Raw genomic sequence first — 144,179 nt, forward strand, 5'->3', positions numbered from 1 at the left:
CATTCAAAAGAGAAAGTGATTCCTCTGAGAGTTTGCCTGCAGCAGTGAGAAACCCATTGGCTTTATAATATTAGGCTTTACTGACTGAGTGTTCATAGATACGCCTTTATAGATACTCCTTTATTATACTTTTATTTTAAACATAATCAGAAATGAACAGAAGCACAAAGAACATTGAAAGTGTATCTATCACAGTCAGGGATAAGAATTAAGTACATGGAGATAAGCTATTTCTAAAGGTAATAAGTATTTCTTCAGCTCTACAGTATCCTCCAAGCAGCCATTTTTCAGTATTATGTTCAGTGTTAACTACAATATACTCATTCTGATGCTCAGTTTGAACTTCAGCAAGTCGTCTTGACATGCCAGGCATTTAGTCATGTTGCTGCTTTGTGATTGGCTGATTAGTGTTAAGCCAATGGACACAATAAAGTGGCTGGCTGGTGTATGTTAGAGAAAGATATGCTGTTAAAAGCAATTTATGCAACACAAGTATGTTATAGCCTATATTTTATTGTTGTTTAGCTAGAGATGGAATATTCTGATACAGAAAAAAAATCAAAAGCAACAGTAATGCACGTATAAATGTCAGGCCACTTAAAGGTCAGCTGCACAGGGCTGTCATGGTCGATGGGTTATTTATTTTTCATATTTATTTATTTATTTATATATATCATCTGGTTTTGTCAGGTCTTCTTGAGTTTGCTGCTTTTTGTGAAGATCCTTCATGTGTTTAGTTAGTATTTGATTTGTTTCCAGCAAGTCAAACTTAGTAAACACCAGTTTGGATAGTTGCTCATTTAGCACCTTTCTGTTTTTTTTGTTTAATAAAAGTTCATTCTCTCATATGTAAGCCCACAGTTACACACAACTCAGGCTGTATATACTGAGATCATGTGACACTTAAATGGCACACAGGTGGACCCTATTTAACTGAGTGAAGTGAGGTGGAGGATGCTTGCGTTGCTCTACTAAACCTCCTGATGAGACATCTTGAGGGCCCTGGGACACATACCAGACTCTTATTTGTGGACTTCTCTTTCTTTCTCTTTGTGTCCTGTCTGCTCTGCTGTACATCTTGTACACCGACAACTGTAGGAGTCAGCATGTGAACAGACACATCCTGAATTTCACAGATGACAGTCATTGTGAGTCTGCTGCATGATGATGAGGACAACCATGGGCCAGAGGTGGAGGACTTTACCAAATGGTGCAATGAAGCCAATCTGCACCTAAATACTGACAAAACCAAAGATGTGGTTATTGATTTTAGTCCTCTCACTCTATCACAAACCATAATAAACAACAAAGATAGGTGGAACAGTACAAATATCGTGGTGTGGCTTTATACAAGTTGAAGATTGATGTGAAGGTGGAAGCAGTGACAAAGACGAGCCATCAAGGTCTGTACTTCCTAGGACGTTAAAGGTTTTTAAAGTGGAGAGAAAAGTGATGATTCTTTATTATAAGATTTTAATTGCCTACCTTATACTGCCTGCTGTATATGAGCAGCAGGTAGTGAAGAAGGCCAGAGGCATTGTGGGAAACCGGAACCACCCTCTACACAAGGACTTTGAACTGCTTCCCTTAGGTCTGAGATTCAGAACCAAGACTAAAACCAAACAGATTGAAAAGCTCCCTTGTTCCACCTGCAAAAGTATTTTTAAACAGCTACAGATGATTTTATTGTTTTTCTGATTTTATTGAACAGTCATTTTTTTGTAGTGTTTCTATTCCTTTTTAGTGTTTTATCTTGAATATTTTTAATTAAAAGTTACAGGTCATTGCTGTATTGCTTCCTTTTTTATTTTCATTTTAGTGGTTTTATTTCCTTGGTGGCTTTTTAATTCCAGTGGAAAATCATGCTTGATGTGTGTAAGTGGATTATATTGCTTGATGCTTTGATATTGTATCTGTACACTGAATTTCCCAGTAGGAACAAGAAAATTACTAGAACTTAAATTAATTATGTAACTTCTGAAGGTAATTGGTAGCACCAGATCTTACTTAGAGGATCCATAGAAAAATGTGAAGTGAATTCTTATGCACACACAATTTTTCATTTTAAAATACTTTTTTAAAACTGTTATTTTGTAATTTAACCCAGAAATGGATCAGATACACTGAGGGAAAAGATTGTAATGCAAGTAAATAAAGGGATAGATTTTTTTCTTTAAATGAATAAACAAAAACACCAAAAGGGTGAATACTGCATTTCTTTTCAGACAGCTCTAAACTAATATTAGACCTAAGTACCGCTCTTTTAAGACAAAACGCAACCTGTGCCACCCCTGCTTCCAGATTTATTGTACAAAAATATCTTACACCAAATATTTTCTGCAAACAAACGATGTTTCATCTGTAATCTGTAACAGCTAACAAAAAAAACTAAAAAAAAAAGTAAGGAAATTTATGTGTGGTTGATTGTTTATCTCCTTTGATTATATAGTTTGGCCTTGTACTGTATAGTTTGAAAGTCTGATTAGTCACCTTTTCAACGAGGTGTAACTAGTAAGGATTGTGCTATGGTGGAATGAACAATACAACTAATATCCATGTTTGTGTGTACAAGGTCTTACTTACTTGAGCTCACTAGCAAAGGAATTCTTCCTTTTTAAATCTTAGTTGCTAATCTATGATCTTATCATACAGCATCTTTTATTGTTTTAACTGAGCCCTCTAGCAGTTAAAGCTGCATACCATGTTGCAAACACATGCAAAGGCACAGTTTTTTTCCTTGTGCAGGTTTTGTATAAAACCTAAGCATCACATCTCTGTGGATTTGATCATTTGGTGCCTGTCTGCCCACTCTACTGGATACAGAATAAGGCCCTTGTTGTTCATTGATGTTTTCTTTTTTTTCCTCCCTTTAGACCCTGAAGCAGATTCTTCTGGGGGGGAAATAGAAAAAAAAAACGGCTCCATCTGGGCACCAAATGACAAGTAGGTGGGGAGAGGAAGAAAGAGTGTGTAAAGTGACCAGAGTCCCTCCCCGATGTCAGCTCAGTAACAGAAACAGATTGCAGTGGGAGGGACGTGTCCCACTTCTGAATGTGAGTAACACACAAAGCAGAAAACAACATGATCTCAATCAAAGAGGCTGTCAAGGATGGAGAAATGGATGATATAACACTGTAGACACACAAACAGCAGTTTTTTCTTCTTTCCAACAAACCTGAATCTGCCTGTTGGCTTGTGATTTATTTGACCTGCCTTTTAAATCATCTGTCCATTAAATTGATATTGCAACTGCTGCTGTGAGCCCTCTTTCTAAAAGTATTGACTACTTTTTAAACTATTGCATGCACTGGACTGATGACTACATATGGACATCTTTGTCCATATGTAGTCATTAGTGAAGATGTTTGGTCAGAATACACAGTAGCATGTTTCTTTAAAAAAAAATACACAGTATATCAGCACAAACACCAGGTAAAAACTGTCAAGCATGGAGGTGGAAGGCTAATGATATGGGATTGAGCATTTGGACACCTTGCAGTCATTGCGGGGACCATGAACGCCTCTGGATACCAAAGTTCTTTAGAGTCAAATGTGACACCATCTGAATTTGGCTCATGCAACAGGACAACAGGTGTTAACTCAGTCCAGTCAAAGTCCAGACCTCAACCTGGTCGAAATACTGATTGGAAGATAGCTGTGCAGAAACAAATGCTGCAAACCTCAATAAATAAATATATCTTATAAAGAAGAGTGGACCAAAATTCCTCCACAACCATGATACCAATAATGTCACACAGAAAATCAATGTTATATTTCTTATTCTTGCTATATTGTGATCAAGTAACGTATATGATCACAAATAGCATATAGTGGCCCAAAAATAAAACATTTTCTGCTACTATAGAACTGTATCAATGCAGAATATTTACAGAAGAAGAAAAAAACTTCACAATGAGTCTGGAGTTTATGGTGCTTTGTATCGCTGGCACCCAAATGTCCCTGTGGCTCCAGCACAGTGATTATGTTGTTCCCTCTTGGAACATATAGCCTGCAGCTGGCTAAAATGGTCAATAGCCTCCCAGACAAATTGCAAACGACCCAATCAGCTAATCCAATTCCACCTGGCTGCCTAAACAATCAGCTGAGCCGCCTGGATGGTTATTAGCCGTTGATTACAGCTCATACAGATTGCCTGTCACAGCTTTAGATAAAGCTCTAAGCACCCATGTGCTGCAAGCCCACACTGGGTCAAACGGATAATAATGCAGATAGAAATGTGTGTGATTTAGAGCAAGATAGCAAGCCGATACCAGCAGCTGTTCAGACCAGCAGCTGGCCACCAGTGGTGAGTGACACTGAATTGATTCATTTCTAAAGAGAATGTGAGCATTTAAGTATTGTTTGCATTTGTGAAGGGGGATTAATGGTGATGAAGACCTCGGCAGGTTTTACACGTCCATCAACCAAGCACAGAGAAAAGCACAGACTCATGCAGAGCATACTGTATACTCAAATACCCCCACAGCAAGGAGTTGCATATTGATGAAATGAGTCATCCCTGTGCTCATTAGAAAGCATGAAAACAGAGAAAATCATGGTGTCAGATCAGAAACCTGCTCATGATGTCGCTTGAGGGAACTTGGGTCTCAGGGATGGATCATCCCCCTCAACAAGCAGACAGTAGCAGCGATTATTTGTATATTGTTTTGTACATTTCCATCTCTCTCGTGCTTTTCTCTTTGGAAGTAAACAACAATTATTACACACTGCTTCCATCTGCATGCAGAAACCTTGGTAATTGAGCAGCTGAACTCATCTTGCAGATACCTTCAAGCCCCAAACTTGTCATTACCAAGATAATGTAATATTTGCAGATGTCCTAAGATGAGGCTGACCTTTAAGATGAATGTGTCTTATTGTGGGGTACGTTTTTGATAGATTTGTTTGCTTCCACACAGAATACAAACAGCGGCTCTCACCTCAGCTGAATTTATTTGCGGTGGCATTTTGATGTGCCACGCTCCGCCGCCGCCGCCAGCTGCTCGTCAAGGCCAGCTCATCATCCTCAGGGAGCAAATTGCTGACCTGCACCACACACTCGAGACGGAGAGTAAATCTGATCTCCCACCTGTGGCCAACAATTTTCACCTGCTTGGGGTTGAATAATGAAAAATTTACAGGGGTGAAATTTTCTGTCCGTCACTGTATAAACACATGGTTCAGTCCACCTCCACTGGCTCCTCTATCTACCCGTCAAGAACACCGATATGTGCAGGAAGGAAAGGTGTTGATACATTAAAAATGCCAGACTGTTGCACTTATATCTTTGTGCCATCGGAAGAACTCTCTCCCCCTGAACTGAGCTATAATAAAAGGTCAACATACAGTAAATATCACAGGATGTGACCTATTACATCCTCTGTGCAGGGATCCAAAACTGATTCAACACACACAAACACACTATACATCATCCTCACCCCAGCTGGCAGTTTGGTTTATGAGTCAGGGTCAGAAGCAGCAGGTAAGCTTCCTGTGATGCCGTCACATGTGTATGTAGGGGGTCAGGGGGCTGCCAGGAAATGACATGTCTCAATGGCGATGCTGCCAGGCTCTTCACGGACAAGTAAACACACACACAGAGACACACTGTTTGCTTGTTTTTGTGCATGTACCTGACACACCCAGTAAGATCTTCAGCTCTAATTCAATTCATTCTTCCTTCGTAATGAATTCATGATCTCTGTGTTTAGCTGGAGGTATGGAGGTAAGTGACGTGCCTCAAAATGAGTCTTAAAGGATTCATGACCCGAAAATTGCACATTTTCAAGTTAAAACATGTGTATTGGTGTTGGACCGAAGCGTTAACTTCCCTGAAAGTCTTTCTTTTGAAGAGTTTTTCCGTCTGGGCCCTTTGTTCACAGCAGAACCACCAACAAGGGTAAACTGTGATTTTAATTTGCTCCTGTGATTTCGTTATCCCAAGAGGCTATTTGAATGAGCCAGCCCCTCTTCCTCTTTGAATGATATAATGATATAAAGTCATGCTTTACTGCTGACTAATGCTAACGTAAATGCTAAGGGACGAGCCTAAAAGTTTAACCCCCTGTAATGTACAAATGAGCCCCGTGTTTTCTTTTTTATAAGTGGGGTGAAGTGCTCTGCCACGTACATTTTTTGTAAACATTTTGTTGTAAACGTGCTTCTTCCACCATTTCCGTACCTTCACTCTCAGGGTTGGAGTCTGGTTCAAACATAAATGGCTGAATCCCGTAATCTGCTGCTCAGTCAGGTTTGCTCTCCATCACTAAGCTGTTGATGTTGTGGAGTCGCGGCCAGTCAGCGTGCTCCTCATTAACATTATCAAAAGCTTGCATGAACTCTCATGAGACAAAGTTGTGGTATGAGCAAAGGGTCAGAACAAACTCTATGTTTGATTTTTTGTTTAATAAGTTTTAAAAAAAAATTTAAAGACACTTAGAGGACAGTAGATACATAAAAAGACCAGGGGATGGCACCTTCAAGCATCATATAGACAGTAATGGACACTGCATGTCCGTTTGTAGTGAGGGTTCTGAGGAGATTTAGCAGCAGAGATCATATTTCTCCCATTTTAGCTTCTTTTTAATAGCTTCCTGTTAAATCAAGAATGGAATTTAAAATCCCTCTGCTCACATATAAAGCTTACACACCGAGCTCCAGTGGATCTTAAGGATCCCATAATTCCACATTTTCCCAACAGAGCACTTCACTCTCAGACGGCAGCTTTACGTAGATAGGTAGGCAGAACCTTCAGTCATCAGGCCTCTCTCTGTGGATCTAGTTCCCAGTCTGGGTTCCCCTCTATTGTGTCACACTCAGCTGTTACCATGGTGATGCAAAGTTGTGTCAATCATCCAATCACCTTTGCAAATGCCTACCTCTATTTGTCAGAGTGGAGTAATGGGCAGAGAAAGTAGCTGCTCAGCTCCTCCTCTCCCCCCTCTCTCCTGAAACACACTGCTCTGAGGCCTGTTTCAGGAGGTCAGACAGAAGCCACTGTACTCAAACTAAGGGCTACTTTGACCAAAGAATTGCTTCAACATTGCATTAAGACATTAGAAAATCTCCTGTAAAAAGTCACATTTAACCTTTGCTCTTTTCACACATTGGTTGCAACTTATTGGCACAAAAACTTATATCATTCCTGACTTTCCTAGTTCATTTCTGGTAACACATACATGCCAAAATAGTAGAAAGTTCGATGCTTCATCAGTGTGTGTTTATGTACAACAAGCTAGTGTCAGAGAAACAGCTGAGTGATGATAGTATTGTTGATTACAGCTGCATTTTTTTCATCCCTCTTACTGCCTCCTTTGCCAGCTCAGACTCATGTACAACAAAAAACACATCTGCCTAGCTTGAAAGTCATGCATGAAACAGACTTTTTACTGACAGATGCTCGGTCTAGGTGTCTGCTGATGTGTAAATATTTAAGAGGACTTTCCAGAATCTGTTTAGTCCGTCAAAATGTCAGCAGTTATAAAACTTATGCAGTTGCTTCAGTGACCACTAGGGGTCTCGTGTCATGGATTGTATCTTCCTACATAAACATACAATGATGGGGGGAAGAGAAACTCCAGTGAAATGCAACACAAATCCTTCTGTCTCTGACTCGGATGATTAACAGGCCACATTTCCTTTAACATCCAGAATGCAAATCTCCGTATTTGATTCATACTCAACATCTGCAGCACGGCCTCCACTTAAAGTGTTTCTCAACCCATGAAGCAAATTTGCCATTGACAGCCCTCGGCTTTTTGCTTACAATTAACATTTTTAAAATGCCTCTAATGTCATAACACTTTTATTTTAATGTGCCAATTCAACTGAGAAGCATCTGCAGGATAATGGTTTCCCCATGGCATGTTTCAGCTCATGATTATTCTTAACCCGAGGCTAATTCAGTCCATTACATTTTGTACATTAAAATTTTGCATGCACAGTTGAAGGAGGCATTCATTTCAAGATCACAAACATTATCAACATTAAATTCCTATTATAAGATGTGTCATTCAGCAAATATTATTCCTTGACCTTGGAGCTTCAATTTACTACTGATAAACAAAATATGACCAAGAAAAAATTGAAGGAATTTAGATATTTGTGTTAAAGCTGCTACAGAAAGGATGACCATGTTAGCAACAGGTCAGGTGACTTTTGATGAGTGAAAAAAATATATAATTTTCCAAGGTTTTAGACTTTAGATTGTTAGATTGACACAAATTGTCAAAGTTTTACAAATTCTCCTCAAGGTTTGTTTTAATAATCAGCAGTCACTGGCTCCTCCGAGCAGCTAGCGCTATGAAAAACAGAGTAATTTATTCCCACAACAATGAAAGAAGCTCATAAAGTATTTCCAGAAAACCATTTCCTCAGCTTGTCATGTAATTTTCAAATGGTTAACATGAACGAAAAAGGTCTTTAAGACCAGCCAACTTTAGCACCAGTTAGCATTTAATTATCTATCTTAATAATGTTTATGTGCTTTGGAAAGTCCTGTGAAGTGATAAAGTTACTTTAAATAAGACCATCCATTTGTCTTCAGCTGCAAGGTTGGGTCGCAGGGGGAGTAGTTTTAGCAGAGAAACCCAGACTTCCCTCTCCCCAGCCACTTCTTCCAGCTCATCTGGGAACTCATCTGCAATCTTGTTCTTTCATTGTCTATCCACAGCTCCTGACCGTAGGTGAGGGTGGAACATAGATTGACAGGTAAATTAAGAGCTTTCCCTTTTGACTCCACTCCTTTTTCACCACAACAGACCAATACAGAGCCTCATCAGAGCTGCACCAATCCGCCTGTCAATCACCCACTCCATTCTTCCCTGAAGATACTCGAACCCCTCCACTTGGAGTAAGATCTCATTCCCATCCTGGAGAGAACACACCACCCCTTTCTGGCTGAGAATTGTGGTCTTGAATTTGGAGGTGCTGATCCTCATACCATCCTCATCCCTTAATAAGTCCTTTAAAAGCAGAATGAGCATGACAAGGAGTGCGATGGGGGACGGATTACAATAAATACCAGCAAATTTCTGGAATTGTTATGCTATGTATGAAATAGTAAAGAATGGAAAAAAAATAATGGTTGCCAAAACAAGACATCAGAAGAATTGTTGAACATTAAAGGAGCTACTGGAAGCATTTACAGTGTAAGTTTACATAAAAGGTCCAAACTGTATCACTGAAATGTGCAAAATCATGTGCTGACCATCCAGCAGAGGATTATCTGTCAGCACTGCAGTTCTTCTAAACTCTCACCTTTTTAAGATCTTTTGGTTAATTATTTTGGTGTTAGAAGGATGTTAGAGTCACTGTATCTTGCATAGCTTCACTAGATTGGTGGATTGGTGGATATCAGGCTTAAACACTGAAACACAACTTTTTTTAAAATAATAAAACAGCTCTGCATCAGCTACTTGAAAAAAGTCTTTGCTGCAGTTATAAGTCCTGTATGTAGGATGTAGTAACTTCTAACTGCACATTTAATATCTCATATCCCTCTCTGAATGTCTAGAAAAAACTACTGGGGCTGCAAAAACTGCAAAAATGCAAAGCAAATGCAAAGCAAAGCACCCAAGTGGGTTATTGTAGTAACACTGTGATGCAATATGGCAAACAGTTAAGAAGAGAACCTGCAATGTCTTTAAATATAAAATGTCTTTTGAGGCAATGAATTTTTTTTAAACCAATTCCACACTGACTGGTCCGGGTCTTTTAATATACTGCATTTATGATGAAAGAATCTTTTGCTGCTGCCTAAAACAGATAAAAATATATCAAAATTCTAATATTGGAGGTTTGTATCCTATTCATTTTAAGTGGAAAACAAGCAAATCACTTACAGATCAGAGATGTTAGCATGTTTAAAATGTTATGAAGGTTATTTTGAAAATGTCACCAATTTACCAAAACAGTCGGCCGACCAGAACAAGAAAACAGAATTTATTACTGACAGTGCTTGTTAAAAATGACACACAGATCAACAGTGAGCATGCCTTATTTTTATTTTTTTTTCTCTGCATATCATTCTCTAAAGTTTTGGCTTTTGGGAGAAAAAAATGTAACGTTGCTATCTAACTGATCAGAGGTTTAACAGGAAGTGGCTCCATTTTACCAACATAATAATGATAGTATTTATATTTATTAATTAATTTATTTTATTTTAAATAATGGTATTGTTATAGATCACTCATTGAGGATTTTCCATATAGAGTGTCTGAAAAAACACTACATTTAGCACCTGCATTGTAAATCTCCTGGACAGACATGCCTGCAAATCCTCCACAGATCAACTAAAGGGTAAGCTATCCACCATAATTTACCCCCCAGAACTACATACTACCATTCCTGAGAAACTGTTGACAATATCAGGGATAACGCTCTGTGGTACTGGCAATCTCTGGGAGTTTTAAGGGTTAAAGCAACACTATGAAAGTTTACAAACCTGAAACTCTTCTGACTGGTTTTGATTTGTTTTCTTGCACACTGACATTCACCAGGTACATCAGTGGGGCAGATATTCCCCTGCTGCATCCCAGGGCTGAAAACTCACAACCTTCTGCTCCAGCATCACATGAGAGCTGCATTTTGCTTTACGGCACCGCATCACCTGCCAGCAACTGGATATCAACACTGGCCATTTTGAACATGAATCATGGCTGATGCAGCAAAAAAAAAAAAAAAAAAACATTATGGAAGGAAGCGAGAAAACAATTATCAAGGGACGCAGAACTAGCCTTCCTTGGGGGGCGCTAAGTGCAAAAAATGCCATAGTTAGGTAGTGCTGCTTTAATTAAACAAAAAAAATTATAATTAAATCAAATGATCTTACACTAAACATTATATGTTTTCTTCATTTTTTTAAAACATTTGAATGGAGCAGATGGAGTTTGACCTCATTCTTACTGTAAAAAAGAAAAATATTTCAACTCCCTGAACTGAGGTCACAAAAGATCTTCTGTCTATAAAGTCTCATTCATCCTCACATTTCATGAACCTGGCCGGTTTAGGCTACAATACACATTAAATTGGAATAACATTCAAGGCCCCAAATGGCCCTAAGCCTGGTCAGCCGTCAGAAGACTCTAGGTGTGTCTGATTCAACCAGTTGAGACTAAAGCATCTTATCTGTGCCAGCAGCTGGGTTAACTGAAGCCCCACTTAGAACAAGAATAAAGCTCATCTGGTGTATCACGGCATTAATCCATATGCTTCCCAGGCTAACCCACTTCTGCAGACCACAGGCAGCTTTAAAATGCTCCTGTGTGACACAGTGCTTTGCTCAGAGCCAAGAACCAATTTAGCTCTCAGAGAAGACGGGTGTGAGAACAGCTTTAGGAAAATGCAATCAATCATAATTTCTCAAAGTAGATTTGTGAGAGCATTGCTCACTTCGCTGCTATGGAAGCCCAACCTGATTCATTCCGGTTTTATTCAGCAACAAGCTGCAGCTTACAGTCGGATGTGTTAAAACATACACAGGAGGGTGGGTTTTTAAGATCATCTCACGCAATATTTGTAAGTTTCCTTTCTTTCTTCATCACATACACACTGACCCAGACATTGAAAGAAGAGGATGCAGATATCATTGGACTCTTACTGGTAAATTATAGATTAGCTGGCAGACGCTGGAGCATTTTGTGCTTCTTTACCACAACATTTCTAAAGTGACTTGAACAATGAATAATGCATCGTTGGCGGTAATTTATTCAATTATATTTCCTTTTGTCCTATACAGCATGCATGTGCTGCTGCAAATGGGTAATAATAAGGTACCACTCTGGGCTTTTATGGTGAATATAAAACTACTGCCTTAAGCTGTTTGTCTGTTTAAAGGCACAAAAATATCCCAGTCAGAACATCTAAAGCTCATTCATTAACATAATATGAATGTTTTATCTGTTCTTTACTGTGGTGTTTCTTATCATTAGCCTTAACGTATAAATGCCTAAATCATACTTTAAGGTTGTATAGGTAATGATGCAAAATGACTCAGCAGTGTAAGGAGAGTGGAATTAGGCAGATATCACAAATTGGCCAAAATATGACTTAGGCAATCATACTATGAGGCTGACGTTATGTAAGATTCTACAGACCTCAGAATAACTTCCAGGAGCGCTTCAAAGTATTTCTGAGCCAGAAGAGAAACAACTCCTTGTTTACTGAGCTAACTACAACTTCTCGGAGCTCGGACACTGTATCTCTGGAAGTGCCATGAGGTACTTTGCATCAGCATTTGATTGCAGATTCTTTGGATCATCTGGAATGGATGCTGCCCCTGTGAATCCTCATAACAATGCCACTAGGAAGATGGATATGTAACAACACAAAACTCCAGCTTCATTTTTGTCCAAGTCTTTCTACTGTTGTGGGATTCCTTTTTCGCTTTCTGAAGGTAGTGGATTATTTGATCTGACATTCATTTTTTTTTTAACTTTATTGAAACACAGCATTTGAGTGAACATTGACAGCCGGTGTTGCGAAAAGGCTCTGGGGCAATTGGATCATGGGATCATATGCAGAGATATTCACTTTCACTTCATCAGATAAACATTTGTAGCAGAATCACCTGAACTTGTCCCTGCGTAAATCGTGCTAAAATCAAAAGTTAGGTCACTAAACAATATTATATCAATTTATTGGATAATGATTTGGTGTTTGCTGAGATCACAAATTAAGTTAGATTCTGTCTTGCCGGGTGGGCCTGGCACCTGCTAGTGTCCTGACACCAACTTCTTGAGGTCCAGTCTTTGTACCCTTTCATTCTCAGTTAGTTCTCCATCCGTGGTACCACTGACCAAGGGAACTGCCATGAAGCTGCTATGACCTTTTTGACAAAGGAGAAGCCACTCTGCACAGCCACCGCTTTATCCATCAACTAAGAATTAGTTCACTTTTCACTATCTTTCTATTTCACGTCTTCACTGTTAATTGTAATCCAGCTCGTAATATCAGCAGCGCATGCAGCCGGTCGAACACCGTCAGGACGCACAGCCGCACCATACATGATACATATAAACACTCGCGTTTTATGTATGAGAGAACACGCATTAAGGTAGACTACATATACGGACATTTAACATACGGACAAACGCGCGCAATCAGGCTGCATGCAAACACGTGCGAACACGCAAAAGGGGCGCACAAAGACACACGCGTCAGTAACACGCATGAAGCATTAAACCGTTCACAATAACCATGTTAAAAATCGTCTGTTGGAATGTACATGGAGCCGGTTCCAGTGAGAAGAGGTTGAAGATCTTTAATAAATTACAGGAGCTGCAGGCTGACATTGTCTTACTACAAGAGACTCATTTAACAAACTCAACCATAGACCTTCTTCAAACAGTTCAGTTTCCTCATGTTTACTCAGCTTGTTATAATTCTAGGCAGAGAGGAGTAGCTACTCTTATTAATAAGAGACTAAATTTTGACATAGATAGCACAGTAGTGGATCCGGAAGGCAGATTTCTGATAACTTTATTATCTATTTGTAATATCAAATTATGTATTACCAATGTGTACGGCCCCAATGCAGATGATCCCTCCTTTTTCCACTCCCTGTTTGCTACACTCCAGAATTATTCAGATAACAGAATAGTGCTAGCTGGTGATTTTAATGTAGTCTTGACTGAACAAGATCGCTGCAGCACATCAGGCAGTCATCGAGTCTGGCAGTCGTCAGAAACTATCAAACAGTACATGAAGGATTTTGGTCTTTGCGATGCTTGGCGCTCTCACCATCCTAAACTAAGAGAATACACCTTCTTCTCTTCAGTTCACCACTCCTTCTCTAGAATAGATTATATTTTAAATAGTAACTCACTAATGGGCGACATTTCAGAGACTCAGATACATCCAATCAGCATCAGCGATCACGCACCAGTTTCATTCAGTCTGAGAATCAAAAATAATAAACCGATTGGTAAAAGCTGGAGATTTAACACCTCTTTATTGAAAGATCCTGAGTTTATTGATTATTTTAAAAAAGAATGGTCAATTTATATAGAAAAAAATGACATGCCTGAAACTTCAGCGTGTCTTCTTTGGGAAGCAGGAAAAGCAGTAATGCGAGGGAAAATAATTTCCTTCTCCTCACATAAGAAGAAGAAGGAAACAGCAAGAGTTTTAGAATTAGAACTCAGGATTAAATCATTGGAGGAGGCTTACCGCATTTCCCCCGAAGAGCACACAATGAATAATATAAGGAAAACTAAATTGCAGCTTAAAGAAATTATAGATAAAAAAACACAGTTTTTAGTGCAAAGACTTCGCTTGGAGAACTTTGAACATAGTAACAAATCTGGAAAGTTTTTAGCAAATCAACTAAAAACAAACAAGGAGAAAACAACAATCTCCTCTGTTAAAGATCAAGACGGAAACATCAGCCATGACCCAGACAAGATAAATGACACGTTTAGAAGCTTCTATAAAACATTATATGAATCACAGATTAATCCAACAGATGAACATATTGAACAATTTTTAAACAACATTAATCTACCAAAACTAAAAAATGAAAATAAAATAAATTTAGATGCACCTATTACTGTAGATGAACTCCACGAAGCTCTCCAACATATGCCCAACAATAAAGCCCCGGGTCCAGATGGTTACTCAGCAGAATTTTACAAGGAATTCTGGACAACGCTAGCTCCTACATTTTATAATATGTTGTTAGAAATACAGGAAAAACAAAAAATACCGCAAAATATGAACTTAGCTAATATAACACTATTGCTAAAACCAGGCAAAGACCCCACACTTCCATCCAGTTACCGTCCCATATCTTTAATAAATGTAGACCTGAAAATAATTAGTAAAGCTCTTGCCAGAAGGATAGAAAAAATAACCCCTCTTATAATACATCCGGACCAGACAGGTTTTATAAAAGGTCGACATTCATCTACTAACACGCGTAGACTAATTAACCTCATAGATTACTCTACTTTACATAATCTAGAATCCACAATCATTTCTCTAGATGCAGAAAAAGCCTTCGACAGGGTAAACTGGAAGTTTCTATTTGCAACACTAGACAAATTTGGGTTTGGATCTGCTTTCATAGAGTGGATTAAAATATTATATAATAACCCAAATGCATGTGTGAAAACCAACGATCAAACTTCTCCAAGCTTCCGCTTACAGAGAGGCACCAGACAGGGCTGTCCACTCTCCCCCTCACTTTTTGCCATTTTCATAGAGCCGTTAGCAGCTGCTATTAGACAAAATATAGAAATTAAAGGAATCCAGGGCAAAAATATAGAACATAAAATAAGTCTTTATGCAGATGATGTATTACTCTTCCTTCAGAACTCACAAACATCACTCTCTGAGACAATCACAGTTATTAATAAGTTCTCATCAATATCTGATTATTCTATTAACTGGTCTAAGACTACAGCCATGTCCATCAACTGTGACCTACAAAACATCCCTAATATCAAAATACAGACAGGAAACATTAGATATTTAGGTATAAATATTTCCCCCAGATTATCAGATTTAACAAAATTAAACTATGTTCAGCTACTAAAAACAATAGAAGATGATCTCTTACGGTGGAGGCGCTTACCCATCTCACTAATGGGGAGAGTTGCCACCATTAAGATGATGATTCTACCTAAAGTTAATTATTTATTTTCAATGATACCCACTAAACCCTCCACCAGTTGGTTTAAATCTCTGGACTCTTTCATATCCAAGTTTCTTTGGAAAAACAAGCCGTCACGTATCAGTCTTAAAACCTTACAGCAGACTAAAGATAGAGTAGGACTGGATCTACCAAACTTTAATCACTACTTTATAGCTAACAGGCTGCAGTACATCTCAAAGCGGCTCAAACCCAGTTATCTGGATGAGCCGTGGCTAGATGGGGAGCAGGCTTTGTGTGAGGACTTAGTCATCTCTGACCTGCCGTTCATCAGCTCAACCATTAAACCATATAAGTGCTTTAAAAGCCTTAACATCCGTTTTTCCTTAATGGCTTGGTGGGAATTCTGTAAGATAACCAGATCTTCCCTCTTTCCATGTAGACTTACACCCATCTGGAACAACCCTGACATCCTGCAGAACAAAAAGATGATAAACTTCACTCAATGGAAGACTAAAGGAATACAACAGTTAGGACAGATAATAGAAAATGGAAACTTTGTATCTTTCAACACAATTGTCTCACAGTTTGGAATCAACAGCAATAAATTCTTAGAGTACCACCAACTAAAATCAATTATATGTAAGAAGTATACCCCTGTACAGTTAGACTTGCAGCTTCCTGTCAGAATAGCAGAATTCTTGAATCTTAATACTCCAAAATTATTATCAAAAATATATAGATTACTTGCAAAGCTAGAAGACAGGATATCTCTCCCAACTTCAAAATGGGAAGATGATTTATCTAATAACTTTGATCAGAAAAGATGGTCACAAATATGTTTAAACACGTTTAAAATGACTCAGAATTCAAATATACAACTAATACAATTCAAAATTCTCCATAGAACTCATTATACAGGACACAGGATGTTCAGGATGGGCCTTTCACCATCAGATATCTGCCCACACTGCTCTGAGAACACTTCTGATAGCTACATCCATGCGCTGTGGTCCTGCACACCTGTCCAAAGGTTCTGGATTAAGGTGTGTGAAGATCTCTCAAAATGGTTTAAAACCAGTTTTTCTGCAAACCCCACACTTTGCCTACTGGGCGACCTGGGTGACACTAACATAGGAATACACTCCATAAACTTGGTCCTCGCAGTCTTATGCATCGCAAAGAAAACTATTCTTGTGAACTGGAAAGATAAGAATAATTTGTCTATCCAGCAGTTTAGAAATCTCCTGTTAGATCACATCAGCATTGAGACAATGTCTGCCTCCTCCAGGAACCAATCAGATGACTTTCATTCCCTCTGGTCCCCTGTGACTGGCTACATCACCTAATGTAGGTGGAGGATTGCGGCTTCGCTTGGATGGGGGTGGATATGGGTGGGGGGTCCCTGGTGGCTTCGGGTCTCCGGTTGTCTCCTGGGTGGGGATCTCGGCTGCTCCGCTGCTGGGTCGGCTGGGGGTTCCGGTCTGGGCGGGCGGCATTGGGTGGGCCCCGGGGTGGGGCTGCCTCGTGGCGGTGGGGGGTTGCTGCCGGGGTGCCTGGGTCGGTGTCCGTCGGCCCCTGGCCGGGTGGCCGGTCGGGCCCGGGGTGGGCCGGGTGGGGGCCCCGGGCTCTGGGGTGTCGGGTCTCCCCCCTCTCCTGGGGGGTGGGGGGTCTGCCGCTGCTGGGGGGGGCTGGGCCCGTCCGGATGTGCCGTGCCGGGGGTTGGTCCGTGCCCTGGTGCTTGGTCGCAGCCCCGGAACCTGGGTGGGGGTGTGTTTGTATATAGGTGGGTGTGTGTCCGTAGGTATGCTGGTGTGTGGGTGGGTGTAGAGGGATGTGTGTGCTGTATGTGTGTGTGGGTGTGTATGAAGGTCTAGGTGTGTGCGTGTATGTGTGTGTGAGTGGTGTGCGGGTGTGTGTGTGGAGGTCTATGTGGGATGTGTGTGTGGGTGTGTGTGAAGGTGTGTATATATGAGTGTGTGCACGTGGAGGTTTAGGTGTGTGTGGAGGAGTGAAGGAGTGGGTGGAGGCGTGAGTATGTATGGAGGTGCTTGTGTGTATATGCGGGTATGTATGTGAGTGCGTGTGTAGTGGTGTATGTGTATGGAGGGGTATGAGAGTGTGTGTGTATGTGGGCACCGGTGTGTGTGTTTATAGGTATGTGCGTGAAGTGTGTGTGTGGAGGTATGTGCACGTATTGAGGTGTTGGTGTATAGAGGTGTGTGAAAGGGTGTGTGAGTGGCTGGGGGAAAAAAAAAAAAAAAAAAAGAGTGTGTGTGCGTTTGCAGGGGGTTAGGACGTGTCCTCTGGGGGGCGCCCTGGCCGGGTGTTGGGGGTGTGGGCCTGGGGTTCCCTTCCTTTGCCTCGCCCCCCTCCCACTCAGAAAGAGGAAAGTGGCCCCTTGGGCTGGTGGCTGGCCCCTGGGGGGGGTTCGTGGCGTGCCTGGGTTGGGGTGCCTGCTCCGGGCCTGTGACGCCCTTTGGGGCCGGCGGGGGATGGGGGCGCCCTAAGCCACTGGCGGGTCGTCTTCCAGGGGGGAGGCTTACTCCCCTCTGGACCTACATCTCCTGACCCCTCCCCTCCCCCACTCTTCACTACATACACAGGTAGGGCTGTGGGAGGTGTGCTTGTTGCGCTGGGCGGGGCAGGGGGGTCATCATAGTGGCCCCGTTGCTTCGCCGAGCGGCAGCATGCCTCCCAGCTTTTAATTCCACTTAGTCACTGAGCACAAATAACATTTGCAACATACAAACACGTTTTGGGGGGTGGAACATGCGAGGTCAGGTGGGTGGGACTGCTCAGGTGGCCCCGCCCCCTCCTCAATGCAGTTACTGCCCCCCAATTTTAACCCTCTTTTTTTAATTGCAAACAGCACATAATATATTCCATCACTAGTGGGGGAGGGAGGGGGGATGGGGTCTTCAAGCGCCCCTGTCTCCATGGATGGCCCGGGGGCGGGGCGGGCCGGGTGGCATGTCGCGTTGGCCCGGGGCGTAGGCGGGCTGTCCCGGGGGGTTTTGGCTGGAAGGTGCTGTTTTGGGGGTGGGGAGTGGGGGGCGGGGGCGGGGTGGGGGGGTGGGGGCCTGGCTCGTGTCTCCTCGCCTCCTGGCTGGGGCTGTCCCCCGCGGCGTGGGGTGGCGGGAGGATGGTGGTGGGGGGATGGTGTTTGTGTGTGTGTGTGTTGGGGGGGGGGGTGTGTGGGTGGGAGAGTGGTGTGGGTGTGGGGGGATGGGTGGTGAAGGGATGGTGTGTGGGAGGGTGGGGTGTGTGGAGGTGGATGCGTGGTGTGTGGGAGGGGGGGTGGTGTGATTGTGGGAGGATGAATGGTGGAGGGATGATGTATGTGTGGGAGGATGGGGTATGTGTGGGAGAATGTATGGTGCAGGGATGGGGGAGTGTGTGGGAGGATGGATGGTGGAAGGATGGTGTGTGTGCGGGAAGATGGATGGTGTATGGGAGGGAGGATGGTGTGTGTGTGGGGGAGTGGTGTATGTTTGGGAGAGTGGGTGATGGAGGGGTGGTGTGTGTGTGTGGGAGGATGGGGTACGTGAAGGTGGATGTTTGGTGTAGGAGAGGGAGGACGGTGTATGTGTAGGAGAATGATGTATGTGTGGGAGGATGGGTAGTGGAAGGATAGTGTGTGTGTGTGTGTGAGAGAGGTGTGAAGGTGGATGAATGGTGTATGAGAGGGAGGATGGTGTATGTGTGGGAGGATGAGTGGTGGAGGGATGATGTGTGTGTGGGAGGATGGGGTAGGTGTGGGAGAGTGTATGGTGGAAGGATGGTGAGTGTGTGGGAGGAAGGATGGTGTGTGTGTGGAAGGATGGATGGTGGAAGGATGGTGTGTGTGTGTGGGAGGACAGAGTATGTGAGGGTTGAATGGTGTATGCGTGGGAGGATGAATGGAGGAGTGGAAGGAGAGTGTGTGTGTTTGTGTGTGTGTGTGTTGGTCTGGGGGGGGGCAGGACTGGTTCTCGGGGTGTGCGGCTGGGCGCTGGGGTGTGGGGCTGGCCTCTGGTGGTGGCCGTCTGGGCGGGCCGGGTCCCCCCGGGTGGCGTGCTGGCCCTCGGCCTGTGGGGGGGGGGGGGGGGGGGGGGGGGGGGCGCTCCCTGTCTGTCCCTGGGGCCGGTGCCCGGGGGTCGGGACTGCTGGCCTCGGCCTGCTGGGCCGGTGCCCTGTGTCGGGGACTGCTGGGGTCTCCTGCTGCTGCCTTCCTGGGTGGGCGAGTGGTCGTCTCTGTGGACCGGTCGGGATCTGTTGCCTGCGGGGGGGCTGGTGGCCTGGGTCTCGGGACCGCTGGCCTGACTCTGGCCTCTGTTCAAGTGAGGTGGCATCTGCATGATCACTCTGCATGGTCACTCCTTCCTGAACGTCTCCACACAGTCTTTGCGTCGCCGTGTGGCCGAGTTCTCCAACACATCCACACAGGTTTCTCTGCGCGTGTTGTTGAATACAGCAGTTTCACTTATATCTATTATCATATTTTTTTTCTTTTTTTTATTATTTCTGTTCTCATTATTATTATTACTCTTACTCTTATTATTATTATTGTTACTATTATCAACTAGTTGTGTAAGGACCTACTGGCTAGGATGATCTTAGCTATATATGTTGTAAGTAGTATGGATTACATGGTCTTCTGTATGATGTTTCAAGTCCCCACCCGCACTCCCCACACCCTTTCTGTCCCTCTCTCTCCCCTCCCTCTTCTCTCTACTTTCTTTTCTCTCTCTCTCTCTCTGTCCCCTCCGGTCGAGTCCAGCATTAAGAGTCTGATTTAATAAAGTTTTTCATGTCATCAAGAGGGACTTTATACATGTAGTATAAATCCCTGCTTGATAGAGTAAAATTGCCCAGCACCAGACGGCAGCCAGACAATCATTCTGTTTGCAATGATGCTGGACAAGACAGGTTAAAAAAAAAAAAAAAAAAAAAAAAAAAAAGAATTAGTTGTACCAACTTTTTTTTCTTTCAATACAATACTACTAGTTTATGATACTTATTCATCCATTTTGATACAGATACTGATACATTTTGCCCCCTTTAAAGGAAACATTAATAAAACAGGGTCACATTCACCCTGTCGCTGTTTGGTCCGCTTTAGATGGATAGTCCAGTTCATTTGGAGTAGCGTGAACATTCATTCACTTTCTGTTCTTTAGTTTTTTTGTGAACATTGAACTAAACAAAACAAATGCAAACAAAGAACTTAAACGTGAACTTGTTCAGGTCATGTGAGGCCCCGCAACAGTCTCTACCTACATTTTCCCAGTGCTACACATACTTCACACAACATTACCCACAATGCACTGTGCAGCTTAACAAACCGGCAACGCTGGTGAAGAGAATCATTTCGGTGCACATTATGTCCACCTGTACTTAAAAAACAAGTCAGAACGTAACATCTAATATGAAAAGACGTGGGGTTGCTGTGCGAGAAGATATATTGATATGAATGTATTTCTAAATTTTGCTTTAATATTTAGGAAAGAGATAAACTAAAAATAGCTGACCTGCTGTTACACTGTAAAAGGTTGTTTTTTTTTTTCCTTTCTCCACACATCTGTTGTACATTTTTGCGTGGTAGAGTTTAAGGTTTAGTATAACTGATTTAATTACAAGACGCAACACTTTTATTTCTTTTCTTTCTCAAGTCTGGTCGTCCACTCTCACTTCTAATCTAAAATAATTAAATGAACTGACGTTTGAAGTAGTTTTAAAATTGAAATGGTGAACTATGAACATGAACTATTCATTTTAACCTGTGGGAACTGAACTTTGAACTAGTTCATGAGAAGTATGAACTTGCACAACACAGCAGAGGGAGTCACAGACTTGCATCATAACTTAGATACTAACCAAGGTAGTACAGTTTGATTTGATCAAAGTTACACACCACACCGATTGGATTTTTCCTTAAACAAAGAAAATGGAAAACATTCCACATGTTTGAATCAAATAATTGATCCATATCGATGTATTGTTACACCCTACAAGCTAGGATTCACCAGGTATCAAGAACCAAGGCTCAAATGGCCAAATAAGGAAACATATTTCAGTCACTCGAATCTCTCAATATTGAGAGGAAGTGTTCAAGCACTGATTCATGAGAATTTGACTAAAACATGTTTGGTATTGTACAAAAACCCTGATTGAGTAGCTGCTGAAGTCTCACCAATCTGCATGACTCACAGATAGCAACTCATTCTTTGTTTCAAAGAAGAAAAACTGTAGAGTTTCTGATTCTCTGGCAATGAATTGTCTGGAAAGGCCATAGACGTGCTTCTGAGTTTTTTAAATTTACACTCTTCTGCCCAAGACCTCTCTAGAACTCATCATAAATAAGTTTCTCTTCCTGCCAGAGGTCAGGACTTTGTCACTCTGATATACAAGTCCATAAAGTTGTGAAAATAGCTCATTGAGTTACAAGTTTACATGCCTGACTTTTTTCTAGTCTTTGCAGAACCTTAGATGATGTGCCCTGTATGGACATAAAGTATGTTTTAATATCATACCATTAAATGCGAAAAACAGGAAATAGACCTTGCTTTTTTTGTTCTTTTTTTTTTTTTTTTTAACTCCAACTTCAAATTCTTCCCACTAAAGTTATAATGGCTTTGTTGTGGCATCACTCTGCTAAATTTCCACAAGTAAAAGTTTTAAAAAGAGAACGTTGGCAACTCTGAACCAGGGGGAGAGGATGATTGCCAGGAGCACCAGTTGACCTATATCCGATTTTGCAGTGAAGATCACTTGCAGGTTTTTGGCCAATGGGTGGCTGCACTGTACTAGTGTTCAAAAGTTCACCCCATACAGGAAGGGTGGAAACATTGTTGGTGCAGAGCAGAAACTCTGGGTTTTGGAGCTGCTGTAACCACAACCAATCATGAGGGAAAAATCTCCCCGAGGCCATTAGTGGGTCTGCATGTTGAGTTTGTGTGTCTATGTGGTGATTTACTTTCCAGTTCTCCTGCCTTTGAGGCCTACAGTTTCTATTCCTATCAGATCTTTAAAGGAATTGCTTTTCATGCCATTTTTAATATTGTGGTACATCTTACACTGCTGTGATAGTGTCAATGTATACATGTTAATGCCGATAATACTACAAACATGTGATGTAGTTCTCCTGATATGGTCAAGATGACATTCTGAAGTTTAAACTGAAGATCAGAATGAAGAAGAAAATTGATTTAAGTGACTTAGAAAGTGGCATGGCTGTTGTTCTGAGTATTTCAGAAACTGCTGATCTACTGGGATTTTTACACAACCATCTCTGGGGTTTACAGTTGTCTGGACCAAAATACCTCGTTGATGTCAGAGGTCAGAGGAGAATGGACAGACTGGCAACAGGAAGTCAAATAAGCACTGGTTCCAAGCAAGACATGCAGAATAGCATCTCTGAACACACAACACATCCAGATTTGAAGCAGATGGGCTTCAGCTGCAGAAAACCACACCAGGTACAACTCCTGTCAGCTAAGAACAGGAAACTGAGGCTACAATTCACACAGACTCACCAAAACTGGACAATAGAAGATGGAAAAACGTTGCTGGTCTGATGAGTCTCCATTTCAGCTCCACATTCAGATGATAGGCTCAGAATTAGGTGGAAACTACATGAAAACATGAATCCACCCTGACTTGGATAAACTGTTCAGGCTGCTGGTGGTGTAATATTGTGCCACTTTGGGTCCCTTTGTGCAAACGTGGCCTGGTTTAACCACCACAGCCTACCTGAGTATTGTTACTGACCATGTCCATCCCTTTATGACCATAGTGTAGCATCTCCTGTTTCCAGCAGGATAATGCACCATGTCACAAAGCTCACATCATCGACTGCTTTCTTGAACATGACAATGAGTTCACTGCACTCCAATGGCCTCCACAGTTACCAGATCTCTATCCAATAGAACAGCTTTGGGATGTGGTGGAGCGGGAGATTCTCAACATGGATGTGCAGCCGTGTGATTCTGTCATGTCAATATGGAGCACAATCTCTGACCTTGTTTAATTAAGGCAGTTCTAATGGAAAAAGTGTGTCAAATCTGGTTCAAAGCATGACCATAAAATGAAACTTGACATTAATCTTAATCTTTCCCAAACCTCTCAAACCTACAGTTAGAACTGGAAGCCACCTGAGATCCATAATTGAGCAAGGACCAAGATTAATCAGTTAATTTGAGAAAGCGGGTATGGACAATGGAGAGGTGGATGAATGGAATTGGTGTAACTAGTAAGAAGAGGCAGGCAACAATACACAATCACATTAAAATTAGAATCACAGCTAAACCTACAGGCATGTGTTTGGAGACCCAATGGAATCCATGCAGAACCAAACAGAATCCAAACCAAGACTTAACTTGGAAACCTTTACCATATTGACTGTTCTTTTAGGTAAAGCCAAACACTTTTCTGGTGGACTTTTTAGTCACCGAACATGTCTTATTCATAGGAGGAAACTCTAGAAGCATGGCCGCTCTGTAGGGATTTATAACATATGTAATGTTGTCTGACTCAGCTTCCATAGAAAAGAAGAACTCAGACTTCAGTACATATAATGACAGTGTGGTGTCTTGTTTTAGCAACAATGCCAAAATGCTGCCACATATTCACATAGCAACATCATATTATGTTAGATAATCCATGGGTTGGATAGAGCTTGGCCCAGGACCCTTTTTGAGCATATTTCTCCCTTTTTTCCTGTTGTCTTTTTTCTATCTCTTGTCCCTTAAGATTTTTTTTTTTTTGGGGGGGGGGGTTATCCTTTTATCTGAGATGGGACTGCCAGGCTTTCAAAGCCAACAAATCCATTATCATCCCCATGTGTCCTCAACCAATTTACAATCAACTGAACACCCTGCGAACTGGACAGCTTTATCTTGTTCATGCATCTGTTTCTATTCTCTGTTGCAGCAGGAGCTGCTGAAAATTGTTTTTCTGATTTTTCAAGCATCCTGTACATGTTTGTCACCTACATATCAATTTATTAATACACATTAGAAGCCATGTTGTTTCTTTCTGGTGTGTATCTGACTGCATAACTAAGCTTGTTATGTAAATATCCATTCTTTCTTGGTAATTGCAGTGTGTGGGCTGTAATCAGGTTATTTTTACACCAAACCAACCCATTTCTACTGCATGTCTGTGATACCAAAGTTTAAACAAACCAGTTCCCGGCTTTACATGGCAGGGCATCATGGCTGGATTAATAGACATCAGCTCTCTGCTTTGTGTCAAACCCTCTTGGAAGGAAGTGCAATTACATCACAGATAGACGAGTGATCGGAGGCAGAGACCCAGATGTGTCGATTTCCTGTGTCATTTGGTCCAAAGGACTGAGCCAAGCCACAATTCAAAATGGCAATGAAAGGTTCAGTGAGCATTTAGTGAGTCTCTGATGTCCTCTCCTGTGGGAATGCAGACACGTGAAAACTACACTGGAAGACTCTCTTTGAAACGTAGGGGGATGATGCAGAAGTACAGAAAAATTAAACAAGCTATTCTAATACTGAACTTAAATATATATGGAAATCCAAACTTTAGATAATCCTATGTGAAAGAAAATTTCAAAGCTATCAAAGCTGTTTGGATAGAGGGATGGATACATGGTGTATAGTGATCAATATCTGAAATGGCATAGTATGAGTCAAAGGAGAAATGAAGCAAATTTAGTCTATAACAAATGTAAAGCATAACTAACCTGACAGATTAATATAGGAACCACTGTGCCACAGCAGATTGATGTCTGCTCTTCATATCTTTTCTGCTAATCTTTTGCTCCTAGAGAAAATAAGACAGACTTAGCAGCATGGGTTTAGATCCATGCTGCCAGGAGATCCAGGAGGTCTGACTGGGAGCAGAGGCAGCAGTTAGGAGGCAAGATTGCAAAGAGGGACTTTGAGGATTCTGGCAAAGCTCGACATTGGTGGGATGACAAGTTGGAAAAGGCCAGAACCTTTCATAAAAGGGTGGTCAGGATTATAGAGTGAAATAGGAAATCATTGAAAGAGGATGGGGTGAGAGATGAGTCAAAAAGGAGCGAGGAAGGAAAGAAGACATAATTATTCAAATAACTTTTCAATTAATGAATACATGGAGAATGTAGGGCAAACTATCATTAGCCACTTTAAAGGATCACATTAATGTTTCACTAAGGAATATGTAAGTCAGCCTATTGAGTAATAGTAATGGAGGAACTCTTGCTTGCTGTCTTTGTGAGCTGATTTCTGACTTCCTGAAAAAAGAAACTAATTGGCCATTTTGGGAAGATCAACATTAGTTCTTCTTTGTCTTTGCCCCAAGTAGCTTGGATATGAGGCTCCCCTTGAATCTTAAATGTTATTATAAAGAATAAAATTAAAGATTTAAGGAGAGCCCTTATTTAAAAAAAGGCTCTTCTTGACAAAGAACACTTGTTTTGCGCAACATGACAGCCAGACCATCGTTCTGCTCTGTCTTAATGCTGGACAGGACAGGTTAAAAAAAAAACAAAAATACTTTTAAGCACAATTTTAACATTCATCTATCCCCCCCTCCCTCCATCCATCCCCCACATTTTTATACCAGTAGCATATAGTATTTTCTTTCATTTGAATGACAGACTTCAGCTGTATTAACTTATTTAAAGTCTAGTTTTGCCTGAGTGCAGGTGCGTAGCACAAAATTCTGGGTCCTATGTACAAACCATCTTAGTGGGCCCCTATGTGGACTTGATCAATAGTTCTCACACATACATTTCCCATGATATAAGACTATGTTCATAGTTTAACCTCTAAATGGTAAAATGTCTTCTCTAGCCATTTTCCTGTTTCATCTGACAGACATTCTTCTGCATTGCTCAGCCTCTCACTGTCTTCCTGTTCCTCAGCTTTCCTCTCCTCAACCTCCTCACTACCTTCAGAGCAACCTTCACTTCCCATTTCTTCACTTACATCTTCTGTAACTCACTCTGTGCTACAAGGAGGACAGAACATGTACAAGATAGATATATATAAGATTATCTTAGCCTACTCATAGCACAACATACAATAGAATAAAACTTAATGTAAGTAGCTGGGTTTCCATTACCACAAGAATTGGGCAAAACCTTAATATTGCAATAAAAAACTGGTAATGATGTGACGTAGGTGGTCAGGTGACCAGTTCATTTCAAGTAAAGATGGCACGGTGTGAGCAGATGCAGGAGGAGAAGGAAATCATTCTACAAATAATTAAAGAAAAAATAAAACTGCCAACTTTGATAACAAGCAACAGTGAAATGCAGAGTTTTACAAAGAATTAGAAATGTCCATCCTCCTCAAAGTGGAGTCTCGCAGGACGAGATTTTATGAGAATACCAGCTTGTGCGCTCAACATCATTCAATGGAAACACCTGCAAATTGCAATTGCACTTTGTCAAAATTTTAGAAATATTTGGCAAAAAACTGTAATGGAAACACAGCTAGTGTTACTGAGACAATTTAGATTGAACAGCTGCAGATTACTGATTGTACACTGAATAACTTGCTGCTGCTGCTGTGTCTGAGACTGAGGACCATGTAGTTTTTGATGTTAATCTTTGCTAATACTGATAATTGCAAGGTTGCAGTGGTACTGATAGGTTCAATATATATGCTTGTTATGCAATAAACCATTTGCTAGGATCCACCAACAAACAGATGAGTCATGTTTTGTATTGTACCTCCTGTCTTACTGTGAACTTATTCTACTTTGTGTCCTAAAACATGCAGGCTAGGCAGCTTTCTGATTAATGTCCCTTATTTTTAATGCACTGAATTAAGTAATTCCGTAATAAATATAAGACAACCCTTTTTTTCCTTTTTCCAGGTTAGATATTATTAAACTGACTCAGAAGCACCAACAGCAGGTGATATAATAATCAGACTGACTCATTCATAATTCATGGTGACGTTAAATTAGGAAAATTATCCCCCTGGTTTATTTTATTAATTTATAAAATGATGGCAGATCATTTGTTATCAACATTACAGACTTTGGGGTCTGGCTCATTCAGGTTTTCAGATAACACAATGTCAGTAGCATCCTCACAACCCTGAAATTACAAGGATCCTATTCATACCAAATATATCAGGATTGACCACTGAGAAAGGACTAAAATATCAGTACAAAGTGCAGCTGTTTTTTATTGCGAAGTCAGTAACATCAAATGATTTGTGGTAATATTTCGATGAATTTCTGATCAGTCAATCTGTGTTGTCCCTAAATGAATCTTGACGCACTGCATACAGACAGCTGCTGCTGATATTAGCTCAAACTGTTAGTCAGCTCAGATGCTGCTCATCTTTTCTCTAAAAAATGAATAAAACCCTGCTGCCTCAACAACAACAGATGAGTGCGGTTGTGGACTAAACCATTTTAAGCGGGGTGATAGGGCCTTAAAATAACATCCATTATCCCTGTTAATGCAAAATTAATTCTCTCTGTACCTTCATTCAGGGAAATTGTCTTTGATTATGATTTTAATTAATTATGCATTTTGAAATGGAACAGGAAAACAAAACCTTTTCATTCCAGGATTTACAAGAGCCACTACATTGCAGTGGACCCTGGGTTAATGGATTTAAGTGTCAGGCTAATAGCTGCATGCTAACATGCCTTTTTTATGTAACAAAGAAGCTACATGCTAATGTAACTTCTTTGTTACTTAAGTGTCTTTGTTGTTGTTTTGTTATTTGAATAACAGGTTAACAGCAGCATGCTAACATAACATTTTAAATACCAATAGCACTATTGACAGGTAATTCGGCATCCAGCTTTCATTCTACCTGTACCGTGAGCTGTCTCTAGCCGGTTAAATACAGTATTATCTTGACTCTTGTCTTATCTCTTCCTCTGATAATGTTTTCTTTTGTTTCTTTGCTGAATCAGTCATAGTGCACCTTTAAAACTGATGTGTTTATATCCATTTGCTATAGTGTGGGATGTAGGTGCAAAGATAAACTCGACTGCAATGTCATGCGGCATCGTGGATGAAAAAATTGTAAAGTGCAGTTTCTCAGCCTCAGGACACAGCTGGAAAGTGACTGCTCCAAAAATGCACATAACAAATGTGACTGTGCCATTAAACAAGTCTGGAACGCAAAGTTTTAAGGTTGGAAAGTTACGTAATGAGTCAGGCTAACAGGAGCATGCTAATCCTTTTAGCAGAAAGTATGTCACTTGTGGACTGTCTTCTTGGGGGTGGCTTTTTTTTTACCACTGTTTGTAGCATTCATGCTTGGGGTAAACAATTTATTGCACTATCACTAACTACATTAGCATATTATGCTAACTTAGAATATCACAGTAATGTCTGATATGAACTGCTGCTCGGCTGTAAGGCCCCATATTGTAGCTTCAGTGGGTTAAAGTGAGTTTACTTCTTTTGATGCTAAAATTGTGCTTAAAAACAGTCTTGTAACCACCTGGAAATGACAACTTTCTCGCCATTTCCTGCTTCTCTGCATTCTTACCATACCCACATCAGTTTTCTGACCAATCACAGAACAGCTGTTAGACATCACACAAGAGAAAAGTTCTGTTCAGACGATGTTTCCAGAAGAAGCTGCTAGAATTCCCAAACCAGGGTGTGAGGGGAAAAAAAACATTTTTTTTTCTCACATTCCTGAGGGATTTCTGTTCTGTTCTTGTTGAATATGGAAAGACTTTTAGTTATTATGCAGGAAACGCTTCTTCACATTAGCACTTACTACTCTGAGTGACAAGAGAACATTATCATCACCTGATTCAACTCCACAGTAAGAAAATTAAAGCTTGTCACATTAATGTATGCTCTACTGAGGACACTAATGAGGTATATCAACCATCTCTGTCTTCTCTTATTGACCTCAGTTATAAATAGGGACTCAGCTATTTTAGGGTAAATTAACTAATGTTGAGTCTGTTGTACATCTTTTTAGAAGAGTGTGTTTAGATTCACTTGACATGTTCTTCAACTGATATTCCTTTTTTCCCCACAGTGATTTGGGTGAGCTGAATGAAGCATCCAGATTCCATCATTTTATCCATGTTTTGCTTTTTGTATTTGACCAAATCACAGGGGCAACAGTCTAAGTAGAGATCCCCAGACTTCCAGCTCTAGACACATCCTCCAGCTCTTCCAGACAAAAGTCATTCCCAAGTCATTTGAGGGATAAAATCTCTTCAGTGATTCCTGGGTCTATCCTAAGGTTTCCTATAGATATCTGGATTTAAAGATCTTTGTTTCCTTCTGCAAGAGGGTTTTAATTGACAAATCCTATCCATGTATTTGGCAGTACAAAGATTCAAACACATAATCTTTTGCAGACTCGTGCACTTCTGACATGAAGTAGATATAGCAAATAGCAAACATATAGCAAATGTGCAGGAGACTCCGGGGTATTTTTAAATTTGCAGACATAGATTCTTATATGGTATTCAAGATAGAGTTAAGCTTTAAATTGGAGAGACACCTGGAGATAGTTCATTTTCCTATCCTGAACTATCTCCAGATGGGCTTCTACACAGACAAGCAGATGAAAGCAAAAAGCTTGGAAGTCTATAACATCTTTGTGAGTGGATGGGTGAAACAGTTGGGATTGTGTATTTATTGCAATTTCAGTTGACCCCCTTTCATATTTTAAATTCTTTTAAAATCTCAACCAATTGTTTTTGTATCACATACCAATCAGTCCTGTTTCGGTCTTGTCATGTCTTCCACTAGTCGCCACTAGAAAGGCTAAATAAAACTTAGAGTTTTTACACAGCTAGCAAAACATTTACAAATTTGTGAAAGTATCAATGGGCAAAAGATGATGAATCAATAGCAAAGATTTCAGCTGCCAAAATAAATAAAATAAAAAATATGATGAGGAATCTTGCCCTAGGCTTGAACAAATAATGGTCAATGAATATAGATGGTTGTATGTTGCAGAATAATAGCATTTGACAGTATTATGCTAAATAAGTTACAATGCTACTTGGGGATGGGGTGGGGGCTTGACATTATGGCTGTCGATGAAAAGGGGGGCCTGCAGAGAAAGTGGGAACCACTGCCCTAGAGGAAGATAGCAAGGCGTGTGTATGAGTGAATGCAAACTGAAACCACATCAGAGGGCTAATGAGGCAGCTCACCTAACTTAGCTCTGACACACAATGACACACATTCACTACAACCTCATCCCTCGGTGTTAGTCTAAGTGAACATCATTGATCCGCCTCATTAGATCACACCCTTCTTTTTATCTGGGGAAACTAAAGACAGGCATATCCATTTGACATTCCTTGAGTATTACAGGGGTGAAAAGAGTCATTTTGTGGGTCATTACAACAATACTATCTACAATATTCATATGAAAAGTTGCCATATGAGTTCCTTTAAAGGCTTGAACAGATAATTTTAGGTACAGTAAGACTGGTGGCAGTCCACGTGGCATTATCATTTTTTTCCTGGAAGCAACTCTGTCACACAGAAAAGACTTCTGAGAATGGTTACTTACTCATACTGAGGACTGTGATTATGTGAATGGAGGACTGGGCCTGTCATTGCCCTCTACTGGCACTGAACAGATTATTATCGTTACTACTTATTATTTTACTTTATTTTTGAAGCAAATTAGAATGTTGCTGTTTTTTAAATTTATCTAATTAATTTTATTATTAATAATGAAGTCGACATAAAGATGCAATTTAACTTTTTTATAGCTTAAATTATCATGAAATTCTTCTGTGTTTTATCATTTAAACATTTTTCTATATATTTTATTTTTATACCATACCGAATATTTTTAATATTCGGTATACTAATATTCGGTATAGTAAGACGTAAAAAAAATATAAATTAAACATCGATCCGCCAGTTTATCTCGTACAAAGCTGCTAAAATGAGGACTGTATCAGAAAATGTGGATGAAGCTGGGAAAGGGAGGAGAGAGGCGGGAGGAGGATGCTCGTGCCAGTTTGCGCATGCGCCTTCGGTGGGAAAAACGATTGAAAACGGGCAGCTATGCCGCGCGGCCACAGAGAACGGGCTGGTCGCGTCCGCTTGGAACAACGGTCGTTGCACCGGAGGACTGACCCGGGGACTGCTGGACCGGGAGGCTGCTGACAGGCGCTTACAGCGACTCTTTCCCCGGGGATAACCTCCTCCTCCTCCTGAAACCTGCGGCCAAAAAAAAAAAAAAAAAAAAAAAAAACGCTCGACGAATCCGCTCTTTCTCCAGTTTTCCCCCCTCGCTTTCACCTTCCTTGGCTTTTTCCAGCTCGGCAAAGATAGAGAAAGAGAGAGAGAGAGACAGACAGAGACATCGGCAATGTTGCTGCTACACGTCTAGGATTTATTCCCGTCTGTGTGTTTGTTTTTTTGTACGGACTGTGAATAAAAGTGAAGGCGGACAGTCAGCCACTCCAGCGGGGTTCACTATGGTTGTATCGACACTCCGCAGTAGGAGATGTCTTAATAGCTGCTTTATGGGGACGTTATGCTTGCAGTTGTTGCTGTGGATTTTATGTGCCGTGAACGGAGAGGAGCAGCCGTTCAGTGTGGAGGTAAGAAAAAGAAATGTCGACATTAAGGCGTTTCAACAATGAAACGAGCCCATGTTTTTGTTAGCTTGTGTTACAAGCGTCCATCACCGAAATGATAAAGTAATAGAGACGCATTGTGGCTCATCTTCTCAACAACAACAACAGGGTCTTTTGTGAGATGCCCAGCTGGCATGTTCCTCCGCAAATCTTTCCTTAACTTTACCAGTAAGCACAAAATAGATTTTCTGAATAGAAATATAGTTGTTAAATGAAATACTTTTTATTTCCTTATTTGTTTATGTTCGCGAAGTGGAGACATGTTGAGATGGGATGGAGCTCATTTAGGAGTGAAATCTGATTTGTAACAGTAGATATTTCCATTTTTACCCCACTTACCTGCCTATATAATCCCTACATTATGTTGTGATTTAAACATTAAACAGAAGGGTCCATTTTTTTCAAGGGGCCAATATACTTGGTTCCATTCTCAAACTCTCCATGAAGATATCTTATGCAGGCTGCAATAGGTAATAGAACAAAGAAAGAAGGTTAAACAGCCCCAGTACAAGTTTTGCTCCTATTTATCGAAAAAAACAGAAGTCTTATTAATCTCATATTTGCCTATTTTGCAAAAGCATGCACATTGGGTATTTCATACACAATACACAAGATCATCTCAGCATGTGTTCTGACAGTCAACACATCCACATGATCTGCACGCCACGCTGTTTTGGCTGCAGATTTAGCTCCAATGCTACAGGTTATTCAGTTAAAGCGCTCAAAATCACATGACAACTCCCTTCATAACTCTTAGATAATTGATTCTGGCTCGAGTTGCTTGACTACATCCTTTATATGACTGAGACAGCATCTTCTTTGTCTGCTTCAAGCTCTTCCCTGTGATATTCGCCTTCGCTCTCAGCTGCAAGACACAACTCCCAATGTAGTTAAAGGTTGGAATATTTATATGTGATACTATGGAGCATTTTCTCCTCCCACTTTGAATCCTCTACCAAGGGTTTGCATCTCTTATTTCTTCCTGATATTGTTCAGAAACCTTAACACAAAAAGAAAAAAAAAGCTATATTTCTACACGTGTAGAAGCCAAGATATCACAACTTTAGATGCCTGTTGGCACCCTGATACCTTACTTGTCATGTGAAACACTGCTGAGTGTGCATTTGTCAGCAAATTACAGCATCCTGCTGCACCAAATAAACGTGGTTCCAGTTGTTTTATATCTCTAAACACTGTTTTCAGCTTCACAGAGAGATTAGTGAGAAGTTGGGCTTTTTTGGCCCCCTAATTTAACTGCTGTCAGTTCAGTCTGAAGGCAGTCGGAGATCATTTTACAGGCTTTACATCCCATTACATGAAACCCTGGAGATTTGAGCGTGCAGTTGGCTTTTTACGCTGACCAGTTGGGAAGAGGAGGGCGGAGGGGGGGTTGAAGTTAATTTGACCATGAGGAGAATTTAAAGCTGAGTCAAAGTGCAGAATAAAGTATGTTGTACAGAATATGTTTTCAGCAGTGAGGCCTTGAATTTATTCCAGAATTTGCTGCAGGTAGTCAGAAAATGACTGATGCCCCTCCATACGAATGCAGTCTTTAAAACAGTCATCTTGGAAAACCTGCGGAGGCTGAGCTGGTTTCACTGGAGCCACTTTATGTGTTTGTTATGACGGTGTGTATTGATGTTTGTCTTACATGCCTACGCCACAGGTTGCAGAGGGTAATCATGAGGACAGATGAGTGTTTCCTCTAAATAACAGGTGTGATTTGAGGTCATGCTGCAGCCGCCCTGCAATCGCTGGTCACACGGATGAGGACTTCATGGCTTAATTAACATAAATACCATCCTTCCCTGTTATTTTTTTCATTTCCTTTCTTTGACTTACATTTTTACAGTGAGTATGGTCTGTCACTGGGTGCTAAAACTAATGAATAGTAACTCAGCGCTTCTAAACACTCATCAGCTTTTTTTAATTCAGTCCTCTCCTGAAGATGTCATTCTCTCAGAGAAATTTGGCAAAACCACTAGAAAGGCAATAGTTAATTCATTTATCCTGTGAGTTATGTTCTTTCAGCCCATGTTGGCTTTTGCCCGACAGCCAGTTAAAAAACAGTTGTTAGTTTATTTATTGAATTATTTTTTTTCCTTCATCTTTTTATTGCCGGAAATGTACTAAAACAAGAGAAATGTACAGAAATTTGCACAAATACCAGCTGAAAAATGTATGATAAACTTATCTACGATTCTTTCAACTTCAGCTTGTAACATGAGGAGACAACTGTCCCACCATCTAACCTAAAAATGGGAAATTCTCTGGTAAAAACTAAACTGTGGCAAGTTAATTAAATAACTGACTGACTGAATGAATGAATAGTTAGAACAACAAATAAAATTTTGTAAAAAACAAAATAGCAATTGTTAAATATAACAATGAGTAAACAAGATTAAAATATATATAATTTAAATAAATTTAATTTTATAAAACCTGAGTGCTACCTCTGACTGTGTATGACTATAAAAAGTTTTAAATAAGAAATAACATCTATTAATTACCTGCTAAATAGTGGATGGAACTTTCTTGGATTTCAGTGTTTATTACTACTATTATTTTTATTTTTATTTATTTATTTTAGGCCTTATATGTTGCTAAACTCCTGTGACTGTCATTTATTTTTTGTACCGCTCATAAATAAAATTAAATATCATTCATTCATTTTCTTTAAGGGTTGCAGGAAGCTAGAGCCTATAACAATAACAGGCGAGAGGCATTTGAAGTTTAAAGGGTCCATCACGTAGCCAACATGGAGAAACTAACAACTATTCACACTCACTTCTAGGGAGAATTTAGACCAATTAACCTGACATGCATGTCTTTGGATTGTGGGAGGAAGCCAGAGTACTTGGAGAGACCAACGCATACACGGGAAGTACATGTAAACACTACACCTCCCCCCAGCTGAGGCTCAAACCAGTGACCTTCTTGCTGTGAGGCCATGGCGCTAACCACCACACCACCATATTTCCTGTTTGTTACAAAATTAAGAGGCTATTTAGCCAAAATGTTGCATAACGCTCTCCTTACAGCACCAGAAACTCCTAGGATGATAAATACATTTGTATTGATTCATTCGGGTTTGATGTTAATGACAATTTGCTCTTGTGAAAATCAGTATTTTTATAAGCATGTCATGGCAGCTAACAAGGAAGAGTTCATTCCCAAAAAGGGAATAATTTAGTCTATTTTTACCAAAAGTGGCAGAACAACTGGTTTATTTCAACACCTCAAACAGAGACATACTGCTCTCTATGTGATGCACAAGACAACAGCAATCCACAACATCCTGCTAAGAGACAACCATCATCATAGGAATAATTTTCATGGTGTATCCTGTATGAACAGAAAGGCACTTGGTCCGCTGAGGTTCGTTTACAGTTTAAACTTGAGGACAACATCTTAAACTCTCTTCTTCTAAGCTACATTCTCATCGTCACAGCTTTTCCTCTGTTCCACATTCCCTTTATCAGAGTGCAGAAGCCTCCTCCAGGTACACAACAGCGTGGAAACATTAAATCCTCATGAGCATTGCACGGCCTTGGTTACGCTCAGAGAGGCATCAGGTGCAGCTGCACGCTGAGGCACCTTAAGTGTTTGAATCATGCCGCTCCGCTCGAGACAAATGGCTTAGTCAGAGATAATCTGCTGAACAACAAAGACAGTGTGAAGCTGTGCTCTCATCTGTTAGCACATCTGTTCCCAGATGAATGGATGAGTTATTTTTATCAGGTAGACCCAGCCTACAGTTGGTTGAAGAAAATGATGTTTTAATCTTTGTTTTGGGAAGTATGACAGAAACATAAAGGCTGGAAATGAGAAGTATGACCTACATTAACTTGGATTTGATTAATCCACATACAAACTAACACAGAAAATCATGGTGGATGTGATCTGTTTATCATGGTGGCCAGAATGATCTCATTTAGATTTAGTTGTATCCTGTCACTTCTTTTTTGCTGCAACCATTCTGTTCTGCAACGACCATACAGCTAGAGCTGGTGTTGCCAGATTTTGAGGCAGAAACAAGCAGCCCTGTGAAAATAAATCCAAAACAAGCAACTTCGATCTCAAAGATAATAAACTCACTTTTAACAAGAAAGCTGTTTAGAATAGTAAATTTCATATCAAAAGCTCTGCTGTGGATGCGAACGTTCCCACTGCGAAGCTTCGTGTTGACCAAATTGCACAGTGCTGCTGTTGCCATGTGAGGAATGGGAGATCTTCCTCCCCGTCTCAGCTCATCTTATCAGTTAGCATGCTCAGCTCCGGAGTGGCATCTGAATAATGGAAAGCAAGTATGTAGTGTCAGTGTTTGTGTTTGTTCTCCAACCTGTTAGCAACAGCAGCCCTACAGCTGCACCCTACGGAGACCCCTGTACTCATCTTCCACATTATCGGTTACACCTGTGCAATTGGAAATGTTGCAAATGTCTAATCAGCCAATCACGTGGCAGCATCTAAATGCATTTAGTCATGTAAACATGGTCAAGATGATTTTCTGAAGTTCAAACTGAGCATCAGAATGAGGAAGAAAGGGGCTTTAAATGACTTTGAACGTGGCATTGTTTTTGGTCTGAGTATCCCAGAAATTATTAATCTGCTTGGATTTTCACACACAACCATCTTTAGGGTTTACAGAGGATGGTCTGAAAAAGAGAAAATATTCAGTGAGCAGCAGCTGTCCGGACCAAAATGCATCGTTGATGTCAAAAGAAGCGGTACAGAACTTTAGCAGATTTTCTCAGTGATGTGTCCTCTATCGATGGCTAATTTGGCATCCATCATGCAGAACAGCATGACGTCATTTAAAGTATAACCAAAACATGACCCAGAAACAAAGGAGGAGAATAGTGGTCATCCAACAGTTTTTGTTCTTTCTTTTTCGTAACAGCATTTAAACTGAGATTTAATCAACCAAAAGAAAACATGTTGCTCTTAACAAGGAGCTGTTCCTGCTTTGCTTTAATGTCAGGTCGTATGTGAAGTGACTGATTTTTCAACCAATCAATGGATTGCATTTCCATCCTTTTGGGTCGGATCAGTTAGATTGGTTCTCAAATGGACGGGTCCAAAAAAAGTAGGATGGGTCGGGTCATATCTTAGGGTACCCTTCCCAGTTTTTGTGTGTGGAAACACAAAAAAAAAAAAGTCCCGGCCCGACCTGCTAGTCGGCTTATTGTGCTGAGAGTGCTAGGGGCTTATTCCTCTCTTCCTCCAATAATGTTTTCTTGCATTTCTTTGCTGAATCAGCCCTGGTGCACGTTCAAAACAGCTAGTGTGTTTATATCTGCTTGCTAGTGTGTGACACAGTGCACAAAGTGAAACTCAAGTGCAACGTCACGTGGTGTGCCAGAAGAAAAAGTTGTACAATACGGTTTCTCAGCCTCGGCATCCCGCTGGGCAGTGAAAGTTCCAGAAATGTACATAATGAATGTACATATATAGCCATCAGACAACTCCAGAACACAGAGTTGTGTGTCTTTAATCTCTGAGGAAGGTTTCCAACACCATGTTGAGTCTATAGCATGAAGAATTAAGGCAGCTCAAAAGGCAGAAGGGGTCCAACTTGGAACTAACAAGGTGGACCTGATGAAGTGGCCGGTCACTGTAACCGTATATTATAGAGAAATTGTTAAATTGTCACCTGCTTCCTGGCTGCGTGTTTTGACTCTGTGTTTCCCAGAAATTACTTGGCAGTCCATCTGTGTGCTCTGTATTTTAGTGTGTTTTTTCCCTAAAATTTCTAAAATGAAGTGTTTTTCCTTTTGGCACAGTGGTTATCAGCTTTGATATTAACTACATAACTACACACAATTTAGTCAAATAAGCCCACATTTAAAATGCATCACTTCCTTTGCAGCTAAGACTTTATTTTTTTTCCCAGCCCCAACAATATAACTGCCTTCATGTCCCATTAATCATAAATCTGATTGGGGTCTTATTTGCATGAAACTGTAGTCAGTTATTCTTTTATTTCCTTAACCATTTACGCCCTTAAGTAGACATGAGATTGTTGCTGCTGTTTCCCTGCAGCTAACTTTCCCTCCCACGTACACTTCACTTAGTATACACCAGCGTACCTTCAATGTCTTAGTGCATGCTGGCATATTTATGGGTGTATTTATATCAGTGTGGTTCCAATGCCACTAAATCACACACACACATATTCTTGACATTATTTGGCTTTGGTCATAGAGCAGATTTCTGAGCCACTGGGTTGTCTATTGTCGGGTCTGTACAGCCAGTCCTGGAGAAATACAGCAACACCTGGCCAGACCTAAATGATTCATCACTGCAGACGCACAAACACACCTGACGTTTCTGTAGTAGCGACTCTTTAATGTCTTAAGTCTTTTTTTCTGTGTCGAAACAGACAGTTTGCGTCTTTCTAAGATGTGTCTTTAGTCATGGCTTACTGAGCTGTTAAATCTTTAATGTGACTGACAACTGCAACATTAGATGGTGCCGGTGGGGCGTCCGGTGTAAGGCTGTCAATTAAGCTTTTGACAGAAGTACTCTGGGACAAGTGTGTGTGTGTGTGTGTGTTTATGCTCCAGTTTTATGATCATGACAACTGTTGCAATCTGTTTCTGTCTGCATTAATCTTGGTCAGTGATTACTTTTCGCTTCATCCTCAAACAAACACAAGTTCTAACTTTTTTTTATCTTTAAAGATTTTATTTCACACTCCAGTCGTCATAATTTCTTGTTGTCATTTTAAGTCTTGAGAGCCTCCCAAAAGATTATCCACGCTAAAGCTACTGTTCAGTATGTATGATCACATTGTGACATTTTTGGGAGACATTTTTGTGACATTTCATCCCTAATGGGGCCACCGAGATGGTGGACATGACATGCATAAAGCATGTGCTTATGTGTGTGTGTGTGTTAGTCCCTGCAGGTTGAAGCAGCGACTGCTCAGCCTCCTGCAGTAATCACTTTGCATCGGAGGTCATGAGGTGCACATGATAGTTTGGCTGTCATTAAAAAGTTTTTTACGGTATGAATTTGAGCACAGCGGCTGGATTTATGCGTGCATGTGGGTTTGTGGTTATCAGTGTGGGCAGGAAAGGCAGTGGTTGTCTTGACAACCATGGCACACTCGCCAGTGGTTTCGGCGTGTAACTGATGAATAACTCATGGCGGTCAGAGGCGATGGGCTGGGATGGTGTGCCGAGAACTGCCCGCGTCTTAACGCCGTCACCAGACAAATGGAGGCACTTCTTCCCACCACCACCTGCTGGATGTCGGCAAGATTAATGCAGCGCCGCACGGCCGACTCGCTGGACGTTTCATGTTAAATCTCTGCTTGGTAAATGCTTAATAAATCCAGTGGCTGGACATTTTTACCTCTGATACTCCGAAACAAGGCTGTAATGAAATATTTTTACTGGAATCTTTCAGAAATAATAATTGGCAGACCTATTTTGTGGTGTGGAAATGACTTGGAGCAAGGTCTGATTTTCTGTCCTTGCAGGGAGCTAATTGTATTCTGTCAGCATTCCCGGATGGACTTAAATCCTTTGCTGATTAGATGAACAGAATAAAAAGTAGAGGGGCTTTAAAGATCTACGACCGCTACGACTGACGGGTTCTGGCTTGTAGTAAAAGACCTTGTTGGCAGTTTGAAGCCTTCAGGCGGCGTTTCTATCTTGCCAACATTTTTAACAGACATAAGAACCACACGGCTTTCTGAAGCCGTCCGAGGCCAGATTTCAGTTAGTAGTATTTACAAAGGTACAGCGTTGTCTTTGTGTTTGACAGATTTCGAGGTAGAAGATGACAGATAAATGAACTGATTAAAGATTTAGGCTTTGCTTAAGAGAAACTAGCTAAGAGATTGTAGGATTTATCACCAAATATAGAGAAAAATAGAGACTTTCTTAGACTCTACATCACAGAAGAAGCAGATTTTCATCATGGTGACTTATGTTTGTTAGGGGTTAACAACATGTCCATCAACAGTGATCAATGATCTAGCAGCATCAGTTTTTACCATTTTTCACATTTTTACCATCATACATGTTTAATTATTTCAGTTTGCTTTGTTTGGATAAACAAAATGTCATATTTTAACTATGATAAAGTCAGATGGTATATTTTCTTGGTTATTATAACCAAGTAAAAAAAAAAATGTTTTGAAACTGTAATAGGAGTAAGGATTACGCTGCATCCTGCATTCATGTCTGCTAATAGATATTTATCTTTTCAGTTTTTGTTTTACTTAAAGCTCAATATGCAGTCTTTTTTTTGTTAAAAAGAACATTATTGAGCACATTGATTCCTGGCTTCTCTAAATCAAAAAAGTACTGTGGCAAAATTTGTGATATCAGCATACATCTAATTTTATACCCTGAAACAATAAATCTCATTGTGAAACTTTACATCCCCAGTGTTTGTACAGCTTGCACAGACTTTCCAGGCACAGAGGTCACAGTTGTCCGGACCTAACAGAATCGGCTCAACTGCCTGAAGGCATTCTGTGCAGGTGAAGATAATACTCCACAGCAAAAAAAAAAAAACAAACAAAAACACAGATGTGTGTGGCTCACATGTAAGACAGGAGAATAAAGCATCGGGAGATGAAGTTGAATGCAAAACTGGATGTAAAAACCGTTGCTTCAGCCCACCTCCACCATCCTTTGCTACTGGAACTGATGAGAGCAGATTGATGACATGATCTGTGAGAGTTTCAGCTTAACAGAAACATAAACAGAGCAAGCTGTAAGTCTTCTTTTGTAATTGTTGCTAGGTTACGAGTTACTCTTCGAATTCTTCTCTTTACTTACTACATCAGTAGAGAAGGAGGGTATCTCTAGCTCCATAAATGGAAGTGATGCTATAATGATGTGTGTTGGGACAGACTTGTCAACCAGCTGATTCGTGGCACAAGTTCCAGTTTTTGGTAAATGCTCCAGTAGTAAATGGCTACCTGTAGTTTTGTCATGACAAACTTTACAGTTCTTTAAACATGTAAATAGTTAGGAAACCTTGGTCTTTGTGGTACCTGTCAGGTTTAGTTCTAAGACTGGGGTCCCATCATGTCTGTTTAGCTATTTGTTTTTAAGTTTAACAAAAGTCATTTACTAAAATAGCATTATATTCTGTTATTATTGACCTATTTATTTTGTTTCCTATTAATTGGTCATGTATTTATTTTAAATGTATTATATAATTAAACATTTTTTAAATTTAGTTTAAATGATATGTTTTGCAGTTTATATATGTATTTCTATAAAAATAAAAAAATAATTAAAAGCAATATAAAAATAAATTTATAAATTAGAGTGAATAAAAGCAAATAAATAAAATAAATGAGTTAGATAAAAGGGGAAAAAAATGAACAAAGGCTAGAAGCAATTTGTAAGAACAGGAGTCCAGCGGTTAAGTACAGTACACGTATAGATACTTAAATCAGTGTTTTTAAATAAACAACTTGAGCTCAGGTTTGCAAACCTGCTCTGATCACAAGCGCCATGAGGAGATTAGCGCACAGACCTACCTTCATCCCCTCCACTGTAACTGGCCTCGGGGGTGACATAAAGATCAGCAAAAGGTGAAGCAGTACTATTTGACAAGTTGGCACAAATCCTATGTTTGTCTGGAAGCAACAGTTCTCCAATTTGTTTAAAGGGTAGAGTTTATAGAAATATTAAACTATGTGTACCTGACTTATGATTTGTTGTGGAAAAAGCTGCTGTCACATGATCTCTCCCCTGATGTTTTCTCTTGCTCCCCCTCCTCTTCCCTCCAACTGAAGCTAACTTATGTTCTCAGCTCACCATGAACAATTAATGCACATGTGATCTGCAGCACAAGTGGCACGCTGTCCTGTAACCTGAGGGGACTCTGCTCTAATCAGCTGATCAGTCGACAGACGTCAACATCAGCAGTCACCACATGCTTACTGCACGTTGCCATGCCGACAGGGTTTCCTGAGCCGCATCTCATTTATAATAGAGTGATCCTGGCTCTTCTGCCTTTTTGTGGGACCTGTTGGTTAACTTCCACCCTCTGCTCCTCGGGTGGCACACACTGAGGTCACGTCAGTTCAGAACCTGTGAGAGGCGTCTGGATAAGGGCATCCGAGTTATTCCAGACCTCTGAACCTCCCTCTGCATTACTTGATTTGAAGTGGCTTTGCTAATGCTGGCCCTGGTTTTAGTCATTGTTTGAGACCACTCACTGCCTGAAAGAGTTTTTTTTTTTTTTCTTTCTTTTTTATACGAGGCCAAGAGAAACAGGAAATAGTATTTTTCTCTTGATAAGCGTGTACAAATGCAGATAGGAGTCCTTCTATTGTACTGGAACCAGGTTTACAAGCCTGAACTGTACTCATGATTTCAGTTAAGAATATTTCAGATATAAGTATCTATACATGTAACGTGTACTGTATTTAAAACCTGGTTAACTTGTATTTTTGCTGCAAGTTTTTTGGAGTATCTATGCAGGCATTGTGCTTTAACATAGAATAAGGAGCAACTTGGAGATTAACAACTTTGGAGCTTCAATGTGTAGGAAAACGTGGCCATGATGATTTTTTCTTTCTTTTTTAATTTATTTAATTTTATTTCTTATTTATTCAGTCAATAAATTTGAACAAAAATAAATATATAATTTAAACATAACATAAATAAGTAAATTAAGTAATTAAAAGTTATTTTAGTAATAGGGTTTAAGTAACCTTAATGTACTGTAGAGTTTAGCATGACAGAACTACTGGAGCATAAATCAAAAACTGTACTTTTTCTCATACTATAACAAAGGTGAGAAGGAAATGTACTCTATAAGGGAAGGGAGGATCTTCTTGCATCTGAAGCATGGGAGAAATCGACATGGAAGTGAAGTGAAATGAAGTGTGAGGAACCTTAAAAACAGGCACTGATGCATCTCAGAGATCTCAGTCTTCATTAGAGCATTGCTGTTGGACTCCTTATCTTTCCACTTCAACTGTGCCATGATTTTTAAAGAAGTTTAACCTCATTATGGCCCTCACTGCTCTCAGAAAGTACTCAGCACCTCTAATAGCATTAGTCTCAGTTTCTACATGAGAATCTGAATGTTTTTTCTGCAGTTTCCTAATGTTAATACCATGAAAATGCCTCTGAAACCTCTTCATTTACACATCATGCAGTTTTAACCCCCCTCTTCTCTCATTCTGCTCAAAATAGTCCACCTGATGTTTTTCCCCTTTCCCTCTGCTGCTCCATGAAGTATGGTTACTGTTCTGTTACTACAACCAACAACAGCCTCAATCGTGCCTCTATTGAGCAGCACTGTCAATGCTTACCAGCTCCATCGTTATCCATTTGCAGAGTAAGGATGGGGAAGAATTTCTGTCTTATTGAATAAAGAAGGCTGTCGACACAGAGCCTCCTGCTCTCAGGAATCCTTACATCGGCAGAATGCTGGGAAACGTAGATCATGACGTGAAAGAGTGAATCAATGAGGAAGATGGGTGTGCAGCAGAGAATCAGGCTATAGAAAGAAAACTGAAAGAGATAGAAACAGACAGAAAGAGAATGACATTTGCGCTGAGTAAGCAGGGCAAATCTTTAGGATCTACGTTTTTCTTTGGGATTATCACAAAGTGCTAAAATGAACGGACACCAGATTAAGCCATAGATTTTGCTTCGTCATTTTTCCTAACTTGAATCTCTGTTATAGGAAATTATCTGTACTTGCTTTCACTCCACCCTCTCCTCCAAAGAAGGCAGAGGATGCAAATGTACAGCTTGAGATGTCTTTTACAAACCACGATGAAGGAATCAAAGATCAAAGACTGGGATTTAATCTTCAAAAGTGCGTCCTGTATTAATATATCCGAGCCTTGAGCGGCTGCTTTTCTTTGATTCTCGTATTGGAGCGGGGCATATTGATCCTGAAACTGCAGCCGTGGCAACTTTTGTTGAAGCGTGCAGGTTTTAGGCTTTCTGTGGGACTGATGAGTGGAAGCACACGTTTGAATTAAAAAGAAAGCTGCAGCAGAGTAAAACTTTTGGGAAAAGTCCTGAATTGCCGTTAACCTTCGTTGTCAAGTTTATGAACACCGAACACAACTTTTTTATTTTAAATTGTTGACCTGAACCAACAGCAACACAATTTAACCAAAGTGACCAGATTTAAAGAGACAGTCTTTGACTAATTTGATTATATGATAGCATAGTCATTTAAATATAAATGTATATAATTAAATGGACAAGTAGGGTATAATTTAAGGATCAGATTGGCTGTGCAGTAGTCATGGATCAATGTGAGACTCTCAATAAGCTCTAAAATGCAACATTAAGAGGTTAAAAAATTGATGTTTGGAAGTTATTTAGTTAATTGATGCAGTATTGGATATTAATAATTTTTCATTTCAAACGTTGCTTAAATTTGTTAGTGTTTGAGGTGGTGCTCCCATAGATGTAAAATAATCTTTGAAGGGTTGCATCCTCTGGTAACCATGCATGTTAAATTACCTTATGCTTCTTAGCCAGAGATCTCTGGTCCTTATGAGCCACTGTCCTGCAGGTTTTAGTTATTTCCCTGCTGATACACGTTTGACAATGGGCCATTAACTTCTTTTGAGTGAGTTTAGTTGTAGGGAAACATCAAAAACCTGGAGGACGGTAGCTCATAAGGACAGGGGTTTGAGATTCCTCTTCTGAAAACACTTGGACAACCTTCCTTATGCAACGTTAGTCATTTTGGTTTGTTTGACCATCACTTTGTTCAGTTGGAGTACATAAACCTGCAAAAGTCATGATTTAATACAAGTAATTCTGATTAGCTGTTTGCACCAACAGTAGGGGGAAGGAGAATTTAACTATATGCTGCACACAATTTGAAGGATTCCAACAATTTTCTCCTTGAATCGAAGTCAAAGCCCTGAATCTTACAAATCATGGTAGACCTTCATTCATGCAACGTGGCATTTTTGTGAGCCTCTGTCATGAGGCGTGACAACACCTTGAAGCTATTAATCATGTCTCGTCCAGAGCGGGATGTTCATATGATAATTATGTGCGATGATCAGACTTGCCTGGATTTCACTGAAATGAATTCTACTGTATTCCTCTCCTGTGTGTCTGTTTTCCTGTGGTGCTGCACAGAAAGAGCCAGCATGACAGTTTCACCCTCCGCATCCTACCTCTGCCTCTGTCTGGCTGTCATACGGGCCTCTGAACATCCTCTCACCCTCTGCACACACTAACACACACACAGACACCAGCCTGTCAACATCTAAGTGACAGACATAACAACAGCCTCGGCTCTCGGTTTCCTTGATGGCTGTAATACATCTCTGTATCTGATGAGGGCTACACAGTAGAAGCACAGATGCATCACTTTGCAAATTCATTCACCCGACAGTCCCACATCTCTCTCTGTACGCTTAGCTGCCATTCATTTGCAACAAGCCAACAACTTTTACTTTATTTTAGAAAAAAAAGTAATTGAAACTGTCAGAAGATCAGATGTACCGCCAGGTTGCACTAAAGGCTGCAGAGGATGATTAACTTAATAGCATTCTTTCCTTTAAATTTGCAGTTCTGAGTTTGAGCTGAATGGATGGATGGACTTGTCGTTTAAAGCGCTTTTCCAGTCAGTTTGACCACTCAAAGCGCTTTACACTACTTATCACATTCACCCATTCACACACACATTCACACCTCGATAGGCACATCGGGAGGCAACATGGGGTTAAGTGTCTTGCCCAAGGACACTTGGTCATGTAGTTAGTGGAAGCCTGGGGAGGGAGGGGCCAAGATGGACAAAGAGGACAAGATGTCAGGAGACGTAATACTGACCGGACAGAGCAAAAGATGTGGGAAATGTGAACACGAAGAGAAGATGGATATTATTTAATAATAAACTAAACTAATTGTTTAATACTTGTTACATGTGAACATTTAGGAACTAAAAAAGATTGGTAACATAAGTTCCCTCTTTGAATTCTTCCATCCTGTGCATAGGGATGTTACAATCATCTTTACTTATAATTAATTGTGATATTAAACACCATGATTAATTAAACATAAAGATCCCTCAGTACTGTCACTGCCCAATTTGTGCACAGAATGAAAACATGGGAACGTATGACAGAGGAAGAGTTATCCCCCCCAAACAAACTGACGTTAATGTTTACCTAACGTCACGTTATGTTATTGTGTCATTTTCAATTTTCTAATTGTAAACCACTCAAGTTGGACTTAGAGTGCATCATGTGTATATATACACTACTCACAAAACGTTAGGGATATTCAGCTTTTTGTTATGATGTCAGATTGTACCTAAAATTCCTTATAACCTTTACAAGTTGATTTTAACTTGTGTAACTTTTGAATGCACATGTTGTTGAACACACATGAGCAGTTGTTCATGTGCGTTCACCAACTAGAAAAAAATCAGGTTTGTGCTGTTTAGATTGCTATTAAAAAAATCAGATTTTGGCCACTCTTGTGAATGTCTCCTTAGTTTCTAGTGTTAACTAGTTATGGGAAGCACATTCACAAAGTTTTCAGCTGTATGTCGTCTGTCATGGATTTGGTCTGCTTAACAACTTTGCACTTCATTTTTAATGACTTAATGATTACATCTGACTTTATTGTAGGTAAAGTCCGTGAATCTGTAGTAAGAGACACGTCCACCTGCTCACCTACAGTATCATCAGACAGTTTCTGCAGTCTTGTGCTGATGGATTTTCTTCATGAGACTGTAAACTCAGGCTCAACTATTGATGGGAAACGTTACTTTAACTAACATCAAACTTTGTCTGGTAACAAACCTGCCACCAGTTTCTAATTTGGGGATGGATCCGTGCATTGTTGAGGTAAACCTTACCTGGCAGAACCTGCACTGGACTTAATTTTTTTTCTTCTTAGAAGCGGGTCCACACAGAACTTTGGGTTCTGGTTTTCTTTGATTCTGTATTTTTCTTATATTTGTAATCAATTAGCATGAAAAACGAAAGAAAGAGCATATATATAAATAGCATGCATTTAATGCCATACTGATCATACTTGGGTTTGTTAAATATCTCCTGCGGAATATAAATATGTTTCCTCCTTCAGTCCTCAGCAGGCAGCATAGAGTGGGATAAATGTCCTGCAGGGATATTGTGTAGCTGTGACATTCATGACTCTATGTGCAGTCCATCAAATGACACTATTATGTGGGACTAGGACTGTGCAATATGGCCTATAACTGATATCCCAATATTTTTTTGCCTTATCCTGATACACGATATATATCTTGATGATTTGAAATCTCCTCTAAAACACTGTGTAAATAATAAATTTAATATTGTTATGCATAAAAGACACCGGTAGGACTTCAGTAAACTCTCCATCAATACACTCAGATTTCTGGCCTAGTTGGTGGTTTTTAGGTGTGTAGACTGAAGCTCTGTGGTGACCTTTAATCGTTTCTCTTTGGCTCCAGAGACAGTCACCTCAGTTTTGTATTTGTTAAACTGGAGAACATTCACCCAGTCTTTAGGGGGCAACCCACCCTCCCAAGAAGGTTAAGTTAATTTGATTTAACGACATGATAAATGTTGGCTTTTAGCTAACAGCATGTAAACGTTCCCACTGATTGTTCTAGCATCGTCTAGCCAGGGAACAGACTCCCAGTTTGTAAAGTAATTAAAAAAAATTAGAGCCTCTAAAGGATTTATCACAATCAACTTTCAAGGTTTACAGCAACCAGAATAAACCAGAAATTTCAGGGAGAAAACTGTAGTTTGCTTCAGTAATACCTCTTCAGTTACAAAGCACAGGGGTGCATTGATCATGCTATGGGCTTTTGTTGTGTTTTTGTTCATTTTAAGATCATAAAAGATTAATAAAAAGTGGTCTTGAATAGAATGTCATAGATTATTTGGAAATTATTATTTTACTCATTTAGCCTGTTGTCTAATTGCCATGTGACACTGAAATAAGAAAAATCTTTTATTTCTGAGTTTATGCAGCAGTCCATGTAATGGGTTTGTTGAGAGCTCACTGTGTTGCAGGTGTGTGTCTGACATGAGGCCAGACTCACTTTAATGGCATTTGGTGGATTCTCTTCTTTCACTGTCACACTATGCTTCTCTGTGTTGAGTGAATTTCATCCTCAGTATGTATTCTGTCCTGAACAGCTCCACAACTTTGTCTACAAGAGCAACACAGCGCTGCTGAATAAGGAGGAAAATTTTTCTTTGAGACTCTGCTGGTTTTGTGTTACTTGACTTTTTCTAAACTTTAAACAACTGTTTTGTTCTCTTTTTTATTGCTTGGCTGGATCTTTGCTAAATGCAGTAGATGTATAATCTCTTTAGCATTTTTATGATGAAAACTCAGGGAGTAGAGAGAGAGCCTGGGACTATCCAAATCCCTAAAGCCTCTTCAGTGGGAAAGCTCAGTCAATACTTCCCTCCCTTCCCCTTCTCCTGCCTGGTCTAAATATCTGAGGTGTGCTTCTTTCAGGCTGGATTTCAAGGGTACAACAGCTGTATTGAACCAAAAAATTTCCCTGGCAAGACAGATGGCATAACAGATTAGGGCTTGGCAATTAATCGAATTTTAATCGCAATTACGATCTGGGTTTTCAACGATCATAAAAATGAAATGGTCCGAATATTTTTTGTCCTTCGATTTGTGCTGTTTTCAAATCGAGCGCAGCTGTCATTGCAGCTCTTTGCTGCAGACTCCTCCCACAGCCCCGACCGCTTTAGTTTTATTCAGAACGAGTTGCAGACACCTGGACACACGGGAGGCGGCGTCGCTTTTCTCCATCATTTTCTATGTAAACTTGCGCGAGGAAGCGAAAATCGCTGCCCTCCTCCAGCCAAGCGACAGACGACAGTCGTGCATGTATAAGGTTGCGTTCGTGCACGCAGACGTGCACACGGGGGCTTGCGACGCAACACAAAAAAATAGAAAAATGTTTTTGTGAGTCGCAACTAAATCATCCACCAGCTCCCAAAGTCACAGAGAGACAAACGTTATAAAGAAACAGAACTTTTTTCTCATTTAACACAGTGAACAATCCGGGATTTAAGAAACTCATCAACACTTTGGACAAACGGCATCACTGCCATCTCAACACCATGTTAGTGGACTGTCTCTTTCTTCCCTGTATGATGAGTGTAGTGAGGGTGTGTGAAAGACGTGGTGACAGTCCGATGTTTCGCCACCGGTACGGACCTGTGGTAAAGCCGCACCAGAGCCGTATAGAAATGTCGCGCTACATTTTATTGATGCGGAAACGAAATGTCTCCAGACTATTTTTTCCAGATCATACCAGGCGGAACATAGCTGCTGGTCTGAGACAAACAATAGCTATGGGGATCTGGTGGAAAGAAACTAGTCGGCATTACCACAGTAAACACTTCAAATGTCACCCCCCCCAACCTCTTATCTATAATTGTGTTAAATAATCGAGATCTCAATTTCAATCAAAATAATCGTGATTATCATTTTTCCCATAATCGAGCAGCCCTATAACAGATGACATTTTTTCACTGTACATCTTTCTTCTTTTGCCCTTTTCACTCAGCAATACACCTGTGTCGTTAGGAAAAGGAACAAGATACTTCCTCAGATTCATAATCTACCTGTCGGTGTCAAAGCCAGCTTTGTATTGACACGCCATACAAAACAAGGAAATTAACTAAAACATGAATTTTTGCCTTTTGTAGGATTTTTTTAACAGATTTAGTCACGGAAAGATTTGACCAATAGAAATACAAGTATCCTCTCTGCTTTTAGTCTTAAAAACTAACTTCATAATCTTTATAGCCACTCAAATTTGACTTGTTTCAGCTGACTGATGCACCACTCCAGGGATGGCCAAGAGCCCTCCACCCTAGCAAAGAAACATGTCACATCAGGGTGACAACTGCAAATAAAGCATTTTTAAAATCTTTTTACATTAGACATAATAAAACAAAAACAGCCTCAGAGTTCGCAACGTTAAAGTTCCCGTAAACTTGGTCTTGCTCCATTGTTAACAATTCGGTTTATGGTCCTGAGTTTGTTCTTTTTCCTGCTTTTTTTCTTCTTGATCAATGCTTGTTTCAAGTGATGTTTTCCCCCCAAATGAGCAGTTGTTGTAACTGCATAATGTTTTCTAGGTGGTTTGGTCCACTTGAGTAAAGTGCCGGGTGAAAGCAAACCAAATTAAATGAAGGTGTGACATATCTCGACATTACCTGCAATCGAACTAGGTCCCATGGACTATTCTGGTATGAATCATGCACCCTAAAACTCCAGGAAATCTGCTATTAAACACAATATAACAATGTTGAGGGTTAAAGTTCCAATGAAACCAAATTGTCCCTAGGTAATTGTGCAATATATATATATATATATATATATATATATATATATATATATTCTTCATTTCTACAATATTCTGAACTTCATTGAGTTTTTTTTTTTTAGCATGTGCATATAAGTATGTGCCACTTACTAAATAAACATATGGATCTTTAAAGTCATTTTCATTTATTTTCTTTGTTTTTTGTTTGTACAGCCAATATGAAATAAACAGTGGCAACCAGCAGGGCTCCTCACCTACATCTGTTGTTTTATGGGAACACAAAACTGAAGAGAATTTGACAGGATTGTAGGCAGGGTGGCCTTGCTGCCCATTCACTACAACTTTAAGCCTTGTACATATCTTTTAAGCCTCTGCTTAACAATTGTATACCCATAATGAAATGAGTAAACCTCTGCAATCACAAGGTCAAAGGAAGTATAGGTAATACTTGTGAGATTTGTTAAGATGTGTAAATATCAGTGTGTGTATTACGGGTGAAGAGTAAGTGAAGATGACACATAGCAGATAAGAAAAAAAAAACAGGCTTGCCTAAAAGAAAATATTTTTTGGATTAATATGGAAATCTGTTTGGAATTATGTAGCTGTAGCTCTAAATCTGTATCAGATAATAGTAGAATGTGTGAATGTTATCTCTGTAAAGGCCAACTCTGATAAAGTGAAGCAGAATGAAATCGTACAGGTTTTGGTATGCATAATCTTTGGCGAGGTCTCCAAAATGGACATTATGGTTCAGTGTGACACCATCTGTTTTCAGAGTCCCCCAACTGAGGCACCTCATCTGAAGATTAAATTTGGTGATGTTTTTGTTGCACGATCAAATTCAGGATCCAGTTCTTTCTTTGCTAGCTGGAGAACAATGTAGAATAGATAAACCTTTCCAGTGATAATCTTGGGAGCAATTCCAGTTCAGATGTGAAGCATTAACTTTCTAAAAATAAGAACTTAGAGTTAACAGGAAACATATTTATTTAATGTTTGGATAAAAAACATGCTTTTTCTTTCTCATTTGACATTAATAATTTCTTTAATGTTTTCCTCCCTGTTTCTTTGCCCATAGGCATGGCTCCAGAGGTACGGCTACCTCCCTCCTGCAGACCCCAGAATGTCAGTGCTGCGTTCTGCCAGAGTCATGCACTCTGCTATCGCTGCCATGCAGCGCCGCTATGGCCTAAATGTCACAGGGATTCTGGACAGCAACACTGTAGAGTGAGTCACACACCTTTCAGTACACCCACCTTTAGGAGCGATGTGTTAAATTCCTGAAGAAATAAAAAGGAAAACATGGCTGATGTACAGAGCTTCTTGTATGAGCATGGATGCTGTTGATAGTTTTGGGTTAATTGGTGAGTTAAACCTCAGCCAAAAGTCATGCTCCTCAGGTTTTGTGTGGAAACTGCTTCTAAATAGATTATACTTGATTTTTAAGAATTTATAAGCACAAGCAGATGGAATTTAGATGAATTCAGTGCCTCAGTCACAGGCGGCTGTTTTGTGAGAGAAGCTAACAGCAGCCAGGAGGTAAAACACTCCATAAACTACATTACTGACAGAGTTGTTAGTTTGTTTTTGAGTTAGATCAGAAAACCAGGGTTGTTGCTTCTTTCATTCAGCTTATGTTTTGCATTCTGAAGGCAAAGCAGGGCGATTTTACCAGATACAAAGTTGTTCCGACTTAAGTGGGTTGTTTTAATTTGATCAAAGGGAGTTTTTTTCAGTGAGTATATCTCTGATGTCTGATCAAAGGATACAAAATGCCTGAGTATTAATGCTCGGTGCAGGAGAAGGAAGAGCAGGGACACTGTTAGTCATGGTTCGATCAGACAAACCTCAGGACTCGTTTTACGGAGGGTAAACCCACCGGATGCTTCCAGAAATCTTTAAATAGGTATTTTAATGGACGCTCCTTAAGAACAATGGTGATATGATTGCAGCTGTAACAACAGGCACAGCTAATATATGTTAACCTGCTTTAACCTCGCTGCCCTGCCTAGATGTCTTTTTTTCTCTTTTTGTTTTACCTGCGGAGCATTAAAGTAGTGTTCACTGACATAAATGTCCTCACCAACAGTGAAATACCATCTGTGCTACAAATAGCAAATGAGCTCAAATTTTGCCACTGAACTGTAACATGGCAATGTGGTGGCCAGCAACATGAGCGCAAACTAACAGCTGTCCAACCTCTGGGCTGAGACAGAATGAGATGTGATAAGCTAACAATATGTCTGCTTCTTTTTCTTTCTGCTTCTCTGGCTTCATGTAGCGATAACACCATAAGGTGAGCCACCTCTTATGTGTATCGTGTGTGTGTACATGATGATACAGTTACATGATGAATTGTCAAGTCATTTTGCCCTCCTTGGATTATTTTGATTATCCGTTTAAATCCGTTGGTGGAAGACGTGCAGCTGGTGAAGCAAAATGTCTGATGAGTGTTGATCTGTGGCCTCCTCGCTTTCCTCATGCAGGTGGATGAGGAAGCCCAGGTGTGGGGTTCCTGACCAGATAGGAGGAGCATCCAAATTCAGTGTCAGAAAACGGCGGTACGCTCTCACGGGTCAGAAGTGGCAACATAAACATATCACATACAGGTAGGTGGAAATGGATCTGCCACTTTATTAGGTCCTCCTTACTAGTACCAGGTTGGACTCCCTTCTGCCTTCAGAACTGCTATAATTCATGGTGTCATAGATTTAACAAGGTGTTGGAAACATTCCTAAGAGATTTTGCTCCATATGGTCATGACAGCATCATGCAGTTGCTGCAGATTTGTCAGCTGCACATCCGTGATGGGAATCTCCCCATTTACCAGATCCCAAAGATGCTCTGTTGGATGTAGATCTGGTGACTGTGGAGGCCGTTGGAGTCCAGTGAACTCATTGTCATGTTCAAGAAAGCAGTTGGAGATGATTTGATCTTTGTGACATGGTGCATTATCCTGCAGGAAGTAGCCATCAGAAGATGCTACACTGTGGTCATAAAGGGATGGACATGGTTAACAACAATACTCAGCTAGGCTGTGGTTGTTAAACCAGGCCTTGTTGGTACTAAGAGGCTTAAAGTGTGCCAAGAAAATATTCCCACACCATTACACCAGCACTGGCCTGAACTGTTGATAAAAAGCAGGATGACCCATCTGAGTGTTGCAGTTTAAATTGAGACTCATCAGATCAGGTAGATTGTGTAGCTCCAGGAGTTTACGTTGCACAATCCTGGCACACAACAGTCAAAATCAATTTTGTCATTTTGGCAGGAATGCGCGCTATTCAAATTACAGCCAGGTATTTTGTCGCTTGCAGCTAAACTAGTAAATAAATGGTAAATATGGTGGATAGCTGTTGTGCCCTGGGATGCCAGAACAACCGAGGACGTGCGAAGGAAAGAGCATTTTACAGAATTACCAAAGATCTAAAATGTAGAGAGCGATAGATAACTGCTATCAAAAATGCAAGCGATATGGCAATGGATTCCACTCATACAGCGACCACCTCATATCAGGTTACCAATATTTTAAGCGTAATGCATTATTTTACTTCGCTACCCAAAAAAGTAATATCGTTACTCCCAACACTGTTTATTTTACATGCTTTTATTATGAATTCTAACGGACTACCTACTTTTATTAAACACGTTAGACCACCGTATTATGGCGTGGATTTTGCGGGGCTTCCTGTCCTCACACAGTAACAAGCAAACGCGACGTAAAAACGTTTGCAGAATCATTACAATCTTCCTTCGGAAAATAATCTCTCAATGCAAACGTGCTGTTGACATGTCTGATCTCAACATACAAGTTAGCACAGACATCGATAACTTGCACTACACTGCCCATTGCTTATGCAAACTGGGTTAGGACAAAGTTACACTTACCCAGCCAGTGACAACAGGGCAGTCCTTCGCAGGAAGACTCCAGATGTGAATACCCTTAACAAAACCATTAATCCAAAAGTCCATTAATATTGCCTCCAGGCTTTTGTAAGCTTTAAGCTATTCTCAGAAGTAGGTAGAGAAAAATATAATAAGTAGTTGTATAAGTCCTGCAGGTCTGGTAAAAAGGCCGCTCCGACTGCCTCAAAAGTTTTTAAAAAAAGCATCCTGGGGACATGATAAGGGTCGGACATATTTAATCTATCTAGTTTAATTGTAGCCGGAGCCACTCATTTTGAAATGGATTTTCCTGCTAATACAGCGGCATAAAATAAGAGTCATGTGACGTCTGGAGCTTGGTTGTCCAGTTTAGGTGGGTCTGTGTAAATTGTAGCCTCGGTTTCCTGTTCTTAGCTGACCGGAGTGGCAGCCGGCATGGTCTTCTGCTGCTGTAGCCCATCTGCTTCGAGGTTGGACATGTTGTGTGTTCAGAGATGCTATTCTGCATATGTTTTTGGAAACAGTGCTTGTTGGACTTCCTGTTGCTTTTTGAGGTGGGCGTGGTTGACGGGAACACCCGTGCTGTCATTTATATAAGAAAGAGCATGAAATGTTCACAGTGACGTTGCTGAAGTTAGCTTATGATTTGTGATTTTACACAACTGGACGATTCTGCTGCTTTTTTGGGGACCATGACCACATTAGACCAGATCTTGCTGGAAAACTAAAGACTTAGCATGTTCAGGCTGGGCTGAATTATTCTACAGAGCTCATAGATTTGTGAAACCGTTATTTCATTTCTGAAAATTCAAATAAGCCAGATTTATTTATTTATTTATTTATTAAATAATTAATTAATTATCTAGGCCAACTCCTGTTTACAATTATTGCATACAGATTTATTACTTTACACTCCTACTGAATGGCAGATAAATGACTATGAGACAAGGTGGTCTGTCATTTCTTAAAGGAAAATGATTTTAAATTAAATTTTTTGTGTTAAAGTAGAGAATTATAAACTTCTACGTTGTCTCTATTTTTTGTACAATTTGCCTTAACAGCTTAATTTTTTTTTGCATTAACTCGTGGATAAAATGTATATTATTTTCAATTTAGCTAACGTTTTGCTCTATTTCATAGTAATCCAGCTTCCTGTGAATCCCTGTTACCACGCAACAACACAAACGCAGCATGCTCTGACTTTTGCCATCAAAAGACCTTTTGTCAAGTTGTAAAGACACCCAGTTGAGAAGATGAACCCTGTACAAGCCTGCAGCTACAAAGAAATGAGAGATATCTGCACACATGCAGGCACACAAACAGAGCTGCAGGACTCAACCAGTCTCACTGACCTTTTCATGAAAATAAAGCACAGAGGCAGATAAAGAAATGCCCTGCCACTGTCATTTTCATTCACATCTTGCCCACAATGTCCTCTTTTTTAAAAATAGCTCGCTAATTTTTCCTAGAAATACCTGTGTCTGCCTGTAATTTCTCACAAAGGAAAGGAGTGACATCTTAACTCAATAGACAGGATTTGAACTCATATAATGGACGCAAAGCTGCAGAATTAAGGGTCAACAAAAGTTTGACTGCACTAAAAGTCGACATGAAACTTTGCAGAAAAGCCATCTTTCGGTCTCGCTCGAACGATCAGCTTTAATGAAAATGGGAAAAGAGTGTATATGGATGTTGTATGTGCTGTTATGTAATACTTCTCTGTTGATTTAATGATGCCAGTAGCCCAGATTCAGTAATATTTTATTGGTGCTATAGCAATGCTTGCCCCCAGCACCATGTTTCTTAGGATAATCCTTAAGAATTGATCCTGTTTTTTATTTTTTGCTCTGCCTTGGGAATAAATATATAGACAGTATTACATGCTAAATTTAATCTATGGATCAGTGACCTACAGCTGAAGTAGAGCTGTATATCACTGATTGCACATCTGCCCGGTTTCATGCCCTGGCATTTTTCCTGTTTTCTAAAAGCGTTCCTCTGGGACTTGGTTTAAATTAGTCTCGTGAGCCCATGCTGCATTTGTGACAACACTAATATGAAAGGAAGCAAATGAGCGTGTTTGATGAAGCAGCTGCAGAGAGAAAGAGAAGAGTGAGGAAACACCGGTGGAAAGCAGTGCTCTCTGACAGATTAGGGTTATGTAATAAGTTTGGAACATTTTGAACATGCGCGTACGTGTGCGTGGCCTCTGGTCCGTAGCCGGATGTGCCTGCAGCTGCTCCTTTTTATCTCAGATTGGTGCAACGGAGGATGAAGCACATTCATTTGAAGAGTCTCATAATCTCCTTTAAGATTCTGTGTGTACTGTGGCAAGTTGCCTATTTAAATCGTATATGAGTACCTAACTCTTGTTGCTGATAGAAGATGTGCAGAGTGGGCTGCAATCTGGGTCTGCTCAAACATTAAAAGGGACATTTTATAAAATAAACACATTTTCTTTGAGATAGTTGGTTTGGACTTACATTACCTGCACAGGTAGGGAAGATTGGTACGATTATTACCAAAGAAATAATCACACTGTTACAATTATCATGATTATTGTACTATAATTAATTTCACAACAATATAAATGTATAAATTTATTTTTATCGTTTGACTCCAACATGAAAAAAAATAATATAGTAACAAAGAAAGTAACTAAAGTTCCCCTCTGTTTTGTAAACAATGAATCAAACAACTCAGAAAACAGATAAAAAACGCTACAGGACCTCTGGGCTTGGGCGGCTTCTTACTGGTAACCACATAATAAAATGTTTTAAACATTTATTTTAAAGCTGAATTGAGATATATGAAAGAGGGAAAAACATCTTTGCTGGCTTTTAACTTTCAGCTGCCTGTTAGACGAAACCTAGATGAAAAGTACTGAAAAAGTACATCAGCCTCGAAACAGCAAAACTTCCCATCAAAAAAGTTTCAGACTCCTTTTGTTTTTTCTCGTCTGTAATGTCATGTTCAGCGAACGTGTTTTTTTGTGCTCGAATTCCAACATGGAACGAATAAACTGAATGAATGAATGAGTAACTTTATTGTCATTGTACATTATACAACGAAATTGAGTGCGGTCCTTCTCGGTGCATGTGTAAATAAATAAATAAATAAAATCAAATAAAAACAAATAAATAAATCACGAGATAAAAGTGTAAAGTTAAACACACACACACACACATCCATACATCCAACTAATTCATTCATGGCTCCCTAATATTGCACAGAAAAGTTGAATGTTGCATTAAAAAGGCACTCAAATTATGGCAGCATTTAAAACTACAATGGCTCTTGGATAAAAACTGTTCTTTAGTCTATTTGTCCTTTCTTTAATTTTCCTGTATCTTCTGCCCAAAGGCAGCAGTGCAAAGAGAGAGTATCCGGGGTGGAAGGAGTCCCGTAAAATGTTTTCTGCTTTTTTGAGGCAGCGGGAACTGTATAGCTCTTCCAGAGATGGGAGAGGGCAGCCAATGATCTTCTGTCCTGTGGTGGTCACCCTCTGGAGCGCTTTCCTGTCTGCGGTAAAAGGACACCAGCAGTTTCTCACCCAGGTTGTTCTTCTTTAAGAGTCTGAGAAAGTACATTCTCTGCTGGGCCTTCTTCACCAGAGCAGTGGTGTTAGCGCTCCAGCTCAGGTCCTGCTGAATGGTAACGCCCAGAAACTTGAAGGCAGCCACCCTCTCCACACAGTCCCCGCCGATGTACAGAGGCTGAATGTCTGTTTTCTTCCTCCTGTAATCCACTATCAGTTCCTTGGTCTTGGTGGTGTTTAGGACCAGGTGTTTGTCCCCACACCAGACACAGAGCCGCTCCACCTGGTTCCGATAGGCGGACTCATCCCCCCCGGAGATAAGCCCCTACACAGTGGTGTCATCAGCAAACTTGATGATGGTGTTGCTGGGGTGAATGGAGGTGCAGTCATGGGTGTAGAGGGTGTAGAGCAGGGGGCTCAGTACACAGCCCTGTGGGGAGCCAGTGTTGAGGCTGAGGGCTGTGGACATGTGGGCGCCTACTCTAACCCTCTGAGAGCGGCCTGTCAGGAAGTCCAAAATCCAGAGGCAGATGGAATTGGAGAGTCCAAGGGTCTCTAGTTTGGTCTTCAGTCTGTGTGGGAGGATAGTGTTAAAAGCAGAGCTGAAGTCTACAAAGAGCAGCCTCGCGTAACTCCCTGACTGCTCCAAGTGTGACAGAGCAGTGTGGAGAGTGGTGGTGAGGGCATCCTCTGTGGATCTGTTTGCCCTGTATACAAACTGGTGACTGCCCAATGTAGGTGGGAGGCAGGAAATAATGTGACTACGTACCAGTTTTCCAAAGCACTTCATGATGACCGGGGTGAGTGCAACTGGTCTGTAGTCATTTAGGCTGCTGATTGTGGACTTTTTGGGCAGAGGGTAATGGTTGAGGACTTCAGGCAGGCTGGGACAGTGGACTAGAGTAAGGACTGGTTGAAGATCTTGGTGAAGACCCCCGCCAGCTGGTCCGTGCAGTCCTTCAGCACCTGTCCAGCAATGCCATCTGGTCCAGCAGCCTTCCTCGGATTCACAGCCCTCAGTTTGCGCCTCACCTCATGTTCCTCCAGAGTGAGGGAGGGGCAGTTGAGGGCTGGTGACTGTGGTGCAGCTACCTCCGGTGGCTCCATCTCGAAGCGGGCAAAGAAGAGGTTAAGCTCCTCTGCTAGCGAAGGGCCCCCATCGACAGCAGCAAGGCCGGATATGCCGGATCCCATGCCACCCCTGCCTTTCTTTCTTTCTTTCTTTCTTTCTTTCTTTCTTTCTTTCTTTCTTTCTTTCTTTCTTTCTTTCTTTCTTTCTTTCTTTCTTTCTTTCTTTCTTTCTTTCTTTCTTTCTTTCTTTCTTTCTTTCTTTCTTTCTTTCTTTCTTTCTTTCTTTCTTTCTTTCTTTCTTTCTTTCTGAAGGCGAGCAGTCCTTTAAAATGACATCTTGGTCATTCTTCTATAACCAAGAAATCTGACAAAGAATGACTTAATCCAGTGGTTCCCAAACTTTTCTGCAGGGCCCCCCTTTAATTGACAACAATAATGTCAAACACGCCATCCCACTACAAACGCTTACGATTAAACCTACAAAGAAATGCACCATTAATATTATTGTCTGGCAGAGTGATAGTCTTTAGTTTGGCTGCTTCTTCAGTAATTCTAACTCTATTTACTACAGTTGAGGAGTTTATTTCTAAAGTAATCAACAGACTTTTCTTTGTGTTCAAGATGAGAAATCCCAAGTAGTTTATAACTTCAGTGTTTCCTCTAGCATTATATTAGGATGGTGCCCCGAATAAGTTAATTTTATTTATTGTATTTTCTACATATACAGCGCCGGATCATACGAGAGGTAATGTCTTTCATATAGAACAGGCAACTAAACAGAAACAGAAGCAGCTGAACTCCAGACCAGGGGAGAACACTGGCAGTGAAGTGTATCCCTGTCAGTTTTGTGGGTGGTAGCATGAGCTGCGCTAGCTGTGTGTGCTACTGTGGGCCTTCAGGCTACTTCCCTTATGGTCCATCAGAAGGTAATAATAGACTTGGAGGGTTGTTGAGTGTTACAGGCCTCATAGGAGGCAGAAGAGAGAGAGTAATGGACTAAATGAGTCTCTCTATGGCCTAAACCTAAAAGAAGAAATAAAGAAATTATTAAAACCTACTGCAGTGCTTCTATGATGCAGAGTGGTCTTTGTTTTAATGATCTGCTTCATAAAGTCTCCAGTAAAAACCCCTGGCTTTCTCTTTCAGCCTTTAAGCTTCAGAATAATCTTAAATAACAATGCTGACATTTGGAAAGCATAAGAAATGCATGACCGCCCCTGGTGTGAGCTAGTTTCTGTGTAGCCCCATACAGTACTCGCTGCATGGAGGCACTAATTAGCTTCGGCATCCCTACTGTTCTCCCTGTGTGCAGGTACTATTACAGCACAAGTCACATCCGGAATCATTATCACTTCCCAACATGGAGTTTAATATCTGCTCTAGTCTCAGAGCAGCCTGGGATTCTTATCTGTTGTGATTTTCTTCCTCTCTTTATCCACCTTGCCCTTAAAATATCTTTTAATTCCTTAAGTTAATGCTTAGGCCTCTGATTGAGCAGGACAAGGATGGGTATTGGTGGAAAACCATGGAGCTGCTGCATTTTTCATTCATTATTTATCAGAGAAGGCAACTCCCAGTGAGCTGATTTAGATGTAAAAAAAGGGGGATGTTTATCAAACTTGTATTCTTACTTGCTGTATATAAGTCAAATGAAAGATAAAGTTCCCTACACTGCCTCAGTCCGGTGGAGATGATTCGTTCAGCAGGGCCATTACAACTGACCCTCCAGATTGTTTGTGTTCTTTTAAACACATGCACTGATTACTCATGCCACTAAAGATGTGCTCATTTTTTAAGCTGCTCATTTGTAAAACTAAAGAGCACTGAGGATTTGTAACAAATAGTGTTCACTGTAAAATATCCCCGGTGGCATTTATTCTATTAAATCGTTCGTTTAAACATGCAAAATCAGTAAAAGGTTTGATTTGCATAATGTTGTGTAAATAAAATGCTGCAAAGCAAACACATAAATGTGTGTTGGAGATATTTTCTGTCCACTAGTTTGTTAGAAGACAGGGACGAAATCCCCAGGATTTAATGTGTCGTCTGACCATATTTAACCGTGAGCTGTCACAATTCAGCTGCAGCTCATTTTCCAGCACAACGGTTATTTACTTGCTCTCTGAATACATAATGTTGAGAGGAGTTGGGTTCATTGTGATGGTTTGTCAACATTTGGTCCATTACACACACACACACACACACACACACACACACGCGCTGTGGGAATTTAGCATAAACATTAAAGCAACTTTACCAAACTGTAAATGGTTGCCGGTGTTGGGAAGATTCTTGTCTTTTGACTGATGCAGTGCGTTTAGTGCAGTGGTGACAACAACAGGAACATCAATCTAAACAACTAAAACAACGACCTGGAGGCATCTTATCTATATAACCTCCATGTCATCCACTGATTGATGTTTTGTGGACTAAAATGGTCCCTTTCAACAACAACAAACATAGCTGAATGTTAATAAGCACAACAGATTTTTTAAAGAAACTTAATAAATAAAATTATAATAAAATAATATAATAATAAGAACAATAAATAACAGATTAATAGTGAATATTACTATTAGGGCTGGGCGATATGAACTAAATCTTTATATCTCGATATTTTTTACCTGAATCACGATATACGATATATATTCTGATATATTTATTTATTTATTTTTGTCAAGTAACCAAAGAGACAGTTCTAATTTACAGCCTTCAGTGCTAAATATACTTTTAATCAGCAGCACATTAAAACAGTTGACTGAAATTAAAGTACCTTTACATTAAAATAAATGCTTCTAAAACAAAATAAATTAAAAATACTTTTCAATGACCATAAGAAAAATACTGCTGTGCAAAATGCAAAAGAAAAGATGCTTTCAACTCAAAACAAGCTATCTCGATATAAACGATATTCCCTCCTTCTATATTGCGTCTGATAAAGTCTCGATATATTTCAAAATCTCAATATGTTGCCCAGCCCTAATTACTATATATATGGAATAATAAATCAATATTTACATTTAATATTTAGAAACTAAATGAAATAATAAAGAAAAAAACTGAAAATAGTAATAATTTTATTATAATAAACATAAACGATACCATAGATATTCACTATTAATATAGATAAATAAATGTATCATTTCGAAATTTAATAAAATGACAAAGGAAAAAAACAAAGAAAATAAACATAAAAAATAAATAAATGCAATCATGAGAAAATAATAATATAATAAGAAGAATAAATAATACAATAAATATTAAATACTGATGTAGAAAAATAAATTGATTTCTAAATTTAATATTTAGAAAATATCAGATTTAAAAAAGAAAAAAAGGATTAATTAAAAATATTCTGTGTTGATTAAAATGACAACAAGACATGGCTGGGGGTTTACCATTTACCATTCATGAACTACTTGAGAGAAGGAGTGAGATGTGTTTGGAGCAAAAAACAGAGAAGAGGGAAATGGGCTCAATGTAGGGTCAAAGATTTTGCTTTGCAATAAGATGGAGGTTGAAAAGTTGCAAACAAGTGGGCTACATGTATGCAAATGACACCCTAAATGATCAGCGTTTTCCTGGAATTAAAAGGGCCTGTCCAGGCTGTCCGCCTCTCACCTGATCGCATCTCGGGAAATGACGTTTCATATTTTTAATAAAGTGTGTTGGTGCTCTTCTCTAATCTGAAGTCATTATTACCGCACAGCTTTACCAAAGTAAATACATCGCTGCTAAGGTGGCTCCAACATCAGTCTTAAAAGGAACACAGTCTTTCATTCAAAGCAATTAAAACGTTAGAACGATTTCTCTGTTCACCAACTTTGATTTGACTATAAATGTGAGCTCTCGCATGAAGATGTGAGTGTGCCGCGCAGCACAAGACAGACTTTCTGATAATATTTATTCCTGTTATGGAAAGTGACAGCCTGACAGCCAAACTGCCACTGTAAAGAGCTGACATGAAGAGCGGAACAAAGGAGAGGAGGTGGCACAGTGTACACAAAGGAGAGACGTGGGATGGGAAGAGAAGACGGAAATCTTAAATGAACTTCAAACACTTTAATGGGAGGACTAGAGGGGGAAAAAAAATTAGTGGAGCGCTGCTTATCTGCTTCATTCACACACCGTGCTTATCAGCTGAGCATCGGACAGCCGCTTTTCTCCGACATCAGGAGCATCGTGAGACAAATGACACGTAAACAGACGAGTGTCTGAGCTGGATGATGAAAGCTACACCTTTCTGTAAATCCTTGGAGGCCAACCAAATTTTAACAGAGCATGACAGAGATATTTTCAGAGCTAATAAAGCGCTGAGAGGTTCTCACTTCTTTTTTTTCTGATTGCCAGAATCAGACCGGAGCTCTCAGCAGGCAGTGGTCTGTTGATAATCCTTAATTAGAAAATAACTTCCAGTGGCAGGAAATTGTCCCATCCTCTGCACACCTGGAGCAACTTAAAGCCAGCAGGGGAGGACTCAGTCGTTTCCCCCCACAAATCGCTCCATTTGGCTCTCTGTTGGCGAGCCGGAGGAGCGTGAAATAACCCAGCATGCAGGGAAAGCAGAGCAAAGCTTTTTATTTATTTATTTTTGATTGAATTGTGAGATCATGTTAATTGACAAGCTGTTGATTTCTCTTTTTTTAATTGTTTTCCCACTTTTTGTTTCCTGACTTTGCAGCATAAAGAACGTGACACCCAAAGTGGGTGCAGAGGAGACCCACGATGCGATTCGACGAGCATTCGACGTGTGGCAGAACGTGACGCCGCTGCGCTTTGAGGCCGTTCCCTACAGCGAGCTGGAAAGGTCCAAGAAAGATGTAGACATCACCATCATCTTTGCTTCAGGTTTCCATGGAGACAGCTCACCCTTTGATGGCGAGGGGGGCTTCCTGGCGCACGCTTACTTTCCAGGGCCTGGAATAGGAGGCGACACGCACTTTGACTCGGATGAGCCGTGGACGCTGGGCAACCCCAACCATGACGGTTAGTAAAAGTTGTGGAGGATGCATGGAGAGAAAATCGACTGCACATGTAACTGGGTACTTGCAAAGGTGTGTTAAAATATGCACACACAAATATCAAAATAACTTCACACACACGCAAATTACAAACTGCACAAACTAATAATTTACACACATTTCTTTTTTTACTTTTAACCTCACAAGAATAATTATGAGATCAAAAGAGCAAATTTACCAGTGTCAGCTACACCGTAACCGAGTGCACGCAGACGCCGCGCAAGTATAAATCCGCCTTACTACATACAGACATGCACAGATCTGTTTATCAAGCTGTGTATCTAGCTGTCTATGTAGCTAAACAGCTAGCTTGGTATCATCAAGGATGACCTTTTCTGTCATAGAAATTGTCTTTCCCTCTGAAATAACTTTAGAAAAAATCTGATCAATATACAGATGATCCATTTTTCCACCAGCACTTAAACGCAGCATAAATGTTTCCACCACAGGGTCCGGCTTGGTATGGGATGGTTTGTGTTTATTAGCATTTCCACAGTCAAAAACAGAAGGGTGCCAGACTATCCGAATTTCTAACAACAGAATATTTTTTTTTTGGTCCTAATCTTACCAATCCGACCCAAAAGGGTGGAGCTTGACTGCAATCCATTGAATGGTCGAAAGCTACAAAAACAAAGCGGAAAATAGTGGCATGTAAAAATATACGGTAGATTTTATTATTGTTTTAAAGCCAAACAACGAGAAGAAAGGACAGCTGGATGTCCACCACTCATTTCCTTTGTTTCTGTGTCTCATTCTTCTTTGTTTATACCCCAGGTAATGTTATGGTTGGATGTGGAAACAGTAGAGTTCACTGAACCAAACTGCCCGACAACATCCCATCCTGAGCCAGATCCCTTGGTGGAAATGGGGCTTTAGAGGCTCCTGAAGGAGTTTTAAAACTCCTTGTGCACTTGTAAACTGATATGTGCATAAATGCAGTTTTATCATCCTCGCATATTTAACGACTTGTATGTGCAGGAGCCATTTTAATTACAAAACATTACATTTGTGAGATTAAAGGTAAAAAATGTGTGTACATTATTACTGTTTGTGCAGTTTATATCTGTGTTTGTATAAAGTTATTTTGATATTTGTGGATGCATTTGGACACACATTTGCAAAAAAAGTTGCACACAAATTGATTTACATGGTTTATAAAACCTCTCCAGGTCAGGAATGAGGTCCTGCCCCAGGAGCTGAGTCACAATGTGAAGTTCTCAATTTACCAATAAATTTACGTTCCTACTGAAACGAGTTTTCTCTTCAGGGTGGCCGGGCTCTTCCTTGGAGATAAGGTGAGAAGCTCGGTCATCCGGAAGGGGCCCAGAGTAGAGTCGCTGTTCATCTGCATCGAGAGGAGCCCAATGAGGTGGCTCGGCCATCTGGTCAAGAAGCCTTCTGTATGCCTCCCTGGTGAGGTGTTCCGGGCATGTCCCTCCAGGAGGAGACCCCAGGGAATGGAGGGACTACATCTCTCAGCTGGCCTAAAAATGCCTTAAGTTCCTTCCAGACAAGCTGGCAAATGTGGCTGGGGAGAGGAATTCTGGGCTTCCTTGCTTAGGCAGCTGGCTTCGCGACCTGACCCCAGATAGGTGGCAAGAAAATGGATAGATGGATGTAAAACACGTATTACCATGCACAATAATTTTAAATCGATTTTCTCTCCACAAGGATTTGGTCGATGTCTTGTAACGCCTGCTGGATGCTGGTTCTTCTCTGAAGTCGGATGTACTGAGACGTGTTTGGTCTCTGAGCTCAACATATCACTCCTCACTCTTCTCTGACCTCAAGCCCGTTGCCTGGCTGAGTACTTACCCTCTGAGCATTGCAGCTTGTCAGGCTGCCTTTTCAGAGCTGCATACATCATCCTGTTGTTTGGACAGCAAGTGGAGCAGCTGTGCTGTTGTTTTACAGATCCCTGCTTGTGTGTGTGTGCACGTTTGCAAAGCGTTCAGCTATGCTTCCAGGTTGATATTTAGGCTGAAACAAAAGAAAGGATGATGTCAAAGAAAAAAATATTTCAGCTTCATTTTAGATTTCTCTCAGAGAAAAGCGAGACGGTCGCTTCCCTTCTTTTCCTTTGATTTCCTCATTTAATCTGAGGAGCACTGCTCCTGCCCCGCGGTCCTGAGGCAACCACTGAGTCATGAGTCCAAACCATAACAGAGCTGATGCACAAGTGAAGGGGGGAAAAAAAGGATGAGTTAACTTGCTGGAAGGCAGCAGGAAAAACAAAGAGAGAAAGGGAGTATGAGAGAGAATGGCAGCGTATCTTTAGACAAATATTGGAAGTTCAAGAGCTCACAAGAGAGACAGACTGAGAGGGAAGGACTGAACGAGAAGCATAGCAGGAATTGAAAACAGAAGAAGAGAGCAGAGATGAGTGGGAGCTGCTGAATACAAGATGTTGGAATTAGAAGCGAGGAAGTCGCTGTTGAAAACTGAATTTTAAGCAGGAACTCTGGGATGTTTGTTGGCTCAGACAATATGAAGAAAACAGATTTATTTCAGGCTTCAATCTGCACATCAGTGTCACAGCTGATGGGGTAACTTTATATAAACTGTTCAGCTTCACTCTGTTGCAACCAGCCGACATATCAGGTGAACATCCATGCACACACACACTCAGTATGTTGTCATCAGCCCAGAAGTGTCTTGGAGGAAGGAGAAGCAGCTGTCATTGAGGGCCATGATTCACTTCTTTTACTCCCCTCAGCACATTCAAACACACACATAGAGACAGTCTCTTCTAGCCCTCAATGCAATATTAATACGGCCCTGCTGCAGCCCACATTCTTGTGAAAACATCCCATAATGCACCTCTATTATGTTCTCTGCTGCTGGCTTTCTTACTGAAAGCAAACATGCTCTGGCTGTTTCCTGACTGCTCACAGAGTCTCGTTGTCCTGAATGATGTCAAGTTTCAGCTGGAAGCTGGATGTGTTTTGTGTTGAGACTCAGTATCTTCGAAGAACTACAGCAGGTACTGAGAACTATGTATCCATGTCTGTTCAGTTTTATTATTTACATGACAAGGGTTAGAAAACAGTACAAAAACAAAGACAACGTAGAGCAGGACATAGAAACAATTGCTAATGCAGCATAATGAAGGAGAACATGAGGGAATAGAGAAACAAATGTAAAAGAAGTGTGAAGTGTTGGTGTGAGCGTGTTGTGTGAAATAGGAAAAATTTAAATGTAAGTAATTTATGTAATAATACCAATATTATTAATATTCATTATTATAAAGATAAGCTCAATAACCTCATAATCACCATCAGGGTTCTGTTTTAGATAATACTGACAGTAACTTACTAACAGTTATACTAATGTAATAATCATCATCACTTTAATCATCCTCACAATCATTATCACTTTTATCATCATCTTCCTTACTATCACTACCATCACCACCACCATCATCTTCACTACTATCACTACCATCACCACCACCATCTTTGCCATCTTCACTACCATCATCATCATCAGTACCATCGCCACTATCTTCACTACAATCACTACCATCATCACCATCACCACCGTCTTCACTACTATCAGTACCATCATCACCACCATCATCACCATCTTCACTACCATCATCATCATCATCATCAATACCATCACCACCATCATCACTATCTTCACTACTATCACTACCACCATCACCACCATCTTCACTACTATCTTTACCATCATCACCACCATCTTTGCCATCTTCACTACCATCATTATCAATACCATCACCACCATCATCGCCATCTTCACTACCATCACCATCATCATCCCTACCTTTATCATTATCGCTACCATCACCACCATTATCATCACCATTCTCACTGCTATCATCACCAGGACCTCCACTACCATCATCACCATCATCATTCCTACCTTCATCACCACCATCATCGGCATCTTTACTACTGTCATCACCATCATACTACCATCATCATCATCACTACCATCATTCCTGGTCTTGAACCTTTTGTTGAAAAATAATTTCAATAAGGAGTTCTTCATATTTTCTGAAGCTCTAAATCTTCATGTTATATTTCTCCTACAAAAAAATGAGGAATGGCCGAAGATGTTTGGACCACACTGTGTGTGCTGTCAAACAACAGCAAAAATGGCAAAGAGTAGAGGATGACTGATTTGATGCTAACAACCCCCATAAAGATATGAGTTGTGTTACTCTTAGGGACTTAGTAAAAGCCATTCAGAGGTGGTCTCTGCATATGTTTGATAGGCCCGTCTGCACTATGGTAAAAACTGAATCAGACAACTCTGTAGACTTTAATTGAGCTTTTTGCTCTAAAACTCTGACAGTGTTGTCCCACTCATTGTTCTCTTTTCTGTGAGTCTGAATCATAGACGTTATATTAAAGATGGACGTGACGTCACCCGCAGGTGTCTGAATTAAAGCTCATTGGGTGGTTCCTACTGTTACCATCTTGGCAGCATCACGTGTTTCGTTTTTTCTGAAAAATACAAAAATGGGCAAAGAGGTCAAGCTGAGAAGGGGACTGTGAAGGTGGTGGTAAATGATGAAATGAAATGAAAAATACTTTATTAATCCCAAAGGGAAATTCAATATTGTAGTAGTAGTAATTTTTTTTTTTTTTTTTTTTTTTAAACAATCACATTAATTAATTAAGGGCTTTGTTCTTCAGCCTGATAGCTGCTGGAAGGAAGGATCTTCTGTATCTCTCTGTCTTGCATCGGACTTGAACAAGCCTCCCACTGAACACACTCTGTTGTTTCGTCACGGCGTTGTGTAGAGGGTGTGAAGGATCTTCCATTATCTTCGTCAGCTTGTACAGAATTCTTTTTTTGATGATCAACTCCAGCGGCTCCAGAGTTACTCCAAGCACAGATCCAGCTTTCTTGATCAGTTTGTTAATTCTTTTCAAGTCTCTGGTTCTGATGCCGCTGCCCCAGCAGATTGCTGCAAAGCTGATTGCACTTTCAACAACAGACCTGTAGAACATTTGCAACATTTTGGTGCAGACGTTAAAAGATCTCAGCTTCCTTAAGAAGTAGAGTCTGCTCTGACCTTTCTTGTAAATGTACTCAGTGTTGCTTTTCCACTCAAGTCTGTTGTCCAGCTGAACTCCAAGGTACTTGTATTCCTCCACCACCTCCACCTCCTCTCCCATGATGGAAACACTTCTATGTGTGTTCTTGTTCCTCCTGAAGTCAACAATCATCTCCTTTGTTTTCTTGGTATTCAAGATGAGATGATTGTCACCGCACCATTTCACAAACTGACCGACCAGTTCTCTGTACTCTGCTTCTTGTCCATCACTGATACACCCAACAACTGCTGAGTCATCAGAGTATTTCTGCAGATGACAGAACTCAGAGTTGTACTGGAAGTCTGAGGTGTACAGCGTGAATAGAAATGGTGAAAGTACAGTCCCTTGTGGTGTTCCAGTGCTGCTGACCACCATCTCAGACACACAACCTTTCAGTCTCACAAACTGTGGTCTGTTTGTGAGGTAGTCGTAAATCCAGGTGGTTGTGGAGGGATCCACCTGGAATTTCTGCAGCTTCTCACACAGCAGAGCAGGCTGAATCGTATTAAAAGCACTTGAGAAATCAAAGAACATGACCCTCAAAGTGCTGCCTGACTGGTCCAGATGAGAGTGGGCTCTCTGAAGCAGGTATATGATGGCATCTTCAACCCCAAGCCCATTACGGTATGCAAACTGTAATGGGTCCTGAAAGGTGTTCACCTGCTTGCTGAGGTGAGCCAGTAAGAGTCTCTCCAGGACTTTCATGACGTGAGATGTCAGGGCGACTGGTCTGTAGTCTTTTGGTTCAGCTGGTTGTGGTTTTTTAGGCACTGGAACAAGGCAGGATGTTTTCCACAGCACCGGGATTCTTCTCTGACTCAGGCTGGTGTTGAACAGGTGCTGGAGAATCGGACATAGCTGTTTTGAGCAGGTCTTGAGAACTCTGGGACTGACACCATCTGGACCTGCAGCCTTGTTCTGGTTCAGTTTCACCAGTTGTTGCATGACTTGGTTACAGGAGACAGACAGAGTGGAGGTGGAGGCAGAGGAGGTTTCAGGAAGTCCTGATGTGGAGGGAGATGAGGTTGTGTCCAGGTCCTTGACTGAGCTGCAGGGTGACAGAGTGGAGGTGTGACAGGAAAGCTGTGGGCTCATGGAGGGTGTGTGGCTAGTTGGGGTTGAAGCAGGAGATGAGCTAAACCTATTGAAGAACATGTTCAGTTCATTCGCTCTGTCCAGACCTCCATCGGTCTGATCCTCCTTTATCCCGAAGCCAGTGATCTTCTTCATTCCTGACCACACATCCCTCACATTGTTTTTCTGAAGCTTACTTTCCAACTTCTTCCTGTAGTCCTCCTTGCACTTCTTCATTTGTGTTTTAAGTTGTTTTTGTGTGGACTTCAATAACTCCCTGTCTCCATCCCTAAAAGCTTTCTTTTTGATGTTCAGCAGCTTTTTCAGGTCACTGGTGATCCAGGGTTTGTTATTGGGGAAGCACCTCACTGTTCTTGTTGGAACGGTGCTGTCCACACAGAAGTTAATATAATCTGTCACACACTCAGTCAAGGCGTTGATGTCATCTCCATGAGGTTCACATAGGACGTTCCAGTCTGTAGCCTCGAAGCATCCTCTCAGAGCATCTTCAGCTTCATTAGACCAGGTTCTAATAGCCTTTCTAATGACTGGTTGTTGCTGAACGATGGGCTTGTAGGAGGAGGAGAGAAGAACTAGGTTATGGTCTGATCTTCCTAAAGGTGGCAGGGCAAAGGAGCTGTATGCATTTTTAATATTTGCATAAAATAAGTCCAACGTTTTGTTTTCTCTGGTGGAGCAGCTGACAAACTGTTGGAAAGTTGGTAGAGTTGCAGAGAGGGAGATGTTGTTAAAATCTCCAGAGATAGCCACAAATGCGTTTGGATGTTGTGTTTGAAGCCTGGCCACTACAGAGTTAATGACATCACAGGCTGCGTCTGGAGCGGTACCAGGTAATATATATACCGCTACCAGAATAACGCATGTGAACTCTCTGGGTAAATAATACGGGCGGAGACTCACAGCTAGCAGTTCAATGTCTCTTGTGCAGGTCTTCTCTTTAACAGTGACATGTTCAGGATGACACCAGCGCTGGTTTACCAGCACCGCAATTCCACCTCCCTTCAACTTCCCGCTGAGTTGTTTATTGCGGTCTGCACGGACCGTCCTGAAGCCGTGTACAGACGCATTACAGTCTGGGATGTGTTCATGCAGCCATGTCTCGGTGAAGCACATAATACTGCACTCTCTGTATTCTTTAAGAGACCTGGTTAGCACCTGAAGTTCATCAATTTTGTTAGCTAGCGATCTCACGTTTCCCATAACAACCGTTGGAAGAAACGGTTTGAATCGCCACCGTTTTTCTCTCTGCCTCGCTCCTGCCCTGCATCCTCTTCTCTTTCTTTTCAACTCCGTTGGGATTTGAAGTGTTGTTTCACTGATAATCTTGAGTTTGGAGAGTTTTATCAGTTGATCCCGATGGTAAACAAGTCTCGTTGCCATGGAGACTCACAATAACAAGTCTTGCAAAAACAGAAAAATATTCAGAAAAATCTCCCGTATAGCACAGCCTCTGACCAGCGTGAAAAATCAACCCGAACAGACACAGATTGACAGCTAATGTCTTAAAAAAGACGGCTATATTGAAAAAAATCACGAGTTAAAAACAGAGCTACTACAATTGCTGCTGCCACCTAGCGGCGCATTCTAGAATATGAATACCCATCAAACTCCGAGCTGCCTGTAGCTAAGAGCTAACCGAGCTAACCCAGAGCTAACGGTAGCTACCCAGCTAACGGAGGTAGGTGGGCTAAAGCTAAGGCGCACTGTTAGCCGCCTAAAAACCACAGTTGTGCTGCTCTCTCCCTTCTTACCGCGGACATTGGATACCTGTCAATCGAAAGGACACGCCCCTAATTATGCTGAATTTTAAGATTAAACATCCAAACTCATGAGTTGGAAAAAACATCACCCCCCTCACAGTTGTCATGAAGGTAAACTTGATTTATTAATCCTGAAATGTTTTTTGTGCCAGGCTTTAAACATGTTTATTTCTACTGTGAAGTTGGTCTTTTTAACATGGGAGTCTATGGGGATTGACTCTGTTTTGGAGCCAGCCCCTAGCAGATGAGTGGTGAACTGCAATTTTTTGCACTTCCGCAAAGGCTTCACATTTTACCGGTGGACAGCTTGGTCTAAATGGAGTCGATTGCATAAATTTAGAGAAATCGATTAAAGACATTTTTGTCAACTTTAACAGTTTACCTGTCCAAAGCTGCAAATCCAAAATCCAGAATACATTTAGATGTGTGTTTGAATCTACATGTTGGTGTGTCTGTTTATTTGACTTTTCAGTCTATCTATCATCCTCCCTCAGTCAGTACCCAAGCTTTGTGGGTAACAGCTGGTTATGATGTAATTTTAGCTCAGCACATATGTCTGGTTCTTCTTCAGTCTCCTATCCCTTGTTTCTGTGTATTTTTTAAGGTTACAAACACACGTGCACATGCAGACACACACCGGAGATGAACTTCTGTCCGGTAATCTGCCTCTGCCCATCACACATAATTCCACCGTGCAACCATTGTCGAGATGGATCAGTTGCCACAACCAGGATAACACCGTAGTGTTGTTGTTTTGGATGATTACATCACCGGAGCACACTGGAGGACTGTCCTGTGTAAACACTGGTGTACATGTTTCAACCTCTCTCTGACACACACACATGCACACCATTTTATCTGCACACTTCCCTCGTGAGGCAACCCAGGCATTTTTAGGAGAGAGGATTAAACCAACGTTACACACAAGCAATACCTTGTGAGTATTTGTTTTCTAATTATTGTTCACCTTGGAATTTGACTGTCCTTATGGGGCAACTGACAATTAGGGCTGCAACTAATGACTATTCTGAAAGTCGATTAGTCATCAACTCAAACGATTAGTCGACTAATCAGATTATGTATCTCATAATCATTAAATGGCTCTTATTTCACTTTCAACTTTTAAATCTTGCATGAGGTTTTTATGTAAGTCTGATGTGCCTCCTCTTTAAATGTTCGATTATTGCAGACGTACTTATGTGGTACGCAAGGTCCGCTTCACAAATCTCACATATATTTATTTTATTTTGTAAGTTTAATGTGAAGTTATCCCAGACTTTGACGTCGCCTGCTGCCGTTTCGTTGCCATATTTCTCCCCTGGCGGACTTTATTGCATGTACAACTCTCAGCAGGGATAGGAAAGAAGACAATGTCTCACTCTGTAGGTTCTTATTTATTTATTTATTTTTTTCTTGCCGACAGTAGTCAATGGTTAAATTTGTTGTCAACTACTTTTATTGTTGATAGTGTCAACTAATCGTTGTAGCCCTACTTTTTTTTTGCAGAGAAACCTGTGTGGATGTGTTGGAGAACTCGGCCACACGGCGACGCAAAGCCCTACTGATGATACAAGTAAACATGCATGCATGCTTCTGTGGGTAAATTTATATATAAAATAGTTAGTGGGTGTTTTGTCTGTTAGAACCCTTTTCCACCTCTTTCCTCGTGTTTACAACAAATACTGTATTGGGTTTGTTATGTAATCTCAATCATGCTGACACCTTAAACTGGTCGCTTCCTTTTCTTCTTGCCTTCAAACCAAGATGGGTGACAGTTTGACATCATCTGTACATCTTTTTCTCCCACTCTGTTTAATTTCTTCTCACACAGTGAGAATCCACAACTTACTGTGTAAAGGACCACAGAATAATAACAGCTGCTGTTATTTCAGTCAAGTTGATGCCGTGTGAGGCAGCAGAGAAGCGGCGTGAGGAGGAGGTTGATCAACCACTGTGTCCATTCGGAGTGCAACAACCATGTAGCAAAAACAGAGGATGTTTTCACTCGTGAACTCTGGACAAAGTTCAGGACAAGAGGCAGGAAGTGCTTTAGTTTTCAGCTCCAGGGAGGGTGGAGGATGAAGCTGCTGACGTTTAATTTATGATTCTGTTTCAGTAATGAAAGACTTACACTGAAGAGAGTAAGACGCAACAATCTTCCAACTGATCAAATCCAATTGAGAACGGAAGGAAAGTGCTGCCAAGGAATAAGATAACACTTGAACTCCATACAGTAAACAAGACTACTGACCCTGATGATACGATATTATATCAGTTCAGTGGAAGTGGTTCAGTGTTTTCAGCTTTAACAAATTCTGATTTAGGTTTGATTTGATTCAGGATCCAGCGATTGATAGGAGACAATGCCACAGGGTGACTGAACACAACCTCTTTCCTTCCAATCAAATCACAAAATGCAACTAAAATACAAAATATGATTTTATTTCTTAGCTCAATTAGACATTCTCAAATCTCAAACCAAATATTACAACATTGAATAATGAGGGTTGTACTGGCTGGCAAAACTGTATCAGTGGTTCATTGATAGTTTAGATTAGGATCAGTAACATTGCATTGTTGGTCACTGAATCAATATATCAATGTTCATTGGATTGTTGCACCCATAAACCTCCGGACTGGGTGCAAAATCTTTAGATTAACAAGCTGGGGGGGTACAACATAATGATTTGATGGAAGGTCTCCATATGTATAGTCAAATTTGTCAGCCACTTTGATTTAAAGAAATGAACAATAAACTTTATTTTCAATATTTTTTTATTTCAAATTTGGTCTGACAACTTCCCCACTGCATGCCTCATTACCTGAAAAGAGAAATAATTCTTTATGTAATGTCATCATTCATTATGGCCTATGTCTCCATTGATTTCAAGTATTCCATTTCCAGGTCCACCTTTGTCTTCTGGCGCTGGAGGTGAACATTTTAGAGTTACTTTGCAGTCATCTGGGCCCGTTTCTGATTATGTAACCCCCCAGGATGCCCCTCATCATTGGGTGGTCCCAGTTGATGCTCATATTAAGTTTAGTAATTGGATAACACATGCCAGCTGTAGGCCACTATGTGCTTAACGTCCACTTATGCATTGACTTGGCTGGACATCCTCCACCAAGCATCACAACGGCAGTGGCAGATACAGTTTTCTATTTTTGGTCATTTTCATCGGGATTTCAGGGCTCGATGGGGGATGGCTTTCATAGGTTTGGCTTAACCAACACAGGGTTGTGATAGCTAGTTCATAGCCGATGCTTTGGAACTGACAGCGCAGGTTTAGCCGTCAGAGAATTTAACAACCTCCAACATCACAGGCTTTGTTAAACCTGCCATATTAAGAATTAAAACTTTCTCTAATCTTGGACTTTTTAAAAAACATTTGACCTGTAAGTAAGGGAAGAAACTGATCATTTCATTTATTTTTTTTATGATAACTTTGCGACACAACCCTGAAGGTGAGCACTCGCACCCTCCAGCTTCTGTGTAAGCGTGAGCCTCATAATTGACCTACATGATGAAGCACTGCGATTAAAAGAGGAAACGCCTGCGGCTCCTGAAGCTGATATCTGAATTGTTGCAAGGTATCTGCGGATGGATGGATTGATAGATGCATTAGATATTAAATTGAACATGTAATGGTGGAAGAATTTGGAGGGCAGGTGGCGAATGAGTTAGAGGATGAAGGATGACTGCATGAAACACGATGGTGAAAAATGTGGATGCTGGAGAGCAGAAATGAGAAGGGAGAGGGAGGGATCTGGAGATATGGATGATCCTGATAATGTCAAGGTCACTTTTTATTTCTTTGGAAAAGTTGTTTTTTTTTTCTTTTTAAAGATGAATGACCCAATGCTTTATCACAAAGTCATCCTCCTGAGCTGGTGTGTTTGCTTTGTGCAGAATCAAAGCGTTTCATGCAGGAGCAGATAAGCTGGATTTCATTCAGACTTCCAGTCTCAACTGAAGCTGATTTTATTCGACACAAAAATAGAAGGAAAATCACTGCATACCATGAGTGTTTGGCCCTGGGGGTGACTTATAAGGTCTGGTATGTCTGCAAGGGCCTCCAGCCTCTGGTAACATTGGTGAACATACAACAACACAGCATCTACACACAGGAAATGAGAGATTCCAAGGCTTTATTACAGTCTTCACCTTTGCTTCTTAAACGAACCAAAGAGGTTAGAAAAACACATCATTTCCAGGTTCTGGATTTAGACTGCGTGGGCTGAGTTGGTGCGGCATCGGCTGACGGTGAAGCTGGAGCACAATCCACTTTCATCAATGGCTTTGATTGATGGTCGTGGGAGAAAGCTCGTCTCCGCCGGCAACGATGGGCAGAGCGGTTTATCATCGACGTCTGATGGCCGTTACTCGACTGTACTCTGAAATCAGCTGTCATTTTGGGTGTTTTTACCAGCCGACACTGAAAGAAGATCAATTTTCAGCCTCTCGGTAGTGCTGGCATTGTTCTGCAGAGCGGCCTCCATCAAGTCAAGAAGGAGAGAAAACAGAAGATGGAAAAAACATTGAAACAGGAAATGAGAGATGTTGGAGTAGGCAGAATACAGGAGAGGAAAAAGGAAGAGTAGTTGAGGAATAGAGGAGCATATGGTGTCCTTGCAGGTTTATTTTTAGTTTGCTGCTCCTACCGGGTGATGAGGAGGAAGCAGTGCACTTTCTTTCCTTCCTTGTTCCTCTTTTTCTGTTGCTCCTCTTTCATCTTCCCAGGGTTCACCGGGTTTGGTTGGCACTATGCTCCAAGTGTTTCCAAAGACGACAAATAAAAATAACAAATTTGATTCAGACGAGTAGAAAAGTGGCATCTTTTTTTTTTGCTTGTTGTCTAGACATTGAAATTACAGCTCATATTTTTCACAAACTTTGGAAAGAATGTGTCTGGATGTTGTTTGGACAAAGCTTTAGGAAGGGAAGTTGGTTTGGAGTGACCGAGGTCCCCCCCGCCTGTAGATCATGAACTTTTTCTTTTACTTAACTCTTTTTTTTAGCCACTTTGCTGCTGCATTTTATTTAACTTTCTGTCTGGCTTTGACATTCTAGTCCAGTCCAGAGAGTGATGTCTTATTTTTCCTAAAGAGCAATTTGGTTTAATTTCCTGGGTGATGTCTCCTCTGTTCCTCATATATCTAAATTTGTCCAGCTCATAAAACTTTTCATCATCAGGATGTTTGAACCTCCTTTTACCTTCAGGCTTTAACTCAGTCTTTATCTCCTTTATTTTGTTGCTGCTTCTTGCAGCCACCCAGAGGAAATGAATGCAGGAGATTCAGATGTTTTTTCTTACCACCACAGCAGATCTGTATCTTTCAGTGAAAACATGTGTATCTGCGAGTCCTGAGGACGTCCAGCATCGCTGCACTCGGTCAGGCAGCTAGGTAACGATATTGATGGCTGGTTACTAGAAGTGGGGGAGCTTTCAGGAGACCAAAAGGCAGTGAAATGGCACAGAAAACAGCACTCACACATAATCAGACACACAAATTCCAAGGGTACTGGAAGATTGCGTTACATTGTCGGCGGTTTATCTCAAGAATGCAGCGTGACAGTTGAGTTTGTATGATGTAACACTGTGATATGATACAGTGCGGTGTAGAACAGCAGATCTGATACTACACAACCCAGCAGTGTCCATGATGGATCTGCATGATGCAACAACAGATAAAACAGACATGTAAAAGTTAATATATGTGCATAATGTGTACTACACTGTAGGATTTGTATCTGTGAGATCAAACCTAACACAAACAAATGTGTGTTTTTTTTTTTATCCTGGGTTTTGTCTCTCAGATCACATTTGTTAACACAGTCCTGTGATGATAAACAAATTCTTTTCATGGGAACAAACAGACTTAACAAGAAATATGTTCTTAATTTTTTGCTGACAGTTGCACAGGTGTTAGATTAACGGCCACCGAGCCTCTTTATCTTCCCACTGCTTGTATTTTCTGGCTACTGCATCTTTAACACCTTATTTATTGTGTAAGAATAAATCTTTGGCAGCTCAATAACCACGTTTCTGACTGCAGCTACCAGTTTGGAAAGAGAGAACGGCCTGAAAACATTGCTTTCACACTTCTTCCCCACAGAAAATGAGATGAAGAAAAAGAAAGCGGTGCACTGCTGCCCACCAGGCCGCCACTAGAAATAGACGGCCGCCTACTGACAGCAGCATCAACTTCCACGTGGGCGGCGGTGCTCTCTTCCGCCCCCACACATAAAGTCACACACATAAATACACTCCTTGAGGTACACAATCCGTGCTTCTGGAGAGGCCTCCCACCAGCCAGTCAGATGCTGTTGTAGCATAGTAGCCATAATGCTTAGCAAACAAAAAACATAAACAACCCCGCCGAGTGTGTGCGTCGCCCTGAGAACACACAGTTCTCACACTCTTGAAGGAGTATCACCTTTGCGTTGCATTTCCTCTGATGCGTCAGGCATCTTTTTGTATTTTGAGGATGGAAACAGCCATGTTTTGGCTCTTTTTAAGGAATGATGCTTTGAAATGTTAAGCGGTTTTTACTTCGGTAAGATCCAAACCTGCTACTGTTTGCTTTACAGAGCCAGGCAATGACTCCGAACCTGCATACAGTAACACCACCTTTTGCATAATTACAGCTCTTCATTCTGAGAGAAACTCACAATTTCTAGAAGTTTAAGTTTGTAGCAAATTCAAAAGCACTGAACCTCTGGTTAAAATGGTCCAATGTGCATTCACACAGTTAACTCCAGCCATTTTGGGGTGAAGTGATATATTACTACTTGCCAGAAACACTTTACATTTCCCACAAACACCTGATCATGACAAACACTTTACTAAAGACGCATTATCTCAACCAAAGTGTGTGCACATGCCTGACCCACTCACAGGTGCTGCAGAGAGATAAATAAGACTAGAATAATAGTCCTACTTTCCCAGGAGTTTTTGTCTTCCATTCTTTTGGTTGATTTCCCTCATGTCTGCAGATATGGACAATGATTGAATCCATGGCAACGTTCCTGCAGCAGTGTCTGTAAATAAATAATTACTCTAGTGTACACATGTTGCATTCATCAGCCGGGGTTTTTGTTCTCTTAGACGCTGGTGAGTATAAAGTGTAATACATTTAACAGCTCAAGTGGTGCTCGATCAGTGTTGAGGAAAGTTAACAGAAATGTCTTGTACAGCATCAGAAATGAACTGATAGATATTCACTCTTGGTAGATAATCAAATCTTACTAATCTAAAAGGTATTTTGGACGTATGTCTACATTTTAATCATAAAATTTGCCAACAACACCTAAGGAAGGACTGATATTTTCCACTTCCAGGACGTCTTGATGTTTACATATTCAAACTTCATTAAGTGAAACGTACCAAATGGCTCTTTGCGTTTCTTTTTCGTCCTCTAAGGGAATGTTGGAAGCAGAGAGAGTGTGAAACCAATGTGAGCAGAATGTAGCCATTGTTCTTTGGTTGAATCCTTCACAGTGGTCACTCTGTCTAATCAGGCACACTGCTCTGGTCTGACAGCCAGTCGAGTGTGTGCCCTGGGCCCTCTGAGCCAGGCATTGAACCGCTGGGCTGAGATCCTCCGGCAGCTCGTCAGTACAACACTGCACTCATGCACAGCCAGTGTTCTCTGGTTTTTCCTTCTCACTTGGCATACTGGAAGTCCAGCTTCCTTCAGGGTCGAGGCTCTGATCCTGGACGATATTCAAGCTTCAAACAAAAGTCGCTCTCAGTATCGTGCGTCCTTTTCCTGAAACACACTGCAGAGCTCTCTGGCAGCGTTAAGGAAAGTCAAATGTGACACTGTTAGCTCCGCATCCAGCACTAAACTTGCAGTACATAAAAAAAAAAAATACACATTTCAGAACAGATTGCCTCAAATTTTAAATTCTACATGTACTTTTTATTTTAGATCGACATACATGTATAATGATGCATAAATATTTACAGAAAGACTGTTTGAAATGAGGTGAGACCTCAGTTTTCTCCTCAACGCTCAGAAGTTACATGCTGAGTTAGCTGTGTTTAACTCAGTAGTAATATAGTACTGATGTATATTTGGTGCATTTTTGTAACTTTTCTGTAACTACAAAAGATCATGGATATATAAATATCTTTCACGGGGCAGATGAAATCCGCTTCATGTGTGTCGGCAGAATCTGAATCAGATCAGACGAGTGGACAGAAACTCCGTCTTCTTCCGATGCTGAAATCACCTGAAAGCTCTGCGCCAGGTGTAAGGCCGTTTGCCACGTCCGGGTTTGTGGGAGGGCGTGTAGAGTGTGTGTGGTAAGTGTCTCTGTGTGTGTTTGTTGTGTGATTTCTTGGAAGAAAGAAGAAATAAATCAAGACTGAGAGTTCCAGGGCGACTTCATCTTTGAGCATGAAAGACTACAACTCCTGGGGAAAATGACGTCACTTCCTGTTTCCGTGGCTACTACTAATACTGCTTAATAAAGAGCTTAGAACGGACTGTGAACATCAGATCAGATTTAAATAGCACCCGTGGTTTGGATTATAATACTGAATGAGTGATATGTAAGTGTAATTCCTCTGGTTTTATATGCAGAAAGAACTATTGATCTGTCTAATGTGGTTGTGATTCTACGGGCATTCAAGGGTTAAACTAAAGTTTATGATCAGCCGTCTCACCTCTCCTGTTTAATGTTAATGAGACTCTGCACAAATGCTGCTTTGCCACGAATAAAATACTTTTACTATCCCGCTCTGTACCAGACAGATTCATGAACCTTGTGAATGTAGGCTGGTAGGACAGTACATCCTCCATTACTGACTCCAGTAAGTGGTGCTGTTTTGTATTCTAGTTGCCTGAAGATATGCGTAAAGAGGATGTAGCAGTTATTGATTGAATGTTTAAAACTGAAAGTAATGAATAAAACGTTAAAAGCTGGCCAAAGGTAAAGCAGATAGGTTTTAAGAGACTGAGCGCAGTTGAACATCAGCTGATTTGGAGCCATTAAGGAGTAAACTGATCACCTCTGTTGACGTGCATCTGCCGTGTCCTCAGGATTTACCACCAGGTTACCCACAATGCAACCTTCTTGATTTACAAACCTTTAGCCAAGTGATCACTGCAAACTCTGACATGATTTGACTCCTTTTGATCTCACTGAAAGGTTTAAAAACTACTTTTCTTGACGTCTTATAAAAGTCTCAGCTAATTCTCCTTTTTTATGGCTTCATGAGGAACCCTGAAGTAACCTCCAACAGTTTAACGATATATGTTTGTTTGTAACAACCAGAGATCAACACCATGTAGGTCACACGATCTCTGGTCTACAATGAGCCAGATTGTCCACCACTTCATGTTACGCAGAACCAATGAGGCGGATGTGATGTCGTGTGAATAAAAGCAACAGACTGAAAGCACTGTTCTGTTGAAGTGTTGACCTGAACGAAGGAAGGCGATAGACGGATCCTCTGTGGTGTCCACACACTGTGGTGGCAGAAGGTGTTTCTCAAAGTGAATAAAGGATCTTTAATAGGTCAGTTTTAGGATGTTATATTAAAAAAAAAACTTGCTAAAGGACGGTTGTGATGTTAAACTTTCTGTAAATCCTGTGTTTTTATGTGTGGGTGATTTAACCCACAATCCCTTGTGCAGATGGAAGATGGACTAAGCTTGGCACCTTAAAGTTGTTAGCATTATAAATTGTTCCATCACAGGATTGCAAAGTATAAAATCTCAGTATAAATGGCTGCTCCTTTGCCAGATAACAGTTATTCAGCTGTTGTTTGTGTGTTTAAGTGACTTCTGCCATCTTGTTAGAATTGTTCCATTATGTGTTTATGGAAGGTCCTATCTGTCCAGGGAAACATCCATGACCCTATGAAGTAACTAGAGACTTGTGATGAGTAAAAAATACAGAAAAGATCTGCAAACAGACATCTGGCAGTGAAACCAGTGGACAGAGCAGTGATGGCAGAATTTAAAATTACATGAGCTCGACATTGTGGGAAACCAGAATTGATGAAGTGCAGCTGAATAAAAAGCTAAAACTCCGGAGAATGAGGGCAGATGTGAGGGAACAGTCCTTCCTTACTGAGATTAAACAAATGCGTCTTTCAAAATGATTATTTTTGAAGTCATTGATCATATCTGTGAATAAGTGGCCTCTTTAAATTTGTCCTACTTTACCATGAAGTGCCTCCTTATAATGTGTGCTACTACAATTTTAAGAACGCAGTGGCTTTGGCTTTAGAGATGTTTGTGATTTTCAAATTCAGGGTTGTAATTATGCTTCACATCTTGAGAAAACATATTTGTAAGTGGCAAGCTTTTTCAGCTCTTCTGGCTCTGCTGCTCACATCAGAAAAAGGAATGTCCTGCTTGTACCCGGTGCTCCCACCAAAACCACCAACAGCATGACTGAAAATGCAATCAACACCATTCTGTGTTTGCTGTGGAGCGGTAGTTTTTCCAAGCCCATTCCTGAAAGCGCCGTGTCAGCCGCTCGGGGACTTGTGGGAGCTGAACAATGGGAAACATTTGAGCTCCTCTGGGACAATGAGAGTGCTTCTACTTACTTACTCTTGGGCGGCAAAATAACAGCCATTACAGTTGCAGCTGTGTTCTCTATAGAAAAGAGGGAGGAATTAGAAATAGTCAATCTGGGCCGGCTGCTGTCTTTATGACAATAATCAGAGGCGGGAGGGTTGTAAGGGGTTTGTTTGAAGGATTTGTTTAAGAAAAGACAAGAAGGCAATGATGCATGTTTATGAGCTGAGGGAAAACAAGTGCAGAGGAGTAAAGAACAGGAGGAACAAGAGGTGGGCAGCCTGCTGGTCATCCTTGCTTGTAGCTTTCGTCAGGTGTCATGCATCAACTGAACTGCGGGTGTTTAGTTAAGCAGCACAGAGTTACAAGCTCCTGGAGGCATCTGCTGACAACCTGAGCTATTACTGCCATTCACCAGCAGTGACCACTGCATGTGATTTGTGAGCATCTTGGTTATGTGTGCTCTCAAACCCAGTCTTCTTCTCCTGACCCTTCAGCCTGTAGCGGCAGCTTGTACGCAACGGGGAAAAGAGCACATTGAGGTTTCTGGTTTCTTATCAGAAATCCTGTTTACTTTACTGCAAAATAGAGGGAGTTCCAGTCGGTCATAAATCTCTTGTGTCCCCCTTCTTCTACTCCATCCTCCCCTCTTTGTCTCTTCTTCTTGGCTGTGCTATCTCATTAGCGGCAACCTTGACCTATCCTGAGCTGAGTGCCTGCAAGACTGCCTCCGCCTCAGGCTGCCACTGTGATCATTGCTCATTTAACATAGCAAAAAGGCTTCTAAATAACTTAATAGAAGTTGAATTCATGCTTAGATGACTTAATTTGATGCTAAAGCAACGCATGGCACATATGAGGGTGATGAATCACCAAACGATGAGGACTGAACAGGTTGTAAGAAGCACTGAGAAGCTTTGTGATGCATTTCATTGTCATGGTGTTGTTTTCTTCAGCTTTTTTATTTCTGCGTTTGGGCTGACACAAGGATGATGTTATAAATGTCAGGTTCAAAGGTTGCAGTCGTGTTATTCATCATATTTATCTTCTGTGATTGCACCAAAGCAGGAACATTGTGCAAGATAAATAGTCGTAAGCCTTATCGTTTTCCTTGCCTCGGTTTTTCTTCCCTTCTCTTTATCATCGGGTTTTTTTTCTTTCTACTTTCCTTTATGCAGCAATCACTCCAAACAGCCTTTCTCCTCATTTTAACTCACCTTTTTTTCATCTCTGTGTTCATCTATTCATCTGCTCCTCCATCTGAGAACATTTTCTCCTGCCTTCATCTTGTTTTCCATGCTTACACGCCATCCCCTTGCTTTCTCTCTTTCATCTTTCTCCATCTGCCCCATACCCTGAACTTGCTTTCCACATTTCCACCTCTGTAAAACAGAAAGCAGGAAGTTTGTTTTTATTTTGTGACCTGATGGGACACCACGACTGTGGCGTGAGCTGCATGAGCTACTGAAGCAAAGTGACCAAGCTGAGCTGAGATGGCCCTGGAGGAGCAAAGGCTGACTCAGGATTGAAGGGAACAGAGATGGAAAATGATGGAGACAGTTCTTTATTCGTGCAGCTCATGTGACCCGATCATTAGTATTATAAAAGCTTATATTCCAACTCCTGCTGTTTTAATCTCTGAATGATAACAACAACAAAACTCAACTTAACAGGGACTTTGGCTCAGGGCTAGCAGTCCTAATATTTGCTGGACTTTTGTCTCCTGTTTGCTCTTACTTGTCCAGAATAGTCACTAGTACCTGCTCTTTCCTTTTGGAAAGTTATTTTAAATATAAATGTATTTATTTAAGATTAGGGACCAGCTGAGCTGGGCGATATGGGCTAAAAATAAAATCTCAGCCAGATGTGATTTTCGGTTTTTGTTTGTCCTATATAAGGCCTGCACAGTGGTGTGGAAGGACTGTGGCCTCACAGTAAGAAGGTCACCGGTTAGGATCTCAGCTGGGAACGGGGTTCAAACAGGTCTTTCTGTGTGGAGTTTGCATGTTGCTTTATTTTAGAATATTTTCATTATTTATTGATCATCAGTTTTTTCTTCTCCAAAGTTTCATAAAAAAAAAACAACTTATCCTTCATTCCTGTCATCCAGGAGTCCGGACATCTGATTTTACACCAAACACTTAATCCCCATCTCAAACACTATCACAGTTTGAAACTAAAAACCTTTTTTTCTTCTATCAGTTGTGTGGTGGACGGAGGTTAACAGCTCTGGGTGTGACCTACCTTTTGGAACCATCTCTAATGACAGGGGTCTGTTTTTAGCAGGTCTCTGTGAAACAGATGTTCTGATGTGGAGGACTTTTCGTCTTCAGCTCCTGCAGCCATCACAGGAAACGGCCTGAAGAGAGGTTTTGAGCTGCAGACCTTCGTGACCTCGTTTCTCCCATAAGTGATTTCTTAACTACTGAGCCATAACTCTCTCCTCTTTATCTCCTTTCTTCTTTCCCTGCCTCTCTATTTTATTCGATATAAACCACATCTCCAGACACTTGTTCAATCTGCACAAAGTTTTCTATTTTCATTGGAAGACATTGGCTGGAACAAGAGGCTTTTTCAGCAGGGAAACTTGCGCTACGGAGGACTTTCCATCAGGCCTGCAAAGACTGACATTTATACAGTCTAATATCATTCATTACGTCCCAATTAAACCGTTTCTGTGCAGCAGCCTGCTCCGTAAATTCTAAGCATTCACGCTATAGGAAGTAATCTGAATCACCGTCTCTGTCCAGTGATGCGTTATTCAAGTGGCAGATTTGCAGCAGATAAGTGCCTCACTTTAGTAGCAGTTCCAATGAATAAGTGATGTTCTTCTCCATTCCTGTCGAGGACGATAAGAAGAAGAGAGACGGAGAAAACTGTAGCAAAATGGCAGTTCGGAGAGGGTTGAAGGCAGCCTTGATGTTAAAAATTTAAATCCTGTTTTTGCTTGCACAGCTCTAAATTACTCATTAGAACCATTTAAGGTAAAAGAGAAACTATGACTTTTCATTCGTAAAAGGGGGAAAAAAAAAATCTCTGCTTTGAAGTTCCACAAAGATTTTGGAGTCAGGTTAATATCTTCCCACAGACAGACCGGCGGGAACTGTGATGAATAATACAAGATGAAGCGGTTTAACCCTAATTGTGAGATGATTAACCTTCTTTATGGGTCAGATCCGACAGTTTGGCGAAGCATCAGAGGATGAACACTGAGGAGGAGTGTTTTCATTCTTGTTTTTAATGCTGGTGATGTAAGTTGAGGAGTTGGACAGAGGGCCAGCTTTAACCCTTAAAACTCTGCTCGATCACTGTTGCTTATATTATCAACTGTTTCTCAGGAACTGTGGTGTGTAGCTCTTTGGGCTAAATTGTGATGGATAGCTTACCCTTTAGGTGAGCTACGGATGTTTTCCAGGCATTTATATCCCATTCAGGAGGTTTACAATCCAGCCAAAAAATGTAGTGTTTATTCAGAGACTCTGTATGGTAAATCCACAATGATCCATGATAACAAGATTATTTATATTTTTGTAATAAAAAAAAAAACATAGCTGTCACTACTAGGTTGCTAAGAGACCTCAATTTTGACCCAGATGAAGGCACTTCCTGTCAAACTTTCAGAGAGTTTAAATTGCCGGTGAAATCCTATCAGGAACAGCCGATCAACCAATGAGCAGAAAGTTCTGTGTGTGTCTGAAAAGAAGAAAAATAATGCTCCTCTATGGCTGGAATAAAGCTAAGAAGATGTTTTTGTTGCACTGTGGTGCCAAAAGCAGCTGAGCTGGAGATGGTTTTGTGAGGATAGTTGGTAAATAGTAGCAGCATAACTGGAAATGAGGAAAAAGTGTAAATATGTAAATAGTTTCCGTTGTGTTTGTTTGTTTCAGTGCCAATATTATTTCTCCTTACTGCCAAAGCTTGAGAGAATGATATGCAGATGAGAAAAGGCTTGGAGAGTGTTGATCTGTGAAGTTCTTTTAGTAATAAATTCTGTTTTGTTGTTCTGGTTGGTCTTTATGCTGCTATATCTATTGGTACATTCATTTTACATAATTTTAGCCTCTTAATCTGAAAACTGAAGCTGTCCTGAAAACATATTGTCTGGATGTTGACTGTGCTTAAAAAGGTTGAGCTTCTACATGTATTTTTACATTTAAAAAAAGAACAAAAATAGCAAAAAAGAGAAAAAAAGCTTGGAGGATTAAAGGATTTATCCCAAATGTCTCACTATTATTTGATCGGGTTGGGGCTCTGCTACGAGCCATAAACAGTTTCTGGGTTAAGATGTTGACCAAGTTTATGCATCAGCTTACCGCTTAATGACGGAGGGCAGGGACCTCTGTGCTCAGTTAAGGGGACTTTTTGTTTATATGTATGTAATAAACATGTCGGTGCAACATAATCCAAAGGTGGATTATCCGTTCTCAGACTCACATTGAGATGTGTTTGATTGCATATATTCTGAGACCGTTTGTTTTATCAGTCAATACAACATCTGGAAAAAACTACGCTGGACCTGCTATACGGAGCAGGTGCAGCCTGACAACTGCTAGGTGACGCATTATAACCTGAGGTTGAACAAGAGCTTTATTCGTGTCTCTTTGCTTGTGTGGGACATGAGATGCTCCGAAAAGAATAAAGGATTTGCTGCCAGCAGCGCTGGCAGAGCTGCTCTGTTTTTGCTCACTCCCTCCTCTTCTCTGTGTTCCTAGGTAACGATTTATTCCTGGTCGCCGTCCACGAACTTGGCCACGCACTTGGACTTGAACACTCCAATGACCCCACAGCCATCATGGCTCCTTTTTACCAGTACATGGACACGGACAACTTCAAACTGCCTATGGACGACCTGCTGGGTATCCAGAAGATTTACGGTAAGATTGTTAGGCTTCACTCAGATTCAGGGTAGTCCACTAACCCTGAAATTTATTTAAAGTTATTGTGAATTATGTGGATATAGAAGCATAATGACACAGTGATGTGAAGAATTAGTCGGTGGACTAAAGCCAGCACAGTAAGTCTCAGGAACCAGCATTTAATCCTGGGAGTTAACATGGATCATTAGCTTTTGTTCCACCACTGTCTCCAGGTCACTTGTGGAGCAGAGAAGGCCATAAAAAGCATATAATACAACATCCTGACGCTCTCTGCTCCTCTCAGGATTGTTTCTTTTTGATAAGAAAGGACCACAGTCCACTTTAGCCAGGTTTCCATTTTCATATTTGAGTTACATTTACATGATGTGAATTAGAAAAAGTGAATGGTCCTCTTGAAGTGGTTTTTGCATGTTTCATGGAATATCTGATACACACTAGAGCAGGTTCTCAAAGGTAGAAAAGCGTCTTGAGGTAAATGTGTTATCTAAATAGTTGTGAAACAAGGCAGCGTTATAAGCAGCAGCATGGTCAGCTTCAACTCCACTCTTTCATTCAATGGATGCCTCCACACGCTCACAGAAGAAGCTGACATCTGCCTCCCCGGTCAGGACACGTCCCTCTGGGAGCAACAGACCCGGGCAAGTGATCAAATCTCTCCTCATCCCCTCCATGTTTCACTCGTCTACGTTGAAGCCAGAGTTGAAGGGCAGGACAAGCGATAGCAGCTTCATTCCTCCCCTTAGCATACAGACTCCTTTTCTTCCTCACGGTGACACCAATGTAGAACTAACCGAGGACATGGTGGGAGGTCCACAGATGGATTACAAAGTGTGGACTTGAGTTTGATCAGGAGCTGGTGTTGGATGACAACAGGATGATGAGTGAAAGGGGCTGAAACAGGAAGAATGTTCATTTATATTCCTTTTACAAACCCATCCTCGTGGAGACATCCATCAAAAAGTTAAAAAGTTTCACAGCATATCTGGAGAATTTCTTTAATATAGTCTTCAACGGCTTTTCTTTAAATTCCTGTTTTTCTCACCAAGCTTTGAACATAATGACTTCCCGTCCCTTTAAAGGGAAAAGCCCAGGTCCTGTTTACACAAGCTGCAAATTTCAGTCGAGGCGGACGTGACGACGCTGCTGGCAGGGGAGGAAAAATCAGCGTTACTCTGATCACACAGTCATACATGTGCAGAAGTTCTTCTCAAACCCTGAAATAGATCCGTCAATGAAAATTAATCAAGTACAAATTAAGATGAAGGGTGTTTTTGCAGAAAGGCCGAGTGTTTAGGATGATTTCAACACTGGAGTCAAACTAACAGGGTCCTGGTTTTTATGCCCTGGTTTAGCTTTAGCTCTTACTTACAGTCCTGTGCAAAAGCATCACCTTTCCTAGTTTTTATCTTTTGCTTCCAAAGAGCCGGACTTTGTTGTCATCTTTTGAAGTGGTTTGGAGCAACAGTTCCAGCTTTCTGTGGGTCTTTTTAAAGTTTTTCTTTGGACCTTATTTGCTTTTTCATTTATTTTCAGTCCCGTCCTTTCACCCGAACATTTTCTGAAGAATACGTTTTTTGTTTGTTTGTTTTTTTGTTAATCCACTTAATCTATAAATAATTTAAACATAAAAAAATCAATTAAATTCAAAATACTTTTTTAATTATTTGTCCCTGAGGGACCATTAAAGTAACACAGGCAGTTATAAGTTAAATCAACAAAGGAAAAAAGTCATTTTAATAAATAAATAAATGCTCCTTACTCGAGGGATAAACCAGTGTCAACTGATAACAACTGCACAATAAAAGCCATTTTAAATTGTCATCTGTCACAAAGACACATCGTTTGTTCCCTTTGTTTGTTTCATCTGTGAAAATCAGCAAAGATCAGACAGTTTGACAGACAGAAAATAGGTTTTTAGCAGCAACAAGATGATTCCCAACAGCTGTTAGATGAAAAGCTGGCATAGCTCAGCATGGTGTGCAGTGTGTCCTTAAAACATCTGAGGAAACTGGACAAGTGGAGGACAAAAGAAGAAGTGTAAATCCTTAAGAAACAGGAATAAATCCAGTAAAGACCTTCAGCTGATCCATCTACTTCTGGCTGAAGCCTCATCAGAAATGGTCGCCATGGAAACGTAGCTGTCAAGAAGTCATTCTTAAGGAAGGGAAACCGAGAGAAAAGACTGAGGTATGTCACACGACACAAGAACTGGACTGAAAATAAGTGGCAACATGTCTTATAGAGGAGCCTGGGCTCCTCAGAGCCTTTTACTGAAGCAGTGTGGGATCATCTGGACAAAGAACAGAGCAAAAGACAGAAACATCCAAGTCCGAACAACTTTTCCTTAAGGCTACTTAAACAAATGATAAGAAATCAAAATAAGAATTAAGAAATCTTCAGATTGTGTTGATACTGACTTTCAACATCAATAAAGATATGAAACAGAGAGGTTTTACAAAATAAATAAGACCTGGTATTTTCTTTTTATTCTCATTTTTATTCCCCTAATTTGTTTTGGTGAGCATTTTAAAAGTCGCTCTAATTTCTTCTTTACTTCCTTTAGTTTTTTGTTGTCTCTTTCAGGTGTTCTCCTTTTTATATTGTTGCATTTTTGTCTGCATTTGTATTCCCTTCAATAAATAGCAGATGTGTTTTCACATGTTTTGCTCCATCATTTTTCTGTTTTCCTGACAATATTTACATATATACACATAAAGATAAGAGGGATAGAGGAAAACTTCCTGTATAGTACCGTGTCCCGTGTTGCAAATCAGCACCAAACTTAAAACCCTTTGGGCATTGATCTAGTTGTTATCCCCCTTTAAGGCCTTGAATGGAGTGTAGTACACTCAGGCACTGACCCACTGCCCTCCAGATGTTCTTAGCCAAATAAATTAATCTCTTTTGAACTTTATTTTATTGATGAAAAACCTTTTGTTCTTATTTTAGATGACTGATTTTCATCTCTGTTAAATTAGTGTCCACAATCATGCCGATTCTCTGTAGTCAGCCACCAGACCAGCTGTTCCTCAGTTTTGAGTGTTTTTATCTGTAAAATGAGCTGATTGGTAAATCTGCTCCAACATGTGGGACCGACTGCAGATTAGAGGTCAGAAGCTAAAATTAGTCCAGAGACCATGTATAATGAGTTTACATAAACATCGGATACTTTTTCTCCACTAATCTGGGGATATGTTTCAGGGGATTTAATCCTGTGAGGGAATGGAATCAGCTGATATCCAAAGCCTGTGGAGGACTTGTTTGTCAGCTAGATTAATGTGATAAACTGCCTTTGTTTGGTTGGTCTCTGTATGACCCATGTAGCACGTTGATATGTTATAAGTTAAATCATTTCATTGTTCTTTCATAACTCCTGAGGACAACGCTGCCGTCTATTCCTGCATCTGTTGACCCCAATCAACACATGGCAGCTCCCATCCTCACAGTTACAGCCTGCGTTATTCACACATTGTCATTTGCTCCATTATTCATACACACAACCCACCTGTTGGCACCGCCTCAACCTCTCGCTTCCCTCCGATGTGCCTCAAACACATCACACCCGAGTCACCCAGCCATGTCTGGGCCTCCGTCAGGGAGAACGTTTTACTTTTAATCCACACGGAAACGGTTTATTTAATCTCACCTACATCTACATAATATGCTAATTTCTAACAGTATTTAATGGTTCATTGTTTTGTATAAATGTTTATAAAAGATTTAATATTGATTTTTATTATTTATTATTTATTTGAGTATTTATTATTTTACTATTTCAACTTTTTTGTTTTTGGTTATATTTAGTTTATTATTAAAAAAATACATTAATTTATTTATTTATGATTGTGTATGCCTATTAATATTTAATGTTATTATGTATAAATGTTTTATACATTTATTTTATTTAATTTGCTGTTTTATCTGTTAATTTTTTTCAGTTGCATTTTTTAGATTTTAGATAATTGATTTATTTATTCTATAATAATAATGAAGTAATAATTTTTTTCTTTTACTATTTATCTTCATTTTATTTTTATTTTTGATTATTACAACTTGCTATGTCTATTTTCTAGTTATTTTATTGTTTTATTTATTTAGTAGATAATACATTTATTGTTTTACATTCATACTTATTATATAATTGATTTTCATTATTTATTTATTTTCTTATTTTAACTTTTTTGTTTCTTTTTTCTTTTTGTTTTTATTTAATTTATATTTTTAAATATTAAATGTATAAATTGATTTACTTTTGCATAAATATTAATTAAGTTTTTCTTTACATTTTATTATTTATTTTTATTGTATTATCTTGTTATTTATTGTATGTTTTTTTATGTTCTTTTACATTTACATATAGCAGTCTTATCCAAAGCAGCTTATAAATGAGTAAAATCCAAAAAGGAACTCCGTTTTTTAGGTTTGTTTAGATTGGCTTTGTTTGGGTTTTTGAGGCATCTGTGGACTTTTAAGAGATTCTTTAAGATTTTGAGGGAGAGCATCGTAGTAATCGATGGTCCAGTTGTCTTTGAGCTCTTAGGATTACTGTGGTTTAGATGACTGAAGCTACACCAGACTATGAGACAATATCACAGGTTGATTTAACCTAATCACTTCACTTCATATCAAATCACAACAAAACAACTAAAAGAGATCGATGCTGTTGGCTCGTTGATCGTTGGATCGATGCATGGATGGAGCGATCAGCTGTGAGAACAGATGGCAGCCTGAGGAGGTGGTGTACTCAGAGCACCGTGCTAGAGAGGCTGACCTTTGTTGCTGCCACGACACCCAGTGAGGTCTGATTAAACCAACACAGCTTAAATCTCTGTCTCCAAGACTACAGAGATGCTGTTTTAATGTCAGGAAACAGACATGTTTTGGAAAGCACTTCAAAGTTTAGCCACTGAAATCTGCTTCACCTTCCTGTATTCTACTCTGTTTTTATTCCTAGTCATCAGTTTTCCTCATCACTTTCCATTTCAGGTTTGCTGGCATTTACATTTCCTCAAATAAAAAGTCCAAACCTACAGGAGTTTATCTTTTCACCGCTTAGGCAAACATGTTTCTAAATGCATTAAATTTGGGGATTTAGGCCATCTGCTTTGCTCCAAATACTTTTCCTCCATTTAAGGGTTTTGCAACACATTTTAGCACCAAAGTCCATGTTGTCCTGTCATTACGACATGATGCGGTGTGAATATAGTTTGATTAAAAACAAACAGATAAATAAAAAGATGGTTTTGTTTCTGTGATTTCCTCCAGGGCCACCTGATAAGATCCCACAGCCCACCAAGCCTTTGCCCACGGCGCCTCTTCCTCGCTCCCATCCGCCCTCTGACCCTCGTAAACCAGACAGGCAGACACGACCCCCGAGGCTTCCCCCGGGGGACAGACCGTCACACCCCAACGCCAAACCAAACATCTGCGATGGAGGCTTCAACACGCTGGCTATACTGAGGAGAGAGATGTTCGTCTTTAAGGTAAACCATCCAGGGCCTGTTTCACATTTGTTTTGAACCTTGGAGCTGTGTTGCTTTTTCACACATAGCTCAGGTCTTTTAGCAATTTCTCATAAAAGCACTGTGTACCTGAGGAGAGTCACTTCCTGCTTGATATTTCTGGCTAAAAATATTTTACTTATTGGCTGATAAATGCAACAAAAAGCCTGTGGAGTCAGAGCTGCAGCTCACTGGAGGTGAAAGCAGAATGGATTGTTGAGAGCTTGGAGGATTACTTAAATATACAGAGTCTGAGCTTCCCTGCTAATCTGCTTCATGTTTAGCATGCGCATAGATTTAATAGAAAATCTTTAATTGGAAAGTTTGGGCTTTTAGGAGAAGAAGTTTGGACCTGTGGAACCTGCTCCTGTTGAGAAGAAAATGTGGAAACCTGAACAGCACCAATCAATAAACAGTCTTTTCTCCTCATGAGCTCTGGTTTTTACTCCACATCTCTGTTCTCGTGGAGCACAAAGCGGTCCTGTTCTTTCCACAGAAGGAAGAATTTGTGCCTCTGCTTTATGTGAGAGCGACTGTACGAGTCTAAGGATATAAATGGATCATATTCACCGGTTAAATAACAGGCTTGTGTTCAGTTCTCTTGCCTCACACAGCAGTGTTTTCTTCTAGACCCTAAAAAATAAATCTGGCTTGGAGCCGCTACCTCTGGAGGTTTTGAACCTAAATTAGACTGAAGGCTCACTTTGTGTTTGTTTTTGTTGTGGAAATCAGATCTGCTTGTCACAATAGCCCAGAAACAGAAACATCTGCAGCAGCTGCCGTTGGTCCTCATTGGGCTGATGGAGTGATGAGGATCATGGGATTTCTGCAACATCCAGATGTGGTACAGAGATAAAAGCGCTGCTCAAGAGTCAGGCTGCTTTTTTTTTTTTTTTTTTTTAAGTTTAGGAAGCGCAGGAGATGAAGACAGTCACTTTGTCACGGTGTTCACGGGTATGAAATTAAATTTGGACCTAGAAATTGTCCTAGATCTACTTTTTCTGCCAGTTTTCAGCTATAACTTCTGTCACATTGTCCATCACCTTAATGCGGATTACAAGTAAATGTGTTCAGAGACAAATAAGAGTTTTAAACAATCATACAACACTTTTTCCATTTATTTATTGATATTTTATTAGATTTTTGTTTAATGACAATTTTTTCTGACTATTTATTTATTAAATAAATTTCTTTTATTTATAAAATAACTTCCCTTCTTGGGTTTATAAAGCATTACTCAGTTCATTTTAACCCTCAGGGTCTGAGCCTATTTTGATCATTAAAATAATTTTGATTTTGCATTTTTTAAAAATTTTTCAGCACGACTTCACCTAAATGATCTGGTCATTATTTTCTCATTTTAATCTTCTTTATTAACAAATCTAGAATTTCATTAAATCTGTTGGTACATAATCCCCTTTGCCGGAGGCCAGATGCAGGCAGGGGGTTTTTAAGAACTCTGGATTTGCGTCATTCGTCCACATGCAAACATAGTTTTGGGGCACTGTCAACCAAATTTTAACCTTAAAACCTTCAGGCGTGAAGATTTTCAGACAATCCAGCTGTGCGGCTTTAGTGTGTACAGGATAAATGGCATTTCTGACATGCGCCTCCTGTGATGGACTGGACCTCTCGCCTGCTAATAGCTGGGATAGGCTCCAGCTTCCCCGCGACCCTGAATTGGAATAAGTGGTATAGAAAATGGATATAGTGATGGACGTGTACCGCATGACTTCGCAACATGTACCATTAACTCCTTTGTTTCCATGGCAACAGCTGTTGAAACTAAGATTATGCTGGTGAAAATGTTAGTAGGACTTTTTGCATGTTTGCAAATAAACAAACAGTTATTTACTTACTGCTTTTATTATAATATATTCATTTTAATTGTTTTATGTTGTTATTTTTATGCTTTTATTTCACCTACCTTAGATGTACAGCACTTTGTTCAGCTGTGGCTGTTTTTTTTTAAGTAAATTGGTGCAGATGATGATAAAACAAGACTATCCTTTTGGCTTTTCCAGGCACTAATCTTTTCTTTTTTAGCTTTCTTCACTTCAGAAGCGGGGCTACATCGCCACCATTTGTTTGCCTCCTGACAGCGTTTAAATCAAATGTCACCTATTTCTTTTCACAATATAATACCATTTTGTGGTGGAACAATGGAAATAAACATTGATAATCAGGTGGATTTAACCTGAATAGACCACCACACACTTTTGGATTTTTCATTTCTGGAGTATCAATAAAGTTTAGTCTTTTCAGCTGTACAAAATGCACTCTGGGTATGAACACTGGCGTTGTTGCTCGTTGCACTTGTTTTAACACAACTTGTGAACAACAGAGACGTGGTTTGTTTAAGAACTTGTGCTAGTGTTGTTGTACGTCCAGTCATTAAGACCAGAGCCATCATTAGGAGTCCACAGGAAATTCCACATCTAAGTTTATGAACTGTAGTCAAGTAAAATCAATGAAGGATCATAAGTTTGGCTTTGATTTACTCTGACAGTGTGGTCTTAATATTTTTTGATCTAGAATCATAATTTGAGTTGCTGGTGTTATTCCAGGACATGATCGTATTCTTTAAATAACCTCTGGAAGCCCTGAAAATGAGACTAGCCTGGTTGACGTGATGATTTAAAGAGCAGGAGTGATATATTGTGTTTGTTTTGTCTAATCTGAGTTTTACTTTACAGTTTTGCCACCTTACTTAGATTTATAAAAGCCATTTCTTTTTTGCATGATAGTTTGATTGATTCCCTGCTTGGTTACCTCGGCCTGTAGGGCCATTTGGTCTCAATTTGGCTTTATTCCCAACCTGATTATGTTGGAAGACTGGAGTTTGATCAATGCCAAGTCATCATAGCAGAGATCTCCCCACTCTGTGGCCCTACATGTGGTCCAGGACGGTAAAATGAGGAGCTGTAGAGTGACGTTCATGTGGGAGTAAAAAACTGCATTCATATTTTTGTTTTATTCTGGCTTAAACTGACTCATTGTTTGCTTTTTTAACTGCAAAATGTTTGATTCATTGTGGAATTTTACATTTACCTGCTTGCATTTTATCAGCATTCAGAACTCTGGTTTCATTTTAGTAAAAGTTGATGGTCTTCAATCTAGAAAAAAAAGCAATGGAAAGAGAGAGTGGTCCTTTACACTTAGAGTAAGTCAATAAAGAAGCCTCCATTCATGGCCCAACTCTGATGATAACTTCTGTTGTAATTGCAGATATTATTCCCTCCTGCTTGTTTTCTGTCTTTGAAAGTATTCTGGAGGCTACTGCCATTGCAACCATTTACATACAAATGGGGCATTTCTCCCTGATGTAGTGGGATATTAGCACACTTTGCTGTGGGATGCTGTTAAGTTCCAGCAGATATTTCTCCCATGTTACAGTTTCCGAGCCTGTCAGAGTTCAAAACACCAGCAATTTGTACTAAAAAAGCTCCTTTAACTCCATGTATTTGGCACCAGAAAATGGGGAAACTGGAGATTTCACTCTGTCCAGCAGAGGCAAATGTTATTATTTTCCAAAATATTCAAATGCTCCACTTTGGATTCAGTTCATAAAAGAATTGTACATGCAGCTGTTTACAGTCATGAAGGTAAATCCTGTGTAACGACAGGACTTAATGCTCAAGACGTCAAATCACAGACTTAAGCTTGCACAACTGTAAAGCGTGGGGTGAAAATTTGGACGGGGACAGGGACATACGTTTTGTAATTTCTATCTCCATATTTATAAGTGTATCAAGTATAACTACAAATCTAATCTACAAGTACATATTTATTAAGAAAACATTTGTCTTTACAAGTCAGAAAATACAAGTTTGAAAATACAAGTCAGTTTAACATTTGTCCCACATTTTACACCTACTCAAAAACAGGTTTCTCTAAACCCAAGCAATCATGGAGAAAGCCAACCAAGGCCAGCGTAACCGTCATGGCTCCCTAAGGCCCCGCTTACACGACTGAGACAGTAAATTGAAAAAGTTAAGTTTAGGCCTCTCGTTTCATCAGTAACAGAGTCCTGGATGGACAAAGCCGCAAGGGTTTGAGAATGAAATTTTCTTAAAATGCAAGGCAAATCCTGCAAAGACGCGTAGATTCCATGTGCTAGATAACCAATACACCTCTAAACAAGCGGTTGTTATGTCTTTAGGTCTGATGCACTCATTGGGTTTGTGCATCAGGCCTGACATGCACACTACTTCGTTTCCAGTCCTATTTGCATGGAGGTCGTTGTCATTCTGTTGTTGTGTAAATTCTGTTCTTTTTTTCTAATATGCAATGGAAAAAATTGGGGGTTTTGCATGGAAATGTAGTGTAAACAGAGTCTTAAGGTGGTCAGACGGTCATAGCCATACTTTCACAAAAAATGCAAAGTTTAGTTGTGGGCACAGAAAGTCTTAGCTCCTCTTTCTGTGATTGGTTTGGGATTAGAGAAATCTGATTGGTTCTTGACAATGTGTGTAAAATGTGTGACAAATATTTTCTATACTTGTGTATTTAATTGTACCTGAAACTGTTGTTCCAGTTTTAAATATGTATATATGTTACAAAACTTGTGCTCTTATCCTAACTCCGTAGAAAAGTAAAGTGAGAATTTGTGCAACCTCTACTCGTCTTTAACAACCACTTCAGGATCATTGTTTTCTGAAATTAACCACTCCAGTGGTTAATCAGCTCTGTAGATGGGTGAAATGCAGCGTTGAGCTCTGCCACCCAGCAGTGCCACAAGAGGCCTGATTTACATGAGGTGTGTTAATCTGAGGTGAACCATGCTTGTTAGGGCAGTTGTTTTATGGTTGGTCATTTTTCTTACTGGTGAGGTGATACAAGGTCAGCAAAGGTTCACAGATGACTCTGTGGATTTTGTGTCACCACTAAATGTCCTATTAAAACTACAAAGTTACCAGTTTTATGGCTGCAATCACTTCAGGTTCAACTTTCCATGAACCCACAAACCATATGGCATCCCACCGCAGTCAGAGGTAGAATACACATTCATCTATATGCATGTATTCCTACATGAATGGAGCTTTTTCTCGAGTGGTAATTGCAACCAGTTCTCTGCAGCTGTAGTGCAGATGTGTTGGGCTGTGACACTTACAGCGCCTGACAACAACCAGACAGAAAGTTTCCAGGAGTTCATTCATCCATCAGACTCCAAGCGTAGCAAAATGTGGATGTAGTGCACAGACTCAGACGTCATTATTGAAGTTTGGATTTGGGTTTATGACACACTGCTATCTTGTCAGTTTGAGGAGCCAGAAAAGTCCACACAGGGATTTGAGGATTTAGGTCAGACATTCCCTCTACAACAGAGGAATACTGTTTAAAAGTAGTTACATTAGGCACTGCATTTTAGTTTCTACAATAGTTTAATATGTTTAAAGCAAGTTATTTTTTAAAGAAAGCTTAACTTCTTTTCTATTTTATGTTAATGTGATGATGGAGCTTGAATCTACTGTTGAAAGCTTCTAATTCATTTCACTGAAGGTGACTCTGCTCTCAGTTAAGAGCAACTAATCATTGTCTATGATTATTTAAAAAATCTAGCAGAAAGCTATTACATAGATTCCTTAAGAGTCTTCCATTTACTGCATGCAGGTCAAAAAAAGAAAGTCCGTCCTCTTTTAGTTCTGAGGTTTTACATTTTAGGACAGAATAAAAACAATCTTGTTCCTACCAGGTGTTAAGATTTGTCAATGTAACCTCAGATAAACAATGCAGCCTCATTATTTACTGAACAAACACGGAACAGTGTGCACATCCCACACTTCATTTTCTTGCAGAACCACTTTTAGCAACAATAACTTAAAGTAATCGTTTTTAATATGTAGAGCCCTTTAAAATCCGTGATCATGGAATCATGTATGGAATCACAGAATTGGACATTAAAAAACTGAATTCGTTAAAAACGGGGAATATCGCAGAACAGAGCAACGATTTGCATCTTTTTTTTTTTTTTTTTTTTTTTTAAATAAAATGGAAAGTTTCTCTCAGGAAAATTCTCCAAGGGGGACACTAAAGTTGGATTTCGATGTGGAGGGGTAGCGACTCTACTATGAGCCCCTCTTGGATCACCGAGTTTCTCACCCTATCTCTAAGGCGGAGCCGGCCACCCTGCAGAGAAAACTCATTCAGCTGCTCGTATTCGTGATCTCGTTCTTACGTTCACCACCGAAAGAGTAGGGACACAAGCTCAAGGCACTTGATACAGTGTCTAAAAGAATTAAAAACAGAAAACACATAAAATGGGAAAAGTTAAAACAGAATTTGGAAAAAATAAAATGGATTTCATAGGGCCCTAAATATGACGTTATCAGACTTTGACTTTCTAAAGGAATGTTGGTCCACTCTTTTTCGTGAAGTGTTGCTTTAGCTAAATGTTTTTTTAGCCATTGTTTTTTATTGATTTGCTTCTGTGTTCGTTCTACTGTTCAACCACTCAGCTTCATCTACGCTTAGCTGGATCTAATATGTTTCTAATGTTTACAGAAGAGTTCATGATCCACTCATTTGCAAAGTGTCCAGGCTACAAATGTCACAATTATAAATAATTTGATCAATATGATCAAAGAAATAATCACAATTTTATGATTATGATGGTTATTCTGCGTTAATTTCACAACACTATAAAAATATAAAATCACATAAACACTCCTTAAAGGTCTTTAAGTTTTAAATATTTCTATCTTTTGATGCCAACATAACAAAATAATAGAGAAGCACGGTAAAGCAACCAGGAAGTCTCATTGTAAGTAAATCCCCTCTGCTGTGTAAACAAAAATAAATATATTAACTCTGGATTTCTCTCAAAGAAAAAAGATGAAAAGGCTACAGGACCTCTTCCTGGACTTGGAAGACTTCTTTCTGGAAACTACGTTATAAAAATGGTTTTGAACATTTCTTTTCAACCGGAGTTCAGAATTTAGAAACCCAGGAAATAAATAAACAAGCCCAGATATGTGGAATTAATTATGGTTTCTTCCACAGACCATTGCTCACTGACAACTAAAAGGCATCGACCTCATGCTGAGTCCATGATGTTGGACAACGAAACTATCCATAATGTAAAATTCAGTGAACGCTGCTGTAAACCCAACCCAAGTCATACAGAATTTTATAACTGCAATTTTCAGCGTCGCATTAGGTAAATATTAACATCATTTAACCAAACTAAAAGCGTAAAAAGCTGGTGGTGATCCTGCAGCTGTTTTTCATGTGTTTCCTCATTTCTCCGCAGTATTTTTGTACAGGCTGACGAGCCGTCCTCCACAATGACACCCTGGTGTTTGTTTGTTTTTTATAACGCAGGTTATCTGTCATGTCATTTTCATTTAAAGTTGTATGATTCCTTATTTTCATTATGTTTTTATATGAAAGCGAGTTTTCTCGTTGTTCTTATGTATCAACAGTAATTTTCTCCATCATCAGTGTATGAAACAGGAATCTACCAGCTTCTTTACAATGACAGTTATTACGTTTTTAACCAGTTAGATAGTAAAATATACCCAAACATAGCTTTTACATGGTCAAGTTTATCCATTTAAATGGATAGATTATTTTTCAGGTGTGCTTCTAATCATCATAGAACTAATATTCTTGGGAAATCCATTTTCATTTCTCAACTCAAGTTTATTTTTAAACATAAAATTGCACGACACTGACCATTAAATCTGTGATCCTAGTGGTTTAAGTGAAGGAATGATTATTCTGCAGGATTTTATGCAACTTCTTTAGGTGATGCTTAACCCGTCTTAGCTCCTCCTGTACTCAAATTTCGCGGCAGCAGGGTTACATGTCTGATTAAAGCGCCTGCATGTAACTGTGCTGTGTTGACGGTTATTGGAGAGGAAAACGCTGCCAAATGGATGAACTGTAAAGCTGCCGTATGAGGAGGGAAAGTAATGGAAAGCAACAGCTGCAAGTTGAAAAGTTGAACCACTGATTATTTCTCTGACAACTGCAAAGACATACGTCATTATTTACGGCATTCTCGATTCTATTCGTGGAGATTAGAGAAGTTTTGTTCCAGGCTGTGTGCAGGCTTTCTGCTCATCCAAGAGCTGCACGCTTATTTAAAAAGCCTCTCTTTCTCAGCGAAGAGTAGGTTTTGGCTAGAAATCCAGGTTAATACTTTGATCTCAGACTTCAGCAGTAATCCTCATCACTTTTGAATTATTTTTAAAATATGTGCGCTGTTGACAGGCTGAGAGGTCAACAACAGTGCAGTTTACATATATCTGTAGTCTTTTTGTGTAATCTTACACTTAGAGGTCATTTTCATATCCTTAATTGACTGTGCAGCCGAAGATCAGTAACCATGACGATAGCACCACAGTTGGTATTTTATCTGCTAGTTTATCTCCAGTTTACCTGTCATTATAGGAATTTAATGTCTTGTCATCTCTTTTGAGCCATTTTGTGTCTTTTAATGGTTGTTTTGCATTTTTTTTTTGTTGTCTCTTTTTTTTTGTTGTCTCTTTGTCTTAAAGCATGTCCACACATGCATGGGTATTTTGACATTAATGCAGTTTTTTTATGTGTTTGCACCTTTCATTCACTAAAAACGAACTTTTAGGAAAATGGTTTTCAGTGTGAATATTATCGGATAATTCGACTGTGGTGTTTATAGAAAGGAATAACTGGTAGTTTTGGTTCGCATCATCAGCTTGTGCACCATCATCTGTGTGGCTTGCTTCATAACATGCGATGTATATGCTAACAACAAACACAGCCGAGATTGTGCTGGCGCTAATTTTATTGGCAGTTATTTTTACATGTTTGCATATAAATATGTAGTTATTCACCGACTGCTGTGAAGAATGAAGGGGCCACAATGTATTATTGAGAATGATGCTACGTAAATAACACAACAATAACGACATTTGATACCGGTTGTGACAGCTTTATTTCCTCCCGTATCATTAGCCTAATAGCATAATTGCCTCATAGTTTGGCCAAATTGTGACATCTGCCTAATTCTACTCTCCTAACACTGCTGATTCAACGTAAATCATTATTAACAATAACTTTACAACATGACTTAGGTAATTATGCTATAAGGCTAACAATTGGACTCACCACATTGTCTGCCTGTCCCGTTGTATTTAGCCAGTAGGATTTTCTTTTTTGGTTTTTGGTGCTCCAGAGACTAGCCAGGACGTTTTTCATTCATCTCATTCATAAAAGCCTCACAGTCACTGTGTGGGAGCGGTGAGGTCTTCGGAGGCAGTGTTTGCAACCATAAAAAAACGGTGATCCGGGAATTAACTCTGGATCCAAAAGCAATCCAGGATTCTGGAGTAAGCAGCTGAGGGAGGAAAGTTGGCATTTTTAAGTCCACCTCTTGGTTTAATAACTTTTTGTGCCTGTCTCAGTGTAAAAGAGGGAAGAATAACTTTGTTTCACGCATCAATTTATTGCATGGTGTATAGAAAAGTATTTAAAAAAAGAAAATAAATAACATCTTATTTGTTAGGCGAGGGACAGAGCTGGCACCACATATGGAATATAAAAGACCTAAAACAGCTGAGCTAAACTGTCACAGTGTGCGGTCATGAGCAACACACACTTTTGCATTTGTTGTCAGTGAAGTCTCATCAATGAGCATCCAGGCAGAAAGACAGTCTCAATGATCTTTAACAACCTGTTAAATCATGTCTTTTTGTACTTAACTGTCTTTTTGGCCCTTTTTTGCCATTTCATTAAAATGTCCAACCAATGATCAGGCACCATGGTTTCCTGACCTATATATCTAAGTAATTTGCCAGGTCTGTGTCATTAAAATACAGTGAAGTAATGCACTCTAACTGCAGTATGTGTAAATACTTTTTAATTGAAGTATTAATTAAATGAAAAGCAGTAACTGTTCTGAAGCTAAAAGCTTTATATTGGTTTTGTCCGCTCAGCACTACATCATGTTGTACAGTATTGATTTTTGAATTTACAAAACAATGAGTGAAGCAGTTGGCAGAGCAGTTTCTGCAGTTTTTCATCCTCTTTGTAAATTTTCCTGACTGGCAGAGACAGTTCATTTATGCCACAGCAGTGCAGTCCAGATCCAGCTTCACGACTAACAGCAAACTCTTGATTGGCTTTTTTCTGCAATCAGAAAACATGAAGAATTTGCTGTGTAATACTTCCGACTTAACCTCAGCCATCATTGCCGACCTTCCTGCTGAAATTTGCAAGTGAAGTCTTTATTTTCAGAGTGGGAGCAGGAAGGCAGAACATATTTCCTTTTCTAAAGTCAGAAAGATTGAAATGGGTCAGATTTCACAGGCTGATCTGTTTTCAATTACCAGACGGACCTTATACAGAGGAAAACGCTGAACAATTGAAATCTAGGGAAGCAGCACATATAGAGTGAGAGTGTGAGAGTTGGTGGAATGAATAGGAAGAGGAGTGAAGAGTCCGGGGGGAATGTGTCCCAGTGAAACAACTGGATTAGACAAACAGAGAAAGAGAGCAGCGTGCAGTGTTCGATGAATAGTCTGCTTGTTTAGCTTTCGCTTTAAGTGAAGCAGGGTGTGATGATGAGTTGTCGCCCCTCACTTTTCCTGCACCATCTCATTACGAGCTCGGTCTCTTTGCCCCAAATGTTGAGTGCATTCAGGAGGTGCAATTGACCATACATTGCCAAAGGGTGGGACATCTCGCCGGGTCCTAATGGCTTTCACAGCTGGAATTCCCCCAGCTCCCTCTGTCATCAAGTTTCATCCAACATCAAAAAGACACACCTTCCACTTGGCTGCGCTCATGTTCCCCCCCAATAGCCCAGACTCTTGGCCTCTCATAAAGCTCCTGGCTATCACTTTGTCCCCCATACTTGATGGTTTTCCCATATCGTTCTCCAAGTTGTACATGTGTAGCAACATGGGCTGAAGGTTTTCCAAGCAACCTGAGAAAGTGTACCTTAAAGGCATCATGGCTGTCAAAACAGCAGCCGAAGCTGATCACCAACAGCCGGCTTTGCTGTTTGAGTAGCCGTCTTTGCTCTGAATTCACCAGAATCAGATGTGAGAATCTGCTGCCAGCTGTTACATTAAGCACAAGTCTTTATCATGCCATGTGCTGCTTGATGTCATGAAACCTGAATGGAAACTTTGATGTAACATTTTTAATTCAACTTGATATGGCTGCACATGTATAAATGTACACGTTCTCAGAACATCTTATGTTGTTGGGAAACAACACAAACACATCTACGTGTAAAAGCTTTCTTATCCATTGTTTGAATTAAAAATTCATACCCCTCTAACAGAACTTTTTCCATCAGTCTAAATATTTTTATCTAATTTCAGTGGCTCATCTCCATTGTGACGTACCACAGGGCTCAGTCCTCGGTCCCCTTCTGTTCTTTGTTTACATGCTTGGATATATTAGTCAGAAACATGATGTAATTCCCATGTTTCGTACTGTTGTTTCAAATTGTTTTACTGGTTTTTAATTCTCTGCTGCAACATTAAATGTGTATTATTATTTATAAAAAGACTGAAATATGTGAAATATGAATAATGAGCTGTAGGCAGCTTTTCATTGTGTTGGTAGCTTTTCTTTTCATAAAAGATAGACGTAAAAGTGGATAAAAATCTGTTTTTCTCATGAATTTTTCTTTATTTTGCTTTTTTGTCCTCTTTATGATGAAGTTAGTTATTATCAGCTATTGGCTAACTTTCTGCCAATAAGCACAACATCATATCCGAACGTTATGCAATCTGGGTTTTTACAAGTTTTTGTTCATCTACTTTAAACAATATCAAACTATAAGGGCTAAAAATGACACAGAAACTTTTGTGAAGTTATAAAATTAAGCCTGTTTACATGACCATCAAAATCAGATAATTGGGAGTTATCAGATAATTTTAACAACCAGATCTGATGCAACATTTAAAAAACCCTTGCCTGCATTTTCTAGTGCTTTATCGGATCTCTTTTTGGAGTGTATGTATGTAGTGACATAACTTCCTTTTATAAAAAAAAAAGTGCAGTCTTGGTTGTCATGGCAGCGTCCACGGTCCTAGCACTATCTACTAATGTGGGAGCTAATAAGCTTGCACTTCCTGCTGCGGCTAGGTTTTTCTATTGTGTTTTGCTCGCATTGTGACCGCTTCACTTTCATCTTTTTTAATAAAAGTCGCTGAAAAGATAAAAGCGACACAGTTTTAAGCACTTGAAAGTGTAAAATACTCTAAAATACATCAGATGTATACGTGTCTACATATGCAAAAACACTGCAGTATTGAGGGGAAATCTAGTTGTGTTAATCTGATTTCTTATAATCAGATAACTGTCGTGTTGTGCTGTCCATATGGTCACTTGAACTATCCGATAACCCCATAAATCAGATAATTATCAGATTTCTTTGTGCATCAAAACAGGCTCATTTGAGTTTTTTTTATTTAAATGTCTGATTGAGATCAGGAATAAAATAATATTTTGATATTTTAGTTGCTTCAAATTCATGATTTACATCCCTACTTCAGACTTTTGGGTTTTGGGGGTTTTTCTGCTATTTGGTCACTCGGGGCAGTAGTGAGTTAACTCAGACATATATACACGCTTTTTTTTATCAACTCCTAAACCTGTTTTTCTGTTTCTAAAAACATCTTTTGTCTCCTTTTAAGGACCACTGGTTTTGGCGGGTCAGAGATAACTCTGTGATGCCGGGATACCCCATGCTCATCAGTGTGTTCTGGAGGGGCCTGCCACCCAAGATAGATGCCGTTTACGAGAACAGCGAGGGGAAGTTTGTTTTCTTCAAAGGTATGTCACCGCTCCTGTCATCACGTTGAGCAGCTCTTCTGTTAGATAGCTTTGATCTTAAAGCCCAACGCAGATATTTGTGTTCATACATTCCTGGTTGGCTCCATGTTATCTCTGGTGTTTTATTCAGCCACAGCAATCTTTAGGTAGAGATCTGTTTACATGGATGCCCGGTCATCTCTTTGTATAAGCTCTGTGCTCATACCTCTTTAATATTCTGCACACATTTTTTTTATTTGTCTATATTTAGTTGCAAAAAGAGGCTTTTATCTGCAGAAACTGCTATATGTTATATGCTCCCTCAAAGCGCTGCTTTGATCTTATCTCTGTACAAGTTTAGTGTAAATCTGGGAAAGATTAAAGTGTTTTGCTGGGTTAGAAAAGCCTTCATAATCCAAGAATTTGAGTTCAAATAATTTGTGTCTTGTGCTGCTGCTAACAGTGATGTATTTAGCATAAATTGCCAGATGTAGTTAAACATCATTTGTATGGGAAATCGCTGTCTGTATCTGTCAGGAAGCATCACTGCTCCCCGTCAGTGTTTGATGGTGCCCGTTTTTGATTTTTATACCTTTTTTTTTTTTTTTTTAATTGTTTACATATTCAAGTCTAGTCTAAGCTTCCCTCAAAACACAGAGCTAAAAAGCTAATTATGTCTGAAGCCGAAAAGCCACTTAAAAGAAATGTCAAACCAACAAGGGCAGTGTTTGTATTTGCATCCTCTCCAGAGGGAAAAAAGAAAGAGGGAGGCATGTAGATGTAGTTAAGCTATGGAAGTCTGCTGGGTTAAAAAGCTACAAATCCTCTCTCAAGCTATTTCTATTTTCAACACTGAACAATTCCTGGAAATGTAGACTACTGGTCCCACAAGTTTGATTTCATTGCCTTTTCCTCCACCCTTCTCACCACCCGGACTGCATAGATTTAGAAAATTCATACTAACAGAAGCCATATCTCATTTCAACTCACCCAGCTGATTTCCCAAAAGGCCCTTTTCTGTATGTCTCCATTTGAAAGTAAAAAAAAAAGTCAGCCAACAAAACGTAGCTCTGTCGGTCCTTTACTAACCAGCTGTTCTGGATAAAGCAGAGAGGACGACTTTCAAGTCTGAGATCATGACAAAGACTGATTAGTGTTGTGCATTGAGAGTATCAGATACCACTGATGTACATGTGTTGTTCATTCCAACAAAAAAACACAGTTCCATTTATTTATTTATTTTTTTAGTAATTATTTACAAGTTTCCAATCCAGCTTATTTATAAAGCACATTTAAAACAAACAGCATTGTACCAAAGTGCTGTACAAGTTTAAAACAAACGATTAAACTAAAATGAAAAATCATAATAACATTGACAGTAAAAAATAAAATCAGCAGTAAGACTATAAATATGTATGTACACACAAATACATCTATGCATACATACGATGTAAACATTACACACAGAACACTACGGTCATATATTAGAACAAGCCAGTGTAAATACGTGGCTTATTAAAAGAGATTTAAAAACAGGTAACGATGAGGCCTGCCTAATATTTCGAGGCAACTTGTTCCAGAGTCTTAACACCACTTCAAAAACCCAATCGCCTCTTAGCTTGAGCCTTGTCAGTGGTACAACCAAGATGAGCTCCTTAGCAGACCTTAGGGGCCGAGAGGGGGACATAAGGCTGAAGCAATTCTGACAGGTAGGGTGGAGCAAGGCCATTTTGACATCAATAAGCTGATAGTAGAATTTTAAAATAAATTGTATAGCACACCGGGAGCCAGTTATGGGAAGACATAATAAGGGAAATGTGCTCACGTCTGTGTGCTCCAGTTAGCAGACAAGCAACATCATTCTGGATCAGCTGCAGGCGAGAAAAGGGAAGCTGACTAGCTCCAGCAAGGGGTGTGTTACAGTAGCCCAGGCAGGTTGTGACAAAGGCATGAATTAATTTCTACAAATCCTATGGATTGGAGAAAATGGGCTTTAGCTTAGATATTTGTCTTAAATGAAAAAAAGCTCTTCTGTATCACAGAGCTGATATGAAGTTTAAAATCAAAGTCCATGCAAACGCCCAAACTGGTAACCTCAGTTTTAATGTTTCCACTCTTCAAAGGTATTAAATATCCAAATCTAGAAGATGCACAGGAAATGTCTATACAGAAGTTCAACTGGGCCTATCATTTGCTTTGTTTATCATATTTGAGTGGTTTTAGCTAGGCAGCAGCACATGGGCAGATTTAAAACAAATGACAATTTATATGTCAAAGTATTTCAGTAGCTTCATTTACAAGGACAGAGGCTGCATTATACATTTAATTAATCGAGGCTTTTGCAGAATAACAGCGCGTAAGTAATTCAGTACATTAGAGTAGGTTTTTCTACTGAGGTGGCAGGATCCAGTCAGAGCTTAATTGGAGCTTTTATGTCAGACAGCAGGCAGAGCTGCTCCCTTAATGTACGTCATGCTGACATGTATGACTGTTTTAGATTAAAGCTAAGACAACATGCCCTGTATGGGCCAGTATGTTTGCTAATGTTAGTCAGTTGCCTATTGTACCCAACTGTCCCTTAGTTTTTAATTGTAAAATGTCTTTTTGTATCTGAAAACCCTATTAAAACAATATTTACATGTCAGCCAAACTTTCCCCCATTCACCATGACAGATAAAGCAGATTATTTGGTCTATGGGAATAATTTTCCAAATTTTGATGGCCACATTAATAACATGAGGCTGTAATAGTGTCTCTGCTGTTATTAGAAAGTCTCAGCAAATGTTACCACTAAGCTTTACTTTTTGGCTGAAAATGAAGTGTACTGTTACTTTATGTTTCTGTTTGTTTATTTTAAACTGTTTTAAGAAATGTTTTATTAATGCTGTGTATGGCTAAAGACAGGATCAAAATGCTAAAAACTACATGCAGACAGGAAGTTAGCATTGTCGTTAGCATGCGATCTTTGCTATAGAAGGAGATGATGTATTACAGGGTAGAGTTATTTGAGGCAATTCTACATAAAAAAAATCTACAAAAAAAATCAAATCACTGTTAATTTTTGTCTGAGAAAAGATGATTAAATACTTCTAAACAAAATATTTCTATTACATCATTTTTTCTATTTAATATGCCTCTTTCAGCAGAGAACAATTATCTGTATTTCAATTACAAGTGTTAGCTTAGCTGCAATCACTCAACACAAGACTGGATTAAAAAAAAATCATACATTTTACTGTTGGAAAAGCAAAGTAATATAACATTCCTTTGAAAGAATAGATAAAGCTGATTTGCTGTAGAAATGTGTAATTTCATTGCAGTTGCTGCAATGACAATAAAGTTCTATTATATTCTCTTCTATTCTATTATATTCTATTTTAAAAAATATATAACTGACTTTCCACTGCAGGTAATGAGGTAGTTAGCAAGTCATGCTAACGATTGTAACATACACTAGAGTAGAGAAGCATTTACCAATAGATTTTTAAATTTTTTTTTCTCCTAATAGTTTGTAATTTTAGGTCTTAAAAATTAAGTGAAATTAAACCTTTCAAGAAACTTTACCACAAGATCTTACTTTATGCACACAATGTAAATTAAATAGTCAGAAGCACGCTTGTGGTCTCTGGTACTGTTTGTGTTTGTGTGTGGCCTGTAAAAGACAGGGATGCCTTTTTTCTTTTTTGGGCGGGAGGGAGGCACAAATCTTCATCCTATATTGGACTTCTTATACTCTTCATGTTGAGGGCAAGCAGCGGATTAGTCGCTGTACTGCAGCAGATGCAGGAGCCACCAGCACATCAAAGCAGCCCTCACAGCTCTGAAGATGAAGCGAGACTTTAATGTCGAGGCTGTTTCAAGTCGCCTTCAATTTAAAAAGTGAAAACTAAAATTGAATAGAGAATCCCACTTTATGTAGGTTAGAAAGGGACAGAAAACATAGTTTCTCTTTTTTAATGAACCAGCTTGAAAGTCCTTGTTTTTTTATGTTTTGTTTTTTGTTTTGTTTTTTTTATTGTTTCTTTTTTTGTGGGGGGGTGCGAGACTCTATTAATCTCTGGGTGTGGTGTTTTAATTTGTGTCTGAAAGCCAGAGGAAGCATGACCCATGGTGAGTGGAGGGCTGTAAGAGCAAGACATGAAATGACAGGAATTTCCTTTCTGAAAAGAGGCCACTATAGGTCTCTCCTTCCTATTTAACATTCAGTCAACACCCTGACCTACTGTTCCTTCCTTCTCTCCCTCTATAACTATCTGTAAGTTTCGATACGTCTCTCAGGTTAAATGTCAGCTTTGTGTCCTTTAAGAAGCGAGAGAATGAGTTTGAATATTGCTGGGATCATGCCTGCCTTTTTTCACACCCATTTCCTGCATTTGTTAAAAGAAAGCACTCGGGTCATCTTAAAGCTGAGCTTGCAAATGTTCTGCATGGTTTCTCAGACCCTCTGGTGAAAAGTTAGGCTTCAGACCTGGAAATTTTAACACAAATTAATCATTTAAATGTTTTCTTTGGCTTTTGCTCTAAACTGTAAAAGAAATAAAAACATGTCCTTTTGTGCTGAGGTTATTGAAAGACTAGAAAGACCAGATCATAGATGTTTGGTTTTGATTTTTGTGCTTTTTCTTCGTTATTCCACCTTCAAGTTTTCTGTTTCTTTCATAACACTTCCTGGCCTACCCCACATCTCCACCAGTGATGAAGAAATGCATTTCCTGAGGTCAAACTGTGTCAGAAATGTGCTGTTTAACCTAATTACTCCACAGGAAGGAGGGCAAAGAGAGAGAAAATTGTGTAAAGAAACCAAAGGAACGCTCACAGATTTTAAGGTTATTAAAAAATGGAACATATTACGTGTATTTTATGTCTCAAGCATTTGCTTTGCTTTATGGGAAATAGGGAACTCTTTTAAAAAACTATTTAATTTGTCAGTTTTCCCATAAGTCTCATTGTGGTGTGTTTTTATCTCAGCAGTTATTAGCTTAATTTACCAGCGCTGAAATGTTCCCAGAGTATCTTTAAACAAAGGAATAGAGAAATTGTCACTAAGTACTATTTTAAATTGGAGCAATATAAACTTCAAACACAGTAACACAATCCAACAGGTTACTGCTTATCGTTTGTTGTTGGGCTTGTTTCTGTCCTTTTAAATCAACCGTTGGTGTGTGATTTGCTCCTGGAGGTTGATCCCTGCTGTTTCCTGTCCTTGTAATTTATTTTTCCTGATGCGCAGGTAAGCAGTTCTGGGTGTTTAAGGACACGGTGTTACAGCCTGGATACCCAAAGGACATCACCCAATTTGGCCACGGCATGCCAGCACAGAGCATCGAGACTGCTGTGTGGTGGGAAGATGTGGCCAAGACCTACTTCTTTAAAGGGGACAAGTAGGTGCAAGTGGAGGAAGAAGAGTTTCAGATTTAAATTTACTTAAAACTGTACTTGCAAGACATGTGATCATATATTTGGTGTGTACAGTACATAACATTAGAGAAGTACCAGATACAGGACGTACTGCTCTGACCCGAGTTAGACACAAAATCTTGATCACTGCCTAAAATGTCTGATATCTATATACTATTTATTTTTTCAGACATGCACATAGAAACATAAATGCTTCACCATTGTGTTAAAGTGATGGGATTCTGTCATTCACACACTTTTATGTTAATATTCCTCAAGATTTCATTCTGACACACCCACAACACTGACAGATGGAGCCTCAGTACGTGCAAAACCTTTGCCAAACACAAAAGGTTGGACGATACAGCCACTGATGAATAGTGAGAAACATAATACAACATGGCTGATGAACCTTTCTGTGATCCAGACTTTCTTTTTAGCATCACACTGTTTCTTCTCAATTACTTTACTTATATGTAATATTCTGTTTTCCAAATCATTTTAGCCAATTTTTAAATATAAATTTTCTATCATACCATTCAACCAAACCATTAAAATGTAAATTACTGTGGAAAAGACCTAATTTCTTCATATATTGCAATTAACCCTTATGCCATCCTTTGTTTTTTTTCCCCCTTCTTCTTTTATTTTTCTTCAGTTATCATTTTGGTAGTGTTAAAGCAAGTGGCATGAATTTTTGCACAAACTCCTCTTTTAAGGTCAAATTTATTAAATCCAGTCTTTTTCTGTCACATCTTTTATACATTATTGATGTATTTTGCACCCTCTGGTCAATGTTATGAGCAAAAAAGTCCACACACATAAAACTGCTATAAAATGGTCAAACATCAAATGTTTTTCTTTCAGCTTTTTTATTCCCGGGGCCTCCTGGTAGTCCCAATATATAACTGGCTAAAGTATAATAATTCCCTGTACCACAAAGGGAAAGCAGTTGAATCTTATAAGAACCAGTAAAATGTCAAATATTACTACTTTTCTTCCTAATGAAATGCTGACATTACTGAATGAATGGTTTTTAAAAAATGTAGTTTTAATAGAAGTCACTGAGGCATTTTTGGCCATGAAGGGCCCAATAGGGAGTATCTGACTCTACATAAAACTTAATAATGTGATCAAGTCAATTTTACTACTAATCTTTCACAAATCCAAGAGTCTAATAACCACCAAAGGCCCACCACCTTAATATTTATTATGTGGATAATAGTATGATTGCACCAGTCCAAACCAAGTCTGAAGCAGCATCTGCTGATATTATACCAAAGCTTCGCTTGTCAGTTTGCCTTGTAGCTGCTGATTTATCAGTCCTGTTATGACAGATAATTTATTCTTTAATTCAGATACATTCATCTGAAGAAACCCTGAACAGTAAGACTATGAAATACCATCTGTTGTCAGTGTCCACCCTATTTTCATCAGCCTTTATAGACATACAACAACTGCTTTGTCTTCATTTGTTCCTGTTTAGGTACTGGCGTTACAACGAGGAAATGAGGACCATGGACCCTGGCTATCCAAAGACCATCACAGTGTGGAGGGGTGTGCCTGAATCACCACAGGGGGCCTTCGTTGACAAAGCCAATGGTACGACCTTTTCTGCCCAGTACTCTTGATATGGTGTTAACGGCACAGTTCATGTGCCAGGCGGCATTGATTTCAGCGGGTCACCGGCACATGCTGCGTGGGAGGTAAACCAGGGTGGCATCGATTGAAATTTGCCCCAGTTATATACTTTTCCTGAGTGGTGGCATACTTCCATGCATGCAGAATCAAGGGAACAATCAAAGGACAGTTTTTGCACAATGCAAACAGAAGTTTATCCAAAAATGCCTTTTCTCTTGTTGTTAGTGAATTGTGTCAGAAGCAAAGTGTTTCATAATCACTCCATCCTGCTCAGTGTGCCATAAGACCCAGTTGGAGCAGAACCATGGAAAGTGGAAAAGACAAGACCACCGCTGGGCCCTTATTCCAGTTTCAGCCAACTGGCCTTCGTCAAGCTGGGGAAGGCGGGATTTCTTTCTCTCAGAGAGATCACCTATAGGCTAGTCTAATTATGTGAGGACAAAAGCTTTTTTCATTGGATGGAAAACCAGGTGGGTTAGGGTATGGTTTTGGCAGCAGCACAGTTGGAAAAAACAGAGCAGGTGGTGCTGAATGCTCACCCCATCTGTGCTGAGAATCTGCTGCCAGTTCCGACGCCGATCGCGCCTCCCGTTGAGCCCAGGTGGGGCAGGCATCAATCAGAGCATGAAGGATAAATTGATATCCATGGATTCTGTTTGCATTTTTGCTCATGAATGTGCCGGCCTACATTTATTTGCCAGCCTGACTGTTTGTGGAGACACTGTGTCAAGTGCCACATTCACAGCATTGACCCAGATAAACAAGCGTACTTGTGCATGCTGCTGATAACATAGCTGAAGCAGCATGGTTTCAGGGCCTGAAGGCAACATTGACCTGGCTCTGACCCACAAAAGCTCAGCCCATCTCACTTCACATCTGCCCCCATCCTTTCTTCTTTTTAGCTGTTCAACGCAACTTTTTAAAGGAAACAGTTTTCTTACAAGTAAAAATGTTTTTGTAAAAACACTTTAAATAAAATTTACTTTACTGTCTATCTTTGTGGGAGGTTTTCTCACATTTGCAGATTTTTATTATGAAAAAACAGCATATTTTCCATAAACATTTACTATTAAGATATTGATAAGAGTCATATTGAACTTTAGATATTTGTTTTCTACTTAAAGCCAAGTACCATACCCTACCACCTTATTTATAAAGTACTTTTAAAACAACAATAATGCTGACCAAAGTGCTGCACGGTAAAATAAAAACATGAAAAGAAGACAAGTCGAGGGTAAAATATTGCAAAAAAAAAAAAGTCTACGAAACAAATCAAATGAAATTCACAAAACAAATAAAATGACAAGTAATCCAATAAAGCCTCTAACTTACTTCTTTTCTGTTAGCAGTAAATCAGAAATAGAGACTGAAATTCCAACAAATACTCCATTACAACTGGAATTCTGATGGACTGATTTCAACCAGCACTTCAACATAATTTAATATATTTGATTTTGGTTGAACTTTCACAGAGTTGTAGCCTCTGGGGCATCTGCTCTGTGTTTAACAGGTGAATTAAACGCTGCCTCTCCACAAGAGATTACCTTAATTTTTTTTTTTTTTTCTTTCCCCAAACTTGTCTTGTCTGGCATCATGACAGCAGAAAGATTTGCTTTGCCAAGGGGGGTTAATGGATGACACAAGGCTCCCCTTGATACTAGATTATTGCTCTTTACTTTGGATATTTTATGCTGGACCTAACAAGGGGAAACAAGGAGAAAGAGAGTGTGAAGAGTAGGGGGAATGAAAGAGGGAAGAGAAGGAAATTAATTAAAAAAAAAGCAACTCTATAACATGAATAACAGCAGAGCGATAAGAAACAGAACTGTAGCCATTGGTAATAAACCTACACAACAACACAAACATGCACATGACTGAGTGTGAGTGCAGAATGACATGTTTGTTGTCTTTCCGTCTGGTCTTTTTTACTCCTGAAGCGCAACATTTTCATGACTGTTTAGCAAGTGAGTCATCACCCCGCTTGGAGAAACGTGGTAAACTTGCTTAATCCTGCGTAATGTGTATTTGTCTTGATTGTCTTAGTATTTTAGCCTAATGTGTCCTATGAAAGGACAACAGCACGCTAGGTAACAGCCATGTTAATGATTGCGAGGTGTAACTGATGGTGGGACGGTTGCTGGGATGTTTGTCTACTTGTTTGGACTGAATTCAGAGAAGGACTCTTTGTGACTTGGAAAGAACCTTCCTGCTGAGGAAGCATCCTTGACTTGAAAAAGCTCCTGGCTTTAGCATGCTAGCACAGTTAGCCTTAAAGGTGGGTAGACACTGAACCAGTTTAATTAAACATGTGCGATGTCTTTACTCCTGCTCTTCTTCTCCATCATGCTCTTTGATCATTTCTTCTCTGAGATGACTCTTTGAAAAAGTTCTCTTCTTCACCAGAAACATTTCCACCTCACAAGTGACTCAGAAAGCCCCGGCCCTCCTCTGCTAGAAATTTAGACCACTTCTTTCCTCATTTTCTGAGAGAAGAGTGAACATCAATAATGAATTGTAAGACACAATTTGTGAAGAGCTCAGTGAAGAAGAAGAGAGGTGTTAGGTTTATTTTTACACAGAATTTATTGATAAGGATCTCCGCGTTAGTCACTTAAAGGACACAGACAAATTCAGTATCAAGTCTTTGTGATATATTTATTGTATCTTTGAGACTTTTCAGTTATTGTTTCTGCATTTTTCAGGATATAATATGATATAAAACTGACTGTACTTGTCAATATGTTCAGTTCAGAATATTTTAGGAAATTCTTCCTCAAAAAACAAGCGTGAGTCTTGTAATTCGAGCAGCAGCTTGTTTCTGGCTAACATTTTTCTGTGTGTGATTCTTCCTGTGTGGGTCTGGCTCCTGTCAAGAGTATGTTTTCAGTTTTATGACTGATATAATTAATCTTGAGAGACAGTCAGAGATGTCTCTGCAGAAACAAAAACAATGGATCAACAGCGAGCAACACACAGGACTTTTCCTGGTTCCCTTTGCTTTGACCTGAGTTGAATCTGATTTAGGGCAAATAAATAATAAATAAATGTACATATTTACGCATTAAATGTTAAGGACAAAAAATGTCTTGTTGAATACCGTATTAAATGCCATTTTTGATGTCACATGTATCTTAATTTAAACAAATGATTTCCTTTATGTTACAATTTCATTTTGGACATCTAACCTTGTATTTTAATATTTATTATGTAATATGTATTTTTTATTTTAATATTTGTCCAAATTTATCAGATTGCACCATTTTTTTCATATTCAAACATGCAAAGCATTTAGTGGGAATTATTTTATTTTTTCACTCATAAAAAAACAGTTGAGTTTTGTATTATTATGTCATATTTTCTGCAGTTTTTGTCTATAGGATCAAACGTGAGTTTGTTAAAATTGATTTAAAAAATAAATTAATAAATGATGCTAGCAATCATTTACCATCCCAAGGAAAAAAAAAACAAGTACCTATTGAAATGTGTTTCATGGAAATTCTTTTAGTTTTGTTGTTTACATATAAATTTGCGTTCCAAACAACACATTACATTCTGCATGATTTCAGCGCTGCTATATTTAGCGAGTTTTTAGACCCCTCCGGCGATTCTGTTTTTAAAAAAGCAACTGGCAGCAAATCTAGAGACCTTTTCTGGTGATATTGGTGACTTTTGGAGACTGACATGAAAGCATGCAACATTTACTCTTCTCAATGAGTAACAGTGCTGAATCCGGCACCTCCCCCATCCAAAAGACTGCATCAGTCCCAGCTCCAGAGCAGGGGATGTTCACCTCTGCTCCAGGACCAGACTGAAAGCTGCTGCTGCTGCTGCTGCTGCTGCTGCTGATCCCTCCCTGGCTTACTGTCGGATATTAATGCCAATTAATAAAGAGTGTGGATGAAAACATTATAAAAGTTAAAAGTAGTGCAACATGTTAGAGACTCTTAACCAGAGAACGGCCCCATTTTATCCTCAGGATCAGATGTGTCATTTCAGAGTGCTGTGAAGTGATTATTGGAAATAATGGGATTGTTTTTGTTTTCTCTCTCTTTTATTCAGGTTTTACTTACTTCTACAAGGGGAAGGAGTATTGGAAGTTTAACAACCATTTCCTACGTGTGGAGCAGGGCTACCCCCGCTCCATCCTCAAAGACTTCATGGGCTGTGAGCTGACGCGCATCGACCCCGGCCGCCCGCCGGTCGGTGATGGCAACTCAGACGTGGTGATCGAGCTGGATAACGAGGCCAGCACGGTGAAGGCCATCGCCATCGTCATCCCCTGCGTGCTGGCGCTCTGCTTGCTGGTGCTGGTTTACACTGTGGTGCAGTTCAAGAGGAAGGGCACGCCGCGCCACATACTGTACTGCAAACGCTCCATGCAGGAATGGGTCTGAAACATGGGGTGGGCGGGGTGGGGCGAGGGTGAGAAGAAAACCAGGACAACGGCCCTCGAGTTGTGCAGGGAAGAGGACAGCTGACGTTGGACAGCTTTATTAAAAGACAACGTCCTCTTGGGTTGTCTGATTCGTTCATTCAGACCTGCAGAAACAGCCAGAAAGTCTGACTGTAATCCCTCACAAGGTGAACCCAGAACTTCATGCTGGCCCCCAGCCTTTTTAACAAACACGGGGGCAGAGGGGATGTTTGCTGGAGAGGACATTTTGTCCAAGTCCAGAAACAAAAAAAAAAAAGAACAAAAAAAAGAGGGTCAGCATCGCTTTGTATCTCAGAAACTTGACTTCCAGTCATCTTTTATTTCTCTGCCCACCTGTTTCCAGTCAGAGGGAGGACTTTCAGGGGGACACACTCTTCCCACTGGGCACTGCATCGTCATATCAGGTCATCGGGGAAACAACACTTTTCTATTTTCTAATCCGGGTGCCCCTCCTTCACATTCTGACGCCACTCTTCAAAGCTTCAAACCCCTTCCTGTTTCAATTTTTTTCTGTTTATGATTTCTGATTAAAAAATTGAATTGATTTGAGAAAGGAGGTCCTCATTGTTCCCTTTAAAACGCCCGTGAGACAAAACTAAACCAAATGACGTCAGTTTCTCTCCAAAGAGGATCGCATTTTATCATTATTATTATTATTATATTATTATTATTATTATTATTATTTGGAGTTTTTGAGTTCTTCTTTCCCTTTTCTCTGGATCCTGCAGTGATTAAGAGTCAGGGAGCTCTGACTGTTGTGGCAGTCTGTTTGAGAGACAGGGGCCAAATTATTCTGCAATATTTTAACTCGCCTTAATTATAAATCATGCTACTTGTGCTTGATTTTACAGGTTTTTGGCTTTTCTTTTGTTTTTTTGTTTTTTTTTTTTGTTTTTTTTGGCTATGTTTTTTGTTGTTTTTTTATTTGTATACTGCTTTTGTTGGATTTTAAGAGGAGCTAAATATGTGCTTCTTGTGATTGGTATTTTTCTGGATTTTATTATGTTACCCAGAATCCTCAGCACTGGCTTGCTGAGCCTTTCTGGAAAAAACCTACAGTAGGATAAGCCTGTATTGAGATGTATTGTATTGTCGGAAGGTTCTGGAGTAAAGCCACTATTTTGTGTGTTCAGATATTCGTTACTGTTACTTTCTGTGAACTTCCACGCAGCAGAAACCGGGCTATCAGTGTTCATTCAGCATGGCCGTTTTGTTTGGTCACCTGCAAACCAGTTGGCTGCCTTGGTCGAGACCTCACAGTTCCCAGAATGCTCTTGTCTCCTAACCGAGGATCCACAAATTGAGACGAGTCAAGCTCAGTGCCTGTGTCAACGTGCATGCAAGCATTTACTGTAAACCCAACCGGTTCTGCTCAGCTCGGCTTTGGATCCCCCTTTTCAATAACTGAGGAGGTAGTTTCCTCTTGAAAATAGTTTGGGTTTATTTTTGTACCTTCAAAGTGTACCCCAATCCCCCACCTTCCTCCTCACAGGTACAATTAAATCAAAAAGTAAGAAATAAACAGATTCAAGTGGTACATTTGTGAATTTACTTGAAAATCCAAGCAGTCGAATTGGCCCCAACACAGTGTCCTCGCTGTAGCAGCAAGAAGTCTTTGAATGTGTGTTTTTCATGATCACATACTGGTTTTTTCTTTCTTTGCTGTTTTCTGGTCAGAACAAATTGGACGTCTCACAATTACTTCTTTGTGTAAGACTCTGGGACGACAGAAAAATCATGTCCTGACTGAATGAATAAACTGATCAATATATGACGACGAGCTGTCTCCAAACTCTCTGCTCATCTTTTCGCTCCTGTTTAGAAGTTGTGTCGAAGTGTCCGTTGGATTGTTTGATGGTGTTTACGTTGTGGTGATGTTTGGTTGGAACGCATGCAGTTTGGAACATTTCTATCAAACCAGCAGTAAAAGAAAGAAAATCTGCATTCCTGTAGCTAGCTTTACTTTCAGCATCTGAACTCCAGCGTTAGCATTAAGGTGCTTGGGGTGGTAAAAATCTTATTATGTCACTTTTGTTCATTTGATAGTCGGGTTTCCCTTGATGTTTTTTACTTATTTAGAAAAGGAAGAAAAAACATTAAAAAGTACAGATGAGGTGTTTTGTCCACCAATGGCTCAATAATGACATCAACCACTGGTCTTTACAGTATAAAGTCAGCATTTTTATCCAGCCTGCGTTATCTAATGCGCCCCCTAGTGGAAACCTCTGGTAACACGTGTAGTACACAAGCGAGTATGTGAACAATTACAGTTGGTTGTCTACGCAAATGTAAGGGTAAGAAACAAGTATATTCTCGAAGGAAACCCAAAAGGAAGATATGAAAAGAATAACTTGCCAGCAGACTGAAGAGGATAACTGGACAAAAACGTGGGAGAGAAAGAGTGTAGCCGAAGAAAGCCAAAAAAGCAGGTATAAGACTAAAAGCGTCGACGTAGTTAAGAAAAAACCCATGTCAATATTATGGAAGTGATCTCAGTAAATATTATGAACAGATTAATACAGTGTGCAAACTTTGTCAGTTGGTGACACTGACAGCATTAACAAACTATATTGTGATCATAACTGAGATAAATCAATATAAAAAATAATATCTTGATATATTTTGGCATATTGCCCAGCCCTAGGTCAAAGTGAGGGGCCTTTTTTTTTTCTCTTTTTTTTTCCATTTAGAGGTTTAGAGGCATAAAATTGGACTGATGTGGATTTGTTTTGGATTGCAGTGAATTGATTAGGTCTGTGATTTAGGTCTATACAAAAACTGAACTGAATAGCCTACATCTAGGCTTTATGTTCCTCGGTGAATGAACACCTGAAAATGTATCTGATAACATTTGTATTTCATAACTTTTCAAACTACTTCAGATTTTCTTTGCTTGGGAATGGAAACCCTACTGCTCAAATAAAATTATCCCTGATCACCCTTTGAATCACCTTTCACCTCACCTTCCTCCACAAATCAGACAAATGATAAATAAGAGTACTCATTGGCTTGAACAACAATGTACTCTAAACTCCAGAGATCTACTTCCACAGCCCCAGGGGAGTGAATTAAAAAAACAGCTTTTAATTCAAAGAAAATTCATTTGTCTGGTGTTGTGCGCTGCTGTATTTTTGGGTTTCATGACAAAAATCCCTGTTTTAGATGAAATTTACTGCGGATTGAATCTAAAGAGGCGCTTCGTTGGCATTTACTGTGGATTGAATGTGAAACAGGAGCCCCATGTCGTTTATTCTGGCTTTGCTGGGACACATTTGACATACAGTTACTGACAACAAAGTGGGCGAGGTCAAGCCAGTTTACAGACTGTGGTCACAAAGTGTGTCTCTTTGTGTGTGTGTGATGAAACTGCACTCTTAGGGATAACACTTCTCATCACAGGGCCGTTCAGTGGTAAAATTGCCTCTGCTTTCAGACAAAGGCATTGTGTGCTCAGCTATGTTTAGATTGGTGCTTTTTCCAGAGGCTTTTTTCTCATTGCTCTCCCTCTGTCACTGTAAGTACAGACTTAAAGTGGGTGTCCATGTGCCTATTAGTGTTGTCTCTTACATGTCCCTGGGTTGTGTTTACTGTTGTTTATGTCATATATGCTGTCACTAAGCAGCAATGCAAGCAGTTTAAACTTGTAGCAAGACTCAAAGGACTCTGGGCAAAGTGGGTGTTTCACAGTTTAAAGTTAAAGAACTAAGAAGTAGGTCTACAAACCCTCATTGTTTTACCCACAAGGGTGTGTCTGTGTGGGGGTTTCGTCGAGTTTCAGAAATGCAAGTCTCTTTAAGAATCTCGATTGTGTGAATGTGTGAGATTGTGTGTGCATGTCCTTTTTTAAAAGCATGTCAACGTTGCATATGGAGTCTGGACAAGACTGTGTGATCCCAGCAGCCTCTTCTGCGCCTGTCAGGCTGAAACATAAATGGTGCTAAACTGACCAACACTGGCCTGGACTCTTTTTCCACGGTGCTGCTATTTTTGTTTGGGACTGTTTTGCAGCAGGGAAGCCTGCAGATCCCATCTACCCGAAAATGATCAACTCCAAACACTGTTTCTTGCAACTTTCTGTTAAAGCCTTGTCAGATCATCATGTTAAGTCTGATAACTGGTCATTGTCATTGTGAGCGTTAGGACGTTAAGCACAGCTGTCCAATGTTGAATTTTGTAACATAGAACCAGCGTGTTTAAGTTCAAAATCAGTTGTAAAGGATAAAATGTGTTCAGAGGTATGAAAGATTGTTCAGTAAACTGTGAACAAATAATGAAAATGCCCCAAAAAAATTGATTTGTGTTGCATGGCTCTCACACAAGCTCAAACGGATCAGAACCAGACAAATAGACCTGAGTCTGTTTCAGTCTAACTAAACAGCATAAATGCAAATTGCAGATTTGACAACATGCACTTAATAGCTGTGTTTATATGAAGCACTTTGATCCAATTAAATGTATTATCATCATATAAATGCGTAAGTCAACCTTGACTGAGGGTGGTGGTTTAAACCTGTCCATGATATGATCAGTTTCATTCTAAAAGTTTCTGTGGGGTGTGTTCTTTCTGTGCATGCTTGGACCATGTGGGGGTTTGGGGATGTGATCAGTTTCAGGGAAGGAAACAGAATGAGACTGTTTTTTTTTTTTTTTTTTTTTTTTTTTTTATTTTTGGATATTTGATCAAATCAAAGTATTACAATCATATTCAATATTTACACCATGTAAACACAGCTGATTGGATCACTTTATCTAGCATTCATTTGTCAGCTGGATTGATCAGATTGATTTTAAGTAAATATGAAGAAATAGCCATGTAAACATAGCTATTGCTAAACATGTCCTGCAGATACAGCACCAAATGCTGGCAGGATAAAAAAAAAATTAATACTGGGGAGACAAAAGTTTATTCAGCCACTCAACACCCATAGATGTTGGTATGTTAATATAAGTTGTCTTGTATCAAAGTTTGTAAAGCTAGATGTAAAATGGTCCCTATAGGGAATGATGTTGGGTGGTGATCCTCAGTGATACTATGGGCATAATGCTTAAATATCCAAGCTAAGAACTTAAACTTTTCCTAAAATGCCACTGAGCATTACACAAGTCACTTTAATTATCACAGCATAGCTCATCAACTGAGTTCTTCACAGATTTAGTCCATGTGTAACTTATCTGTCATAATTATCATTAAATGCAAGATGTTAGCTAGTTAGCGACATGTCAAATGCATTGCTAATTAGCATAGCTAGCTGTTGCTAATGTTAAGTATTTTGAACTCGGACTCACCCAAAAACCAAAAAATAATGAAACATATCTAACTAGTTCACATGTTTTTTTGTACTTTATTTTGTGACATGTACAATTTTTCTCAAGCAAATTCCCAAATTTTTGTCCTTTTAAATCTTCTACAACACCAAAAGTACAAAAGCATCACTGTAAGTAAAGGAGTAGTCATTGTTTAAACTCCAATCATTGGCATATTGCAGTAGTCAAGCAGCCATTTCACTAGAGGAAAATGTACATTCTTGGAAACAATATGAATACACACTGCCTGACAGAAAAAAAATTCACCACCTGGATTTAACTGAGCAAATAGGTAAGAGTCTCCTATTATATAATTACTGCATGGGTGATTATCTTTCAGCCAGCAACAAGTTATTTAACCCCAACTGATACAATGAGTAGCTTCTCATTTCCTAAACGACCATGCAGAAAGAATCTGTTGAAGAAGGGTCAGGTCATTGCCATGCATCAAACAGAGAAAACATCCAAGAAGATACATAAACTACTAAAACTGGGTTAAGAACTGTCCGACAAATTATTAAAAATTGGAAGGATAGTGGAGAACCATCATCTTCGAGGGGGAAATGTGGTAAGAAAATATGTTGAATGATGGTGATCGGTGAAATCTGATGAACAGTAGAAATCAGGGCTATGTTTAATATCCAAAGTAAGAACATTTCCACATGCACAATGCAAAAGGAAACTCAAGGGATTGGGGCTGAAAAGCTATTTAGCCATTAGAAAACCAATAATCAGTGAGGCTAACCAAAAAAACCTGGTCAGGTCTAGGTTATGTACCCAAAGAAGAGGGCTGAGTACCTGATTATACAGAATGATCAGATTATTCCATCAATGGACTTTTTCTTCCCTGATAGCACATTCCAAGGTGACAATGCTAGGATTCCTTGGGCTGAAATTGTGAAAAAGTGGTTCAGGGAACATGAGACATCATTTCCACACGGGGATTGGCCACCACAGAGTCCAGACCTGAACCCCTTTGAGAATCTTTGAAGTGTGCTGGAGAAGACTTTGTGAAGTGGTCGGACTCTCCCATCATCACTACAAGATCTTGGAGAAAAATTATTGCAACACTGGATGGAAATAAATCTTGTGACATTGCAGAAGTTTTTTGACACGATGCAACAGAGAATGCTGCTGGAATCAAAGCTAAAGGCGGTCTAACAAAATATTATAGTACAAGACCTTTTGTTTTTGTGGCAACTTTTTGTTTTGGTCAGGCAGTGTATGTTTCAGCTAAACTAGCTAGCTTTTCTCCATGATAGTTATAGTAACATATATCCAAAAGTTAACTAAAGCAGATGCAATTAAAACGTATTGTATAATGGCATCTTTTTCAAAAAAATAGTTGTAAAAAATTTTAAGAGTCTATATTTTTTTAAGCCTGGATGGAGTAATAGTAAAGTAAGAAACCAGACTTAGCTGTGAAGAACATGTTAGCTTAATCAGCTAGCTAGGTTAAACGTGTTAGCTTACAACAGGTGCTGAGCAGTGGTGCGGCTTTGCAAACCCTAACTGAGTTGTCTGATCATGTGGAAGGACACCAATCTCACCTATTTTTAAAAAGATTTTTTATACCATATTTTCCACTAAATGTGTTTGTTTTTCTGTTGTTGTCTGTCTTTGAAAATATCGCTCAGCAGTCAATAAATAGATGTAAACATGTTCCAGTGCACCCTCGTCTTCTTGACCTGCTGTCATTGCCTGCTGGAAAACAGTTGCTGAGAAGAAAGATTATTGGGGAACTTTTATTGAACTTTTCTCTAAGTGTTCGAATTTGAACAAGCTGTACCTGAGATATAAAATGTTTTTTTTTTCTTTTTTTTTTGTTACTCCAGTGTTTTATATTCTCAGTTTGATCATATGTCAGCCTTTCATGCCAGTCCTCCTACAGTCCCCCCATTCTGATTCCCTATCATTTCTTCAAAGAAGTACAGGGCCATGCTGTGATTTTTCACTTTTTTTGTGATGAAATAGAATAGATACTATGAAGTGTGACAGATGAAAGTCATATTCCAATCTCCCTTAGGTCCATTCAGAGGCAGAGAGACTTTTTCTTTATAACACAGAATAGACCATCTTCATATCTCTACAGCTGTAAACCACCTCTGTAAGGACAGGAGAAATTTCAGCGAGTGCAAGCACCATGTAGAGCGTTATTGAATGAACAAATCAATGACGCCTCTTGGCTGCAATGCACCAAACGTACAAAGAAATAACCATTTCAGAGTCTGCAGATTTTTACCGGGCTGTTTGGACCAGACGAGTTAGCAATCTGTTTCCAGCACCATTTCCATACTTGGTTCCAAATGTTTTTGGTTTCTTTCTCCTTTTTTTCTTTTAGATCTATGTTGCACCTTCTCAGAGAAATCTGCTTAGAATAATGCGGACATGCATATGAAAACACACTCATGGCAAATTTGTGCATTCCAGACACTCAAAATGAGACACATTATGGTTTTGTTGAACATGTCTCAGCCCTGTTGTAACAGTAATACACCCCCCTCCCCAATTACTGACTTTTTGTTCAGCTTTCCCACTATGTTTTGACTAAAAACCTCCTAGTTTTTTTTTAAATTCTCCAGCTGTCTCCTGCTCTGCTGTTATGCACACCATGTTCACATCATTAACTTGAGTAGTAAGGGTGCTGATGGACTGAGATAGAACGAAAAATAGATTTGATATAAAAAGACCTAAGTTAAGTACAGATATATTTTTTTACTTGCTGTGGTTCCCGTTTGCCCTCTCTTCTAATAATCATATGGTTTAACGGTACTAAGGCCACAAATGACAAACATGTGTTATCTTACATTGCAAGTTCAGGTAATGTAGACCCAGCCTAAGAAACTTCTGAACCATTTGTTCCTCATGAAATACGGATCTTAGCAATCTTAGGGGTGTGCATTATTATGGAACCTTTGCAGTCAAATAAAGAAAATTAGCATTGTTATTATCTATGGTATGTTTCAACAAAACTGTGGTTCTATCACACATACTTTGAATAAAATTATAAATAGAAAAATACACCTGTTTACTATCTGCACATGTATCATAGAAATAGTCAACCAACAAGGGTAATAAAAATAAAAGAACAAATATAAAATGTAAACACCAACAGACAAAATAGAAAAACACCAATAACTTAATAGGAGTATGTGATGATCACCTCTCACACATGGATGATTTACGGTACAGCTGAGCTCTGCTGTCCCTCCAGTATACATGATGAAGACCAGTTTGTTCAAACCTCCTTTTTCTGACTGTCTCCAGTTTCTGTCTAATGATCTTACCGTGTTGTGATGTATTTAAAGTTGAGTTATTTTATAGATTCCTGGTGTCTTAGAGTTGTCATAAGCCATCTGCAGTCTGAATGAGGTGGGGAAGGGAGGAAAAGGAGGGTTTCACAAAAGATGTTATGCATCCCAAGATGCATGAATCATATTTTATTTATAGTGTGACTAAAGATAGCTTAGAATCACTGAGTTTTAAAATAGTTATTTATAAAATTTATAAAAATGTGAGCCGTTTAATTTTTTTTATAGAAAATTATTAGATCACCCTAAACACCGTGCTTTCAATACATCTTCAAAATTAGGTCAGGACTGTGTTTGCCACCATGCAGCATCCTCTCTTCTTTTAAATCAGTCTGTAAATGTCTGGTAACTGAAGGAACCAGTTACTAGACTACTGGGAGAGGAATATTTTCCCATTCTAGTCAGACACAATACTGCTGTTTTCATTGAGATCCTACATTCACTGAGACTCTGAGTAGTAACATCGAAGTTATTTGCATAAATGTGAAAAAAATTACCTAATTTGAGTGAAACTAAAATGGTTTTTCAGCATTTCATGGAGTCATTGAGCTCGGCTGTCTCATATTCTAACCCTCACACATCTATACAAGCCCCTGTGGGCCCGTTTCATTCTCCTCTCATGCACGGGTCACAAGTTCATACTTTGTAGCGGTCGTCCGGAGAAAACCCCCCCAGGAAGTTCCCTGTTTTTGGTCGTATTTCAAACTGCAGTCTCAGGTGGCCTCTGGAGCCATACAACTGAAATTCACATGAAACGACATCATACACACGACCCAGTCTGTGAAACTGAGCTCAAGGTTAAGGTCAACAAAAGCTGCTTTACTTACTGCTGCTGTCGGATAAAATTTTCCAAAATGCCATGTTTGCAAAGATTCAGGAAAAGCTGCTTTGACCTTATGCTGACCTTATCTTAACCACACTGCATTTTGTATTTTGAAAGGGCTTTACAACCCTGGAAGCTCTGAAATTCAACCCACGTAGAAGCAAGTAGCACGAAAAAGCAATTCTGAAAATATAAAAATAAAGTTTAGGGTCAAATTATAATTTAAAAAAAAATAAAAAAAGAAAGAAAAAGATAGTTTGCAACAACCCCAGTAGGATTTAGCTAACTAACATAACTACCACAGCTGATAATTCCTATTTAAATCAGTTTATAGAGTAGGATTGAGTCAATTTAAAATGTGTGAGCTTGTTGCACTAAAAGGAGGATTTTGAGTTGTTAGTGACAGCAATCAGCAGGTACCTTCAGGGTAAACCTTATTTACCTGCTGAGTCAAAGTACAAGGTTCAGTTTTCTGTGACGCTATACTAAGATGATGCAATGTTTAAATTGCAGTGTAGTGTTTTTTTTTTAAAATCTATTTATTAACCTTTATTTATACAAGTAGTCCCATCGACACACACAATCTCATTAACAACAGAGACCTGTTTACCTAACCTACCATGCATGTTGTTGGATGGTGGAAGGGAGCCATAGTACGCAGAGAGAACCCATGCATACATGGGGAGAATGTGCAAACTCCACACAGAAAAGTCACTGTTATTATAGACAGATACTTTTAATCCAAGATACAAGCATTAGCCAAGCAGCTTCAACTAGAAAGCATCACCTGGCTGAGGTATTGTATTCAGTGGGAAGTGTAAATAAAAGCACATTACAGAAATCCATCATTTATTCCCAATTGGAATCCAAAAAGCATATCAGATGTTGAAACTGAGACATTTTATCACTTTATAAAAAATATAAAATAGATGGCAGCAACACATCTCTAAAAAGCTGGAAAAGGGGCAGAGGAAAAAGCTGGAAAAGTAAATAGTACAAATCAAAAACAACTCGTGTTTGACAACTGATCAAGTTAAGTAGCAGCAGGTCAGTAACTGGGTATGAAAGGAGCACTTCATAGAGGCTGAGCCTCTCAGATGTAAAGATGGGCAGAGATTCACCATCATGAAATGACAAATCCAGCACAGTGAATAAGGCCTAAGACTGTTTAGCTACTAGAGTCCTGCATCAGAAAAAATGGGACAACATTCTTCTTCTAAAACTGACTTGCCAGATGCTTATAGACAGCTGTTAAAAGAAGGAGAGGCTACACAACTGTAAACATCACCCTGTCCCAACTGCCATTAATTCAAAATGAGCTAAATTTTCCATGATATTGGAAAAATTTCTCAATTTCAACATATGATGCAATGTTTATGTTCTTTTGGGACTAAAATGTGGGTTTCTGAGATTTGCAATGCCTAATTGCATTATTTTTTAATTTACATTTTACACTATGTCCCAAGTTTTTTGGAGTGGGGTTGTAGTTTGTGAAGTAATAGGTTACATTACTATAAAATGTCCATTTAACATCAAGGATTTACCAGCTTACCAGTGTGAAACAAACAGCTTGCTAGTGATATCTCTTAGCAATCTTAGCTGTTAGCAGATAAATCCAAAGGTGCTGGGAAGAAATGTGAAGCTTCTGTTATCTGCCACTATATGACATTAAAAATAAATGTGTCTCAGTAGATTATATCTTTTTAGCCCAACATACAAGCATTAGCTAACTAGCGAATTAGCAACATTAAAGACAATTTTCCACAACAAAAGTTTGATTCTTAGGTTTAAGGAGCTGGAGTTCCTGGTTGAGAAGACATATGCCATGAGGCAGTCATGATTTTTGGTGGTGGTGTTGTTGGTTTTGTTGTTAAACAAGATTTAACAACAAAAAGTTAATAAGCAGAGTTATTATCAATAATAGAACAGATTCACCAAAACGGCCCAGTGTGACAAATATTTAACAATACAGATCTTTGGCAATTAGCAGTGCAAGTCAAATTTTTTTGGGGGGAGAAATGTGATCAATGTGGTCCACTTAGCCTGTTTATATTGCATATCATTTTTCTCAAACAAAAAGTGGGTCCAAAATAAAATTTTATGCCAATTTTTTTTTTTGTCTCAGGTTTGAAATGATAGGGTTTAGGTTAGGAGAACATCATAACTTGCAATAAAATTGCACGTGTAATAACATAATACCTCAAAATTGAAAACTGGATGCCATGTCCTGCCCGCTCTGCTGAACACAAAAACAATGCTTGATACATGAATTAAAGGTCCTTTAGGACTTTGAACATATTAATGGCACAATGAGGAGAAATTTACAGATTTTGTCTTTGAGGGCACAAATAAAAAGGTATTTGTTCCATGACAATTTACCATATTTTTCATTGGACTGAGCAGTTTAATCTGGAAAAGTTTCTCCACTGAGAGTCCAGAATCAACAACATTGGACTTGTCATTTCCAACTTACTAGCTGTTCATATATACACAGTTGCTATTAGAGCTTGATGCCACCTTTAAAGATGGTGTGGCTAATCCAAACACATTGCCAGCTTTATGCATTCCTTACACAGATCATACTGGTCAACTGTAAATAATCAGCTATAAAAACTAGAACAAATATATGAAAATAAAATGTGTATCTCTAATTAACATGTGCCTCCTTAAATCTTGGATGAAGGTATTTTAATCACAGTAAGTAATTCCTCACAGGCAGTAACGTCTTCCAGCTTGTTTAAGCATCACTCTGTTGGCAGTGACAGCTAACAGGTTCAGTTTGGCTGCATTGCAAGACACAAGCTCTTTCAAGAAACCATCACAGTGACTGAAGGGAAACGCTGAAGGTTTATGTGCAAAAGCAAAGCAATAGCAATTATTTGCTCTGCTGCTGTAATTTTCATAATAACTTAAACTGATTTAAATTTCTGCCACTAGCTTTATTCAGTAAATGGAATGTGGTCTCTTATGGGCTTAGAAAGTAATGTGCTTTATGCAAGAATTTGAAGGTATTTTGTTTTGATGACTGATACATAGTAATGACCTCTAGCTTCTCTGTGCTGAAAATCTGCTACATCTTTTAGAGAGGTGGATATCAGTCATGGTGAAGGCACTCTGGACCTCTTACAGGAATCTGGTCTTTAAAAAAATGAGAAAAGTGCATAATGTCTAGGTCAAGAAGCATGGAGGAAGGGGAAGAGGCCGAATGTGGTCAAATACTTAATAGACAAGGCTTAAAAGTTTCAGGGTTTTGTGTCTCATTTCTCCGGATGAGCAGGGGATGGAGCTTTCAAGCTCAATTCTTCTTAATCTACAAGGAGACAGATATTGATTATTCCTCTGGAGGTTGAAAAAAACAAACAGCATGAGGAAAGAGCCCCCAGAAAAACAAAGATAATTCCTTTGCAATCAAAACATATCATTTGTAGTTAGCCAGAGAGCCACGTCAGTATCCAAAAGTTCAGAAGTGCCTCCTGTGAAGGAGATAGGAAGGGGCCGTTGCATTCTGCAGCTGACCAAATCAATGGTGTGATTAATGGAGCTAATTTTACCTGGACACTGCGGATCATTACTTCCTGTTCTCCATCTCCTTCTTCCTCTTGTCTATAGAGAGGCCAATGTGGATAATGTGTTTGCTTCACTAATGAGAGTCCCGCTGAGACAGAGGACAGTGAAGGGTGAAAGCCACGGATGACAAGTCATCAGGGATTGCAGTCTAGCACACAGAGATGCTATCTGCAGCAGCTGAAAGCCTCTCTTACACAGTGGTGACCTTCTACCACTGACAATGTTCTGACTTAAAATGTTATCCTGCATACCTGTCAGGCAACAATATTTCATTAGTTTGGGTTGCTATGAAGATTTTGAGTCTCTGAACTCAATTTATGTGATGAGAAAATCTTCTAGACCTACCAATCAAAAGTTGATGACTTTAAATAAAACATGTTGTGTCTGCAGCATTTCTTTTTCTTTTCTTTTAAAATCATGAAACTTTTTTCAGCAGCACAACCGCTGTTGTCTCCTGTCAAACTGCAAAGAAATAAAAAATAAAATAAAAAAATAAAAATTGTGACTACCTCCACAAGCTTTAAAAACAGTGATCTTAGACAGTAACAGATGACAGTTTCCCATGTTTTTCCTGCAACTTTTACCTGATTACAGCGATACAAATAAATTTTACAAGTGCGTTTTGTCAGCTGGCTAACATTTGTTTCAGAAGTTGGATCTCAAAATCACTTTTAAATATAACAAACAGGAAATATTGTGATGTAATGTGTTACTTTAATAACTGAACACAATTTCTCCACCAAGTAATGCTGCCTAGCTTACTTGTGTAGGTCTGAAAATGGAAAATTATCATAAGCTTTTGAATTTGTGAAAATTTTTTTTGTAGTGTAGCCCAGACCAAATGGAAAAGTTTGAAACATTTCCCTTCCTCAGTAAAGCAGAGAACCGCATTACATTTCTCACAGATGGTGGTGGTTTGCACTAAATTTGTCCCATTTTAGAGGCAAGTGTGCAGCATGGTCAGTACAAACATAATTTGGAACTCCAACATAAACCCTCTTCGGTGGTGGTGGTGGTGATGTGGCCTTGAGAGATGGTTTAGATCTATGTACAGTAAGAAGATACAGGCTCATAGCCATCTCTGCCTGGAAGCTCATCTGTTTCAGTGGCTTTTAAAAACAAAATAATTGACAATCATGGTGGGAGATCAACCATGCATTGACAAGTTGTAACTTGGTTTGCCAAAATAGGTAGCGATACCATCTGTGTGACTCCATGCCGTACTTGTATTTTGCAATACATGCATCAAAAACACCTATGCCCCTCCAGGACTGTGCTGTATTCCTTCACAATGTATGTCCTGTTGACCAAATGCTTTGTACAGTTTGCTCCAGCCTTTGTCTTCAGGGTCTTCTGCACAGTTGGAAGAGATTAACAGACTTCAAAAATTGTTAAAATTTGTTAAAAACATGTGACCAAAGTGGGTTAAATATGATATATGACTTGTTATTGAAGCAATTCAATTGTTAAATTGGTCATAATGTTCCTTTAGGAATAAAAAACAAGCTTTTAAAAACACCATCATGTTGGAAATGGTGTCACAACAACAAACAAGTCACTTGGCTGAACCAAGATGTTGCTTTGGGACTTTATGAGTTAAATTTGAAAATAAAAAATAAATGGAAAACTTTACAGTGCCTCTAAAAGTCTTATTACACCAAAGTCATGGTGGGTCAGTGCAAAGTTTTTATTTGGCCCTTAAGGAAAAATGTTAAACAAACAAACATATGTACCAGTTATTACTGTTGTTTGTGAGAATCATTGTAGAGTGAAGGATCTCGGTCAGGGGCAGAAGACAAGCATCAGACTGAAAACAACAGAGTACTGAACAAAGTTTTTACCATAAAATGATGCAATATGTCCAAATAACACGTATTGCGCCCTGTGTGGCATGTGTCATGTGTTTTCGTGTTGGTATTGCGTATCGTGGCTCGAGTGTCTGTACCATATTTTTAAATCCCTGGTTTCAACAACAATGAACAGTCGTAGGTCTTTGCATATGAACACGGCTACAGACGCCATTATCTTCTGTGCACGGACAGAGCTTGGCGGCAGTTTACAGGATTTGTTGAATTGCATCTGTTTTGAGTCAACAGGTTTAGCTACAGGTTGTCGCAAAGCATCTGCATGGTGTCAATGTAAGTGATATTGCAGTACTTTAATTCTGATTGGCACAGCGTACAAAAGACCTTTTTGTCTATTTCCTGTGTTCCAGATTTACACGGGAATTCAGAATAACCCCAAATGTCAGATTTAAAATTTGAAGGAGCTGGTTTTAGCCTGCTGCTGCTTGCGTCGGTCACCATGTTGTTGTTTGATCTAGTGCAGCCTCTGTCTATACAATGTGAATAACAGCGCCCCCCATGGGTCAGGAGGAGAATTGATTCAGAGGATTTGCCTAATTGAACTTGAATTGGGTGGAGAAATACTGCAATGCATTGATTGATCAATATTTTTACACACCCCTAATTAAAAGGATGAAATAGTTTGTAATGGATAAAGCAGCAACAAAAGAGAAAGAGACAGAGCAAGGAAACAGTAACTGAATACAAAAAAAGGAACATTTTAAAGCCAGTTGTGTGGGGGGTTCTGTGTAAAAAGTTGTTTAATCTTAGGTGAAGAAATATAACAAGTTATTAAAGTGCCTTATTCTATAACCACAGGCACAAAATTGCCTACAGGGATATTAAAAACATGAGAAATGTCCTGTTATTATACATTTAGAAACAAATGAAAATATCTGTGATTAATATGCAATTAATCGCATGTTATCTCAGGAACCTCATGCAATTAATCACAATTAAATACTCTAAAAGGCTGACAGCCCTAACAAAAACATAACAGTTATTTTAGTAAATTGATCAGATACCAATAGAATGACACTTTTTTTTATATCAAATTTTTCAGTCATTGACCTCTGATTTTATTACAGGCTGCACCTTTAATGAATCAGAATCAGAATCAGAAATACTTTATTAATCCCTTTGGAATTCCTCAGGGAAATTTGTGTTTCCAGTACAACCCGTCCAAGACTAGACAGTAACAACATATAACACAAACAGGATCAGGCATACTGAGGCAGCAGCCGTTTCTACAGCGCTCCTTTGTCTAAGATATAGGAGAAAAGTAACATTAGGGGAATAAGATGTGGCTGCAGAGAATAAAAAAAGGCATCTCCACACTGGGCCTAAGGGCCCATTATTGAGATACAAAAAAAAACACTCCTCGGTATGGAAAGCACATAACTCGGACATTCACAACATCAGAACAACCCAGGCAGTGAATCGCGGGGAGGTGTATCTGTAGTGGTGTATGGATTATATTTATGTGATTATTTTCCATTGAGTCATGACATGGATTTTAGGGATTTCTTTTTTGTGTGTGTGTAAGAAAATGGATTTAAATATGTAAATTGTAGATCACCTTTTCTTTAAAAAATGTTTGATACAAAAAATTTCCATAAAATATTTATGATAACCCAGAGGTTTTTTTTTTTTGCTTCCTTATAAAGCTGTAGTAGAATACAAATCTAAGATTAGGTGGAGTGATCCTGTGCAAAGGTTGCACAGTTGCTTTGACTGCTGAGTGTTAGCATTATGACCTTTTTTACATGGGAAAACATGAGCATGAGAACATGCCACAAGCAAAGACACCATTTAATATTTTCTGCTCTGATTTCAGTTTCCTCAAACTGTCATAAAGTTTCCTCAGCTAAAGACATGGGATACATTATTTTCATGTTGAATGCTACCATTCTGAAAACAAAACTGTTAAATCAACACACCCATTACATTTTCCCTCTAATTCTCTTAGTCGCCTACTTTGGTGATTATTTTTGATGAGGGAGGCTGCATGAATACCCACTTGCTCTGTCTTTAGCTTTGATGTAAAGATAACATAAAGAGGTTGTTCTGGACTTTGTTTTGGCACTTTGGCCATGACAGACCCCAATTTGTGTCCAGAGACATTTTTCTTTACTGTGCTAAGTAGATGTTTTTTTTTTCTTTTCTGACATCTCAGGCAATTAGGAGATCTGTGGGATTTTAGGAGCCTCAGTCAAACACATCTTTACTATCTAAGACAAACAGCTTATTCTCAAATGTAGACATAGGTCCCTAAGGAATACGTAAGTAAAAGGAAGTGTGAGTTCAAATAAAATGACAGCAGACTTAAAGACAGAAATGACTGTGGGAAAGAGAGGGAGCTCCCTGAAACAGTCAACTTGATGTAAATGGCTCTTTTTAAGGGAAATATAGGCTGTGTCCTCGTAACAAAAAGTGTGTGTTATGCTGTTCAGTATGATCACAAAGGAACTGACCAGGAGCAATGAAGAGTAGCACTGTGTTATGCTTGCATGATATATGGTCAGTGGCCTGAAAAGCCTGAAATATGTTTCCATGTGTGTGTCTATGTCTGTGTATATGTGTGTGGACATGGATGTGCTTCAGTATGACTCAAAGGCATCCTGAGGTGTTGCCATTTGTTTGCTAGTGTATTTTTGTCCACATTCAAAGTGCTGAATAGTGGAATTACACTATTTATTCTTGGCCTAAAAAACAAGTCCACCCACTCAGCTTCCATGTAAATTAAAAAGGTAAGTAGCAGCCAGATGCAGCAAATCAAATGAATTTTGTTAATTAATAATCATCAAGCATAACCACCCCTGTAAAAGCAAAGATTTTTGGCAGTTTACTGGTCTTTACCATTCAGGTGTCTGTTAATACATGCAGAAACACATAGAGTAATATTAGGGAAGCAACTGTTTCTGTCTATTAAACTGGGAGGGGTTTTAAGGCTATTTCCAGTTTGGAGTCTGTCATTCTATTTGGTCTCTAATTTGTAGCCTCTCCAGGGCTAATGCTGGCATCTCTTTGCTAATAGACAATGGGTATTTCTAATCAGGTCAGTCAATAGTTTAAGATGCTAATGGTTGGCTTCTAACGCCAGCAAGTCCTTACTAATAGACAACAGAGTGTATGTCCACCCATCCAGTGAGTTACCAGTTTAAAGATGCCAACTTTTGGCCTCTCCAAACACCTTCATTTCTTTGCTAATAGTCAACAAAAGGTATACCTAATCTAGGGGGTCACCAGCTTAGAGATGCCAATTGTTAGCTTCACTAATGCTAACGCCAGCATCTACTTACTAACAGACAAGATAAGGAATATCTAATCCAGTTACCAATTTAGAGATGCTAACTGTTAGCATGTCTGTGTTAATGTTTGCATCTCTTTGCTAAGAGACAGTGGGTGTATCTAATGAAGTGGGTCACCGTTGTAAAAATACTCATTTTTACCCTTTTCAGTCATGTTAACATCAGCATCTTCTTGCTAATAGAAAACAACTCTCCCCTGCAGCGTCCATTTTAATTATATGTACCAGGCCAAATATGCAAATTAGATTATGATGTCATTTAGTGATTTCTAGTGACTCTTCCTACAGTCAATAGCTACTTTTTGTACTGAGGAGCTGTCAGCAGTGGCCTCTCCACATATCTGATCCAATGAGTAGTGTGTTAGAGAAACGAATTAGTGCCCAGATAGAAGAAGTTGTTGCCTTCTCATTTACCACCACTGCTGCTCAGTTTCCAGTGGAGGCTTAGCATTGGTTGGATCAGTAGCTAGCATTTGGACGGATATAGCAAGAATCTCACCAATGCCTTGTACTCAGAAGTCTTAATTTTGACCCATTTGTAGCAAATTTCTGGTGACACCTAAAACTGCATTTAAATCCTCAATAAGCTAAAGCAAAGTTAAAAAATGAGTCAACAAAGCTTCTCCCCAAACATGTGAAAGACTGAATTATAAAGAAAATTATTTCAAGTGGTTCTTCAAACTACTGAATCATGGTGTGTACTTAATTTGGCCCATTACTTTTTCATTTTGACTTAGTTTAGCCAAGTTGTAACATAAATTGTTGCCTGTCCTAGATCTGAACTCTGGGGCTCGTGCATGTTTGTTATTATCTGGCTCATGGGGCTGCAACATTAGAAAAAATGACTAAACATAAGTTTACAAGAATAACAGTGTTTATTACTAAAGACAACCCATTTATGATGACAATCTAAAAGAAAAGCATGCTGGAGAATGCCGACCAGACGCAGCAGTGGTGATCTACAAATGAGTCACACCAGGTGACTCATGCATTACCCTCACAGGTGCAGCCAGTGAAGCTAATTAACAGTTCAGCTCATGCTCCACTCAGACCACAGTACCAATGCAAGACCAGTAAGAATGCAAAGGAATAATCAACCCATCCACTCCTGTAAGTATCTTGCTTGTTTTTTCCTGCTTTTTGTTTATAAACTGTATATTTAATAAATGTATAAAATCGTTAGCCTGATATTATATATGCCTAAAGTCATATTTTAGCCAAACTGTGATATCTGTCAAACTGTGCTTTGCTAATATTGCTAATTCACTGTGCATCATTCCCTATAAAACCTTAAAATATGACTTACAAAATTATGCTATAAGGCTAAAGACATGGAAGTTTTTCTGTATATAAAGTGGGATAATTTAAGATATCTATTCTATTTCACAGCACAGTTAATCAGTGTTAAAACTGATTATATTTGTAACACTTGTACTACTCATCTTCATGGTTTCTGCCTAGAGTAAACAATGGAAAATGGTCTGCATGGTATCTGCAGGGGGGTTGTATTGTACACTTTTCTTCATACCTGCAACAGTTTTTTTTTTTTTTTGCCTGAAGCTTTGCCGCTTGGGCTCTTCAAAGGTCAATGATTAGTTTTTAGCAGAAATGGTGCCGTGATTTTTGCAGATTAAACAAAATTCATAAAAGCAAATGAATTGCTGTTTTATGCGATACCACAAGTTTACCTCACCAGATCTCTGCAACACAGCAGGTACTTATTGTTGCTGTTGATCTTGAGCAAAACCAACTAACCTGTTGCTGGGAAGTTATTCCCTGAAGGCTGCAGGCAGTGTGATCTGGGTTGTTTGGGCAGTTGGCAGTGTTTTGCCCGTAATGGTTTTGTTTTAGTGGTGAAGGCCTTCTCAAGCTCAAACTTCCTTCTCAAACTGGACTGATGCCTCATTTCCACATCTCAAATCCCACGGGACCTCACATCTGAACAAATTCGAGTTTTGGTTCATTTGAATGCGTTCATGCACGACATTGCAAATCTTATAACGGGTCTGGGGGCCTGGATGTACCCACACTCATTACAGCGTGTTAATGCATCATGTCAGAGTGGACTCAATGTGACATTATTGATAATGATGTATTGGATTCAAACCCTTCTGCCCTCTCAAACTTTATGAATCAATTTAATACTTCATAATGGAATTTTCATTATTAATGAATCTGTGCCAGGCATGATAAAACTGTAGCTGTGCACCACAGATGGCTCTGTGTTGGGAAAGCATCAGTCACTTTTTTTTTATTTTTGTTTTTAAAGGGCTGCTACTATAGGCTGGCTCTGACTAAAAGTCTTTACCTGTGAGGGCCCAGAAAAACATCTCTTTACAGCGTGGAGTAGAGCTGTGAAACGTCCTGCTCAGCAGACGGTATGTATTTATAGTAAGTGGCCGAGCTAGCGGCGAGTGGCTGTTGGTCTCTGACAGTTACTTAGCAAACCCCCGTGGGCTCTAGACTATCTATCCTTTTTTGCAGGGAAGTCATTATAGAAGTGGATTATACATGACAGCAGAATCTTATTTCCGAACCTCTCAGGAGCAAAGGCTGAAACATTTGGATTAAAATACTCCTGCAAAGCTTTTCCCAAACTTGCACTCAATTTACGGTGCTGTGTACGGTTTAATCTTCAACTGTGTGACTTGCATCTATCAGTAAGTTGTGTTTTCATTGAGTTTACACAGAACAATGAAGAAATACTTTGAGTCATAATTCATCTTCGTCTGAAAGAATCTTAGATCCTGATCTTATTTAATCTGTTATAAAGTGTATTTGACCTTTTTTTTTATTTATTTGTAAAATCTGAGACGATTAACCAACTGAGTTCTCTTTTTCTCTGTATTTGGGATTCCAGGCTTCACAGATGTCGATACAGAACAGAGTTGGAAATGCAGAAAGATTAGTTTGACCATGGATTGTTATTTTAAAAAAAAAAAAAAAAAACTTAAAGTATATTCAAAGCAAACTGTTTAGCATAGAATACACTCAAAGTCATAAAACTAATCTCCTATAGACTTTTCTTTGAACTTGTTGGAAAATATGTTTAAAGGTGTAGGAGAAGTTAAATCAGATGCAGGAAAAATAACTTGTGATGATTACATGCAGTGGAGGAGCCAGCCAGGTAAAATCAACCTGTACAGGTTTATTCTATAAACCTTCGGTTAAACACCTGAAAAACAAAAGGCAAAGAGTCAGGATCAAAAATGCCTGCAAACCTAATCCAAAAATTGCAAAATGAGTACTTTTTAAATTGATTTTAATCAGTGACAGTCGGGTAATATATTTTTATTGTTTTATTTTTTTGCATGAGAACCACATTAGCTGGACAAAGACAAAGGCAGGAGAGGAAGTTTTACAACACAGCACAAAAGCCCACCTAAATAAACTCAGCGCAAAAGTAAAGAGAATTCTATTGGTTGGTCATTTGTCCCCTTTAATAACACCAGTTGTGATATTATACATCATTGGAAAGCTTGATTAGTCACCCTTACAACAACGTATAACGTGCAGGGATTGTGCTTTTTGTGTAATAAACACATCTAAACATGAGGGTGGTGCTCCCCAAGAAATGAGCCAAAATCCCCTGAAATATTCTCCTGTTGGTTTTCAGTCTTATTGTGAGTTGAGATTGCACTTTCCCACAGTAATGAGAAAAAAACATCACATAGTGGCCATTTGTACACTTTTACACTACTTCACGCTGTCAGGGACCTCAGTGGCATGTGGAAGATCTCAACCAGGAGTTGTTGAAGGTAAACCTGCGTGATTGTGTTGTTCACTCTGGGAAGAACAGTAATGTGTATTGTGGCAGGAGATGTGGGAAAAGATAGCTGGGAGGTAAAAATAGACACCAGCTTGATGAATAATAATAAAAGGTTTATTAAAAAAAAAGTGGTATCTAAAACAGATCTGCAGTATCTGAGGACTCTGACGGCCAATTGTAGAAAATCCAGCAAACTCTAATCATTTTATAAAGACCTGAGACAAAGAACTACACTAACATCTAAATTTAATTAGGAGACTTGAATATAGAGGACATGAACTTACGTACAGTTCATGTGGTCATTACAGGACCGGTACATCTGAATTTGATTAATACACCTAAATTTAAATAGTATTAGCTAATAATGCCTATAATGGGCTCGACACACATGAGGCGACGTCGCTCCTTCTCCATTCATTTCCTATAGAACGTGCACGATGAGGCAAAAATCACTGCCCTCCTCCAGCCATGCGTCAGGCAACATTTTGTTGAACGTGTTTACATAGACGTGCACACGGGAGCTTGCAACACAGGAAAATAGAAAAATATTAAATTTTTCTCTCTCACCTAGCACCACAACCAACCAGTGATGGGTTTCATTGACTGACCAATGAGAGCAGGCTATACAGCGCAGTCTGAAAACACTTTCAACATGGAGGAACAGATCTTTTTAGCTGTATCCGATTATCCCATATTTTACAATACTTCATGCAAAGATTATAGAGATGTAAATAAAAAGTCAGCCGTGTGGCGCCAGGGTGAATTTGTCCAAACGTAGGTTTTGGTTTTGTCTAGATCAGCCTTGAGGTCTGTCATCAAATAATGATATTCTGAGTCAACAGCAAGACTTCTGTCAATGTCAATTCGAACAAAATCTTCTGACTCTTCATGCCTTGTCTGTCATGGACTGCTTTGAAATGTCAAAATTCCCTCCAATATCATAACCAATCACATTTCTTGAAGAAAAGCCATCTGAGAGCGTGATGCTGAGTTTCACCTGTCACTGTGGTTGGTTGTCTCCCGTGTGTCAAGCCCATAATGCTGATGATCAGACACTACAACAGCACACCCAAGATCATCCCACAAGTGGTCAGTTGGGTTGACATCTGAACTCACCAGACCTTTTCATCCTTTCCACTCCCAGATTCTGGAGGGTGATCAGTGATGATCCTGGTTAAATCCCTGATTCTACCATAGATCGCCACTGGCTCCCAAACCTCCTTCCAGTGTATCTTTCAATCAGGTGACACTAAGTGTGTGAGTACTGCAGGAGATTTTGTCACTTTTTCTGGGGGCACTACCCACACATTTAGCTGTGTTCCTCATTCCAGAGAAGCATGATCCTTTCAAGTTATCCTTTATTGTAAAGGTGACTAATCAGGCTTTCCAACAATGTATAAGACACAATTATTTCATTATCTCACAACCTATAAATATATATATATATATATAACACACACAGATTTCCTTTTTTATGCTATGTTTAAGCATTTGTTCCTACTTCTCATCCCATAATATATTTTTGTTTGCAAGTTTGTTGTTTTATTAATCCCTGAAGGGGAAAAGCTTCTTCCATGGGTCATACAGAGGAAAGATCATGAGCTTTTAACCACTTTAGTATGACTACTTCCTGTTGCACTGCAATCCTTTCTGAACCCTGTTACACAAACTGCATTCATCTGGATGAAGATGTACTTCTACATGAAGCTACGCAGTCTCACATTAAGTATCTTTCTCTTCGTGCCTCCACTAAAATGACTTCTATAAAAGAGGCTAATTAAAAATTGTTCCAGCTCTAACGCGGACTGTGGATCTTATCATCAATGATCTGTGCCTTTCGTCAAAAAAAGCAATTACGGAGAATGGATGGGCCAAGTTGCCTTTTGTTCCCCAGTTAGTTTAATTAGTGCGATAAAGAGAGTAAGAACCAGGATTTTAATGCCATTCAGCACGGAAGTCATAATAAAAACTCTTTGTCATTTATATGAAATGATGAAAAGGTGAGAGAAGAAACTCTGTAGTTCTTTTAGAGCCTTGCTGTACAAGCAGATGTGCAACGCCAAACGTTACATGAAGTGAAGATGTGGAAAAAAAAGTCCACCAGTGTCAATATTCGATGATCGGTTTGTATCTCATCTTTGTTTCAACAGCATCCTCTTCCTCACAGCTCCATCACTTCACCAACCGAACAATTCAGCCTCACCAGCTCCGAAGGTGTGACCCAGAAGTGGCTTCATAAGCACCTTTAATTATGCTGTGGTGTCGAACTGTAACTACACATCTGGCCTGAGTGATGGACACTGAATGCATCTTTTTGAGCAACAGATAGAGAAATATTGATATTTCTCTAGAAATATTGATCCAGCCTCAGAACTGGAATGGTTTCCATGTAAAATGGGTTATTCTATAATGGACGCACATCTGTGGAAACCTCTTCCTGGTGTCAAGTTCCAGTGAGTTTCCTCCGAAGTCTAAACTCCAAACTGCAGCAGCAGACAGCAGTGTCTTCTTGGCGTGACGCCACACAGCAACGTGATGATTTTTCTTTTTATATATATATATTTTTTTTTGTAGAAGTAAAGTGATTGTTTCTATGTTGTCTTGGATCTAGGAAAGTTATAAAGTTGTAAATGAAGATGTGTGTAAGGCGGTCTACTGATACCCTTAAGTGATAAATCAGAGCTTCTTACCAAAAAGTGATGGTAACTGTTGGCTTTATGTTTACACTGATGAGTCTTTGGGAGCATGCTCAGTAGATGGGGAAAAGCCTACTTCTGCTACCAGCCAGAAAGCCTGCTTTACCCATCTTTATGCATATTACAGCTAAAGTTGTCACAGTTGCTTAATTTCACAATTAAATGCAGTGTTAATTTTCACAATTAATAGTAAAGAACTGTCAAAATCGTCACTTTCCAAGATGTGCGCACCTTAATGGCAGCTCAGTGCAACTTCTGCAAGGGATGAAAACAGTTACATCTCCGTGTTTCAGCTCGTTGCTTCGAGAGGGACAGTTATTCCCTCCAAACAATTAAGTTATCCTTGATGGCCTTTTTTTATTTTTCATGGTTATAGGGGGGAAAAAAAGATCAAGGTGTCATTGTGGAGGACTGGCTTGTAAAGCATGACATAAAGTGGCAGAGAAAGGATAAACGGCAATAACTGAGTTTCACCACTTAAAGCTTTTTACACGTAAAGGTAAAAACTCCGTAGTTTGATTAAATGACGTTAACATTTCCCGCAACATTGAATTGTTTTTTTTTTTTGTTTTTTTTTTTGTCATTTTCAATTTTGTAATTATCTGCGATTCTGGTTGGGTTTACAACAACGTGACGTGTTCAGCAGCGTTTACTGAGCATTACATTTACAACTCCACCAGTCTTCATAACCTTAAGACTCCCCAGTGAACAGTTTGGTGTGCAATGGATGTGTCTTCCAACGTCTGGAATGTCAGTGGTTCAATTCCTGTTTTTACAGTTCAGCTCTGTCCCCAGAAAGTTGATTACAGACTTAGCAAATTTAGAGAGAATCCATTAAATCATATCAAATCAGTCTTAAATTGCACCATATTTGTTTTTTTTTTTTTTTTTTTTTTTTTTTTTTAAACCTGTCTTGTCCAGCATCGTTGCAAACAGAATGATTGTCTGGCTGCTGTCTGGTGCTGGGCAATTTTACTCTATCAAGCAGGGATTTATACTACATGTATAAAGTCCCTCTTGATGACATGAAAAACTTTATTAAATCAGACTCTTAATGCTGGACTCGACCGGAGGGGACAGAGAGAGAGAGAGAAAAGAAAGTAGAGAGAAGAGGGAGGGGAGAGAGAGGGACAGAAAGGGTGCGGGGAGTGCGGGTGGGGACTTAAAACATTATACAGAAAACCATGTAATCCATACTACTTGCAACATATATAGCTAAGATCATCCTGGCCAGTAGGTCATTACACAATTAGTTGATAATAGTAACAATATTAATAATCACAATAATAGTAATAATAATAATAATAGTAGTAGTAATAATAATAAGAGTAAGAGTAATAATAATAATAATAAGAACAGAAATAATAAAAAAAAAAAAAAAAAGAAAAAAAAATATGATAATAGATATAAGTGAAACTGCTGTATTCAAGAACACGCGCAGAGAAACCTGTGTGGATATGCTGGAGAACTCGGCCACACGGCGACGCAAAGACTGTGTGGAGACGTTCAGGAAGGAGTGACCATGCAGAGTGATCATGCAGATGCCACCTCACTTGAACAGAGGCCAGAGTCAGGCCAGCGGTCCCGAGACCCAGGCCACCAGCCCCCCCGTAGGCTACAGATCCCGACCGGTCCACAGAGACGACCACTCGCCCGCCCAGGAAGGCAGCAGCAGGAGACCCCAGCAGGAGCCGCCCCGCGGACACAGGGCACCGGCCCCGGCAGGCCGAGGCCAGCAGTCCCCGACCCCCCCGGGCACCGGCCGCCCGGGACAGACGGGGCAGAGGGCCCGGGCCCAGGAGCGCAGGGACACCCCCCACCCCCACAGGCCAAGGGCCAGCACGCCACCCGGGGGGACCCGGCCCGCCCAGACGGCCACCGCCAGAGGCCAGCCCCACACCCCAGCGCCCAGCCGCACACCCTGAGAACCAGTCTTGCCCCCCCCCCCCCCCAGACCAACACACACAAACACACACACTCTCCTTCCACTCCTCCATTCATCCTCCCACACATACACCATCCAACCCTCACATACTCTGTCCTCCCACACACACACACCATCCTTCCACCATCCATCCTTCCACACACACACCATCCTTCCTCCCACACACTCACCATCCTTCCACCATACACTCTCCCACACCTACCCCATCCTCCCACACACACATCATCCTCCACCTTCACACCTCCCACACACACACACACACACCATCCTTCCACTACCCATCCTCCCACACATACATCATTCTCCTACACATACACCGTCCTCCCTCTCCTACACCAAACATCCACCTTCACGTACCCCATCCTCCCACACACACACACACACCACCCCTCCATCACCCACTCTCCCAAACATACACCACTCCCCCACACACACACCATCCTCCCTCCCATACACCATCCATCCTCCTGCACACACACCATTCTTCCACCATCCATCTTCCCACACACTCCCCATCCCTGCACCATACATTCTCCCACACATACCCCATCCTCCCCCACATAC

At 39.7% G+C, this 144,179-nt stretch overlaps 1 protein-coding gene across 2 annotated transcripts; it reads left to right on the forward strand.

The window, feature by feature from the left end:
* Nucleotides 1-31,563: 31,563 nt before the first annotated feature.
* LOC121628792 (matrix metalloproteinase-16-like) lies at nt 31,564-118,826 on the forward strand. Of its 2 annotated transcripts, XM_041968100.1 has the most exons (11): nt 31,564-32,119; nt 51,534-51,682; nt 52,737-52,751; nt 52,942-53,064; nt 63,631-63,935; nt 87,152-87,313; nt 92,582-92,799; nt 105,456-105,594; nt 110,804-110,954; nt 112,457-112,572; nt 116,671-118,826. In XM_041968100.1, exons 1-11 carry the CDS (start codon nt 31,994-31,996, stop codon nt 117,003-117,005), a joined length of 1,839 nt encoding a protein of 612 aa, XP_041824034.1. In that variant the 5' UTR covers nt 31,564-31,993; the 3' UTR covers nt 117,006-118,826. The 2 variants fall into 2 exon arrangements, with proteins under 2 accessions (XP_041824034.1, XP_041824036.1); XM_041968102.1 differs by lacking the exon at nt 52,737-52,751.
* The last annotated feature ends 25,353 nt before the right edge of the window (nt 118,827-144,179 follow it).

Source organism: Melanotaenia boesemani, chromosome 18 (assembly GCF_017639745.1).
Source record: "Melanotaenia boesemani isolate fMelBoe1 chromosome 18, fMelBoe1.pri, whole genome shotgun sequence".
NCBI classification, from domain to species: Eukaryota; Metazoa; Chordata; class Actinopteri; order Atheriniformes; family Melanotaeniidae; genus Melanotaenia; species Melanotaenia boesemani.

What these genes read in the sequence shown, in the direction of transcription:
- LOC121628792 (XM_041968100.1), top strand. Translation starts at nt 31,994, where the DNA reads ATGGTTGTATCGACACTCCGCAGTAGGAGATGTCTTAATAGCTGCTTT. An exon ending in CATAAACATATCACATACAG is followed by an intron (nt 53,065 to 63,630) that starts GTAGGTGGAAAT and finishes CTGACTTTGCAG; the next exon opens with CATAAAGAACGTGACACCCA. An exon ending in GAGAGATGTTCGTCTTTAAG is followed by an intron (nt 92,800 to 105,455) that starts GTAAACCATCCA and finishes TCTCCTTTTAAG; the next exon opens with GACCACTGGTTTTGGCGGGT.